Here is a 144,179-nt window from a genome sequence, read left to right on the forward strand (position 1 = left end):
CTTCCAGCAAACAAAAGCACAGCGCTAGATGGCTTTACAGGGGAGTTCTACAAATCATTCAAAGAAGATATAAAACCTATACTCTTCAGAGTTTTCCAGAAAATTCAAGTGTAAGGCACACTTCCAAACTGTTTCTATGAAGCCAGCATTATCCTATTCCCAAAACCATATAAAGATACCATAAAAAAAGAGAACTACAGTCCAATATCCTTGATGAACATAGATGCTAAAATCCTCAACAAAATTCTACCAAATTGGATTCAGCATTAACTTAGAAAGATCATACACCATGACCAAGTGGGATTTATTCTTGGGATGCAAGGATGGTACAATATCCACAAATCAATAAATGTGATACATCACATAAACAAACTGAGAGACAAATTCACATAATCAATCAATTGATGCAGAAAAAGCATTTGACAAAATCCAACACCCTTACTTGATAAAAACTCTCAGGGAAGCTGGAATAGAAAGAGCAGATTTCAACATGATAAAGGCCGTATATGACAAACCTACAGACAACATCATACTCAATGGGAAAAAAAATAAATTCATTTCCCCTTATAACAGGAACAAGATAGGGATGCCCACTTACTCCACTCCTGTTCAATATAGTACTGGAAGTGCTAGTCATAGCAATCAGACAAGAAGAAAAAAAAAAGGCATCCAAAATGGAAAAGAAGAATTAAAACAGTAATTTACAGATGACATGATACTGTACATAGAAAACCCTAAAGACTCCATCAAAAAACTACTAGACAAAATAAATGAATTCGACAATGTAGGAGGATACAAAATTAACACCCAGAAATCTATGGCCTTTTTATACACCAATAATGAACTCACAGGAAGAGAAACGAAAAAAAAAAAAATCCCATTTACCATTGCACCAAAAGAATTAAGATACCTAGGAATAAACTTAACTAAGGAGGTAAAAGACCTGTACTCAGAAAACTATAGGACATTGAAAAAAGAGATAGAGGAAGACATAAACAAATGAAAGAACATATCATGTTCATGGATTGGTAGAAACAACATCATTAAAATGTCCACACTACCCAAAGCAATCTACAGATTCAATACGATCCCCATTAAAATGCCAAAGGCGGAGAACAAAATGGCGGCAGAATAGGCAGATGTGTCCTGATCCTTCTCCAGGAGGAAATAGAGGGAGCAGCTGAAATTAGAGGAATCCAGCCCAAATTGGCAAAGGAGACGTGGCTGTTGAGACAGTTTGCAGCTGGGAAGGGCAGAGATCTCCTGGAAAAAGGTAAAACAAGGATCTGGGGAATAGAATCTGCCAGATCTCTAAGACCAGAAGGTCAGGGGAAAACTACACAGCGCCAAGCCACGTCCCTGAGGACAGGCAAAGCGTCTGACTGTGAGAAAAAGGGTCCACAGGACTGCAGGAGGTAGTAGATTTTAGACCTTGGAGTCTGATTTGGGATCTGAGCTCAAAGGCAGCCCTGAAGAGCTAACTGCCTGACCGTGCAGTGTCGGCATGAGAGGAGCTGGTAAAGACACAGTCCCTCCTCGCGCCGGGGCCTGCATCTTTCTCCACTGAACCTAGTTCGTAGGACCTTTCACTTACCCACAGCTGAGGTGCAGGAGAAGGGGTGGAGTTGTGGAATCTAGAAAGAGTAGGCAGCGAACAGGTCCATGAGAAGTGGAAGCGTGTCTGGTGCTGACTCACATCGGGTCCCCGGTTGCCATTTTCTCGTGAGAAATAGCCCCTCCCTCCAGTCTCCAGGCAAACAATATAGCCATACCCTGATTCCACCCTGATTGTCACCATAGAATCTGAATACTCCCTGAGGCCAGGGGAACTGCCCAAAAGAAAAACCTTTAGCAGCTAGGCACCTCAATTATGCAGTTACACTGCCAGTGCTCTCCAGAGTGCTTCAGTGTGCCTTGCTGGCAAACTTACCGCGGGTGCTCCTATGACCCGCCACTGGGAGTAAGCGCCTATCCACCACAGGTACAGCAGCAAAAGCTGAGTCTGCCCACCCCACAACTACAGAATTCTGGGCACCACAGTCACGCCTTTCCAGAGTGCAGGCCCCCTGAGCCACATCACCCCGACAGACGGTTCCTTGGAGCCACTGTGAGTCCCCACTGGGCAAGCGTAATTTTAATTTAGGGGGCAAGACAGGAAAAATTGGAATACTACCCTCCACGACTGCTGACCTCTAGACACCGCAGCTGTGCCTCTCAAACTCGCAGGCCTACATCAAGAGAACCCAAATAGTTCAAGTAGGGAACTACTTTAGATTATCAAGCCTAGGAGAACTGAGAGATTATACCATTAGTACCATCACCAAAAGAACCTAAGTAGCAAAACAATTGGATCTACAATGAAAACATTTCAAGAAAATATGGGGAGACAAAAAGGAAATCCCCAAAGGAAAGAAAAAGATGAATCACGAGAAAGGGAGTTAAATGAACTTGAGGCTAGCAGCTTAACAGAGAGAGAATTCAGAGTATTCGTTATAAGGATGTTTAAACGAATGGATGACAAATACACACAACTCAATGAGAACTATAAGGAGCTGAATGAAAATGTCACCAACATGAAAAGAAACCAAGAGGAGATGAAGAACAACATAGCTGCAATAAAGAACACAATGGAAGGCTTAAAGAGTAGAGTAGAAGAGGCTGAGGACTGCATCAGCGAATTAGAAGACAAGGTAGGAAAAAACACACAAACACAGCAGCAACTGGAAAGAAGACTTAAAAAGCAAGAGGAGAGCCTAAGGGAACTTCAGGACAACACAAAACGAAACAACCTTCGAATAATAGGGATAAAAGAAGGACAGGAAGAGAAGCAAGGAATAGAAAACCTGTTAGAAGAAATAATAACAGAAAACTTCCCTGATATTGGCAAGGAAAAAACTATCCAAGTCCAAAAAGTACACAGAGTCCCAAATAAGTTGAACCCCAAAAGATCAACAACAAGACACATCATAATTAAATTGACGAACACCAACGACAAAGCAAGAATCTTAAAGGCTGCCAGAGAGAGACAGAAAGTTACCTACAAGGGATCTCCTATCAGAATATCAACCGATTTCTCAACAGAAACACACCAGGCCAGAAGGGAATGGAATGAAATATACAAAGTGATGCAAAGCAAGGGACTGAATCCAAGAATACTAAACCCATCAAGGCTATCATTCAAAATTGAAGGTGGAATCAGAAGCTTCACAGACAAAGAAGGGCTAAGAGAGTTCATCACTACCAAGCCAGCAATGCAAGAAATGCTAAAGGGGCTGCTGTAAAAAGAAGATAGAGAAAGGCAAGAAGAAACACAAACACTAAGGAAAAATATGTCAACAAACAGGTACTTATCAATAATAACATTAAATGTAAATGGATTAAATGCACCAATCAAAAGACATAGGGTAGCTGAATGGTTAAGAAAACATGACCCATATATTTCCTGTCTACAAGAGACCCACCTTAGAGTAAAAGACTCACACAGACTGAAAGTGAAGGGATGGAAAAACATTTTTCAGGCAAATGAAAATGAGAAAAAAGCTGGGGTCATAATACTTATATCAGATAAAATAGACCTCAAAATAAAGGCCATAATAAGACATAAGGAAGGCCACTACATAATACTAAAGGGAGCAATCCAGCAAAAAGATATAACTCTTGTAAACGTATATGCACCCAATGCAGGAGTGCCCAAATACATAAAAAATCTCCTGGAAGATATCAAAGGAGAGATCGATATCAATACAATCATAGTAGGGAACTTTAATACACGACTGACATCAATGGATAAATCCTCTGGACAAAAAATCAGCAAAGAAACAGCAATTCTAAATGACACACTAGATCAGATAGACCTAACTGACATCTTCAGAGCATTTCACCCCAAAGCCATGGAATATACGTTCTTCTCAAGTGCACATGGGACATTCTCAAAAATAGACCACATATTGGGTAACAAGCAAAGTCTCCCCAAATTCAAAAAGATTGAAATCATATCAAGCATTTTCTCAGACCATAATGGCATAATATTAGAAATAAACTACAATAAAAACATTCCAAAAAATTCAAACACTTGTAAACTGAACAGAATGCTACTAAACAATGATTGGGTTATAAATGTGATCAAAGAAGAAATTAAAAACATCCTGGAGATGAGTGACAATAAAAACAAAACATTGCAAATGCTATGGGACACAATGAAAGCAGTCCTGAGAGGGAAGTGGATAGCTCTACAGGCCTACCTCAAAAACAAGAAAAAATGGTAATAGATCATCTAACTCAACAACTCCAAGAATTAGAAAGGGAACAACAAGAAAAGCCCACAGTGAGCAGAAGAAAGGAAATAATAAAGATCAGAGCAGAAATGAATGACATAGAGACCAAAAAAACAATACACAAGATCAACAAAACCAAGAGCTGGTTCTTTGAAAGGATAAACAAGATTGATGAACCTCTAGCCAGGCTCACCAAGAAGCAAAGAGAGAGGACCCAAATAAACAAAATCAGAAATGAAAGAGGTGAAATAACAACAGACCCCACAGAAATACAAAGGATTGTCAAAAAATACCATGAACAACTCTATTCCAACAAACTAGACAACCTGGAGGAAATTGACATATTCCTAGAAAAATACAACCTTCCAAAACTTACTCAGGAAGAGACTAAAAATATCAATAGGATGATAACTAGGGAAGAAATTGAAGCAGTCATCAAAAAGCTTCCAGCAAAAAAAGCCCGGGGCCACACGGCATCACAGGGGAGTTTTACCAAACATTCAAGGAAGAGCTAAAACCAATCCTCCTCAGACTATTCCAGAAAATTCAAGAACGTACACTTCCAAGCTCCTTCTATGAAGCCAGCATTCTCTAATACCATAACCAGATAAAGATAACACAATGAAAGAGAATTACAGGCCAATATCCCTCATGAATATAGATGCCAAAATCCTCAACAAAATTCTAGCAAATCGAATGCAGCAGTACACCAGAAAGATAATACACCATGACCAAGTAGGATTTATCCCTGGGATGCAAGGATGGTACAATATTCATAAATCAATAAACGTGATACATCACATAAACAAATTGAGAGATAAAAACGATATAGTCATATCAATTGATGCAGAAAAACCATTTGACAAAATCCAACACCATTTCTTGATAAAAACTCTCAGCAAGATGGGAATAGAAGGACCATACCACAACATAATAAAAGCCATATATGACAAACCCACAGCCAACATCATACTCAACGGGCAAAAACTAAATCCATTTCGCCTAAGAACAGGAACAAGACAGGGATGCCCACTCTCACCACTCCTGCTCAACATAGTGTTGGAAATACTAGCCATTGCAATCAAACAAGAAGAAGAAATAAAAGGCATCCAAATTGGAAAAGAAGAAGTAAAACTGTCCTTATTTGCAGATGACATGATACTGTACATAGAAAACCCTAAAGACTCCATAAAAAAATTATTAGACTTGCCGAAACCGGTTTGGCTCAGTGGATAGAGGTTCGGCCTGCAGACTCAAGGGTCCCGGGTTCGATTCTGGTCAAGGGCATGTACCTTGGTTGCGGGCACATCCCCAGCAGGGGGTGTGCAGGAGGCAGCTGATCGATGTTTCTCTCTCATGGATGTTTCTAACTCTCTATCCCTCTCTCTTCCTCTCTGTAAAAAATCAATAAAATATATTTAAAAAATTATTAGACTTCATAAATGAATTCGGCAGAGTAGCAGGATACAAAATAAATGCTAAGAAATCTATGGCATTTCTATACACCAATAATGAACTTACAGAAAGAGAGACTAAAAAAGCAATCCCATTTACCATCACAGCAAAAAAATTAAGATACCTAGGAATAAACTTAACTAAGGAGGTAAAAGACCTATATGTGGAAAACTACCCAACACTGAAAAAAGAGAGGGAGGAAGACATAAACAGATGGAAGAACATACCATGTTCATGGATTGGTAGAATCAACATCATCAAAATGTCCATACTACCCAAAGCAATCTATAATTTCAATGCACTTCCCATTGAAATACCAACGGCATACTTCACAGACCTAGAACGAACTTTCCAATAATTCATCTGGAATAAAAAAAGACCCCAAATAGCCACAGCAATCCTGAGAAAAAAGAACAAAGTAGGAGGGATCTCAATACCAGATTTCAAGCTATATTACAAAGCCACTATGCTCAAAACTGTCTGGTATTGGCACAAGAACAGACATATAGATCAATGGAACAGAATAGAGAACCCAGAAATCGATCCAAATCACTATGCTCAATTAATATTTGACAAAGGAAGCATGAACATACAATGGAGTCAAGACAGTCTCTTCAATAAGTGGTGTTGGGAAAATTGGACAGATACATGCAAAAAAATGAAACTAGACCACCAACTTACACCATACACAAAAATAAACTCAAAATGAATCAAGGACTTAAACTTAAGACAGGAAACCATAAAAATACTAGTGTAATCTACAGGCAGAAAAATCTCTGACATATGCCAAAAGAACTTCTTTGCTGATACTGCTCCTAGGGCAATGGAAGCTAAAGAGAAAATAAACAAGTGGGACTAAAACAAAATAAAAAGCTTTTGCACAGCAACGGAAACCATCAATAAAACAAGAAAGCCCACTGCATGGGAGAACATATTTGCCAATGATGTCAACGATAAGGGTTTAATCTCCAACATTTACAGGGAACTCATGCAACTTAACAAAAAGAAGATAAACAACCCAATCAAAAAATGGGCATCTGATCTAAATAGACAGTTTTCGAAAGAAGACAGAAGGAAGGCCAAGAGACATATGAAAACCTGCTCTAAATCACTAATCATTAGAGAGATGCAAATCAAAATAACAATGCGGTACCATCTCACACATGTCAGAATGGCCATTATCAACAAGTCAACAAATGACAAGTGCTGGCGAGGATGTGGAGAAAAAGGAACCCTTGTGCACTGCTGGTGGGAATGCAGACTGGTGCAGCCACTGTGGAGAACAGTATGGAGTTTCATTAAAAAACTAAAAATAGAACTCCCATTTGACCCAGTGATCCCACTTCTAGGAATATATCCCAAGAAACCAGAAACACCAATCAGAAAGGATATATGCACCCCTATGTTCATAGCAGCACAATTCACCATAGCTAAAATTTGGAAACAGCCTAAGTGTCCATCAGCAGATGAGTGGATTAAAAAACTGTGGTACATCTACACAATGGAATACTACGCTGCGGTAGAAAAAAAGGAGCTCTTACCATTTGCAACAATATGGATGGAGATGGAGAACATTATGCTTAGTGAAATAAGCGAAGCAGAGAAAGATAAATATCACATGATTTCACTCATTTGTGGAATATAATGAACAACATAAACTGATGGGGAAAAAATAGATCCAGAAACAGAGAAATACCAATCAGAACGTCAAACCTCAGGGAAGAAATTGTGAGGTAACCAGAAACCCAAGAATGCCTGAGAACGCCTTTCTAGCCACACTAGCAATCATCAGATGTACGGTAATTTTACCTGGGACAAGAAGGTAAGTGTTTTGGACTTATGCTCCTGACCCTTCATGGGTAAGACCCCTTACGTGGGCTAATCCCCTGACTAATGTAGTTACCAATAATACCAAACACCTTGGTCATCCAGGAGGTCCATGGGTGGGGCAAGAAAGTATAAATACACAGGGGTCTCCATCCAGCTTCCCTTTTGCATGACACAAAATCAAAACAATGCCCCTTTGGATGTACAATTAAAAAGAGGTTTCTGGCTTGTGAGGACACCAAAGAAAGGGTGTCACTACTATCACTACTTGCCCCCGGTAGAGGTGCAGAAAATGTAACTAAGACCTTGTCTATATAAAAAGAAATGGACAGCCAGTTTGAAAGGGAATTGCCATGGACTAGAACAAAGAATATCCTTACATGATATTATTCTACACTGTCATTAAAATTTTCCCCAGATTTGGATCACCCCCAGTACTTATAATAGTTCCTCGCACCCTTGGGGATAAAAATAAATGAATAAATAAATAAACAAATAAATAAGTTAAAAAATAAAAAAAAATTTTTTTTTAAATCATCTGTTTGGTGCTTGGAGACAAACATAACACATCTCTTGATATTTTAGAATTACAACAGCATAATATACAATTATCCCAAGCAAACTAACAAACTGATTCTTTGAATGTCTGGCAGCAATTTATAAAGGACATGTAAGGATTTAATCCCTTTCATTTTGTAGAGGGCCTCCTGGGAAGGTACCTGAGCATTCTATATTGGTCCCTCTTACCCTTTAGGCCAAGAGGGATCCTCTTCTCACAATTCAATTGCTCACAGCTGTTGCATGAGCTCTCTGTTCATGTCGAGGCTGAAGTCTCGTGATGACTGGTGCCATGGATCTGTCTCTCGCCCAGTGGGGCAAACTGAGCCCTCCCTGGAGAAGAAACCCGGGTTCCCCAAGATATGTGATCAGTGCTGTGCCCTGCCAGCAGGCGAGGGGATCCCAAGGCAGGTACTGGGCTTGGAGGCCAGGGGGGCATAGGCTACCAAGGAGACAAAACTGAGTCTCACGTCACCCTGCTTGGCCCCGGAGGATGGCTGGTTAGCCAGAGACGGGTAAGATTCCTCAGGGAAGGAACAACCTAAAACAGGCACAGTCACAGTGGGGCCATCAGGAAAGAACTTGGGGGTCAACAGAGGTGGGGCACAGAACCTCACCCCTCAACATTGCAGGGGCCTGAACCCTAGCCCCTTCTGAGGGAGGTCTCCTGCCCCCATGGCTGCTTAACTTCCCATGCCCAGCTCAAATCAGGACCCAGGTGACTGACAGAGACTTGGCCGACAGCAGCTGCCCTCTCACTGCAACAAGAATTGTTTGAGTTGTCTTGTACCCATGGTGTGGGGAAGTGGATTTATGATATCTAAATCCAGCCTACCACCAGGAATGCTCAGGACCTACTCAAGAAGGCAAATAATCCCTTCCACTAACATTTTCAGGGTAAAATAAGATTGTTGTTAGAGTATTAAATTTGACAGTAAAATAGTAGTCAAGTTTTCAGGCAAATTTAAATTGTCTGGTTGAAACAAGCGAATATTCTAGAAAAGTTAATTGTACTGGACAAAAAGGTGTTCCTAAAGTGTTAACTAAAATTTTTATTGGTACTTCATCTCATGATAAAATTGTGCACCATGTAATGAACCTAAAACCGTAATATTATAGTGCAAAAAATTAAAATTTAAAAGCTATCAAGACTACATTATAAAATTTTCAAAAGCCTCCTAATATTTAAATCAAGAAAGGGGGGGATAGTAGAAGAATATCATGAAAAATAACCTGTAAGTAAATTACATCTAGAAAATTAATACCTTAGAAAATCAATTGTAAGGCTAAAAGCAAGACACCCATGAAAAATGCACATGGTGTCAAAACAAGCCAGAGGAAAATCATTTGGGCCAAAAATGAAATAGGATCCCAAGTCAAATTTATAGAAAATATTCCTTTATTAACTTTTGGTCGAGAATATGATTGTATATTTTCAGAAAACAACTCCGAGACCCTGTGGATTCCAGCAACAGAGAGGAATCGACAGGACTACTCCAGCCATGAAGACAGAAGAGAAGCAGTCCAGAGATGGAAGACGCTGATGTCGCTTTGCCATACTAGCAGTTAGCAGCTATGCATCACTGCAGGTTGCCCAGGACCAAACCAGAGCGGGTCGGACCCGCATTACCACCATTTGTCCACCATCCAGAACTGAAATGTCATTGCTGACATGTACACATAAGGAACTGTTTGACATTGAAATTGGGTCTCAAAAGAACTGTTGGCCCAGAAAGAAACTCACTACAGACTGATTCATTTGCCTTTCAGCATAACCATTATTGCTTTTCTCATTTTCGGTTCTTATAAGTGTATTTCTAATACCACATGATCTCACTCATCTAGGGGAAATAATGAACAACATAGACGGATGAACAAGAACAGACCCAGAAACAAGGAGGCATGGATCAGACTGTCGGGCCTCAGAGGCAGGGTAGGGGAGGGTGGGGGTAAAGGGGAGAGATCAACCAAAGGACTTGTGTGCATGCATATGAGCCTAACCAGTGGTTAAGGACAACGGGGGGTGGGGGGGGTGGGGGCATGCGTGTGGAGGGGTGTGGGATGGGGATGGGGGGATGAGGACAAATATGTGATACCTTAATCAATAAAGAAATTTTTAAAAAAGGAGACATTTAATCTTAGAAATACTTTTTCAAAATGTGGATAAAACAGATTGATAAGGTGAAATTTGAATTTGTAACAACAATGAATAAAATAATTTTCTCTAAATTAAAAAAAAATGCCAAAGGCACATTTAAAAGATCTAGAACAAACTCTCCAAAAATTCATCTTGAATAAAAAAAGAATCCGAATAGCCACAGCAATCCTGAGAAAGAAGAACAAATTTGGAGGGATCACAATACCAGATATCAAGCTATATTATGAAGCCACGGTTCTCAAAACTGCCTGGTACTGGCACAAGAACAGACATATAGACCAGTGGAACAGAACAGAGAACCCAGAAATCAACCCAAGCCATTATGCTCAATTAATATTTGACAAAGGAGGCAAAGGCATACAATGGAGTCAAGACAGTCTCTTCAATAAATGGTGCTGGGAAATTTGGTCAGATACATGCAAAAAAAATGAAACTAGATCACCAACTTACACCAAACACAAAAACAGACTCAAAATGGCTAAAGGACTTAAATGTACAATGGGAAACCATAAAAATCCTATAAGACTCCATAGGCAGCAAAATAGCAGACTTATGTCGTAGCAATATCTTTGCCAACACAGCTCCTAGGGCAATGGAAACTAGGGAGAAAATAAACAAATGGGACTACATCAAAATAAAAAGCTTCTGCACAGCAAAAGAAGCCATGACCAAAACAACAAGAAAGCCCACTGCATGGGAGAACATATTTGCTAATGATATTTCTGATAAGGGTTTAATCACCACAATTTACAGAGAACTCATACAACTTAACAAAAGGAAGATAAACGATCCAATAAAAAAAATGGGCAAAGGACCTAAATAGACACTTTTTGAAAGAGGACATACAGAAGGCCCAGAGACATATGAAAACATGCTCAAAGTCAGTAATCATCCGTGAGATGCAAATCAAAACAACAATGAGATACCATCTTACACCTGTCAGAATGGCTATCATCAACAAATCAACAAACAGCAAGTGTTGGCGAGGATGTGCAGAAAAAGGAACTCTCGTGCACTGCTGGTGGGAATGCAGACTGGTATAGCTACTGTGGAAAACAGTATGGAGTTTCCTCAAAAAGTTAAAAATGGAACTCCCACTAGACCCAGTGATCCCACTTCTAGGACTATATCCCAAGAAACCAGAAACACCAATCAGAACGGATATATGCACCCCTATGTTTATAGCAGAACAATTTACAATAGCTAAGATTTGGAAACAGCCTAAGTGCTCATCAGCAGATGAGTGGATTAAAAAACTGTGGTACATGTGCACAATGAAATACTATGCTGCTATAAAAAAGAAGGAACTTTTACCATTTGCAACAGCATGGATGGAACTGGAGAGCATTATGCTAAGCGAAATAAGGCAGTCAGCGAAAGATAAATATCACATGATCTCACTCATATGTGGGATATAATGATCAACATAATTTGATGAACAAGAATAGATCCAGAGACAAATGGTAGGGGAAGGGGAGTTAGAGAGCAACCAAAGGACTTGTATGCATGCATATTAGCATAACCAATGGACACGGACACTGGGGCGGTGGGGGCTGGCTCAGGGTGGGAATGTATGGGGGGGGTCACTTAGGGGAAAAAGAGACATATGTAAAACTTTAGACAAAAAAAAACTAATAGAAAAAAAAATATCCCAAGTCGGGGGGGGGGGGGGAGTATAGTACCGTGGCATGTGTTGCTAAGTGGTTAGCGTTGTGGGTTCGATTCTGGATCAAGGGCACATGCCTGGGTTAAAGGTTTGATTCCAGGCCCTGGTTGGGGTGTGTTGGGAGGCCACCAATCTAGGTGTATCTCTCACATCAAAGTATCTCTCTGTCTCTCTCTTTCTCCCTCTCCCTCCCTCCCTTCCACTCTCTCAAAAAATTAGTGGACAACATATCCACTATGTAGTGCGCTGCCCTACATAATATTGATGATGATAGTAAAAGACTACATTACTGGCTTGGAGCTACTATACTGTACTCTTGATTGTTATTTTAGGGTGTACTCTTTCTATTTGTGAAGGAAGTTTGCTGTGGAAGGTGCTCTGTACTACATTGGCCAAGCTGTCCATGTTGTGTTCACCGCGGCTCTTGGTTGCATCATTTTCTCTTATGCTCGATGTAGTCTCATGTTGTTTTGTACGTAATATAGTACAGGCTTGTTCCTTGTAATACAGGCTTGTTTTCTGAGATCAATAGGCGATCCCATACCGCCTGGGTGTGTAGTAGACTAGAGAATCTAGGTGTGTGTACTTCAATACACTCTGCGGTGTTCGCACAAGGATGAAATCTCCTAATGATGCACTTCTCAGAATGTATCGTCATTACTAAGTGTCCCATGACAGTAAAGTGTTAAGCACAATGCCTGTTACTTAATGTGTGTACATAAGGAGTGGTATTATTTTAAATGATATTAATAGACCTAAATTATTTGTTCCTTCTCTCTCCTTGTCTCTTTCTCACAGGAGCTTCTTTTCTTTTCAAACTCCTGTGGTTCAGAAAGGGTGAATTTTTCAGTAACTCTGGGCTTAGCCTTACTTCTTAGATTTACTTAAAGCAGCTAATCTCTCTGTTCTAAAGAACCTCTGGCAGCTCTTGCACTTTTGAGATGTAAACCTGAGTAGGCACTGTTGAAGATGCATTGCTTCCAGGTCACTCATAGTCATCATTGTTCCTTCAGCCATAGTAAGGAATAAAATTCTGATACATACTATAATATGAATGAACCTTGAAAAAATCATGCTAGGTGAAAGAAGCCAGGCACAAAAGGACAACTGTTGTATGATTCCACTTATATAAAACTAGATTGAAAAGTATACATTCTACATAGGGCTTGCTCTTTTCAAAAATAACTGCTTAGTTTGAACTTCCTGTTCAGCTGATTTTTAAAAAGAATGGGAAGGCTAAAACCCAGTAAAATGCAGAATAATATTTCAGATCAATATCTCAGCCAATGCTCTCAAGGTCAGACATAGTTGGGTGTGGTTTTGAACTTTTACAATGACCTTCGCACCCACCCTCAGAATGGCTTGTGACACATCTCCTTACTGCTGGTGGTGTCTGGTGAAAAGGACGAATTTGCAAAATGTGGCCCTGTTTTCAGTCCCTCTCAGTTGAAAACCCCAGCCTTATATTGCAGACTATGTTTTGCAGGAGAAGTCATTGGTAACATGCCCCAGATTTCCAAAAGGGTAAAATAGGGATCCGATTTCACGCTGACTCAGATGAAAACATTCCGTGGCCTGCTTTCTTTCTTTCTCTCCTTTCTTTCTTTCTTTCTTTCTTTCTTTCTTTCTTTCTTTCTTTCTTTCTTTCTTTCTTTCTTTCTTTCTTTCTTTCTTTCTCTTTCTTTCTCTCTCTCTCTCTCTCTCTCTCTCTCTCTCTCTCTCTCTCTCTCTCTTTCTTTCTCTCTAAATATATTTTTATTGACTTCAGAGAGAAAGGGAGAGGGAGAGAGAGATAGAAACATCAATGATGAGAGAGAAGCATGGATCGGCTGCCTCCTGCATGCCCCACAATGGGGATCAAGCCCGCAACCTAGGCATGTGCCCTTGACCGGAATGGAACCCTGGACCCTTCAGTTCGCAGGCCAAAGCTCTAGCAATGGAGCCAAACTGGCTAGGGCTAAACCCTTCTTACTGGAGGCCCAGTGCATGAAATTCATGCATGGGGGTGTGTCCCTCAGCCCAGCCTGCACCCTCTCCAATCTGGGACCTCTCAAGGGATGTCTGACTGCTTGTTTAGGCCTACCGGATAAGGCCTAAACAAGCAGTCGGACATCCCTCTCACAATCCAGGACTGCTGGCTCCCAACTGCTCGCCTGCCTGCCTTCCTGATTGCCCCTAACCACTTCTGCCTGCCAGCCTGATCACCCCCTAACCACTCCCCTGCCAGCCTGATTGATGCCTAACTGCTCCCCTGCCAGCCTGTTTGCCCCTAACTGCCCTCCACTTCAGGCCTGGTCACCCCTAATTGCCCTCCCCTGCAGGCCTGGTCCCCCCCAACTGCTCTCCCCTGCAGGCCTGGGTCCCCCCCAACTGTCCTTCCATGCAGGCCTGGTCACCCCCAACTTCCCTCCTCTGCTGGCCTGGTCACCCCTAACTGCCCTCCCCTGCAGGCTTGATCACCGACAACTGCCATCCCTTGCAGGCCCGGTCCCTACCAACTGCCCTCCCCTGCTGGCCTGATCGCCCACAACTGTCCTCCCCTGCTGACCATCTTGTGGTGGCCATCTTTTGTCCACATGGTGGCAGCCATCTTTGACCACATGGGGGCAGCCATCTTGTGTGTTGGAGTGATGGTCAATTTGCATATTACTCTTTTATTAGATAGGATATGTAGAATAGGCAAATGCACGGAGACAGAAAGTAAATTAGAAATTTCCATGGACCAGGAAAAGAGGAAGTGGTAAGTTATTGCTTAATGGGTAAAGTTTTGTTTGGGGTGATGAAATATTTGGAAATAGTGGTGATGGATGCACAGCATTGTGAGTGTAATTAATACCACTGAACTGTACATTTAAAATAGTTAGATGACTAATTTTGTTTTACCACAAAAAAGAAAGGAAAAAAGATGCATCATGATACACTAAAAAAAACCCACCACTCTAATTCATCAATTATAATAAACATTTCTTTACATTTTTACATACCTGAAATCAACATTCATTTTGCCATCAATGGTGACTTAAGTTTGCTGTCTTCCAGGCAGTAGTTGTGAAGTGGAGCCATTGCCGGCACATGTCCAAATCTGGCTGTTATTCCATTATTATTGGAGAGGTGCTACCCCTAAACACTTCAATCAACACACTGTTCAAGAGTCATTTAAGGAGGATAACAGAGGGTTCTTTTTTTTCCAGTCTGAAACCTTGTTACATCCACTACTAAGTACAACAAAGTGTCAGCATCAGAATTGGTGGCTATGGCTTGAGAAAATATTCTGGGGGCAGTACTGAAGTGCTCAGGAGAAATGTGGCTTCAATATTCTTGATGACACACAGGGTAAAATACAGTGTGGGAAAACATGTAGAGCAAGGGCTCTGAAAAGAGAAGTAAGTCACTCAAGAGAGTGGGTGACCTCTGAATTTAAGATGTTTGCAAATGCCCTGGCCGGTTACTCAGTGGTTAGAGTATCAGAACTCAGACTGAAAAATCCTGGGTTGGATTCCTGATCAAGGGCATGTACCTGGTTGCAGCTTCCTCAGCCCCGGTAGGAGAGCATGTGGGAGGGAACCAATCTGTATTTATATCTCTCTCCTCCTCTTCCCTCTCTTTCCTCTCTCCCTCTACTCTCTCTAGAAATCAATGGGAAAATAACCTTGGGTGAGGATTCTTAAAAATAATAAAAATAAAATATTTGTAAATACCTTAGCCCATCTATTTCACTTATGTTTTCCCCCTTAAATATACACACAAAAAGTCTAAGCAAGCTCTTTCAATACATATAAAATAAATGTTAAGTAATAAGACTTATTGTGACATTGTTTGTGTTTTTTTAAACCTCCCTCCCCTTAGGAGTAATATCTTACAATCAATGGCATCTTAGATTTAATAAATACAGTAATTATAACAATTAACCAAAAATTAAAACCTTAATAAGATGAAGCACTCCTATAAAACAACAGAGACTTATGAACAAGCCAGCTTTTAAAAATGAGCAAAGGAAAAGAAGCAGTTCACACAAAAATTAAATGGCCATCAAACTTATTGGCGAAGTAGTCTGCCTCACTAGGCTAGAGCTGGAGTGTCAGGGGAAGGAAGACATGGACTTGTGACTCATGTTTCCAGGTGGCTCTCTTGACCTACCTTGTCCCCTCCCTAGTGACCCATCTAACAAGTGAGTTTGGGAAAGGCAATTACTGGTAGACCTCTGTATCCAGCCACTTTCTCTTTCCTTATGAATTGCCAATTCTCTGTTTGTCCATGTGTGCTTTGCACACAGAGCTTCAATGACAAATCTGTCGTCTTCCCACTCTGCCTGGGATAAAAATGGGAAAGATTAATTGCAGGATACTGTAGTATTTGGAAAACTACTGTTATCATGGACATAGGCAATACTGTCCAATAGCTTTATCAATAGCATAGGTAACATCCTCCATCATATCTACACTAATAAAAGAGAAACATGCAAATTGACCATCCCTCTGCTATGCCCACCAGCCAATCAGGAGCGAGTATGCAAATTAACCCAACAAAGATGGTGACGGCCACTGAGCTGGAGCAAGCAGGAGGCTTGGGTTGCCCCCGGCGACAGAGGAAGCTAAGCTTCCCACACGCCCTGGCTGCTGCTGAAGGAGTGGCTGAAAAAGAAAAAGGAGGGGCTGGGAGCCTGGGTCACCAGGGGGCATGGCCAGCCTGAAAACTTCCTTCAGCCCCTTACTCAGGCTGGCCACGCCCACATGGAGTAAGAGTCCCTGCTGGGGGGCCTGGCCAGCCTGAAAACAGCCATCAGCCCCTCACCCAGGCTGGCCAGCACCCCAGCGGGGACCCCCACCCTGAAGGGGGTGTGGCCAGCCTGAAAACAGCCCTCAGCCCCTCATCCAGACTGGCCACACCCCCATGGGGTGAGGGTCCCCGATGGGGGGCCTGGCCAGCCTGCAAACAGCCATCAGCCCCTCACCCAGGCTGGCCAGGCCCCCCAGCGGGAACCCTGACCCTGAAGGGGGTATGGCCAGCCTGAAAACAGCCCTCAGCCCGTCACCCAGGCTGGCTACACACCCCCAGCAGGGACCCTCACCCCATGGGGGTGTGGCCGGCATGCAAACCACCATAGGCCCCTTGCCCAGGCCTCCCCACGACCCAAGGGAACCCCCACCCTTATGTGGGACACCCTTCAGGGCAAACCAACTGGCTCCCACCCATGCACCAGGCCCCTATCTATACTAATAAAAGGGTAATATGCTAATTAGACTGGGAGACCTTCCAGGAGGCCTTGCAGATGTTCTTCTGGACAAAGCCATGGTGGTGGGGCCGAGGTAGAGGCCAAGAGGGGAGGACAGTTGTGGGTGATCAGGCCGGTTGGGGGGGGCGTTGGGGGTGATCAGACCAGCAGGGGGGCAGTTGAGGGTGAGCAGGCTGGCAGGCAGAGTGGTTAGGAGCAATCAGGCAGGCAGTTAGGTGAGTGGTTAGGAGCCAGCAGACCCAGATCGTGAGATGGATGTCTGACTGTTGATTTAGGCCAGATCCCTGTAAACTGGCAGTAGGACATCCTTTGAGGGGTCCCAAATTGGAGAGGGTGTAGGCTGGGCTGAGGAACAACCCGCCCCCCCATGCACAAATTTCATGCACTGGGCCACTAATATATATATACAACACCCCCCCTCCCCATACACACACACACACATACACTAGAGCCCCGGCGCTCAGATTTGTGCACCAGTGGGGTCCCTCAGCCTGGCCTGAAGCAATAGGGCTGAAACCGCTCTCCAACATCCCCTGAGGGTTCCCGGATTGCGAGAGGGCACTTCTCGGGTGACACACCCCAGAATTGGGCTCCCTCCTCTCTTCTCCCAATACTATGTCACTTTCTCTCTATCTGTCTCGCTTCTTTCATCTCACTTTACCCTAAGTTTGGCAGTAACTGATGACTTGTGGGCATTTAGCTGCAAAATAAAATTACTTAGCAAACAGGGTTTACTTAGCCTGGAATCTGGTCAGCCTAGGGCAGGACCCTGCTCAGTGTCAGGCTCCGCCCAGGCCCTTCAGTCCAGGCAGAGTCCTATGGCTGTGGGAACCTCCTTCTTCCCACCTGAGCTGCTCCTTCGCCTCCTTCCCTCCCTGGAGGTTGCCCAATGGCATTACTGTCTGCCTGGAAGGAGGGAAGCTGCGGCTGGTTTTCCAGCCAAGTGGAAATCAATATTAAGTGGATGGGCCAGCGCGGGTGCCAGATGTCGGGGCCACAGCCAGCACAGCAGCCAGCACGTCTCATCATTTAGCTAATCGAGTTGAAAAGTTTCTGTAAGGGCCAGACCCACAACCTCTGCAATGGGCTAGAGGCCCAGTGGGGGGCCAAACCCGAAGTGGGAGCCAATGGGCTAGAGGCCTGGTGCATGGATTCGTGCACCAGTGGGGTCCCTCAGCCTGGCCTGCAGGGATCAGGCCAAAACCGGCTCTCCGACATCCCCCGAGGGGTCCCAGATTATGAGAGGGTGGTTCTCAGGGGACACCCCGGAATCAGGCTCCCTTCTCTCTGGTTCCAGGTGCATCACCCAAGAACCGCAGCTGCCGAGTCACCACAGCTCGGCAGCTCCTGCATTGAGCATCTGCCCTTTGGAGGTCAATGCGCATCATAGCTACTGGCTGGCCGGTTGAATTGTCGGCTGGTCGCTTAGGCTTTTATTTATATACTAGTAGCCCGTTTGCACGAAGATTCGTGCAATAGACCTTCATTCATCTGGCTGCCTGCACCAGTTTTCTGCCGGCACCAGGGACCCAGGCCTTGGCTGTGGCCACCGCCTTCTGCCTTTTTCAGGGTCGGGGCTTGGCCCCAGGCTGTGGCCTTGGGCTCCGCGGCACCCAACATCCTTGCTAAGGATCGCAGGAGCCGACCCCCAGTGGTTTCCTGCCATCCTTGCAGGCTGCCACTGGTGCCCAAGGCCGGGAAAGCCTCGGCCCCTGGGACCCCCTGGAGGGGCGGGAGGGGCCGGCCACGCCCCCCCAAGTGGCCGATAGACCCCCGGAACCCCTGGGAGCGGCGGCATGGGCCCGGCCACGCCCCCCCGGGGTGCCCATGGGCCCTGCCACGCCCCCCGGGGTGCCGATGGCCCCAGGCACCCCAGGGAGTGGCAGCATGGGTCCGGCCACGCCCCCCCCCCGGGGTGCCGATCGCCCGGCCTCGCCTCCCCGGGGTGCTGATCGCCCCAGGCACCCCGGGGAGTGGTGGCATGGGCCTGGCCACGCCCCCCAGGGGTGCCGATCGCCCGGCCATGCCCCCCCGGGGTGCCGATCGCCCCAGGCACCCCCGGGAGCGGTGGCATGGGTCCGGCCACGCCCCCCCGGGGTGCCGATCGCCCCAGGCACCCCCGGGAGCAGTGGCATGGGTCCGGCCACGCCCCCCCCGGGGTGCCGATCGCCCGGCCACGCCTCCCCGGGGTGCTGATCGCCCCAGGCACCCCGGGGAGTGGCGACATGGGTCCGGCCACGTCCCCCCGGGGTGCCGATCGCCCGGCCACGCCCCCCCCGGGGTGCCGATCGCCCCAGGCACCCCGGGGAGTGGCGACATGGGTCCGGCCACGTCCCCCCGGGGTGCCGATCGCCCGGCCACGCCTCCCTGGGGTGCCGATCGCCCCAGGCACCCCGGGGAGTGGCGGCATGGGCCCGGCCACGCCCCCCCGGGGTGCCGATCGCCCCAGGCACCCCCGGGAGCGGCGGCATGGGCCCGGCCACGCCCCCCCGGGGTGCCGATCGCCTGGCCACGCCCCCCCAGGGTGCTGATCGCCCCAGGCACCCCGGGGAGCGGTGGCATGGGTCCGGCCACGCCCCCGGGGTGCCGATCGCCCGGCCACGCCCCCCCGGGGTGCTGATCGCCCCAGGCACCCCCAGGAGTGGCGGCATGGGCCCGGCCACTGGGCACCGCCATCTTGATCTACTCAACGGCGGATATGCCACCCCGAGTCCCGCCCCCAGCCTCCTGCCGGCCCAATCGTGGGCATAGCGGAGGTGCGGTCAATTTGCATGTTTCTCTATTATAAGGTAAGATACTAGAGGCCCGGTGCATGAAATTCATGCATGGGTGCGGTCCCAAGGCCTGGCCAGTGATCGAAGCATGAGCGCCTGGTGTGGCAGGGCAAGTCCCAGCTGACCTCTGGGCCCTGGGCAGTACCTGGGCCCCTGGGCCCCCGTGAGCCCCCCTCCACCTGAGTCACAGTGCCTGAGTCCCCATGCAGATGCGGTGAGTGCAGCTGGATGCCGTGGGCTGGGGTGCAGCGTGGGTCTCTGGGCCACCCAGCGGTGCCACACAGAAGCTGTGTGGGCAGCGTGCTCTCTCCAGGCTGGCCCCACAGACTGGCTCCTGCGCGAGCCCATGGGGAGCCCGACTGGCTCCTGTAGTCCAAGCAGCACATCCAGAAGAGGCTGCGTGGGCGCGGGCTGGGCTCATTGAGGGCATCCGGCACCTGAGTGCGGGGGCTTCCCCGGCGTGTGAGCCCTGGCATCCCAGGGGAGTGAGAGCGAGTTCGGCAGACACCCCACATTCTCACCGCACCTCCGTCCCTATCTCCCCCACCCCCAGGTAGCTGGCGAGAAATTGCAGCCCCCTGCCCAGGCGCCGCAGGAGGTTGGTTGCCGCCACCAACCCCAGTTCCCCTCACCTGCTCCACCATCCCACTGCGGTCCCGCTCTCATGGGGGCCCATCGGGGCCAGCAGGGCCTCCACTGCTGCTCACTGCCAGCGCTGCCTTGCTGACGCCCTCCATGGTCCATGCTGCCTCCTGGTGGTCAGCGCACATCATAGCAAGCGTCGAACTCCCGGTCTCCAGGTCGAACTCCCGGTTGAATGACAGCCCAAGGGGACAATTTGCATGTTAGCCTTTTATTATATACTAGAAGCCCGGTGCACGAAATTCGTGCACGGCGGGGGGGTTGTCCCTCAGCCCAGCCTGTACCCTCTCCAATCTGGGACTCCTGGAGGGATGTCCGACTGCCCGTTTAGGCCCGATCCTGGTGGGATCGGGCCTAAACGGGCAGTCGGACATCCCTCTCACAATCCAGGACTGCTGGCTCCCAACTGCTTGCCTGCCTGCCTTCCTGATTGCCCCTAACCGCTTCTGCCTGCCAGCCTGATCACCCCTTAACCACTCTGCTGCCAGCCTGGTTGATGCTTAACTGCTCCCCTGCCAGCCTGTTTGCCCCCAACTTCCCTCCTCTGCCAGCCTGGTCATCCCTAACTGCCCTCTCCTGCAGGGTTGATCACCTCCAACTGCCCTCCCTTGCAGGCCGGGTGCCTCCCAACTGCCCTCCCCTGCTGGCCATCTTGTGTCCACATGGGGGCAGGATCTTTGACCACATGGGGGCAGCTATATTGAGTGTTGCAGTGATGATCAATCTGTATATTACCCTTTTATTAGATAGGATAGAGGCCTGGTGCACGGGTGGGGGCCAGCTGGTTTGCCCTGAAGGGTGTCACAGATAAGGGTGGGGGTTCTCTTGGGGCGTGGGGTGGCCTGAGCGAGGGGCCTGTGGTGGTTTTCAGGCCGGCCACGCCCCCTGGCAACTCAAGGGGAGGCCCTGGTATCTGGAATTTATTTTCCTTCTACAATTGAAACTTTGTAGCCTGGGGCGGCAGCCATTTCTGTGGCAGTTAATTCACCTTCTACAATTGAAACTTTGTTGCCTTAAGCGGGTGGGCCCGGCCAGGGTGTGCGGAAAGCTTTGCTTCCCCTGTTGCCGCCAGCAACCCTGGCCTGCTCTCTCAAGCTCCATTCTGCCACCATTTGTTTGAATTTGTTTACCTTCTATAATTGAAACTTTGTAGCTTGAGTGGAGGCTTAGGCCTGCAACGGCTATGGAAAGCTTGGCTTGCTCTGTTACCTGGGAAACCTTGCTCTCTGTGGCTGTAGCCATCTTGGATTGGGGTTAATTTGCATATTTGCCCTGATTGGCTGGTGGGCGTGGCTTATGTAGCGGAGTGATGGTTAATTTGCATATTACCATTTTATTAGAGAGGATAGGATATATACACCGAGTGGCCAGATTATTATGATCTCTGAATGCATAACATGGCCACTCTGAGTATATCCTATATAATAAAAGGCTAATATGCAAATTGTCCACTCGACCAGGAGTTCGACCAGCAGGCAGACCGGCCACCCGCCCATGTCCCCTCCCCCTGGCCAGGCTGGCTGGACCCCACCCATGCACGAATTCATGCACCGGGCCCCAAAACTCTAAAATATATATATATATATGCGTTCAGAGATCATAATAATCTGGCCACTCAGTGTATATATGTGTGTGTGTGTATTTTATTGACTTCAGAGAGGAAGGGAGAGGAAGTGATAGAAACATCAATGATGAGAGAGAATCACTCATCAGCTACCTCTTGCATGCCCCTCACTGGGGATTGAGCCCACAACCTGGGCATGTGCCCTGACTGGGAATCTAACAATGACCTCAGGGTTCATGGGTCGCCATTCAACCACTTAGCTATGCCAGTTGGGCTATTCTCCATCTTCTTGATTCCTGCATTTGACTCTTTAGTCTAAATTAGGCAGAAAGGTAAGAGGGTATCATTAATTCTCTCAAGCCTCATCAACTAATTTTCTTAAAAAATTTCTTTCTATTGATTTGCGAGATAGTGAGAGGAAGAGAGCATCACTTCTGTGAGTCATATCTTTTCTTTTAACCCTCAGCTGAGGACATTTTCCCATTGATTTTTAGGGAGATAGAGGGAAAGACAGAGAGAGAAACATTAATGTGAGAGAAATACATCGATTGGTTGCCTCCTGCAGAAGCCCTGACCAGGGTCCAGGCCAGTGAGGAGCTTGCAAACAAGGTACGTGACCTTGACTGGAATCGACCAAAGGGTCCCGGCTCTATCCGCTGAGCCAAACTGACTAGAGCTGTGAGTCATATCTTCATCTCACAGCCTAGTGACTTCTTTCAATATTTGAGTCATCTAAACATCTGTGATATACATAGAAAAGGAAAGCTAAAATTGACAAAATCCTAAACTTGACTGAATGAATGCCATGAGCTTATTTTTAAAAGTCTGTCATCTATCAAGGTAAACTTTCTTACAAGTATGTATTCTTAAAACTTAAGAGTATAAGGCACTGCCTACAGTTTCAACGATATTTGTAGAATAATTAAAAAATCTAAAAGGCTGAGGTAGTTTCCTAGAAACAGGATTTATTAGTAAACTCATAATGAGAAGAATAATCTAAGTAATATATAAATATATGAGAGATCTAAAGTTTTGAGGTCAAAGGGGAAAAGTTCTTACCACCCTTTATTTTCCATTATTGTTCTTGTTTCTACCCTTTTCTCCCCATGTCCCTCTTAAACTTTAGTTCTTTTTCACATTGTCTGTATCTCATTTGAGATTTCTCTTCCTTTTCTTGCCCTCACAAATCCTTTACTCCCCTAACTTAACAATTGAGGAAATGCATATGAGTTTTTACAATTATATGATCTTGCCTTCAACTATTTGCTTCTGGTTCTTAAACACTGCATCCTAGTCTAGTAGAATATTGTAGGCAATTGGAAAATCCATGTTGAGCCCTAGGTCTGCTACTACTTATTTTTGTGATCTTGAGCAAATACTTTTCAAAAGAAAAAGAACTAAAATGTTCTATTACAAAATTTAGACACATAGCTAACTAGTATAATAAACTATAGCTATAACATTCTACAGTATACAATAGGTTCTTTTAAGTTTTTTTCACATACTAAAGCAAGTGCAAAATTAAAGTACCATATTTTCCGGCATATAAGACGACTTTTTAACCCAGGAAAATCTTCTCAAAAGTCGGGGGGTCGTCTTATACACTGGGTGTCATCTTATAGGGCGGGTATATCCCAAACTCTATATTCTAACTGGAAAAGTTGGGGGTCGTCTTATACGCCAGAAAATACGGTATATAAGGTTATCCAAGACATTCACCTTACGGTTCAAATTGTTTTCACTTTGTTTTAAAGTTAATTTGTTCTAATCAGGCTAGAAAGGTAACCTTTGCATTTACTTTATGGGCTACACAAGTCTCCTTTAATGCAAAGCCTCCCTCCCCCTTTTCCTTGCAATTTGTTAAACAAAACCAAGTTATTTACACTGTAAAATTGCCCATTCTGGACTCCCTGGACTGCATCCCATGGAGGCCTCTAACATGTTCCTCTGTGCTGGGTGTTTCTCATTATCAGATAGATCTGGGGGCTTGAATAGATGCAGGTTTTTTTGTTGTTTTTCTGGGAAGAAACCTCACAGGTGGTGCTGGGTGCTTCTTTTCACTGGGTTGTACTGGAAAGCACATCATTGAGATTGACTAGTAAATTCAGGTCTTGACCTCCTGATCCACTCATTTTCAATTAATAATGTTTGTAGCTATTGATAATTATTGCTTAGTTCTTGTCAATTAATTAAGAATTGCAAAAGAGTAACATTTTAACAACACTCCTTCTGCATTCATTAACCAGAATAATTCTACATATCCCACAGATTTTTTTTCCCCTTCAACTATCTAATTACTTGGGGTAAGGTATATAAATGCTTCTTTCTCTCCCAGATAGCAGTTTTTAGAATAATTCCTCAATATCCTTCCAAAGATGACTAATTTTGTTTTCTTATTGCTATTATCATTTTGAATGAATAATTTACATATTTAAACTGTTACAATCCATTTTTGTTATCATGCTTATTCGTCATCAAATACTTGCAGTTGCTTTTTAGACACCACCAGTAGTATTTGAGTTTTTCTGCTTTAGTGATATTGAGGTGTTACTGTTAATTTTTTAGATGTGAAATACATTGTGGTTTTGTTGGAGACTGCCTAATGTATAAAACACTCAACTCAAGTATCTCAGATTTTCGTAACCTAAGCTAGAGGCAAGTAAGTTGAGGTACAGAAACAAGTTTGGCCACATGTTTTGGAGTTAGTATTAACCATAGTTACACTATTGTTCCTTATATTATTCTTTTGTATACATTTGAAAAATTCTATGATATAGTTTAATACCATTTTAGTGGTAAAAGTTAAAAATGTCATGATTACAGAAAAACCACACCCACACAGATAGTTTCTGAAAATTATATCAAAATACATGCAGGGGAAAAAATAACATCTATACAACCTCACTTTCCACTCAAGAAAAATTTGGGTATTTGAAGTTAAGAGATAGTTTGACAAGTGTGATTCTTAAAGTATTCTTTATTAAGAGCATTAAAGTTGCAGAAACAACTTTATATTGTAAAGGCACAGGGAGACAGTTCTGGTAAATTATTCAAATTAAACAGTAACTTACAGTACAAAAGACAACTTTAATGCACATAAAAACCCCAAATGTCTGATTCAAAAATATTTTACTGCATCTATTAATGGGCAATGATTAAAAATATAAATTGCTGCTATATAATAAATATCTGATAGTGAATATCTTGATAGCAAAGTGAACAAAAATTTATTGCTTTTCACATACATAATTTTCCCTGTTAAATTCCTCTTTTACTACCTTCTCAACTTTCTGAAGAAAATTCTACATAATTTTACAAGGAAATGACAGTTTTACAAAACTCCCTCATGCAGCTATGATTGCAGGCAGCTGTTTTCTCACTTCCTATTCTGCAATCACAATCACTTCCCAAAAGTAAGATAAATGTTTGCTAAGCCACAGAAAGACAACCTTTCTGTGACTGGCATTCTAAGATTGGTAATGAAGACTTATCAAATATAAAAGGTGCTCCGTTTTGAAAATGTATTATTTTGTTTGAAGTTTTGAGTGAAAGGCTTGAATGTCTGACAAGTAATTTTACCTATTCCCCTCAAAAGTTTTCCTAAGTTGCAAAACGTCAGCATAGTAAAATTTCCAGCACTGAATGTTTGAAGGCTAGTCGATATATGTAATGTACTGATGTGTAAAAGTTAACACATTGCAATCTATTTTACAATGAAGAAATCTTACCCTTCTTCCAGTTTTAAACTGGAATTACCTTTATTAAGAACATCCTGCTCTTTTTATAGCAACACGGTTATAGATGGTACAAGTAGAATTTCCATCACAATAATAAAATAACATGAAAGCAGCAGCATCCTAATTTAAGAAATACCTACATAAAAATATTTGATCATCATTGTAAAGTTACTTAACCATGTCATGTTTAGACAGTGTGTGGCAGCTAGTAATATTCCTGGCACAGAGCTGAGGCTCAATAAATAGTTGCTAAATGCATGAAAAACAGAAGAAAAACCTGGCTTTGGTTGTGCATATTTTAATCACTTTCTGATTAATAAATAATAAGGTCAGTCTAGAACTAGAACTAAAACTAAATACTGCACACTACACCAAACTTTGCCATACACAAAGTAATGATTTCAAACAAAAACATATCAGTTAGTGATAGTCAATATATCAATTATAACTTTTTAAGAGAGCCCACAAATTTCATATATTTGTTAATTTTTATCCACCTACTTAATTTTTTATGTTTTGATGTTTAACAATTGGGTAATGAAGACAATGTTGGGCAGACTGGCTACAGTATTATTAGTCCATTCATTAATAAAAAGTCATGAGGCCTGATTAGACTCAAATGGTGACACCATGTTAATTTTTGCAAAACTACCAATGAATAAAAGTTAGAATATCTTTAAGTAGCCTATGCTGGGAAGCAGTAGCTTAAATTTTCAAGATAAAAAAATAACCATGGATATTTGAATTTAATAATGACAAAGAACATATTATAAATAGGACCAATTTTAAATTTAAACCATGGGAATATGTCTAATATTTCTTTGGCATATGCATTACTATCTTAGACTAGTTAGCATTTAAAAAATATTGGGGTTATATTTTCCTGTCAAAATTAACATCAAGGTGAAAACTACTAACACACTCTTCTTAAAGCTTTTTAAAGGACAAAATGACATTTAGCAACATATGCCAACTTCATGTTTAGTGTACACTTCTAATTACCGGCACAGAGTGATATAATTGTTAAATAACCTTAAATGAGCTCATGCAATGGTGAAAACACAGAAAGTGGGAAGAAAAGTATTTACATAATAAAATATTCAGCTTCCTGAAAAAACACAGTAAACCTAGAAATCCTGCCCTAACAGTTAACATGTACTGCATAGCACTGAATTAAAACTAGTCCAAATTTAAATGAATACGTACAGTGAAAGAAAAACATAAAAATAGAAAAAAATTTAGGAAGGAAAAAGTAGCCTATAAAACAGGCCAATCTAACGTGACATTCAAAGTAAATGTAAGAGATTCACAAAATCATGATACTAATGCAAACTAAGTCAAGTATACCAAGTACCCTTTGATACACAAGCCAATGTAACTATCAGATTCATTTCTAATAGCTTGACAATATTGATTAATGCACTCAGGCATTCAAGGGGGCAAAGTAGTCAAGGATAGCTCAAGTTTCCAAAGTGTAAGAACAAAAAGATCTGCAAAACAATCATATGGTTTTTGAAGTAATGTCTTATTTTGATGAATGTTAACATGAGATGTATCAGTGCACGTTTGTCATCCTCTGAAAGTATTACTTCCAAGTTTCTTTTTTCCAGGTAGTTTTTGGTGGTTTAGTATTAGCCAGTGCTATTTAAATGGAGAAAAGAAAAGTTCACCATAAGATTTATCAGTGCACGTTTGTCATCCTCTGAAAGTATTACTTCCAAGTTTCTTTTTTCTAGATAGTTTTTGGTGGTTTAGTATTAGCCAGTGCTATTTAAATGGAGGGAAAAAAAAGTTCACCATAGACTACCTCACATTGTTACTCAATTGTGCTAGATATTCACGCAGTTCTTTTGCAGCCTGGAATCTGCCGTAGCGTTTCTTTGGGTTGGCGCACTCATCCAGCAAGGCCTCTAGCCGGCCATCTTTGGCAATTTCACTTGGTGGATCGTGAAGGAGTCCTCCAGATGTGCCACGCCAGGTGGCATGTCTGGATAAGAGGTTCTGACAAACAGCATAATAATTGTGGTCCACAGTAGCACGAGCACAAAGAATTTCTTTTGAAAATGATAAGCAAGCCTCCTTATCACAATCATCAAATTTACTTTCATACCATACATCCCAATTTTCAGGTTTATCTGTAAAAGGAGGAAAAGCAGAAAGAGGAAAATACATTTTTAAGAGTTTTTATTGATTCCCAAAATTTGACAATACCCTAATTAACATAGTATTTGCTCTTAAAATTGTATTATAATTTTAAACATTTACGTACATTAACTCACATAAAGATTTATTGGGAGCACATCCGTGCCAACCAGAGGATCAAACCAGGTACTACTGCAGAGTTCAGTCTAGAGGGAAACCTTCTACCATGTGAAGTGGCATACAGTAGTATGGCACAGGAATACAGAGGAAGCACTACTTCTGTCTGGGGTTGTAGAAGGCTGCAGAGAGAACATCTGATTTAGGCCTTAAAATATAAGCAAGCCTTGAAAAAAAGAGAGAGAGAGAAAGCAGCATTCTAGGCCCAGGGTACAGTATGTGCGAAGGCATGGACCTAAGGGACTGGTCCAGCTAGTTCAGGAAACTGTTAAGTTCTCACCTGAGAGTGTGAGACAGGTACCTGGGAAGGAGTTATAGCAGAGGCTAGAGAAATAAGTTCTACATTGTGTGGTCAAGGCCATGATTTGTTTTACAGAAAGATATCTCTAGGCTGAAGACTGGAGGGAGTAACATGATGACAGCAACTAAAGGAGGTCCAGGAAAAAAAAGAAAAAAAAAGAAGAAGAAGAAAAAAGCCAGGTTGTAGAAACATTTGAGACAAAAATTAACAGGTAAGTGTATGAGTAAAGTTTAAGGTCCTAATTAGATGAAAACCTAGACACTATTAATATAACAGTGTTAATATTTTATATATATAAAGTAAATATAAAGTGGTTATGAGATATTCAGGTAGAGATGTTAGTGAAAGAAACTCATTCATTCAGCAAGTAATTATTTGAATCCCTGCTCTATGGCAAGCAGGGTGTCCAATGGTAAACAAAACATCATATACATGGCTCCTATCCTCACTGGCTTACAATCGAGTATGTGAAATAGAAACTAAGCAAGTAAATAAACATTATCATAAACTGTAGGAAATGCTATGAAGGAAACAGGAGTTTTTAACAGTAGAAAGACTTATGAAAAAAACAACCTTCTTTACTGTTAGATATAGCAGTCAAGTCTCTCTTAGAGTTAACAGTCAAGTCTCTCTTAGAGCTAAGGCTTGAAGGACAAGTACCTAGCAGCATATAGAAGAGAGATGTGGCATTTTGGGCAGAGAAAACTGAATATGGGAAACCCAGAAGTGGAAAGGTTCATTCAAGAAACCAAAAGGCCACTTTGGCTGAGGCATCAAGGGCAACAATGGTCAGAGCGATATTAAAAATGAAGCAGAATAAGGTCAAGTCATACAGATCAGGCCCTGGGGAGGAATTTGAATTTTACTTGAAGAACAATGGGAAATCATTAAAAGTATTAAGCAAGGAAATGATAAGATCAGATTTATGTTTTTAAAAAGGAACTATGTAAGTAGAAGGAAACCAAAGGAGTAAAGAATTTCATGAAGTTTTTACTAATCAGTGACTTCAGGAATTGGCCAATTAGGTGGTTGCTAATGGTAATGCTGATTTCTAAGAGAGATTTTAATGGTTGAGGAATGAATGGAGACTCAGGAAGCAGAGATAGGCAGATTTTAAAAACAGCTGAAAAGCAACAAACTTGCTTATGGGAAGGTAAGAGAAACTGGATTTTAAGGAGGGTAGGAAGTTAAAGAAGATAGCTGATGCAGCAGATTCTCAAAGAAGGTTTTTTACTGTGTCTGAAGAGGCATTGAGTATGTATTGTTTTTACTGCTTAGAAGGTACTAGTAAAAGGGTGCCACATCAAAATCTCCATTTCCCTGTGAAGGATAAAAATACAGGCAATTTACTAGAAAGAGCTCAGGAAAGAGGGTAAATAAATAGATATGGCCATTTGCAAAGTGGCTATTCAGACAGCCTACAAGAACCTTTTGAAAAGAAGTAGGCATGCCTAAAAAAGCACAGGAGTAATGCTCTTTGTATGAAAGGTAAGAATAGAGAAGCTGTAGGGTTGTATTCATTCCAAGTCAGGAATTAGTTGGTATAAAATTGTAACATGTATCCCAGGAATGTTTACATCAAGAATTTTTTTTTTTTTTTTAAATTTTAGCCCTGGCCGGTGTGGCTAAGTTGGTTGGAGTGTCATTCTTTACACTGAAAGGTGATGGGTTCGATTCCTGGTGGGGGCACATATAGGAGGCAGCCAATCAATGTTTCTCACATCAATGTTTTTCTCTCTCTCTCTCTCTCTCTCTCTCTCTCTCTCTCTCTCTCTCTCTTTCTCCCTTCCTCTCTCTAGAATCAATTAAAAATTTTTTTTACAAACATTGGAATGAATACTTTAAAAATTAAGGCAAGTTGTACAACTCTGTGAATATAATAAAAACCATTGACTTGTGTACTTTAAAAAAGAAAAGCATGGTGCAAGCTGCTGCTGCATTCACACATGCAGGAGAAGAAAGTGGGAATGAAGCCTCCAGCAGGGTGTCCATCCTGTGGGTGGATCTACAGGGCAGTCAGGATACAACCAGAAACTAGTCTGCTGAGTGTCGAATAGAACAAGGCACTGGGAAAACCAAATAGTATTTAACAGGATCAAGCTAGGATCATGGAGGAGTGTCAACTTTATAGATTGCTGTTACATTCACTACATTCCCCAGGTGCCACAAATGTTGGTCTCTGTACATGAGAAGATCCTCATATAAAGGGAGAGGAGGGAATTAAAAATATTAAGACTCTCACCATGAAGCAACGACCCTTCAATTTCTCTTTACTAAGTAGGTTAGTTATAGAACTATAGGTATTGTCCCCAGTGTTTTAAAATTCCTATGGCATTTAATTTTAAAAACATTTCAGACACTCTGCCCACCTACACTTTGAAGAGTTCACAAAGAAATGGAGAGTAAAGTTTTGGGTGAGGTGTAATAATGTCAAACCAAAGCTAGAGATTTACAGTGCTAATGAAAAGAAAAGAAAAGAAAAAAACACTGTAGGGACCCCACAGAACAATGGAACATAGAATATCTTGGGAAAGTAAGGCCTTCCCAAGAGCAGCACAGCCTTTCTGGGAGCCTGTGAGTACATAAAACTTAATTTTGCATTAGACTCCTAATGCTCAGAAAACAGCAGACTGTGTGGAAAAAGACATGTGTACATGCACACTCAGAGCGTATCTGATTGAACCAACAGGATATTTTACTAAATATGGAGAAGCTGTGACTAAGGACATGTATAATAAATCAGTATTTGTTTACTGATACTGGTCAAATAAAACAAAGAAAGATGTAAGGTTGCCATCTAAGAAGAAGATGAAAGACTTCCTTCATATAAATGTAAACATTATTTTGACAGAGGAAAAAACAGATACAAAAACAAGTCTAAAAGTTATATACTTACTTTGTCTAATTAACCTTTTGTCAGCAACCAAAACATTTTCAGCATCCACAATGATTACCTTCCCATCTCTAGGACCAACTGCAAAATTGTCAAAGCTGACGTCCAGGAGGTAGAGTGCAAATTCAAAGTCATTGTTAGTAAGCTGCTCTGCTATTTCCATTAATTGCCAAGCCAGGTCAACTCGTTTTTCCCATGGTGCATTAAAGTAGCTCCACAGTTCTTCTCCAACATAATTTACAGCCACCATTCTTCCACAAGCTCCAAGGTACTTTGCAAATGGCCAACCTTCATCAGATGGAAAACTCTACAAAAGAATTATCTTAATATTATAAGCGATTCTGATGAAGATATCCTAAATCTATCCCCAGATCGTTTTAGTAGAGATTGCTACTAGACATGAGCTTGGAATTTCTTGTTGTAGTCAATAGTTCAGCAGAGAGAAATGTCATTTCTTTTCTAACTCATACTGAAGTATGGTAGCAATCATCTCAGGTAGAAACTGCAGTTTTTAACTTTAACTTTAACCCTGCTGTTTGGCTTCTGTACTTATTTGCTTGCTAAAACAATAGAAAAGTTATTTTGATTTTCTGAACTTATGTATGCTATCCCAATCGATTGAATACTCCATTGATGGTCATTTGAATATCCCATTGATTGTGATCTCACTGGTTATCAAAGCACATTCTTCTGGGAACCAGGACAGCTCAATTACCCTAAATTGCCTCAGTAGCTACAGATAATGAGTTTCAGTTGACTCAGTGGTCCCGGAATCTGGACAGCACAATTATTCTAAATTGCTTTAGTGGCTCCAGATAATGTGTTTCTGTTGATTCAGTGATCCGTAGACCCAAAACTATACTTAATCTTTATAGATAACTAACTTGCTCAATTTCACTTCTGTAACTGCTTTGTGCAAACCAGGTTTCTCATTCCAAACCCAAAGATGTAATCGATACCTTTGTGATATTCTGCCAATATAAGCCGGATGTGGCGAGCTTTTTGGGGCTGCGAGATCTGGAGCATGTTGCCCCTCGTAGCCACCGGCCTTTAATAAATGACTCCATAATTCAACTTTTTGAGGCATCCTTTGTGAGATTCAGGGTACAATACAACAATACTTATACTATGGTTCTGAAAAAAATTTTTTTAATAGCTTTTCATTATAAAGCTAAAAAAAAAGTATTGCTTATTAAAATCTCAGTCCAAATTGACCAAACAACAAAACAAAAGACACTTACTTTATTAGCAAATTTAAAAGTATTTTATGTTTCCTTTATCTTTTTTATGTACGTAAGGACAATCAACCAATCCTTTCTTTTGAAGGGACAGCACTGCAGGTCTATTAGTCAGCATGTATTTACCACGCACCAGGCACTAGGCACTGTGCTCCGGCTGGCAATAACAGTGAACAGAGTCTCTAAAATAAAGACGTTAGAAGAGAAGACAGATACCAAACAAATAATCTATCCTATATAATAAAAGGGTAATATGCAAATTCACCCTAACAGCAGGAGGACCAGAACTACCTCTGGACCAGTCATTATGAGGGGCACTGACACTTCTCGGTCCCTTTCCCTGGCCAGTAAGCTCCGATCGCCTGATGACAAACAGGGATGGGGGTGGGTGGCAGGGGACACAGAGGGCGCCAGGCCAAGGCCCCCGCCCCACACACAGAGGTCGACGGCAGTGGGGGCGGGGCTGGTGAGCGGGCAAGAACAGCTAACCTGTTGGTCCCTTCCCCTGGCACCAATCACCCGATGGCGAACAGGGAACCAGGGGTGGGTGGTGGCGGGGGCGGGGCTGGCTGCGGGCAGCCGGGAAAGATGGCCCTGATCGCAGGCCAGGCCTAGGGACCCTACCTGCACTTAAATTTCATGCACCGGGCCTCTAGTCTATATACATAAAAGCCTAAGTGACCATTCGACTGGTAGATATGATGGGCACTGACCACTAGGGGGCAGACGCTCCTACTGCTAGGTTAGCTTGCTGCTGCGGTCCAGCAGATGGGGACTGGGTGAGACGGGCCGGACACGCCCTCCCGCGGTCCTCCTGGCCTGATCGTGCACCGGTGGGGTCCCGGATCACGAGAGGGTGCAGGCCAGGCCGAGGGACCCCACCGGTGCACGAATCCATGCATCGGGCCTCTAGTTATGAATATAATAAGTGTTAGTTACTGAGAAGTGGTGCAGATTCTAGGGGTGGAATTCAGAGGATTCTGGGAAGTGTCTTTCTCTATTCCAAGTCCCTTTGGTACCAAGTTACTCTTCTTTCCCTTATACAATAATATATTTCCTGTTCACCTTTAGGCCAACTTTGAAATTATTTATTCTCCTATCTTAGCAAGGTTTTCTAGCAGATTTTATTATAACTAATGGGAGGATTAAAGTCCTAAAACAGAAACCTTCCATGACCATGAACAATTATTTTCAAATTAAATAAAACGATAGGCTTTATCTGAGGTACTTTCTAGTGCTAAAATGCCCACCAACAAAAGGATGGGAAGTAATATTTTAAAGAACTTCTTGGAAAATCATATGACCGGAGGAGGTATGTTTTATTTGTTTGTTCGTTTTTTAAATATATTTTTATTGATTTCAGAGAGGAAGGGAGAGGGAGAGAGAGACAGAAACACCAATGATGAGAAGAGAATTATTGATTGGCTGCCTCCTACACAGCCCCTACTGGGGATTGAGCCTACAACCCGGGCATGTGCCCTTGACCGGACTCAAACCCAGGACCCTTCAGTCTGCAGGCCAATGCTCTAACCACTAAGCCAAACCAGCTAGGGCAAGGTATGTCTTAAGAGCCATTCCTTCAGCCTAACACCTTTCTTAAATTGGAAAAAAAAATTCTGAGAAAATGATGTTCATACCAGTACTGCACAGAAAACACTGCAGAATAGAAATGTGCCTATTTCTATTGATAAACATTAAACAATCCACATGTGTTAAGAGAGCTGGAGATGAGGCTTTTCTTCTTGAATTTCTTAAGAAAATAAGTAATATTAATTTTTGCCCTAGCTTTTATAAAATTGACAAAACTTAAGTTTTACATTAAAATTTTTATCAATTTAAAACAAAAAGATTTAAAAAACTCAACTGCATCCAAATAATTACCTAGTTTCATTTGTGTATCTTTTCCATTCAATCAGCACACAACTAGTTTTATATATAACTTTTTTTATTTTTTATTTTAACATCTTCAGTTTTGTGATAAAACACTAATTATATAAATTAAAAATTTAGATATGACAGTATGAATCTTTAAATATAGTAGCTGAATTGATTTAATTTCTGTTCAGAGAAAATATTTACTGATTCTTTAGTAATTAGGAGAAAACACATTTTTAATCTTATACCTGAGGATTTTCTTTTTTTAGGGCATTGTGAAAAGTGACAGATTGCCTCCTGTCTAATGTGAAGTGCAAAAACTGTTTGCTAACCACGATATTTTCAACTTTTCCTCCCAACTTAATTATTTACACGACCTTGAAAATTTAGTTAGACAAAATGTTTACAAAAGATTAACTGTTTTCCAGAAGTTTTCATGTATAAAGTCACTGGCATAAAAATAAAATCAATAAAAGTAAGTAAATATATAATATTATATAGTTTTAACATGCAAAAAGTAAAACAAAGCACTCCTCCGTTAATTTTGGTGTATTATTCACATGCCACATTGTAAAACAGATTACAGACATATCTTTGTGAAAACAAAATGGCCTTTGACAACAGGAAAAAGGGGACCCTGCCAACATCTGCACGTGTACAAATGTCTCCTTGTTTTTGGAGCCTTTCCAACTGGCAAAACACAGTTACATATACACTTCATTACCCAAGTCCCAGATAGAAGATAACATATATGAATAAATGTCACACTGAGCAACTTTATATTCAGATTAGAGGCCCAGTGCATGAAATTCATGCATGAGTAGGGTTCCTAGGCCTGGCTGGCGATCAGGGCCCATCGGGGCCTTCTGGCTGCCGACCAGGGCCTTTCTTTCAGCTGCCAGCCAGGGGCCTCCCTTCCCCGGCTGCCGGCCGGGGCCGTCCTTCATTCTGCTCCACCCCCTGGTGGTCAGTGCACATCACAGTGAGCGACAGAACTCCCGGTCTCCCAGTCGAACTCCCGCGGGGACACTATGCATATTAGCCTTTTATATATATAGATAGTGATTTCTGATAATGTTAACTGAAATCCTGTTACTCCTCATTTTAAGAAGGGCACTACAATTCTTCCATATAGTTTGCTACCTAAATCTTTTAGAAGAACTTTAATAAATGAATTTGCACTACTTGCTCAGATGACAAGATTTTTCATTGTATAATCAAAATCACCAGATTTCATTAATGAGAACAGAATTCTACTAAAAACATTGTATGTAGTGCAAAGAAAATGCTCCAAGAAGCCAACGTAAGTATAATTATACTAGGGGCCCAGTGCACGAATTTGTGCACCTTGAAAGGAACTGTGGGCTGTGAGGCTGCGGTGGGCACAGGGGCGGGTCTTGGCCCATCCTCCACACCCCTACCCGGGCCATACCACCACGGCCCCGGTCCCGTCTGCCAGCAGCCTTGCTCCCACTGCCGCTGCTCCCACGTGCTGATGGCGCCGGCTCCGCTGGCACCCGCTGGTGGCACAGAACTATTGGGGCTGGTGCCAGCGGGTGCGAGCGGCGTCTGCTGCCCTGATAGCGCCTCAGGAGAAGGGGGAGGTGGAGAAGCCCTGAGGGGTGACTGGGCCCGGCAGCTGCCGCTCGCACCCGCTGACAGCGGCAAGGGATTGGGGCAACGTCGGGCACTGGCAACAGGTGCAAGCGGGGCCGTTGCCAGCAGCGGTTGCGAGGGGCGGCTGCTGGCCCCAATCATACCTCAGGAGCAGGTGGAGGTGGAGAAGCCATGAGGGGCGATCGGGACTGGCAGCTGCCGCTCTCACCCACTTATGGCACCGAGGGATCAGGGCGAGCGCCAGCAGCGGGTGCCAGTGGCAGCTCCAGCGCTGGCAGTGGGTGTGAGTGGGGCCGGTGCCAGCAGCAGGTACGAGTGCCAGGTGGGACCACGACGTGCAGGAGTTAAGAATTTTCAGTAACCACCAGAGGCTCGCCCACATGACAGTGACAGGTGCCCCGCCTTGGTCTGGTGCCCCCGCTCACCTGCTGCACCAACCCATCACAGCCGACGCCTGCCATGTTCCGCTCTCTGCCGCCTGCTGCTGACGCCCACCATATTCCACGCATGCCCCTTGGTGGTTAGTGCACGTCATAGCGACCGGTTGTTTGGTTGTTCTGCCGGTTGGTCTATTTGCATATTAGCCTTTTATTATATAGGATTTAAAACGATCATGGCTTAGCGCCAGTTGGGTGACTCAGCTGGTTGGAGTGTCACTCTGTACACCTAGGTTGCCAGTTCCACCCTCAATCAGGGTGCATATGGAAGGCAACCAATTGATGTTTCTCTCTCCTACCCCCTTCCTCTCTCTCTAAAATCAATAAAACATATCCTCAGGTGAGGAGTAAATAAAATACCAAAAATACAATCCTGACGTAGAACCAAAATTACCATGGTCCAGCAGTTTGAGGCAAAATTTTAAGACTTTATGGCTTGGATTTCTTAAGTATGTTGAACAATAAGAAACGAAACTTCTTTCTTCTGATTACCAAACTCCCACAAGATTATAAAATACAGTAATAGTATAAAATGTTTACTGCAGTCCACACTTAAAATTTTAAACCAAATCTTACAATCAGGTTTTCAAAATGGCTTGAACAGTCACATTGTTTAAAGTAATCTGAAATAAAATGTATTTTTATGAGTTCACAATTGAAAAAATATATACAATTACTTTTCAGCCAGGAAGGAGTGTTTAAAGGTAGAATGATTTAAATTATAATTAGATAGAGGCACTCTAATGAATTGTTCAGGGGTTTTTTTTTTATCAGTTCTGAATGTATGTCATAAAGTATAATATGTAAAGTTGTTTTATTTTTTTATTTAATAAATCTTTATTGTTCAGATTATTACAGTTGTTCCTCTTTCTCCCTCCCCCATAGCTCCCTCCAACCAGTTCCCACCCCACCCTCTGCCCTTACCCCACCACTGTCCTCATCCATAGGTGTACAATTTTTGTTCAGTCTCTTCCTGCACCCACCCCACTCCTTCCCCCCCGAGAATTGTCAGACCACTCCCTTTCTATGCCCCTGATTCTATTATATTCACCAGTTTATTCTGTTCATCAGATTTTTTATTCACTTGATTTTTAGATCCACTTGTTGATAGATATGTATTTGTTGTTCATAATTTTTATCTTTACCTTTTTCTTCTTTCTCTTCTTAAAGAACTAGAGGCCCGGTGCATGAAATTCGTGCACGGAGGGGGGGTGTCCCTCAGCCCAGCTTGCACCCTCTCCAATCTGGGACCACTCGAGGGATGTCTGACTGCCTGTTTAGGCCCAATCCCGATGGGATTTGCCTAAACTGCTCGCCTGTCTGGCTTCCTGATTGCCCCTAACTGATTCTGCCTGCCAGCCTGATCACCCCCTAACCACTCCGCTGCCAGCCTGATTGATGCCTAACTGCTCCCCTGCCAGCCTGTTTGCCCCCAACTTTCCTCCTCTGCGGGCCTGGTCATACCTAACTGCCCTGCCCTGCAGGGTTGATCGCCTCCAACTGCCCTCTCCTGCTGGCCTGGTGCCTCCCAACTTCCCTCCCTTGCTGGCCATCTTGTTGTGGCCATCTTGTGTCCACATGGGGACAGCCATATTATGTGTTGGAGTGATGGTCAATCAGCATATTACTCTTTTATTAGATAGGATAGAGGCCTGGTGTACGGGTGGGGTCAGCTGGTTTGCCCTGAAGGGTGTCCCAGATCAGGGTGGGGGTTCCCATGGAGTATGGGGCGGCCTGGGTAAAGGGCCTGTGGTGGTTTGCAGGCTGGCCACACCCCCCGGCGACCCAAGCAGAGGCCCTGGTATCTGGGATTTATGTATCTTCTACAATTGAAACTTTGTAGCCTGGAGCGGAGGCCTAGGCCAGCCAGGGCTGCAGAAGCTTTGCTTCCTCCATTGCCAGGGGCAACCCTTGCCTCCTGATCTTTCCAGCTTCATAGCTGCCGCCATTTCTGTTTGGATTTGTTTACCTTGTATAATTGAAACTTTGTAGCCTTGAGTGGAGGCTTAGGCCGGTAAGGGCAGGAGGAAAGCTTAGCTTCCTCTGTTGCCAGGGAAACCCAAGCCTCCCTCCTGCTCACTGTGGCTGTAGCCATCTTGGTTGGGTTTATTTGCATATTTGCTCCTGATTGGTTGGTGGGTGTGAATTGTGGGTGTAGCACAGTTAGGGTCAATTTGCATATTACTCTTTTATTAGGTAGGCTACCTTTCAGCATTTCATATAATACTGGTTTGGCGGTGATGAACTCCTTTAGCTTTTTCTTATCTGTGAAGCTCTTTATCTGACCTTCAATTCTGAACGATAGCTTTGCTGGGTAGAGTAATCTTGGTTGTAGGTTCTTGCTATTCATCACTTTGAATATTTCTTGCCACTCCCTTCTGGCCTGCATAGTTTCTGTTGACAAATCAGCTGACAATCGTATGGGTGCTCCCTTGTAGGTAACTAACTGTTTTTTCTCTTGCTGCCTTTAATATTCTCTCTTTGTCTTTTGCCCTTAGCATTTTAATTATGATGTGTCTTGGTGTGGTCCTCTTTGGATTCCTTTTGTTTGGGGTTCTTTGTGCTTCCTGGACTTGTAAGTCTATTTCTTTCACCAGGTGTGGGAAGTTTTCTGTCATTATTTCTTCAAATAGGTTTTCAATATCTTGCTCTCTCTCTTCTTCTGGCACCCCCATAATTCTGATGTTGGTATGCTTGAAGTTGTCCCAGAGGTTCCTTACACTATCTTCATATTTTTGGATTCTTTTTTCTTTTTGCTTTTCCGGTTGGGTGTTTTTTGCTTCTTTGTATTTCAAATCTTTGAAACTTGATTCTTGCGATCCTCTAGTCTGCTATTGGATCTCTGTATATTATATTTTATTTCAGTCAGTGTATGCTTAATTTCTAGTTGGTCCTTTTTCATATCCTCGGGGGTCTCGCTAAATTTATTGGCCTTTTCTAGAAAATTCTTGAAAAACCTTATAATCGTGGTTTTGAACTCTATATCGAGTCGTTTGCTTTCCTCCATTTCTTTCATTTGTGATCTGTTTGTCTCCGTATTTTGGCTGCTTCCCTGAGTTGATAGAGTGGCTTTGTGTGCTAGATGTCCTACAGGGCCCAGTGGTTCAGCCTCCCCAGTTACCTGAGGTGGACACTCTTGGTGCACCCCTTTGTGGGCTGTGTGCACAGTCTTATAGTTAAGCCTTGATTGTTGTTGGTATCACTGGGAGAAATTGACCTCCAGGCCAATTGGCTGTGAGGATCAGCTGTATCTACACTGGGAGAACTTCTGTGCTGGAGACACCCTTATGAGACAAGACTTGGAAAAGCGTCTGTGCTGAGCTTGGATGGGGTGGAGTCTCAGGGTGGAGCAGACAGCAATGTCTTCCCATCAGCCCTGCCCTAAGAGGCCCCCGGGGTCTCAGTGTCCCTTGGTAATCGCTGCAAGCAACTCTGAGAGAAAGCCGCCCTCGAGTTACACTCGCTGCCAGACAGTCCAGTTTCTCCCCGAATGAGTCTGAGTCCCCAGAGTTGCGCCTGGAACTGGAGTTCAGAGCATTTGGGAGCTTTTGTCTCCCTCCTGATTGAGAAAGCCAGCCGTGTAACTCAGTTGCCAGCCCACTTCATGCACGTGCGCCTTCTGCAGCTCCTCTGAGTCTCAGTGTGCTTTTCTCTTTCCTTCTAGTTGTAGAATTTCCACTCAGCCAACCTTCCTGTGGTTCTGGATGATGTCCGTTTTGTCTTTTAGTTGTAGTTTTGAAATTGTTGTGCAAGGCAGCAGTTTAGGTGTTTACCTATGCCGCCATCTTGGTTTGTCTTGTGAAGTTTTTTTAAACTAAATATTAGTTTAAGATTATACAACTGCAAGAAACATTTATAATATTACTGTATTTTAAAAGTATTAACAGCAGCCTAAAAACAAGCTTTCAGGAGCAAATAAGCAAAACCACTATGGTCATCTTCCATTCTAAGAGCAAATAAAATGAAGGTGACATAAAATGTCTATAATCAAGGTAAGGAAATTTAGGTAATTTTATATTCTTTATGATGTATAATATAAAATTCTATATTTAAAGGACAATATTGTATATAAGCAGAATAACGAACTTAAAAACCAATAGGCAAGCTTTCAAAGTCCACCTTCACCTCTGTCTCTCACTAGGTGTGTAACCCTGGCAAAGTCAAAACTTCTTAGAGCTTAGTATGTTCCTCTGTAAAACTGAGATTTCTCTTGTACCAACATATTCATCAGGCAATACAAGGATCAAATAAAAGAAAGCATAAAATATTCTTTGTAGATTTAATTCTTCTTTATAAAGAATTGCTTACCAAAACATTTTCGTATTCCCTAATTCAATCTAATGAATAAAAAGTCCAGATATTCATCAACAGATGTGCTTACTTTGTTATTACCTATCTGGAAAGCATCTTTAAATAATGAACTCCTTCCAAATATAGCCAAGAACGATTAAATCAGAAATACATCTTCACTGTCCTCTAGCAGTTTCTAATTTACAATGGGATATGTAAATTAGTTACCAGACTTTCGCTCAGTGCTCTGAGAACACAGGCAGTCCTCGGGTTACGTTGGAGTCAACTTACGTTGTTTCGTGGTTAGGTCGCCATCTCCCACTTACAGTATTTATAAAAATAAAAAAGTCCCGTCATTTCGACGTATGTACATATGTGTTTTATGTTTTTTATTACTTATTTACCACAAAGTAAAGGTCAGGAATTGTTATCTTTCTTTTAAATTTTTTTTACTGTTTCACTTCATTACTGCCATGTACGTGCTCCATGTGAGTGACATAGGTGCTTATGTAGGTGGGTTCCAACTTACGGCGAAAATAGAGTTACGTTGCACCATAGGAACGGATCTCCGACGTAACCCAAGGACTGCCTGTACACAGGGCAACCACAAGTACTAAAAATATAATATTTATAATTTGGCAACACATATACACATAAATACAGCATTTAATTTGCTTTTCATTGAATAAGTAAACAACACAAAGTAAATCTAAATTCTGAAGTAACCTATCACCTATCTATCATAACAAGTATCATGTTTATGTGATCAATAAAAAGGATGTGAAATCAAATTCTAGAGTCAGAAAGTACCTGAGTTGTAAATCTAGTTCAATCTTATCAGCACCGTTTAAGTGATTCGCCTAAACTCAAGAGCAAAGTCAGGCAAATACAACCCCCTCAGTCCAGGATTCCCGTTTCAGAAGTTTTCAGATGCATCTCATATTAAGCAATGCCTCTAGTGGTCTGGGAGAGAACCTCACAAAAACATCTATTATCGCTGCAAAAATAATGTAAGCTTGTTCATCTTAAGTGAAATAAAGCACATAAATTACCTCATGTTTTTTCACATTTATTATTTTTGCTTTTTTAATTTGACAAAACCTATTTTCTATAGCAGGCATCCTCAAACTACGGCCCGCGGGCCACATGCAGGTGTTTTTTGCCGTTTTGATTTTTTACTTCAAAATAAGATATGTGCAGTGTGCATAGGAATTTGTTCATAGTTTATTTTAAACTATAGTCCGGCCCTCCAACGGTCTGAGGGACAGTGAACTGGCCCCCTGTTTAAAAAGTTTGAGGACCCCTGTTCTACAGGGTTTTAAATTTGGAATTGCTGATAAGGGACTGTGGGTTAACCCACATTTCATTGACTACTATAAGCAGCTCGAGTAAAAAGCAGTGAGAAAGTTGTTTGGAATGAAAATATTTTGAATTAAAAAATCCTAGATATAGCCTAACTTCACAATGAACAGTTGTAAATAAAATATAGTCCTTATTCTCAAGATTTTTTAGCCTGAGTTGGGAGGGTGGTTATTAAACACAAATAAATAATAAGTGATGGAATTTGTTACAAATTACAGAAAAATAGAGTCTATCAAGAAAGAGTAGAGATCTATTTTAGGTCGTGTGGTAAAGGGCAGCCTGTCAAAGGAAGTGCTACTTAAGCAGAGATCTAAAGGATCAGTATAATAGACTGAGGATGGAGCAAGAATTTGCCAGGCAAATGTTAGAGCCAGAAACTGTCTTTTCACAACTGGGAGGGTTGGGGGGAGGAAGGGATGGCCCAAACAGGCACAGTTAAATTAATGAGGAGGAAATGCCTTGAGGAAAGAGAGTATAGAGAAGGAGGTAGGGACCAGGTCATGTTGGGACCTAATAGAATAAAACACAAACTAACGTCTACCATGCTACAAAACACCCAGATATATGTTAATCAAAGCCTTTACATTCAAAAATATTTTGCCCGGCCAGCGTTGCTCAGTAATTGAGCATCGACCTATGAGTCATAGTTTGATTCCTGGTCAGGGCATATGACTGGGTTGTCAATCCCCAGTGAGGGCATGCAAGAGGCAGCCAATCGATGATTCTCTCTCATCACTGATGTTTCTCTCTCTCTCTCTCCCTCTCCCTTCCTCTCCAAAATCTATAAAAATATATTTAAAAAAAATACATACTAGAATTAACTAACATCACATTTTTACAATATCACAACATCTTGTGATTAATAGACATTGCTCTACCAGGTCATTTTATTCTGTCAGAACATAGTCATAAAGAAGGAGACATGGAATGTATGAGTAAAAATATATAAAACAGTGCCTCTGGGTTTTATTCATTTATTTACTTACACTGAATAGCATGTAATTGATAGATTAAAATACGGTCAAGTCTAGCCCTGGACAGTGTGGCTCACTTGGTTGGGCATCATCCGATGCACCAAAAGGTTGCCAGTTTGATTCCTAGTCAGGGCACATGCAGGAGGCAGCCGATCGATGTTTATCTCCTTTCCTCTCTCTAAAAATCAATAAAAATATTTAAAAAATTATATAAAAGATCATAATTCCTTTCATACAAAAATAAACTATTTAATAGTCATTTACATCCTAACATACCATTAAAATGAGCCTAATTTTGCAGTTCACCTAATGAAGAAATGTGTTATAAACTGCGTTTCTTTAAAAAAGAAAAAATTCCTAGCAAAAAGAAAAATTCCTAGCAAACAGATTTAAAAAGAAATCTATCAATAATGAAAACATACAATCTAAGATATGGGTATAGATTTTCTACAGAACTGGCATTTCTCTGTGCTCTCCCAAGCACTCACAAATTTAAACTTGAGAACATTTTTATAAAGTAAACTAGTGGCCCGGTGCACAAAATTCAGCCTGGCCTACACCCTCTCCAATCTGGGATCCCTCAGCCAGGTGTGCACCCTCTCCAATCTGGGATCCCTCAGCCTGGCCTGCACCCTCTCCAATCTGGGATCCCTCAGCCAGGTGTGCACCCTCTCCAATCTGGGATCCCTCAGCCAGGTGTGCACCCTCTCCAATCTGGGATCCCTCAGCCAGGTGTGCACCCTCTCCAATCTGGGATCCCTCAGCCTGGCCTGCACCCTCTCCAATCTGGGATCCCTCAGCCTGGTGTGCACCCTCTCCAATCTGGGATCCCTCAGCCAGGTGTGCACCCTCTCCAATCTGGGACATCTCTCTCACAATCCAGGACTGCTGGCTCCTAAGCACTCACCTGCCTACCTGCCTGATTGCCCCTAATCACTCTGCCTGCTGGCCTGATCGTCCCCAACTGCCCCCCCTGCTCACCCCCAACTGCCCCCCCTGCCGGCCTCCTCGCCCCCAACTGCCCCCCCCTGCTGACTTGATCGCTCCCACTGCCTGCCCACCGGCCTGATCGCCCCCAACTGCCACCCCTGCCAGCTTGATCACTCCCACTGCCCCCTCTGCTGGCCTGATTGCCCCCAACTGCACCCCTTGCGGGCCTGCTCGCCCCCAACTGCCCTCCCCGCCGGCCTGCTCACCCCCAAATGCCCCTCCCCCTGCTGGCATTCTCGCTCCTAATCGCCTCTGCCTCGGCCCTGCCACCATGGCTTTGTCCGGAAGGACATCTGGAAGGTCTCCCGGTCTAATTAGCATATTACCCTTTTATTAGTATCAATGTTATCAAAAGCATAGAAAATGCTTGTTCAGCTTGCGTTTCAAAATTATTTTTAAAAGCCCAAATTTGAACAAAATTCCCTTGTAGTAATGCGTGTTATAACAGCTGTTCATAGAGATTAGTCAACTGTACTGGTGACAGACAAATGTGTTCACAGCTTTGTGAACTGTCTGGAGAGTGAATATAGTAAAATTACTGAGATAATTTAATGGTCACCTAATTCTTGCTAAAATTTTTCTAAAACTTTGGTTTTTTAATTTATGCTACCAAATAGTGGCTAAAATCCATGGCAAAAACTGGAGAATCTTAATAATGTCAAAATTGTCAAGTCATAGAATATGTCCCATTTATTTCATTAAATGATTCTCTGAATATCATTTTCCACCCACCTAGATTCCAAAAAACAATATTAAGCAATGCCTTAAAAATAGTAAGGTTGTGTTATTATACTGAATATATATCCAACAGCTATATCTAAAATTGAAAACTAATGTTAAAACATCTCAAAACCAGAAAACTACCTACTACATGTAATAGAAATAAATCATCAGTTAAAATAAATAGCTCAAGAAATGCTCTCCCACACCACAAAAAAATCACATGGCTACAAATTTTAAATATGCATAAATTTACTAGTCTCAACTGACCATTTCTTACTCTTACAACTAGCAATTATGATCCACATTTCTAAGTTGAAATACTCCTACAAATACCAATCTCAAATACTCATCTACACTAATAAAAGAGAAAGATGCAAATTGACCGTACCTCTGCTATGCCAACCAGCCAATCAGGATGAGTATGCAAATTAATCTGAAAAGATGGTGGTGGCCCTGCCCACCAGCCGCTCTGGGCCTGCGGGAGTCAGAGAAGTTGGTGGCCAGCGCCTGAGGCTGGATGAGGCCCGGAGAAGAAGAAGCTGCCTGCCTGTGATCCCAGGCCGCAGCCAGCTGCAGAAACCGCCCGCCCCACGTCCTGGGGGAGACGGAGAAACTGGGCCCCAGAGCCTGAGGCTGGCTGCAGCCCGGGAGACGAAGAAGCTGCCTGCCCGTGATCCCAGGCCGCAGCCAGCAGCAGAAGCCTCAGGTCCGCCTGCCCCACATCCCGGGGGAGACGGAGAAACCGGGCCCCAGCGCCTGAGGCTGGCTGCAGCCCAGGAGATGAAGAAGCCGCCTGCCCTGTGATCCCAGGCAGCAGACAGCGGAGAAGTTGCCCCACGAGAGACGGAGAAGCCGCCCACCCCGCAGTTCCAGGCACCAGTACCTGCGGCTGGCTGTGGCCTGGGAGACGAAGAAGCCGCCCACCCTGCGGTCCTGGGCGCCAGCACTTGCGGCTGCAGCACAGGTGAAGTCCCCTGTCCACCATCCCCTGAGGCTGCAGCCAGCCCGGGCGCCTATGGCTGACCAGAGGGAGGGAAGCCCAGATCCTGGGTGCCTGTGGTCAGCTGGAGGAGGGAATCCTGGGTCCCGGGTGCAGGGCCGAGGCAGAGGTGGTTAGGGGCAATCAAGCCAGCAGGGGAGCAGTTAGAGATGATCAGGCTGGCAGGCAGAAGCAGTTAGGGGCAATCAAGCAGGCGAGCGGTTAGGAGCCAGCAGTTCTGGATTGTGAGAGGGATCTCCAACTGCCAGTTATCCCCTGAGGGGTCCCAGATTGGAGAGGGTGCAGGCTGGGCTGAGGGACACCCTCCCCACCCCCTGTGCACAAATTTTGTGCACCAGGCCTCTAGTACATAATAAAACAAAAACTCAAAGAAAGAAAAAAAGGTATAAGCTTCTTCTGACCTAATAACCTAAGAATGCTACCTTACTTTATTTAATCAATATCTGATTTCTTTAAACAGTCTGCCAAGTAGAACAGTACTAACTTCCCTGGTTACTTTAAAACAGAAAGTGAATAACACAGCCCTTAAGAAAAATAGCAAAATATCAGTATCTCTCTGTTAAATACCTTGTGCCTGGATTTAGATTTGTATTTCTATTGTTGCCTTAAATTTAATGCAGTCTAAACAAAACTCGATTCCCCTATTCTAAAGCCATTCTTTCTCTGGGCTTCCTCATCAAAATGAGGAATCGCCAGTCAGTACTAGCTTGGACCAAAAACACAGGAGATATCCTTTACTTTTCTCTTTCCCTCATACCTTAAGCCTTTAATAAGCTGTCAGCTATTTCTCCAAAACATACTGGGTCTGATCATTTTTCATAACCTCCACTGCAACCATCTTAATCCAAACCACCAAGCTCTCTCCCTCAAACTAGTTCTCTTACCACTTAAAACCTAGCTCCAAAAACCAGGCCCTATAAAAACTGCTACTATTGTTTCCCATTGCTCTGAAAATAAAATCCTAAACCCATTAAGCATGGTTAGAAGGTTATATAGGATATGGCCCTTGCCTACCTCCTCTGTGATCCTATATTCTACCATGCTTCCCTAGTCCCATGCTTGATCCTGCTTGGGGACCTCTAATTTACCATAGCTCTTGGCTAAAACCCCACTGCCCTCAGAACTTAGCACCTCTGGCTTTTTCTCATCATTCACAACTCAGCTAAAATGCACTTCCTGACCATCCAATTTAAAGTATCCTATCCCCAATTCAATTCTCCACCACAGAATGTAAATGTGAATTTACCTTTTTTTGTTTGTTTGTTTGCTGTCCACAACTAATGCCCCAGAAAGCAAAGATTGCACAAATGGTACCTAGTCCTTTCAACTTTACTGTATTCCAAAAGTATATAGATCAGTTCCTGAAACTTTTGGGAAATGCCATACAATTCTTGTCAGATCTCTTTACTTCATAGTTAGAAGTCCAAATGAGCACTAGAAAGGCAAAATATGAAGAATCTGAAACAGCATACCTACCTCAGATTATAAATCTTTTAAGATTCTGTCTCAGCCTGTACTCGAAAAACTACAGGACACTAAAAATGAAATAGAGGAAGACATAAACAGATAGAAGAACATACCGTGTTCATGGACTGGTAGAATCAACATCATTAAAATGTCCATACTACCCAAAGCAATCCATAGATTCAATGCACTCCCCATTAAAATACCAATGGCATATTTCACAGACCTAGAACAAACTCTCCAAATATTCATCTGGAATAAAAAAAGACCCCGAATAGCTACAGCAATCCTGAGAAAGAAGAACAAACTAGGAGGGATCTCAATACCAGATATCAAGCTGTATTACAAAGCCACTGTTCTCAAAACAGCCTGGTACTGGCACAAGAACAGACATATAGACCAATGCAACAGAATAGAGAACCCAGAAATCAACCCAAACTACTATGCTCAATTAATATTTGACAAAGGAGGCAAGAGCATACAATGGAGTTAAGACAGTCTCTTCAATAAATGGTGCTGGGAAAATGGGACAGATACATGAAAAAAAAAAAAAAAACCCAAAAAACTAGACCACCAACTTACACCATACACAAAAATAAACTCAAAATGGATAAAAGACTTGAACATAAGATGGGAAACCATAAAAATATTGGAGGAATCCACAGGCAGCAAAACCTCAGACATATGTTGAAGCAATATCTTCACTGATACTGCTCCTAGGGCAATGGAAACTAAAAAGAAAATAAAAATGGGAGTACATCAAAATAAAAAGCTTCTGTACAGCAAAAGAAACCATCAACAAAACAACAAGAAAGCCCACTGCATGGGAGAACATATTCACCAATGCTATCACCAATAAGGGTTTAATCTCCAACAATTACTGGGAACTCATAAAAATTAACAAAAGAAAGATAAACAGCCCAATCAAAAAATGGGCAATGGACCTAAATAGATACTTCTTGAAAGAGGACATAAGTAAGGCCAAGAGAAATATGAAAATATGCTCAAAGTCACTAATCATCCGAGAGATGCAAATCAAAATAATGCGGTACCATCTGACACCTGTCAGAATGGCTATCATCAAGAAATCAACAAACGACAAGTGTTGGTGAGGATGCGGAGAAAAAGGAACACTCGTGCACTGCTGGTGGGAATGCAGACTGGTGCAGCCACTGTGGAGAACAGTATGGAGTTTCCTCAAAAAACTAAAAATGGAACTCCCATTTGACCCAGTAATCCCACTCCTAGGAATATATCCTAAGATACTAGAAACACCAATCAGAAAGGATATATGCACTCCTATGTTCATAGTAGCACAATTTACCATAGCTAAGATTTGGAAACAGCCTAAGTGCCCATTAGCAGATGAGTGGATTAAATAACTGTGGTACATCTACACAATGGAATACTACACTGCGATAAAAATGAAGGAATTCTTACCATTTGCAAGAATTGGATGGAACTGGAGAGCATTATGCTAAGCAAAATAAGCCAATCAGAGAAAGATAAATATCACATGATCTCACTCATTTGTGGAATACAATGAACAACATAAACTGATGAACAAAAAGAGAACCAGAGACAGAGAAGCATCGATCAGACCATCAAACCTCAGAGGGAAGGTAAGGGAGGGTGGGGGTAAGGGGAAGAGATGAACCAAGGGACTTGTATGCATGCATATAAGCGTAACCAATGGACACAGACACCAGGCGGGTGAGGGCATCAGTGGGGGGGTTGGGGATGGGAGGGCAATGGGGGGATAAGGACACATATGTAATACCTTAATCAATAAAGAAAAAAAGAAGACTCTGTCCCAGAGTTTAAGAGTGCCTATAAATAAACCAACTTAACCTCCATTTTAAAAATGAGTCATCGATTACTAAGTAAATTATTAGACTGTAATAATGATTTAAAGAATAAAAATGAAACTATTTGCTTTGTACTACTGAACCCTTATCTAAACCATATTTCCTACAATATTCATTCTATTCATTGTACTTCATATGGGAAAAATCCTTAAGCCCCCACCACTTTAATTACTATTCCAAAAACACTGTAGCCTGAAGCAGCAGCCACATAAGTACATATGATATGAGTGCATGTAAAAGGGGTAACATTTGAACATTTGCTATAAGACTAAAATGTATATATTTCTAAGATAGATGTCAACATAATGCACAAAAGACTTTTTCAACTACTATAGTTATCTAAAAATGGAGTAAGGTAATTTATAAATTAACTAGAGGCCCGGTGCACGAAATTTGTACACTGGGGCGGGGGGTGTCCCTCAGCCCAGCCTGCACCCTCTCCAATCTGGAACCCCTTGAGGGATGTCCGACTGCCAGATTAGGCCTAAAACCGGCAGTTGGACATCCCTCTCACAATCCAGAACTGCTGGATCCCAACCGCTCACCTGCCTGCCTGCCTGATTTCCCCTGACCGCTTCTGCCTGCCAGCTTGATCACCCCCTAACCACTTCCCTGCCAGCCTGATCGATGCCTAACAGCTCCCCTGCTGGCCCGATTCCCCCAACTGCCCTCCCCTTCCGACCTGATCGCCCCCAACAGCCCTCCTTTGCTGGCCTGGTCACCCCCAAATGCCCTCCCCTGCAGGCCTGGTCCGCCCCGCAACTGCCCTCCCCTGCAGGCCTGGTCACCCCCAACTACCCTCCCCTGCTGGCCCAGTTAAAACTAACTGCCCTCCCCTGCCGGCCCCATCCCCCAACTTCCCTCCCCTGTTGGCCCAGTCACCCCCAACTGCCTTCCCGTGCTGGCCTGGTCGCCCCTAACTACCCTCCCCTACAGGCCTGATCACCCACAACTGCCCTCCCCTGCCGGCCATCTTTTGACCACATGGGGGCGGCCATCTTGTGTGAGCGTGGAACAGTCAATTTGCATATTACCTCTTTATTATATATGATGATAACATTTTCTAAAAATACTTTATCATTGCCCTAGCTGGTTTGGCTCAGTAGATAAGAGTGTTGGCCTGAGGACTGAAGGGTCTCGGCTTTGATTCCAGTCAAGTACACATGCCAGGGTTTCCGGCTTGATCACCAGTAGGAGGCGTGCAGGAGGCAGCCGATCAATGATTCTCTCTCAAAACTGATGTTTCTATCTTTCCCTCACTCTTCCTTCCTCTCTGAAATCAGTAAAAATATATTTAAAAATAAAAACGCTATCGAGAAACCAAGATGGCAGCATAGGTAAACACCTGAACTTGCTGCCTCGCACAACCACTTCAAAACTACAACTAAAAGACAAAACAGACACCATCCAGAACCACAGGAAGGCTGGTTGAGTGGAAATTCTACAACTAGAAGGAAAGAGAAAAGCACACGGAGACTCACAGGAGGTGCTGAAGTAAAGTGCAGAGGTACAGAGGTGCGCGCATGGAAAGGGCTAGCAACTGAGGACATAGTTGTCTTTTTCAATCAGGAGGGAGACACAAGCTCCCGACTGCTCTGAACTCCAGTTCCAGTCAAGACTCTGGGGATCCAGACTCATATGGGGAGAAACTGGACTGTCTGGCATCGGGCGGAACTTGAGGGTGGCTTTCTCTCAGAAGTGCTTGCAGCGATTACCGTGGGACACTGAGACCCGGGGCCTCTTAGGGCAGGGCTGAGGATCAGCCATAGCTGTTTGCTCTGCCCTGTTGATTCCCTGAGACCCTGCCCCACCCAAGGTGTACCCAGAGGCTTTTGCATATGAATGGCCTGGCATTTTGCAATCTAAAATTACCTAACGAACTGCAGCTGGGTCAGAGAGCCCCAGAACTACCAAAAGAAGGCCCAAGGCCCTGCAGCAGCAGCCTGTATTACTTCACAGCTGGGCCTCATCTGGGCACCTCCAAAACCCGAACAAAGAAGAGGAATCTGCAGATCTCTCCATAGCTCCTGCTGGGTGGCCTCAGGCAGAGGCTAAATTAGCACCTCCTTAGAGATCCAAGAGCCAGTGTACGCAGTGGTCAGAATGGGACCATCCAGATTACAACTCCTCAGATCCATAAAGGACACATTCAGGGGCCAGACTCAGTAAGCACCAAAGCCCCACTAAAGCAAGTCTTGCCCCATAAGAGTGTCTCCAACACAGAAGTTAACCCATCGTAGACACAGCTGATTCTCACAGCCAATTGGCCTGGAGGTCAATTTCTCCCAGTGATACCAACAACAATCAAGGATTAACTACAACAAGACTGTGCACACAGCCCACAAAGGGGTGCACCAAGAGTGTCCACCTCAGGTAACTGGGGAGGCTGAGCCACTGGGCCCTATAGGAGACCTAGCACACAAAGCCACTCTATCAACTCAGGGAAGCAGCCAAAATGCGGAGACAAAGAAATAGGTCACAAATGACAGAAATGGAGGAAAGCAAACTACTGGACATAGAGTTCAAAACCATGGTTATAAGGTTTTTCAAGAATTTTCTAGAAACCGCTGATAAATTTAGTGAGATCCTTGAGGATATGAAAAAGGACCAACTAGAAATTAAGCATACACTGACTGAAATAAAGAATAATATACAGAGATCCAACAGCAGACTAGAGGATCGCAAGAATCAAGTCAAAGATTGAAATACAAAGAAGCAAGAAATACCCAACCGGAAATGCAAAAAGAAAAAAGAATCCAAAAATATGAAGATAGTGTAAGGAGCCTCTGGGACAACTTCAAGCGTACCAACATCAGAATTATGGGGGTGCCAGAAGAAGAGAGAGAGCAAGATATTGAAAACCTATTTGAAGAAATCATGTCAGAAAACTTGCCCTACCTGGTGAAAGAAATAGACTTGCAAGTCCAGGAAGCACAAAGAACCCCAAACAAAAGGAATTCAAAGAGGACCACACCAAGACACATCATAATTAAAATGCCAAGAGCAAAAGACAAAGAGAGAATATTAAAAGCAGCAAGAGAAAAACAATTACCTACAAGGGAGCACCCATACGATTGTCAGCTGATTTGTCAACAGAAACTATGCAGGCCATAGTCAACAGAAGGGAGTGCCAAGAAATATTCAAAGTGATGAATAGCAAGAACCTACAACCAACATTACACTACCCAGCAAAGCTATCATTCAGAATTGAAGGTCAGATAAAGAGCTTCACAGATAAGAAAAAGCTAAAGGAGTTCATCACCGCCAAACCAGTATTATAGGAAATGCTGAAAGGTATTCTTTAAGAAGAGGAAGAAGAAGAAAAAAGTAAAGATCAAAATTTTGAACAACAAATACATATCTATCAACAAGTGAATCTAAAAATCAAGTGAATAAAAAAATCTGATGAACAGAATAAACTGGCGAAATAATAGAATCAGGGGCATAGAAAGAGAGTGGACTGACAATTCTCGGGGGGAATGGGGTGTGGGGGGTGTGGGAAGAGACTGGACAAAAATTGTACACCTATGGATGAGGACAGTGGGGGGGCGGTAAGGGCAGAGGATGGGGTGGGAACTGGGTGGGGGGTGCTATGGGGGAAAAAGAGGAACAACTGTAATAATCTGAACAATAAGGATTTATTAAAAAAAAAAACAAAAAAGTTATCATTAAAGATATTTTGTGTATGTTATCTAAATAATCATATCTCCTTTAATCTTTAAAATTATTCTGTTGGATAAATGTTACCATTCCCACTTCACTGATTAAAAAACTCAGGCTCGGAGCCGCGAAAAGATGGCGGAATATAGGGACGTGTCCTGAGTCTTGTCCCGGAGCGGGTGGAGGGAGCAGCTGAAACGAGTGGAATTCAGCCCGAATTTGGCAAAGAGACGCAGCTGGTGAGATAGTTTGCACCCGGGAAGGGCAGAAGTCCCTGGAAAAGGTAAAATCAAGGTTCTGGGCTGGAGTATGTGCCGAGCCTCTGTGGCCAGAGGGTCAGGGGGAGTCTACTGGGTGTCGGGCTGATTTCCTGAGGACAGGAAAAGCGTCAGTCTGTAAAAATAAAAAAAGGGGGGGGGGATATAGGGGGACCGTGGGAGGTAGGGGATTTTGGACCTTGGAGTCTGGATTTTGGACCTGAGCTGAGGCAGCTCTGAAGGGCTAGCCGGATCGTGCAGTGCTGGTAAGAGGGGACGCGGTCGCTCCTCACGCGGGAGCCTGTGCCTTCTCCCACTGAACCTGGCTCATGGGACCTTTTGGAGACCAACACATTTACCCGTGGCTGCGGTGCGGGAGAAGGTGTGGGCTTGTGGAGTCTGGGGAGAGTAGGTGGCGGTCCAGGGGAGGTGGTGGAGGGTCTAGTGCTGAGTCACCTAAACCCCGTCACCATTTTCTCCTGAGAGATAGCCCCTCCCTCCAGTCTCCAGGCAACCAATATAGCCACACCCAGATCCCACCCTGAATAATACAAAGGAATCTGAATACTTCCTGAGGACAAAGGAACTGGCCTAAAGAGAAATCTTTAGCCCCAGCAACTGGAAACTGACAAACAGAACAGTACAGACAACTGGAATCATAAGCCAGCCAAAGGAACACACCCCACTTTATTCACTTTTACTTTTATTATCCCTTTTTTCTTTCTTTTCCTTTCTTCTTTTCTTCTTTGTTTTCCTGTTTTGGTTTGTTGCTTTTCTTATTTTATTTCTGTTCACATTATTTTTCATCATTATTTTTTATTTGCTATTTTTAATTTTTTATACTATTTTTGAAATCATTTTTTAAAATTTATTATTTTTTCTTCTCATTCGCTTTCATCTCATCCACTTATTCCCCTTCTACTTCCTCAATACTAAATTGAGGTCCTCCTGCCGAAACCGGTTTGGCTCAGTGGATAGAGCATTGGCCTGCGGACTGAAAGGTCCCAGGTTCGATTCTGGTTAAGGGCATGTACCTTGGTTTTGGGCACATCCCCAGTAGGGGGTGTGCAAGAGGCAGCTGGTCGATGTTTCTCTGTCATCGATGTTTCTAACTCTCTATCCCTCTCCCTTCCTCTCTGTAAAAAATCAATAAAAATATATTTAAATTGAGGTCCTCCCCATATTCATCCAATTCTTAATCTTATTTTCACTATACAAGCTCAGCCTCTACAGATTCTGCCCCACTCCTCTTATTCCTTTGTCTTTTATCCCATATCTTTTTCACTCTCCTCCATAGCATTTGTGCTCTGTTTTCTCTGCCCTATCTCTCTTTTCTCAGGTGGTCACTTATATTGGGGTTATTGGTGTTGAGAGTACATTTGTGCTTAGTTCCCTCGGTGTTGTGTCTTGTTGAGGTGAATTTTATCCGGTCAGGCCAAGGGGCTTGAGAGCAAGCCACATAACCAGACACCTGGAGAGGAAACTCCATCCACGAAAGGGTCAATAACACCCCAGACCCAACTACAGAGGCAGGAAGAATGCGGCAGTGAGGGAAAGAGCATGAGTGAGTGAGGGAGTAAAAAAGGAGCGTGTGGTCAGGTGGGGTATCTGTGTGTAAGTGAGTGAATGAGGCACAGTTAGATCCCACAGGACCTTCAGGGGCAGGCTAATCAGGCTCGCCTAACTAGGCAGCTTCTGCTACCATTGCAAACAGCACCAGAAGGCCAGCTTGTCCTAAGGGGCCTAGACTTTTTGAAGGGGAGAGGTGCTGTAACCGGGTTCCCCACCTCAACTCCAACCAGAGTGCCCTCAGATAACACCTGGGACTCTATAGCCACCACTGCCAGGGACACACTACCTAGGCTGTGATCCCATGGTCAACGAGGCTCCAGCTGCCCAGGGCGCAGGCTCCTGTGCGTTCGGAAGCAGGTTCCCCTCTGACTGGCCCAACGCTTTAGCTCAGGGCACTGCAACCACGTGAACAGCAGACACATGAGCAGCCCGCTCCTGTCCAAGGAGCAGCAGCTGTGTGAGCAGCCAGTTCCGCAGTAACCTCATAATCAGCCCACCCCCATTCAAGGAACAGCAGCTATATGAGCAGCCTCCCCCACCAGCCAGAGGAGGCACCACTGCTGCGAACAGCACCCACCAGAGGAACCGCTGCCAACTGAGAAGCAGCTGCTACCGTGACTGCCTGAGGAGCAACTGCAGCCAGAGAATCTGCTGCCACCCAAGGAGTAGCCCCTGCACAGCTCGACATCTAGATCAGTCGGTGAGACCAAAAATGGGTAAACAAAGATACCCCCAAAGGAAAGAAAAGGAGGAAATGCCAGAAAAGCAGCTAAGTGAAAGTGGCATGCAATATGTCAGAAAAAAGAATTCAGAATAAGGGTCATAGAGTTCATAAACCTGATGGAAGAAAAAATTAACACCTTGTGCAAGAGTCAAGAAGAAATGGATGATAAAATCAACAACTTATGTAAGAATCAAGAAGAAATGAAGAGTGATATAGCTGCAATAAAAAACACCATGGAAAGTTTCAACAGTAGACTAGGAGAAGCGGAGGACCGAATTAGCGAATTAGAAGACAGGGAAGCAAAACACAGCCAAACTGAATTGCAATTAGAGAAAAAAATTAAAAGACAGGAGGAAAGCCTAAGGGAGCTATGGGACAACATGAAACGAAACAACATATGAATAATAGGGGTGCCAGAACAACAGGAAGAGAAACAAGGGTTAGAAGAACGATTTGAAGAAATAATATCAGAAAACTTCCCTGATGAGGCAAAGAAAAAAGTCATACAAGCTCAGAGAGTCCCAAACAGGATGACACTGAAAAGAACCACACCAAGACACATTATAACTACAATGGCAAATATTCAGGACAAAGAGAGAATCTTAAAGGCTGCAAGAGCAAGACAGAAAGTTACATACAAGGGAACTCCCATTAGATTATCAAATGATTTCTCAACAGAAACACATCAAGCCAGATAAGAATGGAAGGAAATCTACAAAGTGATGCAAACCAAGGGACTGAATCCAAGAATACTCTATCCAGCAAGGTTATCATTCAAAATTGAAGGGAAAATAAGGAGCTTCACAGACAAAAAAATACTAAGGGAGTTTATCAATATCAAGGCAGCAATGCAAGAAATGCTAAAGGGACTGGTATAAAAAGAAGAGAAAAAAAGGTAAGAAGGAACATAGTCTCAAAAAATAAAAAAGGCTACAAAGAAGTACCTTTCAATAATAACTTTAAACGTAAACGGAATAAATGCTCCAATCAAAAGACATCGAATGGCTGAATGGATAAAAAAACACGACCCATATATTTGTTGTCTACAAGAGACCCACCTCAGAATAAAGGACTCATACAGATTGAAAGTGAAGGGATGGAAAAACATCTTTCAGGCAAATGGAAATGAAAAAAAAAAGCTGGTGTAGCAGTACTTATTAATGACAAAATAAACCCCAAAGTAAATGCCATAACAAGAGATAAGGAAGGCCGCTTCATAATATTAAAGGGATCGATACAACAAGAGGATATAACCCTGATAAACATATATGCACCCAATGCAGGAGCACCCAAATACATAACAAAACTCCTGGAAGATATCAAGGGAGAGATCGACAACAATACAATAAGAGTAAGAGACTTTAATACACCACTGACATCACTGAGTAAATCATCTAGACAAAAAATCAGCAAAGAAACAGCAATTCTAAATGATTCACTAGATCAGATGGACCTAATTGACACCTTCAGAGCATTTCACCCCAAAGCCACGGAATATACATTCTTCTCAAGTGCACATGGGACATTTTCAAAAATAGACCACATATTGGGTCACAAACAAAGTCTCCTCGAACTCAAAAAGATTGAAATCATATCAAGCATTTTCTCAGACCACAATGGCATAATATTAGATATAAACTACAATAAAAACATTCCGAAAAATTCAAACACTTGGAAACTGAATAGCATGCTATTAAACAATGATTGGGTTAACAATGAGATCAAAGAAGAAATTAAAAACATCCTGGAGACTAATGACAATAAAAACACAACAATGCAAATACTATGGGACACAACAAAAGCAGTCCTGACAGGAAAATTTATAGCTCCACAGGCCTACCTCAAAAAACAAGAAAAAATGGTAATAAATCATCTAACTCAACAACTCAAAGAATTAGAAAGAGAGCAACAAGAAAAGCCCATAGTGAGCAGAAGGAAGGAAATAATAAAGATCAGAGCAGAAATGAATGACATAGAGACCAAAAAAACAATACAAAAGATCAATAAAACCAAGAGCTGGTTCTTTGAAAGGATAAACAAGATTGATGAACCTCTAGCCAGGCTCACCAAAAGGCAGAGAGAGAAGACCCAAATAAACAAAATCAGAAATGAAAGAGGATAAATAACAACAGACCCCACAGAAATACAAAGGATTATTAAAAGATACTATGAACAACTCTATTCTAACAAACTAGACAACCTGGAGTAAATGAACACATTCCTAGAAAAATACAACCTCCCAAAACTTACTCAGGAAGAGACTAAAAATCTCAATAGGCTGATAACTATGGAAGAAATTGAAGCAGTCATCAAAAAGCTTCCATCAAACAAAAGCCGAGGGCCAGATGGCTTCACAAGGGAGTTTTACCAAACATTCAAGGAAAAACTTAAACCTAGACTCCTCAGACTATTCCAAAAAATTCAAGAGGAAGGAACACTTACAAGCTCCTTCTCTGAAGCCAGCATCACCCTAATACCAAAACCAGATAAAGACAACACAATGAAAGAGAATTACAAGCCAATATCCCTCATGAACATAGATGCCAAAATTCTCAACAAAATTCTAGCAAATTGGATTCAGCAGTACATCAGAAAGATCATACACCATCACCAAGTAGGATTTATCCCTGGGATGCAATGATGGTACAATATTCGCAAATCAATAAATGTGATACATCACATAAACAAATTGAGAGATAAAAACCACATAGTCATCAATTGATGCAGAAAAAGCATTTGACAAAATCCAACACCCTTTCTTTATAAAAACTCTCAGCAAGGTAGGAATAGAAGGATGATACCTCAACATAATAAAAGCCATATATGACAAACCGATAGCCAACATCATACTCAATGGACAAAAACTAAAACCATTTCCCCTAAGAACAGGAACAAGACAGGGATGCCCACTCTCACCACTCCTGTTCAACATAGTGCTGGAAATACTAGCCATTGCAATCAGACAAGAAGAAGAAATAAAAGGCATCCAAATTGGAAAAGAAGAAGTAAAACTGTCCTTATTTTCAGATGACATGATACTGTACATAGAAAACCCTAAAGACTCAATGAAAAAATTATTAGACTTAATAAATGAATTTGGCAGAGTAGCAGCATACAAAAATAATGACAAGAAATCTATGACATTTCAATACACCAATAATGAACTTACAGAAAGAGAGACTATAAAAGCAATCACATTTACCATCACACCAAAAAAATTAAGATACCTAGGAATAAACTTAACTAAAGAGGTAAAAGACCTATACACGGAAAACTACACAACACTGAAAAAAGAGATACAGGAAAACATAAACAGATGGAAGAACATACCGTGTTCATGGACTGGTAGAATCAACATCATTAAAATGTCCATACTACCCAAAGCAATCTATAATTTCAATGCACTTCCCATTAAAATATCAACGGCATATTTCACAGACATAGAACAAACTTTCCAAAAATTCATCTGGAATAAAAAAAGATCCCAAATAGCTACAGCAATCCTGAGAAAAAAGAACAAAGTAGGAGGGATCTCAATACCAGATTTCAAGCTATATTACAAAGCCACTATGCTCAAAACTGTCTGGTATTGGCACAAGGACAGACATATAGACCAATGGAATAGAATAGAGAACCCAGAAATCGGCCCAAACCACTATGCTCAATTAATATTTGACAAAGGAGGCATGAACATACAATGGAGTCAAGACAGTCTCTTCAATAAATGGTGTTGGGAAAATTGGACAGATACATGCAAAAAAATGAAACTAGACCACCAACTTACACCATACACAAAAATAAACTCAAAATGGATCAAGAACGTAAACATAAGACAGGAAACCATAAAAATACTAGAGGAATCTATAGGCATAAAAATCTCCGACATATGTCAAAAGACCATCTTCACTGATACTGCTCCTAGGGCAATGGAAACTAAAGAGAAAATAAACAAATGGTACTACATCAAAATAAAAAGCTTTTGCACAGCAACGGAAACCATCAATAAAACAACAAGAAAGCCCACTCACTGCATGGGAGAACATATCTGCCATTGATATCAACGATAAGGGTTTAATCTCCAACATTTACAGGGAACTCATGCAGCTTAACAAAAAGAAGATAAACAACCCATTCAAAAAATGGGCAACTGATCTAAATAGATACTTTTAGAAAGAAGATAGAGGGAAGGCCAAGGGACATATGAAAACCTGCTCAAAGTCACTAATCATCTGAGAGATGCAAATCAAAACAACAATGCGGTACCATCTCAGACCTATCAGAATGGCTATTATCAACAAGGCAAGAAATGACAAGTGCTGGCGAGGATGCGGAGAAAAAGGGACTCTTTTGCACTGCTGGTGGGAATGCAGACTGGTGCAGCCACTGTGGAGAACAGTATGGAGTTTCCTTAAAAAACTAAAAATGGAACTCCCATTTGACCCAGTGATCCCACTTCTAGGAATATATCCCAAGAAACTAGAAACATCAATCAGAAAGGATACATGCACCCCTATGTTCATAGCAGCACAATTCACCATAGCAAAGATTTGGAAACAGCCTAAGTGCCCATTAGCAGATGAGTGGATTAAAAAACTGTGGTACATCTACACAATGGAATACTACGCTGCGGTAAAAAAGAAGGAGCTCTTACCATTTGCAACAACGTGGATGGAGATGGAGAACATTATGCTTAGTGAAATAAGCGAAGCAGAGAAAGATAAATATCACATGATCTCATTTGTGGAATATAGTGAACAACATAAACTGATAGAAAAAAGAAAAAAAAAGATCCAGAGACAGAGAAACATCAAACAGAACGTTAAACCTCAGGGAAGAAATAGTGAGGTAACCAGAAACCCAAGAATGCCTGAGAGCACCTTTCTAACCATGCTAGCAATCATCAGATGTACAGTAATATTAACTGGGGAAAATCGGGAAGTATTTTGGACTTATGCTCCTGACCCTTCATGGTTAAGACCCCTTACTTGGGCTGATCCCCTGACTAATGTAGTCACCAATAATACCAAACACTTTGGTTATCCAGGAGGATCATGGGTGGGGCAAGAAAGTATAATTACACAGGTGTCGTCACCCAGCTTCCCTCTTGTATGACACAAAATCAAACCACGGCCCCTTTGTGTGTAAAATTAAAGAGAGGTTTCTGGCTTGTGTGGACACCAAAGAAAGGGTGTCACTACTATCACTACTTGCCCCTGGGAGAGGTGCAGAAAATGTAACTAAGACCTTGTCAATACAAAAAGAAATGGACAGCCAGTTTGAAAGGGAATTGTCATGGCCTAGAGCAAAGAATATCCTTACATGATATTATTCTACAATGTCATTAAAATTCTTCCCAGATTTGGATTACCCCCATTACATATAATAGTACCTCGCACCCTTGGGGATCAATAAAAGAAAATCATCTTTTTGGTGCTTGGAGACAAAGGTAACACATCTCTTGATATTTTAGAATTACAACAGCATAATACACAATATCCCAAGCAAACTTACAAACTAATTCTTTGAATGTCTGGCAGCAATTTAACAAGGACATGTAAGGATTTAATCCCTTCCATTGTGTAGAGGGCCTCCTGGGAAGGCACCTGAGCATTCTATATTGGTCCCTTGGACCCTCTTCTCAGAATCCAATTACTCACAGCTATTGCCTGAGCTTTCTGTTCATGCCGAGGTTGAAGCCTCGTGGTGGCTGGTATCATGGATCTCTCTCTCACCCAGTGGGGCAAGCTGGGCCCTCCCGGGAGAAGAAACCCGGGTTCCCCAAGATATGTGATCAGTGCTGGGGCCCCGCCAGCAGGCGAGGGGATCCCAAGGCAGGTGCTGGGCATGGAGGCCTTGGGGGCATAGGCTACCAAGGAGACAAAACTGAACCTCACGTCACCCTGCTTGGCCCCGGAGGATGGCTGGTTAGCCAGAGACAGGTAAGATTCCTCAAGGAAGGAACAACCTAAGACAGGCACAGTCGCAGAGGGGCCATCAGGAGAGATCTTGGGGGTCAACAGAGGTGGGGCACAGACCCTCACCCCCCTAACTTTGCAGGGGCCTGAACCCTCACCCCTTCTGAAGGAAGTCTCCTGCCCCCATGGCTGCTTAACTTCCCATGCCCACCTCAAATAGGGACCCAGGTAACAGACACAGACTTGGCCGATAGCAGCTGCCCTCTCACTCCAATAAGAATTGTTTGAGTTGTCTTGTACCCATGGTGTGGGGAAGTAGGTTTATGATATCTAAATCCAGCCTACCACCAGGAATGCTCAGGGTCTACTCAAGAAGGCATATAATCCTTTCCACTAATATTTACAGGGTAAAATAAGATTGTTGTTAGAGTAATAAATTTGACAGTAAAATAGTAGTCAAGTTTTCAGGTTAATTTAAATTGGCTAATTGAAACAAGTGAATATTCTAGAAAAATTAATAGTACTGGACAAAAAGCAGTTCCTAAAGTTTTAACTAAAATTTTTATTGGTAGTTCATCCCAGGATAAAATTGTGTAACATGTAATGAACCTAAAGCAATCATATTATAATGCAAAAAATTAAAATTTAAAAGCTATCAAGATTACATTATGAAATTTTCAAAAGCCTCCTAATATTTAAATCAAAAAAGGGGGCAGGGGTTGTAGAAGAATATCATGTAAGGAAAAATATCCTGTAAGTAAATTACATCTAGAATATTTGTACTTTAGAAAACTAATTGTAATGCAAGACACCCATGAAAAACACATATGGTGTCAAAACAAGCCAGAGGAAAATCATTTGGGCAAAAAATGAAAAAGGATCCCAAGTCAAATTTATAGAAAATATTCCTTTATTAACTTTTGGTCGAGAATATGATTGTATATTTTCAGAAAACAACTCCGAGACCATGTGGATTCTGGCAACAGAGAGGAATTGACAGGACTACTCCAACCATGAAGATAGAAGAGAAGCAGTCCAGAGATGGAAGACGCTGACATCACCTTGCCATACTAGTAGTCAGCAGCTATGCATTACTGCAGGTTGCCCAGGACCAAACTAGAGGGATCTGCATTACCACCATTTGTCCACCATCCAGAAATGAAATATCATTGCTGACATGTGCACATAAGGAACTGTTTGACATTGAAATTGGGTCTCAAAAGAACTGTTGGCCCAGAAAGAAACTCACTACAGACTGATTCATTTGCCTTTCAGCAAAACCATTATTGCTTGTCTCATTTTTGGTTCTTATAAGTGTATTTCTAGTAGCACATGATCTCACTCATCTAGGAGAAATGATGAACAACATAGACTGATGAACAAGAACAGACCCAGAAACAAGGAGACATGGATCAGACTGTCGGGCCTCAGAGGGAGGGTAGAGGAGGGTGGGGATATAGGGAAGAGATCAACCAAAGGACTTGTGTGCAAGCATATGAGCCTAACCAGTGGTTAAGGACAACAGGAGGGGTGGGGGCATGCATGGGGAGGGGTGTATGAGGATGGGAATGGGGAGATGAGGACAAATATGTGATACCTTAATCAATAAAGAAATTTAAAAAATAAAAATAAAATAAAAATTTAAAAATAAATAAATAAGACACCCCCCCCCCAAAAAAAAAAAAAACCACAAAAAAAAACTCTCACACACACACAAAAAGTCAGGCTCTTAAACATTAAATAACTTGCTCAATGCCACTCACTAACTTTAAGGTAGTATAGAATGCTATCTCAATACTGTCCCCATTACTGCTTCTGTCTCCTCCTCCCCCAATCTATGGGCAGAATTCCATTTATCCTTCAGAACTCAATTCCTATATGAAATTTTCCCTAGCATCCATGTGTATGAAGATATACCCAGATAGCCTCTCCTAAATAATTATCTAATAGAGTGTATGTTTTTTTTGTAGGAGTTACTATGCTATATTGACAGTAATTATTTATATACTTACCTCCTACACAGTAAGCTTCTTGCTGCCTTGAAAGATCCTTTCAGTCCAAATGCCTTACACCACAATATTTATCAAATGAACAAAATTAATTTCTTCTGACTCTAATTCCAAAGAGCTTCCAGTTATTTCACAGATAGCTTCCCATCAAGAATCTATTTTTTAAAATGACAAATTGGATAAAATACAAATTGATTATATAATTTAAAGCCATTCAGGGTCTATGACCAGGATGAGTAACTATCTTCATCTTACACTAGTAATTAAAGTCTTAAGACATTTTACAATCATATACTAAAGTTCACTGTATATGTAGGAAAAATGCAGGGATTATATTTTAAGGCCCTACTGGCTTAATATACAAATAATGAGTGAAAAGAGAAAAAAATGCCAGCATTCTAAAGAGTTTGCAGCAGCCCTAGCCGGTTTGGCTCAGTAGATAGAGCATCCGCCTGCAGACCAGGGGTCGATTCCAGTCAAGGGCATGTACCTCCATTGTAGGCTCCTCCCCAGCCTGGTCCCTGGTCAGGGCTCATGCAGGAGGCAACCAATCGATGTGTTTCTCTTACACTGATATTTCTCTCTCTCTTTCCCTTTCTCTTCCACTCTCTCTAAAAATAAATGGGAAAATATCCTAGGGTGAGGATTAAAAAAAAAAAAGAGTCAGCAGCAATGATAGCAATATAGGCCAGAGACAATAAGCCAATACAATAGAGATCAAAAACCAGTCTGAACATACCCTGAGAAACTGAAAACCTATGTCCAGAAAGCAAATCCCCCCCAAATTAAGCTTTCTATTTCCCACCAACACACTTGAGGAACATGTGCTGACCCATGCAGTGGACATAAAAAAATAAAAAGAGAGTTCAAAGACTAGAAAAAGTCAGGAAAAAAAAATCTCAGAATTAATAACGGTAAAAAGATATGGATTAATCCAGAAAATGGGTCAGGATGTCAAATTATTTTAGTCCACTTACCTGGAAGTGATGCTTTCCTAAGGGTTATTGTCTATTTCTATGGTCTTTCCAAAATACAAGTCTCCCTCTTCTTGGATCTGAGGTATACATAATTATTTTTGTTTGATCTTTCATGAAGGGCATTCAAGTGTCAAAAATGTCAATAAAGCCTCCGATGAAAAACAACCAAAACCCTCTAGTCTTAAGCTTATGAATTTATTAAATAAAAAGTGCTCTACTCAGAACTATCTAGTCAGAACCATCTCTGAAACCTAAATGTGGGAATGCAGTTACTGCAGCAGCAGCCAGTTGGAGTGTTAGATGGCTCCCCAAGCTGTTGCTTGAATAGAAACTCCTGAGACAAAGTTTAGAACATCCTTTCTAAATGCAATACAGACCCACGAGATCCTTGGCTACCTTTACCTCCATATTTTTTCCTGTAAAGGCAGTCTTTGGTTTTGTTTTGTTTTAATATGATTTCATGTCTGTAAACATTTTGGGATAGAAAGACAAATGTGAAATAGGGTTGTTTATGCATTCTGGCCAAGTCCCAAACCTCCCGACCCCCTTTTAGAAGAGCTTAAACCCACAAATTAAAGTCAAGCTCAAAAAAGATGTAAAAAAAAAAAATACTTTCTCTAGACAAGAGTCACAGGTTGTTGGGGTTGAAAAGGAGAAAGATCTAAACCAACAGTCTCACTTTATAGATAAATCCCATAAAAAAAGTTTATCAACCTGTAATTAGCTAAACGGCCATAATATTTTGTTTACTTCAAAAACTAGTTTAGGCAGTACACCTTAAAAATATATTCTTCACCTGTAGAAATGATTTTTAAGTATAAAAACAACAATCACTCAAAGTTGTCTTTAAAATCCATCCTATAATGTAGGAATGTACTAAATCAAAGTAAATAAAAACATGGTTGATAGCAGGAATCATAACTGTTTTTAAGGTGATCCATACTAAACAAGCTTCAAAACAGCTGATCAACTACACTAGATAGAGTTACCTTTACCTTATTTAATGTCTAACATTGAGTGCTTACTATGAATCAGGCACTACTATATAAGGCGTTTTGAATGTACCATGCCATTTACAGGAATTTTAAAAAAAGCTTAGCCCTCACTGGTTTGGCTCAGTGGATTCCGGTCAAAGGCACATGCCAGGGTTGTGGGCTCGATCCCTGGTGGGGGACATGCAGGAGGCCGCCAATCAGTGATTTTCTCTCATCATTGATGTTTCTCTCTCTCTCTCCCTCTCCCTCTCCCTTCCTCTCTCTGAAATCAATAAAAAATATATTTTAAAAAATAAATAAAAGCTTAAAATGCAAAGCTTAAATGATAGTTACATACTGTAAAAATCAAAGAAGTCCTATTAAAATCATGATTCAGAAAACTTAAGGCAAATAAAGTTCTACAAAATATAACAGTAAAACAAATTTCCACCTTCACCTCCCTGAACAACCAAGAGCTTCCTTTATTTCTAAGGAACCATCTTTAGTATCTCCAGATGAAAAAGTCAGAGATACAGTCTGAACTTCAGGAAATCCAGGCAACATTTTTTTCTCATACACAACTTCTATAACTTCAAGAATAGAACAAATACTGATAGAAAATTTACCAACACAGTAATAGAAAACATGTTGCCATTCTGCCAAATACTTCAACACCTCAACTTTTGAATATTCCAAGAATGCTATTGCACAATATAAAATCAACAAAGTCCTTCTCCCCAAATTTTTTCATAGGATTATGGCATACTTGTAATTGAAATATATTTCTTGGTGAAGTTAAAAAGGGTGAGGATGAAAAGAATGTATCAGAGTAGAAAACAAAGTTGCTTGATGTTTATAATTTTTCCCCCCAATTATTTCATTAGTACCTTATAAAGGATGTTTTTAAATGTTTATTTTGGAAACATGCTTACCACACTGGAACTTTTGTTAAGATAACTTAGATGATGTCAGTTCAAAAGACTTTTTCTCCAAAGTAATTAATTTTTAGGCATTATAAGATAGAAAAAATCTAGTTCGTCACAAAATGTCCAAATATTCAGTAAGTAGTTCTCTCCTTGGGGGTGGGGTTGGGGGGGGAGTAGTGAGTTCCTCCTTAAACTGTAAAACACATGCTTGTACCCTTACAAAAACATTTTTAAAAATACATCAATCTCCCTCAATGGATAGTGTCAGCATGCGGACTGAAGATCCCTGGTTAGATTCTGGTCAAGGGCACATACCTCAGATGCAGGCTGGGTCCCTGGCCCCCATTGGGGTGCATGAGGGAGGCAACCAATCCATATGTCCCTCTCACATCAATGTTTCTCTCTCCCTCCCCCTCCTTCTACTCTCTCTAAAAAAAAACAACAAAAAAAACAAAAAATATCCTCCGGGTAAAGATTAAGGAAAAAAAAATACATGAACCAAAAAACATATATAAATAAAGAACCAAATTTTAGTGAGTTTTTCTACTATTATCAACTAGTATTCCAAAACTAACAAAAACAGCTATTACAGTTTATATAAACTGGTATAAATACTAAAATTGTGTACATTTGTCTAGATAACAAAAAGTAATGAACATCACGATTTGACTTAGTGTGTAACTATCTTTGTAGTTGATCACAGAATTTTAAGATTCCTTTCATTTTAGTGGTTTTATACCATCATCAGACCTCAAGTAATATTGTCCACACTTCTAAACTCACAAGTTTTTACCAAAGATGAAGTGGTTCTATAAAGAAAGTAGCAGCTCTATGAAGATCACTTATTTAAAAATAAGCCTTCTTTTTCTATTTGCTTATCAAATGCTGAAGTTTCTCATATTCAAATGTCATGTTTATAAAGAACTGATACATATGTTTTTAAAATATTAGTTTTAATATTAGCTGTTTCTAACATGTCAATAGTTATCATTACCTGATAAAATTCTATAACGATCCTATATAAATCTATATAATAAAGAGGTTAATATGCAAATTGACCATCACTCCAACACACAAGATGGCCGCCCTCATGCGGACACAAGATGGCTGGCAGGAGAGGGCAGTTAGGGGTGACCAAGCCGGCAAGGGAGGGCTGTTAGGGGCAATTGGGCCGGCAGGAGAGGGCAGTTAGGAGCGACCAGGCTGGCAAGGGAGGGAAGTTAGGGGTGACCGGGCCTGCAGGGGAGGGCAGTTGGGGGGGACCAGGCCTGCAAGGGAGGGCAGTTGGGGGTGACCAAGCTGGCAGGGGAGGGCAGTTAGGGGTGACCAGGCCAGAGGGGAGGGCAGTTAGGGGCAACCAGGCCGGCAGGGGAGGGCAGTTAGGGGTGACCAGACCATCAGGGGAGGGCAGTTAAGGGCAACCAGGCCTGCAGAGGAGGACAGTTAGGGGTGAGCAGGCCAGCAGGGGAGGGCAGTTAGGGGTGACCAGGCAGTTAGGGGCAAACAGGCTGGCAGGGGAGCAGTTAGGCATTGATCAGGCTGGCAGGGGAGTCGTTAGGGAGTGATCAGGCTGGCAGGCAGAAGTGGTTAGGGGCAATCAGGCAGGCAGGCAGGCAAGCAGTTGGGAGCCAGTGGTCCTGGATTGTGAGAGGGACATCACTTGAGGGGTCCCAGATTGGAGAGGGTGCAGGCTGGGCTGAGGGACACCCCCCCATGCATGAATTTTGTGCACCGGGCCTCTAGTAAAAGCATAATATGCAAATTGACTGAAAGGCCGAACAGCGGAATGACCACGCTATGACACCCACTGGCGCCAGGCTAGCCAAAGCGGGTGCGATGCGATTGGTCGGGGCCTCGCCGTGGCCCCATGATCGCCCCACAGAGGGAGGCTCAGGCCACCAGCCTGAGGGGGGATCAATCAGGGGACTCCCCAATTGCCCCAAAGAGGGAGGCCCAGGCTATCCGGCAGCAGCAGGTGGGTGGGGCCTCCCTCTGCGGGGGCAATTGATTGCAGGGCTCCCGACTGCGAAGAGGGCGCAGGCCAGGCTCAGGGACACCCCCCCCCCGCCTCCCCCCGTGCATAAATTTCGGGCACCGGGCCTCAAGTCTTTTAATAGGCAGCCATTATTGTAAGTGCAGAAAATGTGTATTCTACTACTGTAGCTCCTTACTAAATTTTGGAATCCCAGAGAATTAAGAGACTAATATACTCAGCAAACTACAAATGCTAAATCTTTTCTCAGGGATCACCTTGCTAACATAATCATCTATTTCTCAAAGAGAAAAGGCAGTTCAAATTTTCAAAAAGTGTCAAATCAAATGTATATATCACAAATACAGACTTAAACTTTAATGGATGACTAGTTTTAAAACAACCTCTTCAATGGACGTTTAACCATTTCACTGTTAAAGAGAGCAGTATTTAACATACAATCCATACTTTGAATTTGACTCATTACATACTATATCCTATCACAACTTAAAATTTACCAAGACCCATACTAAAGTTTTGTTTGAGGCAAACTATTTATTTTGTGTTACAATTATCTGGCTGAACCAATCAAAGGAAACTAGTTTCTCTTAGCTAATCTGGGCAGTGGATCTTGAGAAAAGAAAGCAACATAAATGAATATGATACATTCCTAATTTATGCAACCCCATAGAAAACCCCCAGCAATCAGTGACATTCCTAACAGTGCAAAAAGGACATAAATTATATCACAATTATTTGTGATTACTTTTAAATCATGGGTTTTTTTTCCCCTTGTATTTCAAATACTACAGCAAAACTGGTGTGGAAAATGAGCAAGTAATTTTTCCTTGGGTTATCAGGAGGGACCACACACCCCCCAGTTGTAACCACTATCCAAGGAGACAGCTCTACCCCTGGGTGGGAACGCGCAGAAACTCAGTGACTGCTCCAAAGGTAAACACAACCTTGCTTTTTCTTTTCTTTTTTTGTTTTCTTTTTTGCTGTCACGGTACAAAGAACTCAACATACTCCCCTAAAAGGTACATTTGTTTTACCAAGGTCAAGGGAGAGCCAATAACTCCATTAGAGAGGTGAGAATCTCTTTCCCCTTTTACTTGCCCGGGCCTAACATTTCACCTCTTTCCTGCAGCAAAATGCCAGAATAGGGAAGGTCACAGGAGCAGGATGAAACCGTCCTGGCCATAACCCTCCCAGCCCCCACATCCAAGGAAGCCTTAATGTTTTCCTCTTCTTAATCCCACCCCTGACCACAGTCCCCATTTCAGTCCCTATCTTCCCCAACTTGTCCTCAAATCCGCTTTTCCAAGGATGTGCCAGGTAAATGAGCGAAGGAATAAAATAAGGGCAGACTTTGGAGCCGAAGGTCGGTCAGCCTTGCAGGGTACTAAGGGGGAGAGCAGATGCGGTAAAGAAAACACTTGAGAACTAAGAAAGGTCCAAGGACTCGTGGACGGACTGTGCCACGGAAGTCCAGGCCGGCGGATAAAATCAGAAAGGCAAAGGAGAGCCCAAGAAAACTAGCAGGAGAGACACTCTGGGAGCGGAGCAGAAGCGCCCCCTCTGGTGTTGAAGGACCCGCAGTCGAATCCGAGAAGCGCCGCGTCTAGAGGACAAGGGCGGACTCTGCACCCGCCCGGGCGCCCTCCGCAATCCCGCGCAGAGCCGAAGGTTCCCCCGCGGTGCCCCCTTCCCACGCCGGCCCAAGCGGGTGGGGTGCACACTGGGTAAGGAGGGCCGGGCGGGCCAGCTCTCCCGGCTCCCGCGGCCCGCCCGCCGCCCGGCCCGGGCTGCACGCCTACCTGTAGCACCAGCGGCTCGGGGTTGAAGGCCAGGGTCAGCAGCAACTGCATGCGCTCCGAGTCCTTGAGGTTGCGGAGCAGGAAGCTGCCCGAGTCCTTGGTCTCGGCGTAGCGGCGCACCAGGCGGTCGAGCAGGCGCTGGGAGGGGCAGTGCACCAGGTCGGACCAACCCTCCACGGCCTCGGGCGTCAGCAGCCGCACGTCGCCGTTCAGGCGCGCGAACTCGGTGCGCGGCATGGCCTGCAGCAGGTCGCAGCGCGGCCGGCCGGTGGCCCGCTTGCAGATGCTCTGGTCGAGCTGCGCCAGCTCGCGCTGCGAGCCCAGGCGCTTGAGCACCACTCGGCGGCGGCCACCCTCGCGGGGCTCGCCATACTGCGCGAAGTAGACGTTCTTCACGTTGAGGAAGTCCAGCAGGCGCAGGCGGCCCCACGCCTCGAACACCACCTGCCCGTTGAGGAAGCGGCGGCACCAGCTCGTGCCGAAGCACGCCGGGCACTTATTGAGCTGCAGGAAGCGCCGGTCCGTCAGTTCGTTGCGCTGCCAGGAGGCGAGCAGCGACGGCGAGTGCAGCACCATCAGCACCAGCAAGCTGCCCAGAGCCGCCAGCTTCAGCGAGCGGGACAGGCGACCTAGCTTCGGGGGCACCAGGCGCCACATCCCGTCCGCCGCCCGTCCGCACCGGAGGGCGAGGGCACCCCCTGGGCGCCCCCGCCGCGCCGAAACCCCGAACGGGAGGAGGAGAGCGGGAGCGGCTGGGGTGGGAGCCGAGGTGTGTGAGCGGGAGCGGGAAGGGCCGGCTCCAGCAGCTGCGCCCCCAGCCCCTCGTCTCCACAACTCTCGCTCCTAACGCCGAGCTCCCGCCCGACTCCGGGCGCCTCTTTTCGGCCAGCCAAGTTACGGAGGGGCGGGAAGGGGGCGGGGGGACGCGCGGGCCCGAGTGCCACGCGCCCGCCCGCCCGCCCGCGCACGCGCACAGCACTCTCCGGGCGTGAGCTGCGGCGGCGGCCGGGTCTCGGGGAGACCGAAGGAGGGACTCACGGAAGGGGAAGGAACGCTGGAGCGTCTCACTCCGCAAGCAGCAACCGTGTGGGAAGATGGGGTGAAGGAGGCGCCCGCCGCGCCCCGGGTTCCTGGCTGGCTCTCCGGAGACGCCGGGAGCCGGGGGCGGGGCACGGGGTGCACGAGCGCGTCGCGCGCCACCCGGAAAGCGTCAGCACGGCTCTGGGGGCAGCGGGGCGTCTCCGTGGGCGGAGCCCGCGCCCGCGCCGGGGAGGAGGGATGGGCTCGGAGCTTGGTGGTGAGATGGCTTTTAGTGACAGTCCACCTTTCATGATTGGGGAGGATTACCGGCCTGACATTGCCCACCGTCACGGAGACGGTCCTCCGACGGGCGGGGTGCGGGGCACCAGAAGACCTGAACTGCGAAAGGCTGCACCTCCCCGTCTCTGGGGCGCGCGTGGGGCGGGGCGGGGCGGGGCGGGGCGGGTGGGGCATCGTGCCCGCCCCCGCCCCTACATGGTTGGGGGCGTCCTGGAGCCGGTGCGGGCGCGCCTCGCGGGAGCTCTCTTCCTCCGGGCCTGTGGGCCTCTGGCTGCGGGACTGGCCTCTGGAGAAAACGGGGAAGGCATGGTTTGTGGGGACTCGTTGGGGATTGCGTCTTCGGCGTGTTTTTTCGGCATCTCGAGTTTTCCTGAGTGAACACGGGAATTGAAAGTGTTAAAGGGACAGTGAACCTCCTGGCCTGGTGTCCACCTGAGTCCTACCCTAAACGCCCTGGAGCAGCGGGGATGAGCTGGTGGCAGGTTTGCCTTGCTCCCCACCAGCTTTCCCAGGCGCCCTGAAGCCTTTTCCTACAGGTTCCTATGGGGCGCGGAGCCCGCCCCGGAGCCGCCCCGCGGGAGAGCACCCCACGTGGTCCCCGCAGGCTGGGACTTGCTGTGGCGGTAACCATGGGAACGGGCCGGGGCAGCCTGGCGCTCTGCGCAGGCGGGTTGGCTCTGGTTCACTCCAGCACTGCAAAAATAACTGGGGAAGGAGCTCCAGCGCCTTGTTTTGGTATAAATTTTAGAGGACTAGGACTCTAGCAGTGGCTGCGAATAACAATGATTCTCAATTTTAGCGTTAGAATGAGGAGTTGTTAGTCTGAAGGATAGGTGGTTCCTGATACAGTATTAAATGCCTAGGTCTTAACTGAGTTAATTTTAGAGATTGAACAGTGATTTTTAGGAGACCCTAGTAATTGGCATGTATAGACCTACTCTACAGGACCCTAATGAGAAGCACTGTCAAATTCACTTTACAGCTGTTGTAAATGAGCCATCGTCATGAGACGTTCTGTTGAAGTTAATATTTTGTCCTTCATGATATAAGAACTCAAACTTAGAAAAAAAAAGCTTTGGACAATTAAATATATTCAATATAGAAGTGATTTTTAAATGCTATTGCATTAAATACAGATGCCGAAACCGGTTTGGTTCAGTGGATAGAGCGTAGGTCTGCGGACTGAAAGGTCCCAGGTTCGATTCTGGTCAAGGGCATGTACCTTGGTTGCGGGCACATCCCCAGAAGGGGGTGTGCAGGAGACAGCTGATCGATGTTTCTCTCTCATCGATGTTTCTAGCTCTCTATCCCTCTCCCTTCCTCTCTGTAAAGAAAAAAAAATCAATAAATGCTATTGCATTAAATACAGACAAATTGGGAGATTTAGTCTTCAAGACTCCTACAAAATGACTTAAATTTTGCTGCTACCTGAAGAAATTTTACTTCCACATTTGGCAGTAATTTGGTTTAACTTGCCTTCAAGCATCCCAAAACTCCATACAATGTAAAGTTCTGAGCAGAATCTCAAATGAGAAATTTTGTAAGAATACAGTTTAATATGATTGGTCTGGAAATGTCAGGGCTGCTGCTGCTGAAAGGTTGGCAAGTTTATTACTAAACGGCAGACTTCTTATATTTAGCATCTTTTGTACCTGTACTATAGATGTGTTAAATTAATATGAGATAATTTATGTAGAAATGCTTTAAAACAATGAAAGCACTACATACATTTTTATATTTATAGTTAGAATGATTGGTCCATTAGCATACGGTACTTGCCAGTAAACTGATTAAGCTGAGATAATTGGGACATAGTGAGAGGCTATTTAGATGATTAGTACCAGGATTAAGGGTGGCACTGTTTCTATGTATGGAAAAAGTCGTTGGAGTTCTTAAACTATTCTCAACTTCCAAATCCTTGCAATTGTATAGGCATCATTTGAAAAATGGAAGTAAAAAAGGTTACTAGCCTGTACATACTGAGTTTTGAAAAATATTTGCTTTTTTTATCTAAATATTTTACATTTATGTAAAAGCCCTGATATTCTTTTCAGTTAGGTTTTCTAAACTTATCAAGAAAGATAATCTTCAGGAGCTTAATGCATTTCCAAGGCAGGGAAAGGGGGCAAGGCTTAGAGCTATATGAGATAAACTCAGATTTGCCACATCTATTTACGGCTAGGGTTCAGGATCTGAAGAAGGGGCTGCACACAAAGAAAACACTAGACAAGAAATATGAATTTAGAAGGCATGGGGGTGGGGAGGGGGCAGGCGGAAACCTCTCTCTAATGGAGAAGCTCACTGAAAACCTGGACCTGTCAGCTTTTATTCACTTGAATACACATTTTCCCTTTAGCAATGCATACAGGCAGATCAAAGGTAAAGTTTGGTAAACAGTAAAAGGATTACCAGGTTAGGGACTTGCCTTCAGCCATTGAGCCCACAGCAGGGCAATATTATGCTGTTTTCAGCCCTGCTGAATATCAAAGTCCATTGGCCTTCTAATGGGACTTTTTGAATAATATGCTAATTACTGTTGGTTTTAGTCTCCTGCATTTCTCCCTTTTTGTTTTCTTAATAAATCTAGAAAGGTGTATGCCATTTGCAGGGCTTGAGTCCTTTTAAGACTTTTCATTCTGCATCTGCAGACTAGAATTAAACATATAAGAACAAGAATGAGACAGACAATAATGATTATGCTAAAAAGCAAATGTAGGGAGATCCAATGAAAAGGATTTTGTTCTTTTATGTCCATTTTAAAGTGCTGCCAGGCATTTAAGGAACTAGTTTGTAGTAGGCTCCTTTCTGGGCCCTCAGTTCTTTATGGGTCCCCTTCCCAATCACTGTCCCCAGCAATGATATTCGAGTTCTGGATGGTGGACAAATGGTGGGCAATTACAGTGCAGGTCCGACCTTCTTTGGCTTTGTCCAGGGCAACCTGCACCATTGCACACCTGGTGACTGCTAGCATGGCAAGGTTTCTTCACCATCCCCCAGGTACTCTCTGGACTGTTTCTCCTCTTCATTTCTTATCTTCAGTATGTTGCTTGGGGCTACTGCTATCTGTGGCTCGAGTAGTCTGGTCAGTTCCTCTCTAGGATCAAAGTTGAATGTTCCTTGCACGAATCCACACGGGCTTGGAGGAGTTTTCTGGAAATACACAAGCATATCCTCAACCAAAGGTTAACAAGGGGTCTGGGCCCTTCCATAAACCAGACTCGGGATCTTTCCATTTAAACAAACCATTTTCCTTTGGCTTATTCTAACACCAGTGTGATTCCATAGGTGTCTTGCCATCAGCATTATAAGGGAAACAATTTAAAGTAATTAAGGCTTGATGTAGTTACTTACAGGAGATTTCTCCACTATTCCCCCTTTTTGCTTTTCAAGTTGGGATTTTAGAGGTCTTTGAGGCAGATGTAACATGCAAGGGGGACATTCCTTGATAATCTGTTTTGCCTGCTGTATAATGTTTTGGCAGGCTGATGTAAATGCTGATGAGATTCTGTGGCCTGTTTTAATAAAGTAACTAATTGATTGGCGTATGCATTTCCTTTTGTTAAAGGACCAGGCAGGGTGGTATGAGCCCTGATATGAGTAATATAAAAGGGGAATTGTCTTTGCTGTACAGTTTGCTGTTTAAATAGTATAAATAGACTTTGGTCACTGAGCCATTTTAATTGAGCAGTCTCAATTCTATTTACTAGGCCAGCATCATAGGCAGAATCAGAAATAATATTAAGAGGCTCTTGGAAATCCTGCAATACAGCCTTAATAGTTTCTAATTTAATTCTTTGCACAGAAGTATGACTGGTCTGGATGACTTGGTCTGAATTCATTGCATGATAAGCAGCTTTACCATTAGATGAAACAGTTAATGCTCCAGGAATAGGTTCCTGCCTAGTATTTTTTGGTATAATAGTAGGGGTGTAATATAAAACCTGTAGTAATTTGTGTGTTTTTATTTTTTTTTCATAGATAACAACTAAGTTTCTCTGAATATCCACTTAGTCCAATTTGCCAATTTAAATCAGTCTGAAATAAGGTTTATTTTCTAACTTCATTTGTCCTTGGGTGTGGATAGTAAATGACACTAACTGAATTTCTGCTATCAGTCTTTGAGTATATTGACATAAGCTTTGTTTGGGAGGCAAAATGCAAATTACTTACTTTTAAGTGTCCTTGGTTTAGGGAAGATAGGATTTACTAGATGGTCCCAAACCACTTGGCATTTATATTTTTTAAATGGTTGCAAACTACTATTTCATGCTGTATTTGCCATCTCACTGCTCAAGTGAGGCAAGCCACAAAATTAGAAAATGATTCTGTATGTCTTTGGATACACTTAATAAAAGCTTTCTTAGGATTTCTAAGTATATTGAATAAATTTTCCATTTCTCTCATAGAGATTTTTAGATAAGATCTTAACTAATTAACGTACTTTCCTTTCGTATTTCTACTTTTTAAGGCCTAATACATTGACTTTTAATTACAGTTCCTAAATATTTGAAGGGTGTTTCCCTCTGCATTTCCTCCCACAGCAATTTCTAAGCCATATTTAGAGAGTTTCTCTTAAAAACTTTTACTTTCTTTTAAACAGCAACCAACTTGGTTGCCTTTCAGAAAAACCAGTAGGAGAGTGGTATGCTGGACAATACTGCATACATTTCAAGTAAAAGTAACTCTCTTTTTACTTATGGTGTCTCATTAATGGTGAGATTTAATGCTTGAATAATAACTTTTGGTTTACTTTGTAAATAGTAATGAAAGAGATATTAAAATTTCTCTTTTTGTTAGCTTAAATTTACTTCTAAACAGCATTCTTTTTGGCTAGTGCTAATTTGCATATGTATGCAAATTTTACTAGAACCAATTGCTCATAAAATATTGGCTTCTCATATAAATAAGTTTATATGAGACCTTGATTATGTTGTGAAAAGCTAACTTATTAAGTAATTAAAGTATGCATCTCTATTGACAAAGTAAAGTAAGTAAACTTATACATTTGACCTATGAAGTACAGATGCCACCCCATCCCCCAGCCTAACTGAAGAGTAGGCTATCTGAGGGCTCCTGTCTTAAAATTCTGCTGCTGGATAATCTGGTTCTGCTTTAGAAGTATTCAGTAACTTTGTCCTGCCCTCCCTTTCCTTATTAACCATTTACTCTGTCCTTGGCAGGGGAGATGAGGGTAGTGGTCCAGCCTTTTTTAAACTTTCCTGAGACTTTATGACCCTTTCACAACTCTTGCAAATAGTTAACTTTAGCACTCATTTCTCTCTGTCAAAACTTTTTTCCATCTCATTACATATATAACCTTCACAAATGTCATACTTTCAAATTAGTCTTCAAACCTTTTTTCTATGTCCTTTAAAAATGCATAACCATACCTTAGACCTTCTATTAAGTATTTCTACTTGAATATTTATTCTTTCTATATATACCTTTAGGAACTTGTATAGACCTTTTTCCTCTTTTTCCTTTAAAATGTATATCCTGGTTCTATTCTTAAAACTATACAATATTTAAACCTTAATTTTCCAAAGATAATTAAAAGTAAACAGCCAGAATTTCGTAGATGGACATTTATCAACACACCTTTTGTAATTATTCTAAAAGACATCAATTAAATTTAAACCGGTTTTTATATTAAAAATTTGGTTCAGACTATATAATTAATCCTTCTTTATAATCGGGCCAATAAAATATTATATCCTAGGTTGAAATTTTACCACACATATTACACATAAGGACTACAATGTATTTTGAACTACTAATTTTTCTAGAGAATATACAAGAATTATTTTTCTCAAAAATGAATTTTTATACTTTATACATTTTGTTATCACAACTATATAATTTCTTCCACCTTAATTTGAAATTTAAACTCTTAGAAGCCTAAAAATTTAGGTGGCAAGTTAAGTACTTAGCATTTCTCAGATTAGTAATATTTTTACATTTTTAGCTATATATTTCAAGTAAAATAGAAGACATATTTAATTAATAGATTCAATTCTATCCTCTAAATATTTCATATGAGGCAAACTCAGATTACTATTTCGGTATTTTGTCATTTTAAAATACCTAGATATTTAATAATTTTTATTATTTAATTCAGCAAATTCCAAAGTTTTAAGTTACCAAAGACTTTGGAATATTATTTATAGGAATATGAGACTGGTGAAAAGGCAGGGGGAAGAGGGAGTGGGCCTCTAGGCCTCTTGAATTTAAAACTGCCACATTCTTCTTTTAAGATAACATCTAAGATCACTGCTGTGGCACCTCTACTTTTACAGGGAGAAGGGACACTGGCCCTTTCCTCTAACAGAGAGTGCAGTCTGTTGGCCTTCCTTCGTCCTCTTTCAAAAAGTTTCTATTTAGGTCTGTTGCTCATATCTTGATTGGATTGTTTATCTTCCTTTTGTTGAGTTGTATGAGTTCCCTGTAAATGTTGGAGATTAAACCCTTATCAGTGATAACATTGGCAAATATGTTCTCCCATGTAGTGGTCTTTCTTGTTGTTTTGTTGATGGTTTCTTTTGCTGTGCAGAAGTTTTTATTTTGATGTAGTCCCATTTATTTATTTTCTCTTTATTTTCCATTGCCCTAGGAGCAGTATCAGTGAAGAAGTTCCTTCGGCATATGTCTGAGATTTTGCTGCCTGTAGATTCCTCTAATATTTTTATGGTTTCCATCTTATATTTAAGTCCTGTATCCATTTTGAGTTTATTTTTGTGTATGGTGTAAGTTAGTGGTCTAGTTTCATTTTTTTTTTTTTTGCATGTATCTGTCCAATTTTCCCAACACCATTTATTGAAGAGACTGTCTTGATTCCATTGTATGTTCAGGCCTCCTTTGTCGAATATTAATTGGGCATAGTGGTTTAGGTCGATTTCTGGGTTGTCTATTCTATTCCATTGGTCTATATGTCTGTTCTTGTGCCAGTACCAGGCTGTTTTGAGAACAGTGGCTTCGTAATACAGCTTGATATCTGGTTTTGAGATCCCACCTACTTTGTTCTTCTTTCTCAGGATTGCTGTGGCTATTCGGTGTCTTTTTTTATTCCAGATGAATTTTTGGAGAGTTTGTTCTAGGTCTGTGAAATATGCTGTTGGTATTTTAATGGGGATTGCATTGAATCTATAGATTGCTTTGGGTAGTATGGACATTTTAATGATGTTGATTCTACCAATCCATGAACACGGTATGTTCTTCCATCTGTTTATATCTTCCTTTATCTCTTTTTTCAGTGTCCTGTAGTTTTTACCATATAGGTCTTTTACCTCTTTAGTTAAATTTATTCCTAGGTATCTTAATTTTTTTGGTGCGATGGTAAATGGGGTTGCTTTTTTAGTCTCTCTTTCTATAAGTTCACTATTGGTATAAAGAAATGCCATAGATTTCTTGGCATTAATTTTGTATCCTGCTACATTGCCAAATTCATTTATTAAGACTAATAATTTTTTGATGGAGTCTTTAGGGTTTTCTATGTACAGTATCATGTCATCTGAAAATAAGGACAGTTTTACTTCTTCTTTTCCAATTTGGATGCCTTTTATTTCTTCTTCTTGTCTGATAGCAATGGCTAGTACTTCCAGCACTATATCGAACAGGAGTGGTGAGAGAGGGCATCCCTGTCTTGTTCCTGTTTTTAGGGGAAATGGCTTTAGTTTTTGTCCATTGAATGTGATGCTGCCTGTGGGTTTGTCATATATGGCTTTTATGATGTTGAGGTATGATCCTTCTATTCCCACCTTGCTGAGAGTTTTTATAAAGAAAGGGTGTTGGATTTTGTCAAATGCTTTTTCTGCATCAATTGATATGACTATGTGACTTTTCTCCCTCAATTTATTTATGTGATGTATCACATTTATTGGTTTGCAGATATTGTACCATCCTTGCATCCCTTGGATACATCCTGCTTGGTCATGGTGTATGATCTTTCTAATGTACTGCTGGATTCGATTTGCTAGAATTTTGTTGAGGATTTTGGCATCTATGTTCATGAGGGATATTGGCCTGTAATTCTCTTTCATTTGGTTTTATTCTATAGCATCTGTGAAGAGATGGGGCTTAGGCCAAGAGGCCACCCAAAATTGGGCGGCGTGTGCCTTCTCTTAAGCTAGCCTTTTTCTCTTCTTGGGTATAGAAATCCCAGACGCATTCCTAAATTGTGAGAAATGTCTCATATATTCAAATTTCAAATGACTGGACTTTGAAATAAAAATCATGGCAAAAATGAGACTTTTAATAACATTCCCAAGAGCATGAGCGTCCATTTTATAGGATCACCAAAAAACCTAGTAAGTATTGGGCTGGGGCCTTTTTTTAGTTACTTCCCTTTGTCTAGGGAATTTTCCTAGAACCTGTGTTATCGGCCACATCTATCATTTATATTCTTTCTCTCCATCCCCACATTTTGTTTGCTCTGGGGAAATTTAGTAATGGCCTGGCTATCTACTGTTTCTTTTCTATTAAATTAAATTAAAGGCATGCTTAATAGACTAACAATAAACAAATTAAACCAAACAATAAAGACAGATAAAACAGCTATCAACAGACAAGCGCCCATAACACATACACAAGATTTAATAAATCAGAGTTCTTCTCATGGATCTTTCAGATGTTTTACATTGCCTGGGACTCACAGCCAGAATGTGGCCTAGAGCTCAGCCTGTTGTTCACAGATCTTATCCTATTCTGCTCTTCATAGCATTGACTGGCTTCTATAGTTGTTTTAGCTAAAATCTGCCTGTCTGGTGTAATAGGGTAATTTTCAGACAAAGCATTAAGGAGTCCTTTTGTTAAAGGACTGTTAGCCCCATTTTCTCTAGCTGTTGAGCCTTTCCACACTAGAGGCAGAGGATCCGGGGCCTTAAGTATTACAGACTTTTGACCCTCAATATGAAGTGGGCATTAATGCAGTTTGAACAAGAGCCCACCTAGTTAAAGATGACCAGGGCACTCGTTTTCCTTGAGCCTGATTTAACAGAGTACATTTTGACACCTTAACTCCTTTATCCTTGAGCATACAAGCTAAAAATTTACAATGATGTTTTTGCCTTTTACTCGAATTCTTCCCCATTATAACCTGGCTGAAATAAAAGATGTTCCTCGTCCACTTACGGTTCACACCTCCGAAGCTGGTACGGGCTTTGTGCACAGTGAACTCCCCCACTTTCCGGTGAACATTCCCACCTTTCCGGTGAACTTCCTCACTACACCTTTTTTGTTTTTTTCACTCAGGCGAATCTTTTTCCCCAGATGCCTATTTGGGCACCAGATGCTGCATCCATTTACGACTAGGGTTCAGGATCTGAAGAAGGGGCCATGCACAAATGAAAACACTAGACAAGAAATATGAATTTAGAAGGCATGGGAGCACAGGCAGAAACCTCTCTCTAGTGGAGAAACTCACTGAAACCCTGGACCTGTCAGCTTTTATTCACTTGAATACATATTTTCCCTTTAGGAATGCATACAGGCATATGAAAGTTAAAGTTTGGTAAACGGTAGAAGGATTATGAGGTTAGGGAATTGCCTTCAGCCACTGAGCCCACAGCAGGGCAATATCATGCTGATTTTCAGCCCTGCTGAATATCAAAGTCCATTGGCCTTCCATTGGGTCTCTTTGCATAATATGCTAATTACTGTTGGTTTTAGCCTCTGGCAAGATTATTCTAAAGTACTTTATTAGGGTTTTGAAAAAGGTCAGTAAGTTAATGTTAATATATATTACCCACCTATCCTATAAACTACAGAATACTTTTGACTATTGGCTAGTAGATTATAAGCTAACATCCAAATTTATTTCCCAATAAGTTTAAATAAAGGCAAATAATGTAGTTTCCAGTGCATCGTAAAATGTCATTTTACAATATCTATCACTCTTAAATGTTGAATGTAATTAAATATTATAGTATTTAGATACCCATCATCTATTTTTTAAAAAGTGAACTAGCTTTTTGATAGTCAAAGTTTCACAGTGTATTGCTATTCTATCACCTGTAGCAGTGGTTCCCAGTTAGGGACTGTTGCCTCTGGATTGATATTTGGCAATATGTGGAGTAATTTTGGTCTTAACAAGGGTGTGGGGTGGGGACTACTGGCATGTATTGTTAAGAGTCCAGGGACATTGCAAAACAACAATAATTAACCAGCCGAAAATGTCAACATTGCTGCACTATTGAGAAACGCTGACCTACAGAATTCTACTCTTATGTAGTACTAGAGGCCCTGTGCATGGGGGGATGTCCACTCAGCCCAGCCTGCACCCTCTCCAATCCGGGACCCCTCGGGGATGTCCGACTGCCAGTTTAGGCCCTATCCCGGGGATCGGGTCTAAACTGGCAGTCGTACATCCCTCTCACAATCCGGGACCACTGCCTCCTAACTGGTCACCTGCCTGCCTGCCTGATCACCCCTAACTGCCCCCTTTCAGCGTGATCACCCATAACCGCCTCTGCCTGCTGGCCTGATCGCCCCTCACTCCCCCCGCCCCCCGCCACTAGCCTGGTCACCTTACTGCACCCACTGCTGGCCTGGTCACTCCCAACTGCCCTCCTGCCAGCCTGGTCACCCCACGCAGCCTGCTGTTCAGTTGTTTGGTTGTCCCTCACTAACCGCCCTGCCAACCTTGTCGTCTCACGCAGCCTGCTGTTCATTCGTTTGGTCATCCCTCACTAACACCCCTGCCAGCCTTGTTGCTCCACACAGCCTCCTATTCAGTCATTACTGTTACTGTGACGGCATCCCGGATAATTTACATATTCCTCTATTACTAGTATAGATGGTTTTAGGCATGAAAGCCTTATTGGTTATCATTCTTTCATACAGCAGTGTGTGTATTTAAGTTTATTGCATATCTTGTGGTCATAATATTCTAAAAGTTAAGCCAATTCAGCAGATCAAAATATAAATATCACAATTTTCAGTTATTATAAAAAGTAATATTTTATTGAAATGTATTTCTTAATGAGATTGGGCTTTTCATCACTTTTCTTTAGTTGGCATGGATGGATATTTTTATTGCTAGAATTTGACAGAATTTAACTTTGCTGGAAGCAAAGACCAACAAGTAGTTAACATATAAATGCGAGAAGTCCGTCAGAAGGCTGATGGACTTTGATATTCAGCAAGGGCTGAGAATCAGCATTGTATTATCCTACTGCTGTCTGAAGGCAATCCCCTAATCTGATAATCCTTTATTGTTTACCAAACCTTACCAATGATGTCTCTCTGCTTTGCTAAAGGCCAAATGTGTATTCTAGTAAATAAAATGCTATAGGTCTGGACATTCAGGGAGCCACTCCACTAGAAACTAGATCTCCTCCTGGTTCTCCCATGCCTTCTAAATTTATATTTCTTGTTTAATAGATCCATTTGAGTATGGCCCCTTCTCCAGATCCTGAATCCTCGCTGCAAGTGGTTGAGGCAAACATCAATTCTTTTTCTCTCTCTTTTTTTTTTTTAGACATGTAATGCCAGAAGCCAGTTTCAGCATGTCATAATTGCAAGAGTTTTGTCAAAAGGTTGGTGAAGTTTGGGGGGCTCAACAAGGGTGAGCTACATATGTAGTTTACCTGTAGGATCGGCTGGAAAGGCACTTCCCCCAAACCTGAATAGGATTGTTACCTGCCAGACAGCTCAGGGCATCTCAATCTACACGTTATTGCCTCCTGTTGGCAAAACACCTGAATAGCTGTAGGTTATTCCCCAATCTGACAATGCTTCTGTACCCTACCCTTTGAAACTCTACCCTTTGAAGTATATTATCTCCACCTTGCTTTAGGACAAATTGTGTTAATAAAAAGCACTGGGTTCTGAGTCAAGGGGTAGTCTTTAGCTCCTTTAGCTGAAGCTCCTGTGACCCCCAATGCCTTTCAAAACTATCGTCTTTGGACTCCTTATTGAATCTGCGCATCAGCCTTTCTCCAGATTGCTGAACCCTTCATAATGCTGGGACAAGAACACCAACATTAATGGCCGCCCGAACTGGGGCTTGAACCCTGGAAACACCAACATTAATGGCGCACTTCTGGAGAAAGAAGGATTCGTCTGAGCGGAAACAACACCAGTGATGGTGGTTAAGATTAACTATGTGTAGAGCCCATGTCAGCTTCAGAACCCCGTGGATCCGCAAGTGCGTGAGTTATACTTTGTGTTTAAGTCAGATTATTATGGGGAAAAATTTGGTCAAAGCAAAATTATAAAGAAATTGGAATATCAAAAGGTACTTTTTAAAATCAGGCTACAAAAATAATGTTGTGGTTATCTTTAATGTGGTTTCTTGTTCAAATTAAAATCCTAATTTGTTTTGAAAATCTAAAATCTGTAATAAGAAATGAAACCCCGCTGACAAAACCGCCTCTGGTGTGGAGAGTTTCAAAGGTGGCTGGAGAGGGCAGAGCTATCAGCTCTCCCGAAACAAGACTACTTAAAGCTTTATTTAAAAACTAGAGGCCCGGTGCACGAAATTCATGCACGGGGGTCCCTCAGCCCAACCTTCACCCTCTACAATCCAGTAGCTCTCAGAGGATATCCTACTGATGGCTTAGGCCCACTCTACATGGTTCTCTGCTCTCTGTGGGGCCTGGAGGTTTCCTGCAGCCATGGAGATGAAACTCCCATGCCCTGCTGTCGCTCTCTGTCCGCTGCCGCCATGTGCCATGTGAAGGAAGCCCCAATGCCCTGCAGTGTGCTCTGTCTGCCAGGCCTGGGGGCTTCCCAGACACGGACACACTAAGGAAGCCCCCATGCCCTGTTGTCCAGGCTCTGTCTGCCATGTCTGGGGACTTCCCTGCCACTGCCCCACTAAGGAAGCCGCCATGCCTGGTTTTGCAGGGCCTGGCGGCTTCCCGGCTGCCGAGATCAGGAAGCCGCCATGCCCTGCTCTGCTGGCACTGGAGTCTTCCCGCCTCAGCGACCAACGGGAAGACTCCAGGCCCTGCTCCTCCGCGGGCTCCTTGTGTGCAGGGCCTGGCATCTTCCCGATCGCCGTGGCGACCAACGGGAAGACTCCAGGCCCTGCCATCCGCAAGCTCCGTGTGCGCAGGGTCTGGCATCTTCCCGATCGCCACGGCAACCAACGGGAAGACTCCAGGCCCCACTCCTCCACAGGCTCCTTGTGTGCAGGGCCTGGCATCTTCCCCATCACCACAGCGACAGGCCCTGCTCCTCCGCCGGCTCTGTGTGCGCAGGGCCTGGCGTCTTCCCGATCGCCGCGGCGACCAACGGGAAGACTCTAGGCCCTGCCCTCCGCCGGCTCCATGTGTGCCGCGGCGACAGGCCCTGCTCCTCCGCCGGCTCCGTGTGTGCAGGGCCTGGCGTCTTCCGGATCGCCGCAGCGACCATCGGGAAGACTCCAGGTTCTGCTCCTCCACCGGCTCCGTGTGTGCAGGGCCTGGCGTCTTCCCGCTGCAGCAGCACTAAGGAAGCCGCCATGCCCTGCTCTCAGTGCTCTGTTTGCTGGTGGGACAGGCCAGACACTCCAGCAGCAGGGCCGAGGGGACTGGGCGCCGCCATCTTGTGGGTATGGGGGCCGCCATTTTGTCGTGGAGTGACGCCTAATTTGCATATTGCTCTATTATTAGATAGGATTATAGAAGAACTCACAGGGAAATGCAAAATTTGGCTAAGGTCACTTTAGGTGCTAGTAATTACTTTGGAGAGTGAAATAGGAAAAAGTTTAAAATCTGTCTTTATTAAGCATGAAAAGATACGTGGCCAGATCTGTTACTGACGCTTCCCCCAAAGCAAGCAGTATGTGGGGGAAGAGAGACACATGGCAACTCTACAATATGAATGCCCACTCTCCCAGTATGCTAATTTAAAGTCTCCTTCTCACCATGAAAAATTTAGAAATGCATCTGGGATTTCTGTGCTCATAAAGAGAGAAGCTAGCTTAAAACAAATGCATGCAATTGTCCGATTTTTGGACATTTAGATAGGTCTAAGCTTAAATCTCTCTCTCTTTGTGATGGTACAAAAAAACCCCAGGACTGGTTTTTTCCTCAGAAAGATGGCGGATTTGACCCAGGAAAAGACACAGGCTAAGTACAAGCTGTAATAAGATTGGTATTTCCATAATAAAGAGTAGTTTTTAAAATACTAATGAACCATGTTAAAAAGTTAACTTTAAGGCCTTCAAGAAAATCAGTAAATTGTCTGTTACAAAAATTTGCCAAAGAAAATGCTTTAAAATAATTAAAATTGACTCTAGATTCTCAAAGAAAGTGTTGAAATGTAGATAAATAATGTATTAATTATAAAGATATAAGTAACCCAGGAATGCTGGTCAAGCCCTTTGTTAATAAAGAAGGCGAGTTGCCATTCCTCCAGCAGAACAAACAGGTAGGCCAGGTTTCCCGCTAGCAGCTATCTTTAAGGAGGAATGTGGTAATTTATATTTGAATAGACCAAACCTGTTTTGCCATCCAGAAATGTGGGTTTGGCAGCTTAAAATTTTGGAAGTTTTCTTAAATAATAAAATTTAATAAATATTTCGGTATTTTGAAATGAAAAAATGCTAAAATATTAATCTAAATTTGCCTCATGAAAAATCTAGAGGACAGAATTGAATCTATTAATTTATTATGTCTTGTATCTTTGAAATTTATTCTTAAAAATATAGTGTTTTAATCAAATAACTGTTAAATATTTGACTTGCCAGCTCTAAAAGTTCAAAATTCAAATTAAATTGGGAGAAATTATATAGTTGTGGTAATTAAATGCCTAAAGTATAGAAATTTATTTTTGAAAAAATGATTTTTGTATTTTTTTCTGAAATAATTAAGAATTCAAAATATATTATAGTCCATGTAGTAAAATTTCAACATTGGTCAAATTAAATAAAGAGGGTTAATTCTGTGATTCCCAACTGAAATTTTTAATGCAATAACCAATGTAAATTTAATTGATATCTTAAGATAATTATAAAAAGTATTATAATCTTTAAAAACATTATATATATAATATATATATAAAACATTATATATATTTAAAAACACTATATATATATATATATATATATATAATGTTTTTTTCCAAGTTAAAATTTCAAGGCTATAATTGAGGGATGACTTTAAAGCACTTCAAGGGCCCTGAAATGTTTTCAAGAAGTTATTCTCTCTTCTTAAAGGAAATATTTTTAAATTAAACCAATCTAATATACTTGAAATCACATGGAAAACTTGTTACTCAAAGACTAATTGCAGAAATTTAACTAATGTCATTTACTGTCCATAACCTAGGACAAGTGAAGTTAAAAAATAAACCTTATTTCTTTTTTATTTAAATTGGCTAATTGAAATAAGTGAATATTCAAAAAAACTTAATCGTACTGGACAAAAAACTGTTCTTGAAGTATTAACTAAAATTTTTGTTGATGGTTCATCTCATAGTAAAATTGCTTAACGTGCAATGAATCCAAAGCAGTCATATTTCTATGCAAAAAATTAAAATTAAAAGTTATCAAGACTGCATTATAAAATTTCCAAAAGCCTCCAAAACTTAAATCAAAAAGGGGGGATAGTAGAATAACATTCTGTAAGAAATAATATCCTGTAAGTAAGTTACATCAAGAAATTTTTTACTGTGAAAATTAAATTTCATTTGTAATGCTAACAGCAAGACACCCATGAAAAATCATATGGTGTCAAAATAAGCCAAAGGAAAATTGTTTGGGCAAAAATAAAAAAAGGATCCCAAGTCTAATTTATAGAAAAGATTCCTTTATTAACCTTTGGTCAAGAATATTTTGTATATTTCCAGAAAACTCCAAGCCCTTGTGGATTCCTGCAACAACGGATACCAGAGAGGAATTGACAGGACTGCTGCAGCCACAGAAATAGCAGTGGCCCCGAAGAACAAAGGAGAAACAGTCCAGAAGTGAAAATAATGAAGATTCCTTGTCATGCTAGCAGTCAGAAGCTGTGCATCGCTGCAGGTTGCCCAGGACCAAACCAGAGAGGGTCAGACCTGCATTGCCACCGTTTGTCTACCATCCAGAACTGAAATATCATTGTTGACATGTACACATGAGGAACTGATGGACATTGAAATTGGGACTCAAAGAACTGTTGGCCCAGAAAGAAACTGACTACAGGCTAATTCCTTTAATGCCTGACAGCAATTTAAAGGGACTTGATAGAACTCTGTCCTTTCCATTGAATTTAAAAATTTTAAAACATACATTCTTGTTTAATTTAAAAAATCAAAAAGGGTGAGATGCCAGAAGCCAGTTTCAGCATGTCATAATTGCAAGAGTTTTGTCAAAAGGTTGAAGCTTGTGGGCTCAACAAGGGTGAGCCACATATGTAGTTTACCTGTTGGAACGGCTGGAAAGGCACTTCCCCCAAACCTGAATAGGATTGTTAACTGCCAGACAGCTCAGGGCATCTCAATCTACACGTTATTGCCTCCTGTTGGCCAAACACCTGAACAGCTGTAGGTTATTCCCCAACTGACAATGCTTCTGTACCCTACCCTTTGAAACCCTACCCTTTGAAGTGTATTATCTCCACCTTGCCTTAGGACAAATTGTGTTAATAAGAAGCACTGGGTTCTGAGTCAAGGGGTAGTCTTTAGCTCCTTTAGCTGAAGCTCCTCTGACTCCCATTGCCTTTCAAAACTATCTTTCGTCTTTGGACTCCTTATTGAATCTATGCGCAGCTCCTTTCTCCAGATTGCTGAACCCTTCGTAATGCTGGGACAAGAACCCCGGCAATGTAAAGGGCAAAATATTTTGTTCACTTAATTTGGAAATAATAAGAATGTTAGTATAGCAATATGGTTCAGTTATTTTTATTCCTTCTGAGTAATATGCTATAAAACATTTACTGACAGTGATTGATCAGAATATTCCTAATGACATTAAGTTCTCCAGTTTAGTTTGGTTTAGAGGCACAGCATTAAAATCCCAACTTGAAAAATAATTTCTTACCTAGTCATTAATTTTCTCAGTATAGACTGTTTAGTACATTTGCAGTTATGTTCTAGAATGATGCACCATATTAACCCTTTGCACTCGCTTGCTTTTTTCTTGATTCCTTTATTCTACTCGGGATTTAATTTTTTAAATACCCCAGATTTTACAAAGTGTGGCAGTAGAATAAAAAAACGAGTTTATTTTCACACTAACTTATTTATTTGGATTTTTTTATATTTCAAATTATTGATACATTCAAAGAGTATAAAAAGAGCTGCTACCGATGCTAACCGTGTCGAGTCACACTCAACATCCGAATACAAAAGGTTAATATTCAGGATAGGTAAGAGATAGTCTTTTACTAAAGGCCAGAAGGGCAAATCTCAGTATTTGTAAGTACTCAAAAGAGTGTTTGATTTAAGACAGTGGTTGTTTATTAGTACTTGTTGGATGGGTGAATGGATGAACAGTTAAAAGAATGGACACTTTAGAATTAAATCCTATATAATAAAAGGCTAATATGCAAATCGACCAAACAGCAGAACGACCAGTCACTATGATGCACACTGACCACCAGGGGGCAGACACTCAACGCAGGAGCTGCCCCCGGTGGTCAGTGCGCTCCCACAGGGGGGAGCACTGCTCAGCCAGAAGCCGGGCTCAGGGCTGGTGAGCGCAGCAGTGGTGGTGGGAGCCTTTCCTGCCTCCGCAGCAGCACTAAGGATGTCCAACTGCCGGCTTAGGGCCAACATCCCCCTAGGGCTCCCAGACTTCGAGAGAGCACAGAATGGGATGAAAGACCACCCCCGCCTTTAGTGCACAAATTTCATGCACCGGGTCTCTAGTCTTACCTAATAATAGACAAACATGTAAATTGACCGTACCTCCGCTAAAACCACAGCCCATCAGGAGTATGTAAATTAACCCTACAAAGTTGGCGGGTTAATTTGCATATGCAGGCACAGAGTGGCCGGGTGAGGCAGGGCACCTGCTATGAGGGCGAGGGGGAGCAGAGGGGGCTACAGGACTTGGCAGCTCCCAGGCGGCCCGGGAAGGGGGACTTGGCTGCTCCCATGCGGCCCAGGAGGGACACTTGGCGGCTCCCAGGCAGCCAGGAGCGAAGCCAGGGGAAGGAAGACCTATTCTTGCACGAATATCATGCAATGGGCCTCTAGTATTATTATAATAATCAAGCTAGAAATGACAGGTGATAGCAGGGAAGCTGGTGAGAAATGGTGCATTCTGGCTATATTCTGAAGACATACCTAACTGAATTTACTCAAAATTCGGATGTAAAGAAGGGGACGCATCATCTGTCACAGCATGGTTTTTGTCTTAAACTATTTGAAGAAATACTGTTTACTAAGATGGGGGTCAGATTAATGCAAATTAAATGTAACTACATCGTTATAATCCATGATTTATATTAATTCAGGTAACATTGCAATGTTACATAGAGTTTTTCACCTTGGCTATGTTAATCCAAGGAGACACATTTTTCTCTTAGTAAATTTTTAAAACTTTTGGGGTTTTTCCAATTTGTTTCATCAGACAAAATAATATACGCCAAGACAAAAAATTAACACCATTTCAATGAGAGAATATGAAAAGTTAATAAAAATCTCTACACCTGTGTATATTAACATTATTAGCTACTTTATGGGTTGGCATGCATACTGACAGTGCCTCTTATTCAGTTCTGCCCAAGTATAAAATTTGAGGGTGTGGGTTCAGAGTCCAGTGGCAGAAACAGATATGTACATATCAACTTTATTACATGTTTGTGATAAATACTGAGATATAAGCAAATATTAAAGGAAAATAAACAAGGAAGAAATTCCTGTTTCTTCCGACATTATCTTTGCATTGAAAGCACTTCTCTCAGGAAAATAAATTGTGTGCACTAGGACAAATTTTGTTTCTCCTTTGACAGCCTATTTTCTTCTTAAGCTTCACATTCCTATGTCTCCTACCTCTACAAATCTACTGTTTTGTGCACATGGTGTTCCTGCCATCTCTGCTGGATAATGGCAGCTGCAGCACACTGCTACTCTGTTCTCAGAGAACTGCAGCTGCCACTTTTGGAAAAAAAGCATTCTTCTGGGTAATTAAAGCTCACACTTCTTTCTCAGTAAGGTATCTTTACCAGGATCCTTTCATGGACACCACACATATATATAAATTAGAGGCCCGGAGCACGGAATTCATGAATGGGGGTGTGTGTGTCCCTCAGCCCATCCTGCACCCCCTCCAATCTGGGATCCCTCTCACAATCCAGGACTACTGGCTCCCAACTGCTTGTCTGCCTGATTTCCCCTAACCGCTTCTGCCTGCCAGCCTCATCACTCCCTAACCACTCCCCTGCCAGCCTGATCAATGCCTAATTGCTCCCCTATGGGCACAATTGTTCCTACCTGCCCTCCCCTGCCAGCCTGGTTACCCTAACTGCCCTCCCCTGCCGGCCTGGTCACCCCTAACTTCCCTTCCTTGCCAGCCTGGTTGCCCCTAATTGCCCTCCCCTGCCGGCCTGGTTGCCCCTAACTGTCCTCCCCTGCAGGCCTGGTTGACCCCAACTACCCTCCCCTGTTGGCCCGGTCACCCCTAACTGCCCTCCCTTGTCAGCCTGGTCGCCCCAACTGCCCTTCCCTGCAGGCCTGGTCCCCCCCAACTGCCCTCCCCTGTTGGCTTGGTCACCCCTAACTGCCCTCCCTTGCCAGTCTGGTTGCCCCCAACTGCCCTCCCCTGCAGGAATGGTACCCCCAACTGCCCTTCCCTGCCGGCCTGGTCACCCCTAACTGTCCTCCCTTGCCGGCTTGGTCACCCCCAACTGACCTCTCCTGCAGGCCTGGTTGCCCCCAACTGACCTCTCCTGCAGGCCTGGTCACCCCCAACTGCCCTCCCCTGCAGGCCTGGTCACCATAACTGCCCTCCCCTGCAGGCCTGGTCACCCCCAATTGCCCTCCCCTGCAGGCCTGGTCACCCCCAACTGCCCTCCCCTGCCAGCCATCTTGTGGTGGCCATCTTGTGTCCACATGGGGGCAGCCATCTTTGACCACATGGGGGTGGCCATCTTCTGTGTTGGGAGTGATGGTCAATTTACATATTATCTCTTTATTATGTAGAAAGAGTGGCCATTTTCTTCAGCCTAATGGCTGTGCCAGTTATAAAGATTAGCCACAACTCAGGAAGGTCATCCCATGTTTTGTACTTAGTATATAATATGTGTGGTATAACGTATAAAATATATACTATAATAAATAATAATATATATTTAGTGTATACAATTGTATGGTTGAGCTATAGTGATTTGTTTTTTCTTTAAAAAGGGGCTCGTAAACCCTGTAGGTAAATAAGCAATAATTACCATTTGGGGAAACTAAAGATTCCAACATGTGGGGGGTGTTCATGTGCAGGAGAGGGTAACCTACACCCACAAGGAATTCTCTGACACCAGCTTTGTATTCTATAATTTAACTCAATTCTGACACTACCCAAAGATAGCATCAGATTGCACATATTAAGGGCTCAGTCCCACAACAAAGCCTTTTATTTCAGAGAACAATCACAAGCCCTGGCTCCTGTACTTCTGGCCAACCAACTATATATCAGGTTCCCATGACCCCCTCCTCAAGCAGGTTAAGGAGTGGGTCTTATAAGACTGCACCCCCACCACCTTCAGAAGCCAATCAGAATCCCAGATTATCATCTTTTTGTCTCACAGAACCCTCACAGAACCCTCCTTGGGTTTGGTTAATTTGCTACAGCAGCTCACAGATCTCAGAGAAACATTTCACTTACTAGATTACTTTGATCACTAATTGTAAAGGATATGACTCAGGATCAGGCAGATAGAAGAGATGCTTAGGGCAAGGTATGAGAAAAGGGTTTAGAGCTTTCCTGATGCTCCTGAGCATGCTGCTCTCCCCCACTCTCCAACAACCCAGAAGCCTCTGACCCCCATCTGTTTGGGTTTTTTTATAAAGGCTTCATTACATAGGCACGATCGATTAAATTATTGGGCATTGGTGATTGATTCCACCTCCATCCCATCTCAATTCTTCTCTGCTCTCCCTTCATCAAGGAGTAGGGCTGAAAGTTTAGACCCTTGATTCAAGTTTGGTTCCCCTGGCAACATGCCCCCATCCTTAAGTGCTTTCCAAAAGTCTCCTTGTTAACATAAACCCAGTTTTGGTGAAAGGGGCATGTTATATGACTGGACACCCACTTCACCTTTATGGCCCTGAAGCCATTTCAGGAACTGAGAACAGGAGACCAAAATATTAAAGATGCTCCCATTGCTTTTATTGGTCATAAAATTGTAAAGGTTCTGGGAGCTGAGAGCCAGGAACTTTTGGATGAAGACCAAGTTTTCTTATTATAAACTAGTGGCCCAGTGCATGAAATTTGTGCATGGGGAGGGGTTTCCTCAGTCCAACCTGCACTCTCTCCAATCGGGGACCTCTTGGGGGATCCAACTGCCGGTTTAGGCCCGATCTCGCAATCTGGAACTGACGGCTCCTAACTGCTCACCTGCCTGCCTGCCTGATCACCCCTAACTGCCTCTGTCATCCTGATTGCCCCTAACCCCTCTGCCTGCCTGCCTGATTGCCCCTATCCTCTCTGCCTGCCTGCCTGATTTCCCCTAACTACCTCTGCCTGCTGGCCTGATTGCCCCTAACTGCCCTCCCTTGCTGGCCTGATCTCATCCCCAACATCCCTTCCCTGCCTGTCCTGATCTTGCCCCCAACTGCTCTCCCCTGCTGGCCTGATTTTGCCCCCAATTGCTCTCCCCTGCTGGCCTGATCACCCCCAACTTCCCTCCCCTGCCGGCCTGACCTCATCCCCAACATCCCTTCCCTGCCAGCCTGATCGCCCCTAACTGCCTCTTCCTGCCTGATCACCCCTAACTGCCCTAACCAGTTGGCCTGATCTCGCCCCCAACTGCCCTCCCCTGCAGGCCTGATCTCGCCCCCAACTGCCCTCCCCTGCAGGCCTGATCTCACCCCCAACTGCTCTCCTCTGCTGGCCAATTTGGTTCTGATTGTTCGGTTTCTATGTCAGCATCAAAAGCTCCACCTCCGCCCGGCTGGCGTGGCTCAGTAGTTGAGCGTTGGCCTATGAAACAGGAGGTCACTGGTTTGATTCCCGGTCGGGGCACATGCCCAGGTTACAGGCTCGATCCCCAGTAGGGGGCGTGCAGGAGGCAGCTGATCAATGATTCTCTCTCGTTGGTGTTTCTATCTCTCACTCTCTCTCTCTCTCTACCTTCCTCTCTGAAATCAATAAAAAGATTAAAAAAAAAAGATTTAAAAAAAAAAGCTCCACCTCCTAGGCAGTCATTGGCTCCTTACAGTTCACCTATATTTGGTTCTGATTGGTCAGTTTCTATGCCAGTCAGCATCAAAAGCTCTACCTTCTAAGCAGCTATTGTCTACTCACAGTTCACCCAGATTTAGTTCTGATTGGTCAGTTTCTATGCCAGTCAGCATCTCTGGGCCTATAAACAGGGCCTGATCAGAAAGGTGGGGCTGATCAGCATCTCCAGTGGAAGCATGGAGAGAAATGGAGGTGTGGTTGCTGGCCCAGCCCGGAGAGAAAGAGAGAGGCAAGTGCTGTTCAACAGCTGTCACACAGGCTACCGATCAGACCCTGCTTCTCTCTTCAGGTCTCTCTCCGGGCCTGAATTGCAGCCCCCTCAGCAGTCAGTGCTGGGTCACTGCGCCTGCAGCTGCAGCAGTCGGTGCTGAGTCGCCATGGCAACCCAGAGCTGACTGCAGGACTGACTTCCAGTTGGTCGAGCCTCTGGTCATGATGGACCCAGGGTTTTTATATATTAGGACCACATCACAGGAACTAGCTATATAAATGTCTTATTATCCAATGTAATCTAATTAGGGTATCTGACCAGAACTATGGGTTCATGATAGGGATTCCCTGTGTTTGAGATACTGTTCTGGGCTGCAAACATTGCACAGCTTCTCCGTTGCCTGGAGGCAGGATGCCTTGGGAAGGAGGGAGGTAGAGTAGGTCACTGAACAATGGGTTGGTTGGAGTTTAGAGGGAGGTGGTGGTTCACGCTCCGGCCAAGCATGCCCAGGCATTGCACCTGTGCCCTGAGTTTCTTGGAAACAGCTGAAATAACTTTTGTAACCTTTGGGTTGTCATTGTAACTGTCCTAACTCCCTCTTGTGGATTCTGAGTATAAATTTGCTGTAACACCTGTGATCTGCACTGCAGTTCGGACTTTACCATGGTGAAGTGCTGCAACTGTAGTCGCTGGCCAGCTTAATAAAGGCTCATAAATTTTGATCTCTGTCTCTGGTGGTCGTCTCTTGCGGGTTGCCCCATAACATTTGGAGGCCCCAGCAAGATACACTCCGGCCACGTTGCCGGTGGAAGCCCCAGGTGAGGACACTCCAGTCTCTGTCCCGGGTTCCAGGGAGGCCCGGAGTGAGAGAAAATCTGGACCCAAGTCCATGGCCCCTGGGGGCCCAGACAATTGGCCTCCCACTCAGAATCTGTCCTCGAACAACCCTTTCAGTCTGCCCCACACCCGGACCGGGACCCCTTATGGCCCACCGGACCTGACCAGTAGAGGGGAGAGAGAGACGGGTCTTGGTGGCCCTGCTCCCATGTTCCCTCTACGCCAGGCGAGTCCCCCTGATTTAGGATCTGATGGTCAACCTTTTATGATCTATGTCCCATTTTCAACCAGTGACCTATACAACTGGAAGAACCAAAACCCATCATTCTCCCAGAATCCCCAAGGTCTGATTTCGCTCCTGGAGTCGGTCTTTTTCATCCACCAGCCAACCTGGGACGACTGCCAGCAGCTACTTCAGACCCTTTTCACCTCAGAAGAGAAAGAGGGGAAGGGAGGAAGTTAGTCCTTGGGCCAGATGGCCAACCCACCACAGACCCAGGGAGGATCGAGGCTATTTTTCCATCTGGAAGGCCGCAATGGGATCACAACACAGACCGGGGAAGGGAGGCTCTCGACAGGTATCGCCAGATTCTCCTGAGGGGCATCCGAGCGGCAGCTAGGAAGCCCACCAACCTTTCCAAGGTAACAGAAACAGTCCAGGGACCAAACGAGAGCCCCACCGCCTTCCTCGAGAGGCTCTGTGAGGCATATCGGGTGTACACTCCAATAGACCCTGATGCCCCAGAGAATCGGCGGGCTATCAATGTAGCGTTTGTGTCCCAGTCGGCCCCAGATATTAGAAAAAAAATTACAGAAGTTAGAAGGCTTTGAGGGAAAGTCACTTTCAGAACTGGTCAAGGTAGCCCTGAAGGTCTTTAACAACTGAGAAGATCAGACTGCTAACCTAAACACCAGAATGGCAAAGGTCCTTCTAGCCATGAATGAAGTGAAGGGACAGCAATGAGGGACGGGAAGAAAGGAATGGGAGAAGAGAGGACAGAACCAAAAGACCCGGCTGGGGAAAACCAGTGTGCCTACTGTAAGAAAGAAGGGCACTGGAAACGGGAGTGTCCTGAGCGGCCAGGGAATGAGGCAGCCCCAGTGTTAGTGGAAGGCGTGGACTGAAGGCGTCAGGGCTCTGTGGGCCCCCAGGAGCCCTGGGTAATGCTAAATGTGGGGGGCAAGCCAGTAGATTTTCTAATAGATACCGGAGCCACCTTCTCTGTACTGCAACACCTGGCCAGGCCAGTTTCTAAGGACAGAACTCCCATTCAGGGGGCCACAGGATGAGTAAAGTCTTACCCCTGGACACAAGCCCAGATTGCTAACCTTGGGAAAAAGACTGTTACCCATTCCTTCCTCGTTATGCCTGAATGTCCCTATCGCCTCATAGGGAGGGATCGGCTCAGCAAACTCTAGGCCACAATTTCCTTTGAAGGAGGGGAGCCTCAGGTGCTTCTTCGGGAACCCACAGACCAGGAAAAAACTATCCTCCTCCTCACTTGTCCCCTAGAGGAGGAATACAGGCTGCATGAAGGACCTTCGGAGGCCCCTCCGCAGGATCCTTACCTCGGGAGGCTCCGAGAGGAAATACCGGGGGTCTGGGCGGAAGGAAACCCACCCAGATTAGCAGCTCACAGACCCCCCTATAGTGATCCAACTAACCAGTACAGCCACCCCAGTTAGGGTACGGCAGTACCCTATGAGCCAGAAGGCGAAAATAAGGATAGCAAAGCACATCCTAAGATTAAGGGAGGCTGGGATCCTGATTCCCTGCCAGTCGGCATGGAACATCCCTTTACTCCCCGTCCAGAAGCCTGGGACAGAGGACTTTAGGCCAGTCCAGGACTTACGAGAAGTTAATAAAAGAGTAGAGACTATCCACCCAACAGTGCCAAACCCGTACAACCCTCCTGAGCCTGCTCCGGCCTGAGCACCGATATTATACAGTCTTAGACTTAAAGGATGCCTTTTTCTCCCTCCCATTGGCTCCGCAGAGCCAGCCAATCTTTGCTTTTGAATGGACAGATCCAGAAGAGGGGGAGTCAGGACAGTTAACCTGGACAAGGCTTCCCCAGGGATTCAAGAACTCCCCTACCTTGTTTGATGAGGCTCTGAACCAGGACTTAAAGGAGTACCGTCATAGTCATGCAGGTGTTACCCTACTCCAGTATGTCGATGACCTCCTACTTGCTACTGGGGACTGGGAGAAGTGTCAACAGGCAACCCGGGACCTGCTGGATCGACTTGGGTACTGTGTATTGGCCAAGAAGGCCCAGCTCTGCTCAACCAAGGTAATGTACCTAGGATACAACATCGAAGAAGGTAAGCGGACCCTCTCAAATAGTTTAGTTCAGGCCATCCTCTCAATACCCACTCCAAAGATGAAGCAGCAAGTACGGGAATTCCTGGGAGCCATAGGGTACTGCAGACTTTGGATCCTGGGTTTTGCTGAAATAGCCAAGCCCCTATATTCAGCTACAGGGGGTAAGAACCCAGGCCTCTCCTGGACGGACGTAGAGGAAAAGGCGTTCCAAAAGTTAAAGCAGGCCCTCGCGAGTGCTCCAGCTCTGGCACTGCCTGGCCTCACCAAGCCCTTCCAGCTTTATGTGGCAGAATCTCAGGGGGTTGCCAAAGGGGTAGTAACACAAACTCTGGGGCCCTGGAAGAGGCCAGTTGCCTACTTGTCCAAGAGGTTGGATCCAGTGGCTGCAGGATTGCCAGGCTGTCTGAAGGCTATAGCAGCCACGGCCATACTGGTTAAGGAAGCCTCTAAACTGACTTTTGGCCAAGACTTACAAGTGGTTGCGCCCCACGCAGTAGAAACCCTACTGCACAGCCCACCTGAGCGCTGGTTGTCAAATGCTCGTACTACCCAGTACCAGGTGCTCCTGCTAGACCCCCCGAGGGTAAGATTCTTGAAGACTACAGCCTTAAACCCCACCACACTCCTCCCCGATGAGGGAGCTAAAATCCCCCTCCACGACTGTGAAGAGACCCTGACTACCCTAACCTCCTTGAGGGCCGACCTAACAGACCAGCCCATCTCCAACCCTGAGGAGACCCTGTTCACTGACGGGAGCAGCTTTGTGGAGGACGGTGTCAGGTATGCTGGGGCAGCTGTAGTTACACAAGAAAGAGTCATATGGGCACAATCCCTAGGACATGGGACTTCAGCACAGAAGGCAGAACTCATAGCCCTCACCCAGGCCTTACGGTGGAGAAAGGACAAAAGAATCAATATCTACACGGACAGTAGATATGCCTTTGCCACAGTGCATATACATGGAGCCTTATATCAGGAGAGGGGCCTCCTTACGTCGGAGGCGGGGGGGGGGGGGGCGGAGGGAAGGATATTAAAAATGCTCCAGAGATACTAAACCTTCTTTCAGCCATTTGGGGCCCTAAAGAAGTTGCAGTAATCCACTTCAAAGGGCATCAAAAGGACAATTCCCCTGTGACAAAGGGCAACCAATTTGCTGACAAAATGGCTAAAGAGACTGCAAAAAGAACAGTAGGGCCCTTAGAAGTGCTGCAGCCATACCCACTCAGAATCTGGAGCCCAAGCCCAGGTACACCCCCGAGGAAGAGGATACAGCCAGGAGGTTAAAGGCGAAGGAAACTACCAAGGGTGGTTACAGTTACTACATGGGAGACTATTAGTCCCAGAAGCCCTTGGACGGACCATCGCCTCCCAAACACACAGGAGCACACATCTAGGAGAACTAAGTTAGCTGAGCTTTTAGGAAGAGAACACTATATCCCTGGGTTGCATAACATGGCCCGGGATATAGCCAGGAGATGCCAGATCTGCGCACAAGTGAACCCAGGACCTCTGATAACCGCCCCGCCAGGAACCCGGTTTCAAGGTTCAAGCCCTGGTGAACATTGGGAAATAGACTTTACTGAATTGCCCAGTGGATTGGGAGGATACTGATATCTCCTAGTATTTGTGGACACTTTCTCCGGCTGGCCAGAGGCATACCCGACCAGGGCTGAAGCAGCACAGGTAGTAGTTAAGAAACTCCTCTCTGAAATTCTCCCCCGGTTTGGCCTGCCTTTATTCATGGGGTCCGACAATGGCCCAGCGTTCATCGCTAAGGTAACCAAATCTTTAGTTAAGGCCCTTAAGGTCACATGGAAACTGCATTGTGTTTATAGACCTCAGAGTTCTGGGCAGGTAGAGAGAATGAATCGGACACTTAAGGACACCCTAACTAAACTAAAATTAGAGACTGGAGAGAACTGGGTAAGTCTCCTCCCCTTTGCCCTACTCAGGGCTCGCTGCACCCCATATGTAAAAGGGCTGACTCCTTTTGAAATCATGTTTGGCCATCTGCCACCTCTTCTCCCCGGGCTAAGGGAGGAAGGGCTAGCTGTGCTATCTAAGGGAGGAAGGGCTAGCTGTGCTATCTAAGGGAGGAAGGGCTAGCTGTGTTATCTAAGGGAGGAAGAGCTAGCTGTGCTATCTAATAGAAATCTCCTCAAGTCTTTGCAGGCGCTCCAGAGCAGCACAGCGGCTGCAAGGCGGATCGTTAGGGCAGCAGCACACCAGGAAGCCCACCCACCGGACCCGGACAGCCCACCTGTGTGTGCTCCTGGCGACCTAGTCTGGGTGAAGAGGCACGACCCAGGTACCCTTGAGCCACGGTGGGAAGGGCCATTCCAGGTCATCCTGAGCACCCCAACTGCCGTTAAGGTTGGGGGAAAGAAGCGTTGGATCCCTCGGACTCAGGTCAAGGAAGCTGACGAGGCTGCTGAAAGATGGACAGCAAGGCGCACGGAGAGCCCCCTCAAGGTCAGACTAACGCGGGACCCCACATAAGTGCCCTTCTTTTATGTCTCCTTACCTGTGCAGAGAATACCAAGCAATTGGAAACCCCCACCTAGCTCCGGTTTATATGTGGCAAGTTACCCGCACCCTAGATGGAAAAACCATCGGTAGGGTAACCACCTCTGGAGCCCCCACAATTGGGGCTGACCTATGTAAGATATTTGGAGAAGGATGGAATCGCTCTCCTACAGTAAGGGGTACAGGGTTATCTGGAGGAAATACCGGGTATGTTGCTGCAGAAACCTTTGGGTGCGGGACGCTAGACCTTGAGAGAGGACTTGGAAGGACCCAACATTATATATGTCCTCGAGAAGGACCCCCCGGTGTGGAAGTGAAGAGGACTATTTTTGTGCCTCGTGGGGATGTGAGACATTAGCCCTGTGGAAGACAGTTGACCCGACACTCCGGCTCACCCGGGTAGTAAGGCCAGGGGCCCCCACTGCTAATTGTATGATCGGGAACTGTAACCCGATTATTATCCAACCCTTAAACTGGAGGGCAGACTGTTGGGAGGAGGTAAGACCTGGGGTATCCGGCTATGTCTCCGGCCGGGACCCTGGAGCACTTTTTTCCGTCCAGAGACGGACCCTACCCCGGGCCCGAAACCCTGTGGGTCCCTTACGTCCCATTCTCCAACCCGAACCTCTGAGGCCCCCTAAGGTGACACAGGCCCCCGTGGTGACAAGAACCCCCGGATGGAACGACACGGAGACGCCAAAACCAGCTCCAGGACCAACCGAGGCACCAGGAGAACTTGGGCTCCTACCGGAGACGTCCCATCCGGGCCTGCTGGGGACACTGGAGGCCATGTTCCGCTTCCTTAATAAGACCTCCCCGAACATAACCAAAGACTGTTGGCTGTGCCTAAATCCCGAACCCCCATATTATGTGGTATCAGGGAAAATATTTCCTTTTGGCAGAATGTGTCTGAGATCCGTAATTATTCTGTCCAAAGCCTGCCGGAGGGCCTCTGTGTATGGGGACATCAATCCCGCCTTACTCTGGAGGACCTACAGGGGCTGGAACATGCATAGCCCCAGTGAACTACCCCTTGGGGTCCTCCCCATACTCGTCCTCATGCACTCAGGTAACAGAACTGCCTCGAGAGTATGATGAGTCCCTAAATAGGTATTTTGTAGCACCAGAGGGAACTTGGTGGGCGTGCAGCAATGGGATAGTACCTTGTGCCTTCCCCCCTTCTTTGCTTTCACCAACAGATCCTGGCATATGTATCCTTACTCATATCCTACCGCAAGTATACTATTACTCTGGGGAAGGAGGTAGGGAACACTTACTAGGTGTACCAGTTAATAATGCTGATTTTGTAATCAAAGAAAACACGATAATTTCGAGAGAAGCATCAAAAGTGCTTTATTCAAAGTAATGTCCATCGCTAGCTACACATCTCCCCATCTTTCAGAAACTTTGTGGATACCGTCCCAATAGAACTTTTCTTGTTTTGAGGCAAACCATTCAGAGACCCAATTTTTCACTTCTTCATATGTTTTGAAGTGCTGCTCAGAAAATGCTTGTGCCATCGATCAGAACAAGTGGTAATCTGAAGGAGCAAGGTCTGGTGAATAAAGCGGGTGGGTTAATACTTCCCAGGCAAGATCTTTTAACGTGTCTTTAACTGGTTTTGAAGTGTGTGATGGTGCCTCATCATGAAGCAAAATTACTTTGCTGTGTCTTCTGGCACATTCTGGTCATTTCACGATCAAACCATGATCCAAATTGATTATTTATTGTCGGTAGCGATCAGTATTAATGGTTTCACCTGGTTTTAGAAGCTCATAAAACACCACACCTTCCTGATCTCACCAAATGCAGAGCATTGTCTTCTTTCCGATGCAATTTGGCCTTGCAGTCCATGTTGATGGTTGACCTGAATCAACCTATGATTTTGTGCATTTGGAATTCTCAAAATAAATCCACTTTTCATCGCCAGTCACAAATCGATGCAAAAAAAGTCTTTCATGCTGTTGAAGCAACATTTTACTGATGACTTTTTGGTTTTCCATTTGTCTTTCGTTCAGTTGATGTGGCACCCATTTTCCTTCCTTTAAAATCTATCCCGTTGCTTGTAAATGATCGGAAATGGTTTGCTGAGCAATATTTAATCTTTCTGCAAGTTGTTTTTGAGTTTGACACGCATCTTCATCCAATAATGCTTGTAATTGTTGGTCTTCAAACTTTTTCGGTTGACCTAGATGTTCTTTGTCTTTCACATCGAAATCATCACTTTTAAAGCCTTTAAACCAGCGTTCACAAGTATCTTGAGATGGAGCATGATCACCATAAGTTTCCCAAAGTATTCTGCAGCACGTGTCTTCAAAATAAAGTAATGAATTAAAACTTCCCGCAAATGCTCTTTTTTTGGCACAAAATTCGACATTTTTAAGCGTAAAAATATCTATGATATTAACACCTTCAGAAAATTTGACATATGAAGTTTTGAAGCTTGTTATCAATACAACAAAATAGCATACATATCAAATCGCATATATATCAACATATGTGTAACTCCATCTATTGAAAAAAATCTGCATTATTAACTGGTACACCTAGTAAGATTAGAACCTAGGAGGTATAAGAGGGCACCTGTCCTGGTCCCCCTCCTAGTGGGACTAGGCCTGGCCTGATCTACTGCCGTTGGAACTGCCGCCCTAATAACAGGACATCAGAACTACAAAGAGCTAGGACAACAGGTCGATCACCCTTGAAAAATCATTAGGACAGCTAGAAGACTCCTTAAGCTCCCTAGCCGAGTTAGTCCTGCAGAACCGGAGGGGGTTAGATTTATTGTTCCTAAAACAAGGAAGCTTGTGCTTGGCACTAGCTTGTGCTTGTGGTTTTTACACAAACCACTCTGGTGTCATTAGGGAGAGTTTAAGTCAGCTTAGGAAACGCCTCTTAGATCGGGAAGAAAGGAGAAGGGCCAAAGGAAATTGGTATGAAAACCTGTTCACTTGGTCACCATGGCTATCTACCCTCTTGTCAGCCATAGCCGGACCTCTGGTCCTCCTGCTCCTCATTTTACTGTTGGCCCATGCTTTGCCAAATGCTTACTAAACTTCATCCAAAGTAGAATACAGGCTGTAAAGCTCATGGTCCTCCATACCCATTACCAGCGAATCCCCGGGGAAAGAGGGGAGGAGTCTGAATCAAGGATTTGATTCACCCTAAAGCCCAGTAGGGAATGTTCTGGGCTGCAAACATTGCACAGCTCCTCCGTTGCCCAGAGGCAGGATGCCTTAGGACAGAGGGAGTTGGAGTAGGTCACTGAACAATGGGATGGTTGGAGTTTAGAGAGAGATGGAGGTTCAAGCTCCGGCCAAGCATGCCCAGGCATTGCACCTGTGCCCTGAGTTTCTTGGAAACGGCTGAAATAACTTTTGTAACCTTTGGGTTGTCATTGTAACTGTCCTAACCCCCTCTTGTGGATTCTGAGTATAAATTTGCTGTAACACCTGTGGTCTGCACTGCAGTTCGGCCTTTACCATGGTGAAGTGCTGCAACTGTAGTCGCTGGCCAGCTTAATAAAGGCTCATAAATTTTGATCTCTGTCTCTGGTGGTCATCTCTTGTGGGTTGCCCCATAACAATACAACCAATTCACTTATCTGTCTGAACTGACATATTATTTACTACTTTTCTCTTATTGTGCTGCCCTAGACTTTCTTTAGAAAGTAACTGTTTATCAGGGCTTTTTCCTTTTTTTCAGGAAATATATTGCTTAGTTATTTTTTGAGAAGTCAGGAAATTAAATTTTTAAATCACATCAGGTGAGGGGATTGGAAGATGGCGACCGGCAGGAAGGTAGGGAGGGAGAGAGTGTGAGAGACTGAGGGAACCATAGAGGAGAGTGTAGACATGTGTGGTGTGTGTGTGTATGAGCTAGGGACAGCTAGATTCTGCAGGTCCTCCAAGGGGCTGCCAAACCAGGCAGTCTTAGACGGCGGAGCCCCGTGCACAAAGTGAACACTTCTGGGCAGCCAGTGCGGGCACAGAGACCACACCATCTTGAGAAACAGAGCTGCTTGAGACTAGGATCCTGGCTTCAGCACCACCCAGTCACGTCTCAGATGCAAACCAGGACTCTGCAGCCACTGGGGACAGAGAACTGTGACCACAGCTTCAGACCAACAGACAACAAGAATCCAGATTTCCTGGCCGCAGATTTCTGTGAGTCAAAGAGCCTATCCCCCTCCCCACAGGAGCGCCACAGTAACTGATAGACCTACCCCTCGCTCAGGCCACAGTGCCTCTACAGGAATTTGAGCTGGGGAGCGTGTGCAGGGACCTCAGCGCTGCTATGGGAATTTGAACCTGTACACGCAAAGAGACTGGAATCTGCTCCCCGCAACTCAATCTGGCAATCAAACCCGAAGTCCACACAGGGCTGCAGTGCCACCTGACTTGGATTCTGGGCAAGGGCACACGGAAGTCTGTTTTCTGCAGCGCACACGGAAGTCTGTTTTCCACAGTGCAGGCACTCCACAGTGCTACTGTGCAACCCAGTCCCCCATGTTGACCGGGACCCAGATTCTCCCAGCAAGGCAAGAGGCAGCACTGAGCACCACTGCCTTGACTCTGTTTCTTACTGTGTGCGCCTGGGATCCCTGACTCATAGCGCATTCACACCAAGAGCCAGTGACTCCAATTCTTGGTGCATGCACACACAGGGACCCTGATTCTCAGTGGGAAGCCGCATGAAGCAACAAAGACTCTGATAGTCGATTCTTGGTGCAGACACAGGGAAACTCTGACTCCTGACACGCTCTAGGGGACTCATTTTCGGCACACGCCAATAGCGCAGTGCAGGTGGGGTCCATGATTCTAGGTGCGCACACAAGACCACACTGAATGCTGGAAACATTGACCCTGGGCAAGCCTGGTTCCCACCAACCGACGGCAGCCACACGTCCTAGTGTCGGAGCACTTCAGTGACACTCGGGTGGTGCAAAGTTCCCACAGCACATGGCCCAGGTCCACGCAACTCAAACTTTCAACCTTCTGGTGATAGTCAGAATGGGGAGAAGACACAATCCCCAGAGGAAAGAAAATGAGGAGTTTCCAAGAAAGAAAATTAGTGAAATTGAAGCATGCAACATGACCAAAAAAGATTTCAGAGTAATGGTCATGGAATTCATACATCAGATGAATGAGAAAATCAACAACCTATGCAAGAATCAGGAAGTAATGAAAAGTGATATAGCTACAATCAAAAACACCATGGAAAGTTTCAAGAGTAGACTAGAAGAAGCTGAGGAGGGAATTAGTGAGTTAGAAGACCAGGTACAGAAACAAGCCCAATCTGAATAGCAACTGGAGAAAAAATATTAAAAAGCAGGAGGAAAGCCTAAGGGAGCTTTGGGACAACATGAAATGAAGTAACATATGAATAATAGGGCTGCCAGAAGGACAAGAAGAACAGCAGGGATTAGAAAATCTATTTGAAGAAATAATGACAGAAAAGTTCCCAGATATGGGGAAGGAAAAAGTTACACAAGTACAGAGAGTCCCAAGCAGGATCAATCCCAAAAGACCCACACCAAGACATGTCATAATTTCAATGGCAAATATTAATGACAAAGAGAATCTTAAAGGCAGCAAGAGAGAGACAGAGGGTTATCTACAAAGGATTCCCCATCAGATTATCAAATGATTTATCAACAGAATAACATCAAGCTAGAAGGGAATGGAAGGAGGTATACAAAGTGTTGCAAAGCAACTGAATCCAAGAATACTCTATCCAGCAAGACTATCAATCAAAATTGAAGGGGAAATCAGGAGCTTCGCAGACAAAAAAAGGTTAAGGGAGTTTATCACCGCCAAACCAGCAATGTAAGAAATGCTAAAGGGAATGCTGTAAAAAGAAGAAATAAAAAGGTAAGAAGGAACACAGGCACAAAAATAGATATGACTACAAACCAGTACCTTTCAGTAATAACTTTAAACGTAAATGGACTAAATGCTCCAATCAAAAGACATCAAGTGGCTAAATGGATTAAAATATACGACCCATATATATGCTGTCTACAAGAGACCCACCTCAGAACAAGGGACTTACACAGATTGAAAGTGAAGGGATGGAAAAATATCTTTCAGGCAAATGGAAATGAAAAAAAATCTGGGGTAGCAATACTTATATCTACAAAATAGACTTCAAATTGAAGATCATAACAAGAGATAAGGAAGGCTGCTTCATAATATTAAAGGGATCGATACAACAACAGGATATAACACTGATAAACATATATGCACCCAATGCAGGAGCACCCAAATACATAACAAAACTCCTGGAAGATATCAAGGGAGAGATCAACAACAATACAATCAGAGTAGGGGACTTTAATACACCACTGACATCACTGGATAAATCCTCTAACAAAAATCAGCAAAGACACAGCAATCCTAAATGACTCACTAGATCAGATGGACTTAAATGACATCTTCAGAACATTGCATCCCAAAGCCATGTAATATACGTTTATCTCACATGCACATGGGACATTTTCAAAAATAGACCACATATTGGGTCACAATCAAAGTCTCCCCAAATTCAAGAAGATTGAAATCATACCAAGCATCGTCTCAGACCACAATGGCATAATATTAGAAATAAACTACAATAAAAACAATACAAAAATCTCAAAAACGTGGAAGCTGAATAGCATGCTATTAAATAATGACTGGGTTACCAATGAGATCAAAGAAGAAATTAAAAGCATCCTGGAAACTAATGACAGTTAAAACACAACAATCCAAAATCTATGGAACACAATGAAAGTAGTCCTGAGAGGGAAGTTCATAGCTCTACAGGCCTACCTCAAAAAGCAAGAAAAAAATGGTAGTAAATCATATAACTCTACAACTCAAAGAATTAGAAAGAGAGCAATAAGAGTAGCCCAGAGTGAGCAGAAGGAAAGAGATAATAAAGATCAGAGCATAAACAAATGACATAGAGACCAAAAAAAAAAAAATACAAAAGATCAATGAAACAAATAGCTGGTTCTGTGAAAGGATAAATAAGATTGATGAACCTCTAGCCAGGCTCACCAAGAAGCAAAGAGAGCAGACTCAAATAAACAAAATAAGAAATGTGAGAAGCGAAATAACAACAGACCCCACAGAAATACAAAGGATCATTAAAAAATACTATGAACAACTCTACTCCAACAAACTAGGCAACCTGGAGGAAATGGACATATTTCTAGAAAAATACAACCTCCAAAAACTCAATCAGGAAGATTCCAAAAATCTCAATAGGCCGATAACTATGGATGAAATTGAAGCAGTCATCAAAAAGCTTCCAGCAAACAAAAGCCCGGGGCCAGATGGCTTCACAGGGGAGTTATACCAAACATTCAAGGAAGAACTGAAACCAATCCTCCTCAGACTATTCCAAAAAATTCAAGAGGAAGGAACACTTCCAAGCTCCTTCTATGAAGCCAGCATCACCCTAATACCAAAACCAGATAAAGACAACACAATGAAAGAGGATTACAGGCCAATATCCCTCAGGAACATAGATGCCAAAATCCTCAACAAAATTCTAGCAAATCGGCTCCAGCAGTACATCAGATAGATCATACACCATGACCATGTAGGATTTATCCCAGGAATGCAAGGATGGTACAATATCCACAAATCAATAAACGTGATACATCACATAAACAAATTGAGAGATAAAAATCACATAGTCATATCAATTGATGCAGAAAAAACATTTGACAAAATCCAACACCCATTTTTGATAAAAACTCTCAGCAAGGTGGGAATAGAAGGATCATACCTCAACATAATAAAAGCCATATATGAAAAACCCACAGCCACATCATACTCAATGTACAAAATCTATAACCATTTCCCCTAAGAACAGGAACAATACAGGGATTTCCACTTTCACCACTCCTGTTCAACAAAGTACTGGAAGTACCAGCCATTGCAATCAGACAAGAAGAAGAAATAAAAGGCATTCAAATTGGAAAAGAAGAAGTAAAACTCTCCTTATTCGCAGATGACATGATACTGTTCATAGAAAACCCTAAAGACTCCATCAAAAAATTATTAGACTTAATTAATGAATTTGGCAATGTAGCAGGATACAAAATTAATGCCAAGAAATCTATGGCATTTATTTACACCAATAGAAAGAGAGACTAAAAAATCAATCCCATTTAGCATTGCACCAAAAAAATTAATATACCTAGGAATAAATTTAACTAAGGAGGTAAAAGACCTACATCCAAAAAACTACACAACACTGAAAAAAGAGATAGAGGAAGCCATAAACAGATGGAAGAACATACCGTGTTCATGGATTGGTAGAATCAACATCATTAAAATGTCCAGCCCAAACCGGTTTGGCTCAGTGGATAGAGCGGCGGCCTGCGGACTGAAAGGTCCCGGGTTCGATTCCGGTCAAGGGCATGTACCTTGGTTGCGGGCACATCCCCGGTGGGGGGTGTGCAGGAGGCAGCTGGTCGATGTTTCTCTCTCATCGATGTTTCTAGCTCTCTATCCCTCTCCCTTCCTCTCTGTAAAAAATCAATAAAATATATTTAATAAAATAAAATAAAATAAAATGTCCATACTACCCAAAGCAATCTACAGATCCAATGCAATCCCCATTAAGATACCAACAGCATATTTCACAGACCTACAAGGAACTTTCCAAAAATTCATCTGGAATAAAAAAAAGACCCTGAATACCTGCAGCAATCCTAAGAAAGAAGAACAAAGTAGGTGGGATCTCAATATCAGATTTCAAGGTGTATTACAAAGCCACTGTTCTTAAAACAGCCTGATACTGGCACAGGAACGGACATATAGATCAATGGAACAGAATAGAGAACCCAGAAATCTACCCAAACCACTATGCCCAATTAATATTTGTCAAAGGAGGCATGAACATAAAATGTAGTCAAGACAGTCTCTTCAACAAATGGTGTTGGGAAAATTGGACAGATACATGCAAAAAAAATGAAACTAGACCACCAACTTACTCTGTACACAAAAATAAACTCAAAATGGATAAAGGACTTAAACATAAGATGGGAATCCATAAAAATACTAGAGCAATCCACAAGCAGCGAAATCTCAGACATATGCCGAAGGACCTTCACTGATACTGCTCCTAGGGCAATGGAAACTAAAGAGAAAATAAACAAATGGGACAACGTCAAAATAAAAAGCTTCTGCACAGCAAAAGAAACCATCAACAAAACAACAAGAAAGCCCACTGCATGGGAGAACATATTTGCCAATGTCATCACCGATAAGGGTTTAATCTCCAAAATTTACAGGGAACTCATGCAACTTAACAAATGAAGATAAACAATCCAATCAAAAAATGGGCAAAGGACCTAAATAGACACTTTTCAAAGGAGGACAGAATGAAGGCCAAGAGACATATGAAAACATGCTCAAAGTCACTAATTATCCTAGAGATGCAAATCAAAATAACAATGCAGTACCATCTCACACCTGTCAGAATGGCTATCATCAACAAATCAAGAAAGGACAAGTGTTGGCGAGGATGCGGAGAAAAAGGAACTCTTTTGTACTGCTGGTGGGAATGCAGACTGGTGCAGCCACTGTGGAGAACAGTATGGAGTTTCCTCAAAAAACTAAAAATGGAACTCCCATTTGACCCAGTGCTCCCACTTCTAGGAATATACCCTAAGAAACCAGAAACACCAATAAGAAAGGATATATGCACCCCTATGTTCATACCATAGCTAAGATTTGGAAACAGCCTAAGTGCCCATCAGCAGATGAGTGGGTTAAAAAAACTGTGGTACATCTACACAATGGAATACTATGCTGCAGTAAAAAAGAAGGAGTTCTTACCATTTGCAACAGCATGGATGCAACCGGAGAGCATTATGCTAAGTGAAATAAGCGAGTCAGAGAAAGAGAAATACCACATGATCTCACTCATTTGTGGAATATATTGAACAACATAAACTGATGAACAGAGACAGATCCAGAGATAGAGAAGCATCAATCAGACTGCCAACCCTCAGAGGGAAGATAGGGGAGGGTGGGGGAAAGGAAGAGAGGTCAACCAAAGGTCTTGTATGCATGAATATAAGCCTAACTAATGGACACAAACACCAGGGGGGTGAGGGAATGAGTGGGGGGGCGGGTTGGGAGGGTTAATGGAGGGTTGAGGACTCATATGTAATACCTTAATCAATAAAGAAAATTTAAAAAAATCACATAAAATGAAATAGAAATCTTACTCATTCCTTTATTATCATAAAGCTTCCTTGACAATTTGCCTGCTACTTAGAAAATAGAACTTAATTATAGTGTCAACGTAGGAAACATCAAGCCTGTAGAAAATTTTTATAAGTTTATTTGAGCCAAATTTACTATTGCCAGGAAGCAAAATCTCAATAGGTTGAGAAAATGCTCTAGAGAGTGGAAGTTTTGTACCTTATTATATGTATTAGAATCAAAGGAGAAGATGTAAGGGGGTTAAATAATATCGATTAGTGGAAGATTAGGAAGGCAGGAGAAAGCATAGCTGAGAAATCTCTGGGATTATGTAAAAGGTAAAACAGAGAGACATATACTTCTTTTACATTGATGGGTATAGGATAGTTAACAGTCAACATTTATATCACATAGAGATGGTATGCAGGAGAACAAGATACCCGAGGCACAGAACAATGAGGGGTTCTGTGATCTCCTGGTGCGAGATTATGCTCTGAGGGGTCTGGAAAAAGGGATGACTCTGATATTCCAAGGTATGTTATCATAGATGCAAAAAGATAGTTATGAAAAATTCAGGCTCTGTTAGGTAAAGATTGACCATTGGCAGGGAAGATACCAGCCTAGGACATGACTACCCATCATGACTCACTTTTAGTTAGGAAGTTTTAATTTCAGACCATCCTATGTAGTTACTGTAGGTCTCTGACTTTGTAAGGCCCGCCATGGAGGTCTCCCCTGAGCTTGTCATGTATAGTATGTGGTCCCTTTTTCATACACAATAGATAAGTAAAATATATTGTGAACTGATCTAATCACAAGACAATAAAACCAGTAGAACTTGTTGACAAACTAAAGCTAGCAATTCAGGGTATTAATCTGGAATGTTATAATTATCTATATATATAAAACCTTAATATGCAAATAGACCAAACTGCAGAACAACCGAACAACTGATCACTATGACATGCGCTACCCACTAGGCAGCAGAGCATGGAACATGGTGGGCATTGGCAGCCGCAGGAAGGGGTGCCAGACCCAGGTGGGGCACCAGTCACTGTCATCGGGGCAAGCCACTAGTAGTTACTGAAAATTCTTTGCTCCCGTGTGCTGTGGTCCTGCCAGGCACTTGCACCTACTGTCAGCGCCCGCACCTACTGCTGGTGCTGGCCCCACTCACACCTGCTGCTTGTGACGGAGCCGCCACTTGCATCCATTGCAGGCGCCTGGCACCAGCCCCAATTGTTCTCGGCACCATCAACTGGTACAAGCGGCGGCTGCTGGCCCCGATTGCCACTCAGGGCTTCTCCCCTCCCCCTGCTTCTGAGGGGCAATCATGGCCAAGAGCCACCTCCAATGGCAGCTGCTCAGCCACCTAGGGATGGCCCGAGGTGCAGGCAAGCCTAGGATGGCAGCTGCCCAGCTGCCCAGGGCCGCCCGAGGCTTAGGTAACTAGGGCTAGTGAAGGCTTGTGCTGCCGACAGTGGCAGCAGCAGAGGTGTGATGGGGCCTCACCTTCCCCTGATCACCAGGTCACCTCCTGCCCCTGAGGGCTCCCGTACTGTGAGAGGGGGCAGGCCGGGCTGAGGGACCCCCCTCCAGTGCATGAAGTTTCATTCACCGGGCCTATAGTTTTTCTAATAAAACATTATTAGCCTATCTTTTTATACTTTGTTTTCTAGTTATTACTGGTTTATAGAAATAAAAGTATTTTTGTATATTGCCTTCACGTCAGCAACAATGCTACTTTTTGTTTTGTTTTGTTAATCCTCACCTAAGGATATTTTTTCCATTGCTTTTTAGAGAGAGTAAAAGAGAGTAAGGAAGGGGGAGAAAGAAAGATAGACAGAGAGAAAAACATTGATGTGAGAGAAACACATTGATTGATTGGCAATGCTACATTTTTTATTCTAATAATATGAAAATTACATAAATCATATGAGTATCATTTTTAAAAATTTAAATACCAAAAACAATGTAAATACTTAAGAGCCACAAATAACCAAGTTAGTCTTAAAAAATAAGAAAGCTGGAGAACTTAAACTAATAGTCAAAACAGATACACAGGTGATCAGATGATTTATTGTTACAGAATTTACCAGGTGACCGAAAAATACGCAGGAGTACTGGAGGCACAGGAAAAACCCATTTATTTTCAGACTAGAGGTCTGGTGCATGAAATTCATGCACGTGGGGGGGAGGGTCCCCTCAGCCCAGCCTGCACTCTCTCCAATCTAAGACCCCTTGGGGGATGTCCGACTGCCAGGTGATTCCGGGGACGGGGCCTAAACGGGCATTCAGACATCCCTCTCACAATCCTGGACCACTGGCTCCTAACCACTCACCTGCCTGCCTGCCTGATTGCCCTTAACTGCCCCCCTTTCCAGTCTGATCACCCCTAACCACCTCCGCCTGCCAGCCTGATCGCCCCTTACTGCCCCCCCTGCTGGCCTGGTTGCCCCTAACTGCCCCTTTGCCAGCCTGATCACCCTTTATTGCCTCTGCCTGCTGGCCTAATCGCCTCCAACTGTTCCCCTCCCGTCCCCCCCCCCACCCCCCCCCGCTGGCCTGGTTGCCCTACGCAGCCTGCTGCTTGGTCATTTGGTTGCCCCTCACTTAACCCCCCAGCCGGCCTGGTCGCCCCATGCAGCCTGCTGCTGGGTCATTTGGCCACCCCTCACTAACCCCCCTTACAGCCTGGTCGCTCCATGCAGCCTGCTGCTCAGTCATGTGGTTGTCTCTCACTGCCTCTGCCAGCCTGGCCGCCCCACGCAGCCTGTTCGGTCGTCCGTTCGGTTGCGATGGTTGCTTAGGCTTTTATATAGATAGATGTTTCACATGTACTAGCACAGGACTCAGGGGAGACTGTTTCTCTCCAAATCCTGAGCAAGCCAATATGGAGGATGATTTCTCTTTATACCCTTTGGTTTCTTTGTTCCCCAGATATGGATGGGACTTCTGGACCTTTCACGGGCTTTGCAAAAAGCCCCATTTGTTGGGATGGGGGCTGTGAGACCACACCTAAAGGCCTGGCCTGGCACCAGTGCTGATAACTCCATCTGGGGGTTGTGTATTGTTCATGGTTTATGGCCTCTCTAAAATGGGAGTAGTACTTAGGTAAACAAGTCTTGCAAGACCAGATAATTAAAGAAGGGGCAGTTACTAGACTGTAGGCTAACAAGAATGTGCATTAGGTTACTGAGACAGATTCAGATTGCTAGCCCCCCGAAAATGTCTCATTTCCCCCATCATTATGACAAAAGTAATTAGGCAGTGTAATTCTAAACATGATTCTTTCAATAAGTGGTGCAAGGTGAAGTGAACATATGGAATAAATATGTATATATCTTGACCTGGACCAAAATCATTTATAAAGGTATTGAAAAGCCAAAAGATGGCTGATAAACTAATAAAGCTTTAAAAATGAAAGATAGGAAAACATCTGTATGACCTTTGATAAGCTATGATTCAGGAAATCCCCAAGATCACCATCAGGTTTAGAAGAACAAAATATAGCAAAGCTGTTATACTTACGGTTTACTATGGTGAAAGAATACAAATTAACATAGCAACAGGAAAAGGGGCATCAGGTGAAATATAGGAATGTCCTAGTACAGGAAGCTTCCAGTATCCTCTCTCAGTGGAGTTATATGAACAGTGCTTATTACTTCACCCAGCAAGACATGTGGTAATGCACAGAGTATTGTCAACCAGGGAAGCTAAAAAAGCCTTGGTGTCCAGGGTTTTTGTTGGAGGGTCAACCACATAGTCATGGCTCTATTTCCGACATTGCTGACCTTATTTTCTTACCATATGTCCCAAGGTCCCATCATAAATCACATTATTAGTGTTAATGTAAAAAACATTCATACCTGTAAAGAATTTTGTGAGTTTATTTGAGCCAAACTGTAGACATATGCAGGGAAGTAGAACCTCAACAAATGAGATAATGCTCCAGAGAATGTGGAGTTCATACCTTGTTTTTATAAATTACCATCAAAAGGAAAATACAAAAGTGGGTTACATGAAATTCATTGGTGATAGATTAGGGAGGTGGGAGAAAGCAAAGCGGGGAAACTTCTGGGATAGGATAGAAAGTAAAATGATGGACATATGCTTGTTTTACATAGATGGATACAGGAAGCCAGATTGCAAGACAAAAGCATTAAGGATAGTTAACATCGTTAACAGTTGATGATTAACTTGATAACAATAACAATGAGGGAATGTCCTGGTGCCATTTGTTGTGCCCTGAGGGGTACGGAAGAAAAGGGAAGTTACAAGTTACCCAGATATTTCATAGGTATGTTATCTTAGATACAAAAAAACAATGGGCTCAGTAAAGATCTAAGTTCATCTTTGTCAGGGAAAATACTGGCCTAGGATATGATTACCTACTATAACCTGTTTGTAGTTAAATATTTAATTTTCAGACCATCTTTTGTGGTTATTTTAGGTCTCTGAGTTTGCACAACTGCCATGCAGGCCTCCCCTGAACTAGTCAGGTTAGCATGTGGCCCCTTTTGTCCACAGCAAGGCCCCACCATAAATCTCATTCTTAGCATACATCAGAAGTTGCCCATCTTTCATTCAGACTTCTGGACCACAGGTTGGCAACCACTGGCATAGATTATTTGATATGGCTTAAGGCCCCAGGTAAGCAAAGACACTCTCAAGAGGCAGTATATTCCATGAGTTTATAGGTTACCTCCAGGAGCCAGGGATAAAGGGCTATACCTGTCTTTGGACAAGGCTAATCTTTTTCTACACATAGGTAAAGATTTCTTACACAGGAGATACCAAAACTTTTGTCAAAGATAAAAAATTATAAAGTGTTCCATATTAGGAACTTTTTATTCATTAAGAGGATAATTAAGCAACTCAGAAGATATCTTCAATAGCTACATTTGATAAAGATTAGTATGCAGATTATGTAAAGCACTCATACACATCAATACAAAACAAATCCAATTGGGGGTTGGGGATGGGGGCAAAAAGCACTTTCAAAAAGAAACTATACAAACCTCACATGGAAATTAAAGCCATAATATGATACCTCTGTGCACCTAGCCAAAATGGCTACAGGGGAAAAATGGACAATACTAGAGTCAGCAAAGGTGTGAAGCAGTCATACCTCTTATACTCTGCTGGTGGGAATGTCAATTGGTAAAACCACTTTGGAAGACTTCTTGGCAGGATCTACTAAAGGTGAACATATGCATACCCTACGATCCAGAAATTTTATTTCTAAGTATATACCCAAGAGGATGCATTAATTTATCAACAGACATATTTTAGAATATATACATCAACACTACTCAAAGGGACAAAAAAATTTAATAATCAAATGTCCAATAACCAAGAATAAACTGGCATATTTACATGGTGGAATATGATTCAGCAATGAGAATTACCGATCTACAACTGCAAAACAATATGATTGCATTTCACAAACAAAAAGTTGAGGAAAAGCTAGACACAAAATAGTACATTCTGTGTGATTCCACTTACTTACAAAATCAGTAATGACAAATCAGGATAGAAGTTATCCTTGTGATACAGAATTTTGGACTGGAACCCGGATTCTTTGTCTGCTGGAGTCAAAGAATGAATCCACTGACAGAAGGTGCTATAGCAAAGCTGCAGATTTATTGAAGAACAAGGTCAGACTCCCACATGGAGAGAGGGAAAGAGTCCCACAGAATGGACTCCCAAGTGGGGAGGGGGAAAGGGTCCCACCGACTTCCTGTTTCCATGGTTTATAAAAGCTTCAGTTCCTGTGTCTTGATATCCCCTCTGATTGATCAATATTCCCTTTTGAATGGGTTGCTACAGTTACTTAATGAGGCCCTCCTCCCTCATTGTCCTATTCCTTCTGGGCTTTCTTCCTTCTTCTTTATTTTGTCAATATAGACCTTTTTTGGCTACTTCCAGTTCCCTTGTCTTATGGAAATATACCTGTTGCTGCTTCCTTGTCTTATGGAAATGTAACTGCACCTGGCTTCCTTTTGTTATGGAAATGTGCCTTCTTCCCCCAATCTGTAGCTCTATGTTTTTTTTCATGGACCCCAATTCTAGAAATTCCCTAAACCTGCCTATATTCCCCTAAAATTCCTGTTTCACTTAGGCAAAGACATAGTGACTGGACTCCACAGGACTTCTAGGTGCTAATAAAAGAGTTCTGCTTCTTACCTACATATCATATTTGTTATGCAAGTTTTTTCTTTCATTAGTTAAGTTTACACTTATGATATAATATTAGAAGCATCAGGCTTTATTAGGACCAGTAAGAGGAGAAGTGAATTTGTGTGCAGCTTCGGGTCCCCTGTAAACTTTAATGGGACCTGTATGTGCTGGGAGTCTCTAGTAATGGGTTCTAGATGCAGTGAGGAAGCCAGATTGCAAGACAAAAGCATTTGTATATAAACATGTCTGATTAAATTTCCTGAAAAGATATCTTCAATAAAGGGACCTGAATTGCCAATTCTTTAGTAATTTGTTGTATTCTCATTCTAAAAAATACTCACTTCATGCCTAATTTTGTATTTATTTTTATTCTTTTTTTCTTAAATATAAACAACTCCTCACCCGGCAGTTGGGAGGCACCCGGCCTGCAAGGGAGGGCAGTTGTGAGGGACCAGGCCTGCAAGGGAGGGCAGTTGGAGGTGATCAACCCTGCAGGAGAGGGCAGTTAGGGGTAACCAGGCCAGCAGAGGAGGGAAGTTGGGGGCAAACAGGCTGGCAGCAGAGTGGTTAGGGGGTGATCAGGCTGGCAGGCAGAAGTGGTTAGGGGCAATCAGGAAGGCAGGTAGGCAAGCAGTTGGGAGCCAGCAGTCCTGGATTGTGAGAGGGATCGGGCCTAAACGGGCAGTCGGACATCCCTTGAGGGGTCCCAGATTGGAGAGGGTACAGGCTGGGCTGAGGGACAACCCCCCTCCGTGCATGAATTTCATGCACCAGGCCTCTAGTTTCATATAATACTGGTTTGGTGGTGATGAACTCCTTTAGTTTTTTTCTTATCTGTGAAGTTCTTTATCTGCCCTTCAATTCTGAATGATAACTTTGCTGGGTAGAGTAATCTTGGTTGTAGGTTCTTGCTATTCATCACTTTGAATATTTCTTGCTACTCCCGTCTGGCCTGCATAGTTTCCGTTGAGAAATCAGCTGACAATCGTATGGGTGCTCCCTTGTAGCTAACTAACTGTTTTTCTCTTGCTGCTTTTAATATTCTAGCTTTGTATTTTGCCCTTGGCATTTTAATTGTAATGTGTCTTGGTGTGGTCCTCCTTGGTTTCCTCTTATTTGGAGATCTCTGCACTTCCTGGACTTGTAAGTCTATTTCTTTCACCAGGTGGGGGAAGTTTTCAGTCATTATTTTTTCAAATAGGTTTTCAGTATCTTGCTCTCTCTCTTCTTCTGGCACCCCCATAATTCTGATGTTGGTACGCTTGAAGTTGTCCCAGACGCTTCTTACACTATCTTCAAATTTTTAGATTCTTTTTTCTTTTTGCTTTTCTGGTTGAGTGTTTTTTGCTTCTTTGTATTTCAAATCTTTGACTTGATTCTTGCATTCCTCTAGTCTGCTGTTGGGTCTCTGTATAATATTTTTTTTATTTCAGTCAGTGTATGCTTAATTTCTAGTTGGTCCATTTTCATATCCTCAAGGGTCTGGCAAAATTTATCAGCCTTTTCTAGGAAATTCTTAAAAAACCTTATAACCGTGGTTTTGAATTCTATATCCAGTCATTTATTTTCCTCTATTTCTTTCATTTGTGATCTATATCCAGTCATTTATTTTCCTCTATTTCTTTCATTTGTTACTTTGTCTCCACATTTTTGCTGCTTTCCTGAGTTGGCAGGGTAGCTTTGTGTGCTAGATGTCCTATATGGCGCAGTGGCTCAGCCTCCCCAGTCACCTGAGGTGGAAACTCTTAGTGCACCCCTTTGTGGTCTGTGTGTACAGCCTTGTTGTAGTTAAGTCTTGATTGTTGTTGGTATCACTGGGAGGATTTGACCTCCAGGCCAACTGGCTATGTGTATCAGCTGTGTCTATGCCAGGAGACCTGTGCTGGAGACAGCCTTATAGGACCAGACCTGCAAAATTGCAAAAGCCTCTGTGCTTAGCTTGGATGGGGCAGAGTCTCAGGGCTGAGCAGACAGTCTTGGCTTCCCGTCAGCCCTGTCCTTGCACGCGCGCCTCCACACCTCTGCCTGACAGTCCAGATTCCCCCAGGCTTGCCTGGAACTGGGGTTCAGTGCAGTCAAAACTGGGGTTTAGTGCAGTCAGGAGTTTCCGACTCGCTTGCGCTAGGGAGAGCTAGCAGCAACCTCAGCAGTCAGTCTTCTCTGCGCGCATTCGCGCACGCGTGTCTCCAGACCCTTGCCCGCCACGGCTTCCTTGAGTCTCCGAGACTCTGTTTGCCTTTCTCTCTACCTGACAGTCCAGACTCCCCCGTATGAGCCTGGGTCCATGGCGATTCGACCGGAACTGGGGTTCAGTGCAGTCGGGGGCTTCCTTTCCTCTCCCGCCAGAGAACGCCAGCCAGGCACTCAGCCGCCCTTCCTTCCTGTGCTCGTGTCTCTATACCTCAGTCCATTGCAGCTCCTCTAATTCTCTGTGTAATTTCCTCTTTCCTTCTAGTTGTAGAATTTTCACTCAGCCAGCTTTCCTGTGGTTCTGGATGATGTCCATTCTGTCGTTTAGTTGTAGTTTTCAAATTGTTGTGCGAGGCAGCAGTTTAGGTGTTTATGTATACCACCATCTTGGTTTCTCCTAGAGTGGAGATGAAATTCAAATCACATTTTGGAGCCCAGCGGGGCCACAAGCCCGTGGAGGTAGAGCATTTGCTGTACGTTTTTGATGTCTGCTTCAATTTACTTTTAGTTATTGGCCTTTTGCGATTTTTTTTTTATTCTTCTTGATTGAGTTTTGGAAGGTTGTATTTTTCTAGGAATATGTCCATTTCTTCTGGGTTATTTAGTTTTTTGGAATAGAATTGTTCATAATATTTCTTTACGATCTTTTGTATTTCTGTGGGGTCTGTTGTTATTTTGCCTCTTTCATTTCTGATTTTGTTTATTTGGTCCTCTCTCTTTGCTTCTTGGTGAGCCTTGCTAGATGTTCATCAATCTTGTTTATCCTTTCAAAGAACCAGATCTTTGTTTCATTAATTTTATGTGTTGTTTTTTTTTCCCCTCTATGCCATGTATTTCTGCTCTGATCTTTATTATCTTCTTCCTTCTGCACACTCTGGGCTTTTCTTGTTGCTCTCTTTCTAATTCTTCAAGTTGTAGAATTTATGACCAGATTTTTTTTTTTTTTTTTTTGAGATAGGCCTGTAATGCTATGAACTTCCCTCTCAGCATTACTTTCTCTTTGTCCCATAGGTTTTGGATTGTTGTGTTTTCATTTTCATTCATTTCCAGGATGTTTTTAATTTCTTCTTTGATCTCTGGCAACCAATTAATTGTCTAATAATATGCTATTCAGTCTCCAAGTGTTTGAATGTTTTGATTGTTTTTTATTGTAGTTGATTTTTAATATTATGTCATTGTGGGCTGAGAAGATGCTTGATATGATTTCAATCTTCTTGAATTTGGGGAAACTTTAACTGTGACCGAATATGTGGTCTATCTTTGAAAATGTCTGATGTGTACATGAGAAGAATGTGTATTCTGTAGCTTTTGGGTGAAATGTTCTGAATATGTCAATTAAGTTTATCTGTTTTAGTGAGTCTTTTACGATTGCGGTTTCTTTGCTGAGTTTTTGTCCAGAGGATTTATCCATTGATTTCAGTGGGGTATTAAAATCCCCTACTATGATCCTATTGCTGTGAATCCCTCCCTTTATATCTTCCAAAATTTATTTTTATGTATTTGGGTGCTCCTGCATTTGGTGCATATATGTTTAATAGAGATATTTCCTCTTGTTGTATCCATTCCTTTAGTATAATGCAGTGGCTTTCTTTATATCTTTTTATGTCCTTTACTTTGAAGTCTATTTTGTCAGATATAAGTATTGCTACCCCAGCTTTTTTTTTCATTTCCACTTGCCTGAAAAGATATTTTTCCATCCCTTCACTTTCAGCCTCTATGAGTCTCTTATTCTGCGGTGGATCGCTTGTAGACAGCATATATATGGGTCATGTTTTCTTGTCCATTCAGCTACTGGATGTCTTTTGATTGGAGCATTTGGGCCATTTATGTTTAAAGTTATTATTGATAGGTACTTGTTTGTAACATTTTTATTTTTTGTGCCCATGTTCTTTCTTCCCTTTCCCCCTTTCTTTTATAACAGTCCCTTTTAGCATTTCTTGCATTACTGGTTTTGTAGTGATAAACTCCCTTAGCATTTTTTTTGTCTGTAAAGCTCCTTATTTCCCCTTCAATTTTGAATGATAGCCTTGCTGGATAGAGTATTCTTGGATTCAGTCCCTTGTTTGCATCAATTTGTATACTTCCTTCCATTTCTTTCTGGCCTGTTTTGTTTCTGTTGAGAAATAATTTGATAAATCTAATGGAGATCCCTTGAAGGTAGCTTTCTGTCTCTCTCTCTTATAGCATTTCTCTCTTTGTGGTCAATGTTTGCCATTGTAATTATGACATGTCTTGTTGTGGGTCTTTTTGGGTTCATCCTGTTTGGGACTCCCTGTGCTTGTGTGACTCCCTGAAATCTGGGAGGTTTTCTGAGATTATTTCTTCAAATAGGTTTTCTAACCCTTGCTTCTCTTCTTATTATTCTGTAACCCCAATTGTATATATGTTGCTTTGTTTCATGTTGCCCCAAAGCTCCCTTAGGCTCTCCTCCTGTCTTTTGATTTTCTTCTCCAATTGCACTTCAGATTGAGTGTGTTTTGCTGCCCTGTCTTCTAATTCACTAATTTGGTTCTCTGCTTCTCCTAGTGTACTGTTGAAAAATTCCATAGTGCTTTTTATCTTAGTAATATCACTCTTTATTTCATCCTGATTCTTACATAGGTAATTGATTTTCTCATCTACCCTGTTTATGAACTGTATTATCCCTTATTCTGATTTCTTTTTCTGACATATTGCATGCCTCCATTTCATTTAGTTAATTTTCTAGAGATTCTTCCTTTTCTTTCTTTGGGGTTGTTCTTCTGTCTCTTCATTTTCGCTCTTACTGAAAGATTTTTGTGTCGAGTTGTGTGGGGCCTGTGGCTGCAGCGATGGGCTTGCTGGTGTGTCTTGCAGTCATAGGTGGTGGCCGCTCGCTCTGCTGCTGCTACAGTCATGGTGCCTGGGGTTAAAGCTTCTGGCTGGTGGGAAGTGCGAGGGCTCTGGAACTCACAGTAGCCCTCAGCCAGGGATGCTAGATTTCCAGTGTTTGTGGGTTGGCAGCTGAGGCAATAGGTCCCTGCCAGAGTTGCTTTAGATTCCCTGGTGGTGTCTTAGGGCCCCCTGGGTGGAGGTGAGTTTGGGATCACAGTCACAGCATCTCTCCTCTTCAAGATGGCATAGCCTCTGTGGCAAAGCCAGCACTCTGGGAGAGATTACAGCAGTAGCAGACACAGCCCCATCTACTAGCCCCTGAAGGTCTGACGAGATCCCTCACTCAGACACACACACACACCACACATCCACACACTCCCCTTTTGCTCCCTCACCAACTCACACTCTCTACCTCACTGCCATCATCCTGGCTGCCATCTTGGAATCCTCACAGACTGACTTTAATACAATCTTGTTATGGACATATTATAAATAATGTACTTAAATTTCTGAGTTCCAAGGATAAATGAAAATGTCTAATTAGATTCCATAGATTAAGAATAATCAGAAGGAACAAGAATCAGACCAGAACAGATATTTTTACTTATCTATCTATCTATATAAAATCATAATATGCAAATAGACCAAATGGCAAACAACCAGACAACTGGTCGCTATGACCAGGGTGTGCACGTAGAACATGGAGGGTAGTGGTGGTGGTCGTGGGGGGTTTGTTGGAAGCTGCCTATTGTCTTCACTAGCAGTGAGGTGTGGACAAGGAACCCAGAAGGCTGGTCAACCTTGAATCTCTGAAAGGTCATAGCCAACCATAGTTGAGACAATGGTAACTAAAGCAACCTCCACTTTTTAATCTTATGTAAATCCTTGCTGATTGGCTATTACTGGAATTGCCTGCCTAGAGCTATGGTTGGATCCCATAGTCTTAGTAAAAGGGATCACTAGGCCGGAGTAACATGGAGTCCTTCCCCTTGAGTTGGGCTCCCGCCTGGTCCCCAATATTTCCAAATTAATATTTTCTAGTCTCTTTCATTTGTGTGTGGCCTCCTCCAGAGCCCGAACCCTGAACCTGAACCCTGAACCAAGCGGGATGTGAAAGGGGTTCACTACAAACTGGAGCCCAAATGTGGAACACTACAGGGGTTGGGATGTGATTGTCCCTCTGGGTGGGTGGTGGGATGTCCTTGCTGGCCCGGTATCTGGATCCATCCCGCTGATGTTTTCCCAGGTTGTGGGGATCCACCTGGTGGCCACTTTTATATAATTTCTTCCCTGTGGAGCATCTATGGAGGGAAAGTAGCGGCAGTGCCCAAGGCCGACTTCCAGGAGGCCTGCAGCACTGTTGGGATTGTGCTAGTGGCACTGGTCCGTCGGTGCCTGGCCCTTTCTCAGAAGATTGGATCTGCAGGACTACTGAGGGAGTGAGTGGCTGCTGCCAGACTGGTGGGCTGCCGTGACAGGTCATTCAGCTGAGTGGCGCTCCTACTGGGGGAGGGCACTGACCATCAGGGGCAGCTCCTGCATTAAGTGTCTGCCCCCTGGTGGTCAGTGAGTGTCATAGCAACCAGTCAACTGATTGTTCAGTCACTTAGGCTTTATATATATATATCGATTTATAGACTAGGGGCACAGTGCACAAATTCATGCACCTTGAAAGGAACTGAGGGTGGCAAGGCTGCGGTAGGCACAATGGTGGGTCTCAGCCCATCCTCTGCACCCCCTCTCTGCCCCTCCCATTGTGGCCCGGTCCCCTGTTTGCCTGCAGTCCCACTCCCGCTGCCGCTGCTCCCATGCGTTGACAGTGCCAGCCCTGCTTGCACCTGCTGTTGGCGTGTAGCAATTGGGGCCAGTGCCAGCAACGGGTATGAATGGAGCTGGTACCCTCAGGGGCAATTGGGGCCGTCAGCTGCTGCTTGCACCTGCTGATGGCACTGAGTGATTGGGGCCAGTGCCAGGCACTGTCAGCGGGTGTAAGCAGCAGCTCTGGTGCTGGCTGCAAGTTCGAGCGGGGCCAGTGCTGGCAGCGTGCCAGTGCCAGGCAGGACTGCAGCTCACAGGAACAAAGAATTTTCAGTAACAACCAGAAGCTCGCCCCTATGACAGCAACTGGTGCCCGCCTTGGTCTGGTGCCCCTGCTCACCTGCTCCACCATCCTGCTGTGGCCGACGTCTGCCATGTCTGCCATCTGCTGCCGACACCTGCCACGTTCCATGTGCGCCCCGTGGTGGTCAGCACACTTTATAGCGACTGGTTGTTTGGTTGTTCGGTTGTCCTACAGTTCGGTGTATTTGCATATTAGGTTTTTATATATATACTAGAGGCCCGGTGCACAAAATCCATGTATGGGGGGTGTCCCCCAGCCTGGCCTGCACCCTCTCCAATCTGGGACCCCTCAAAGGATGTCCTATTGCCGATTTACAGGGATCGGGCCTAAACCAGCAGTCAGACATCACTCTCGCAATCCGAAACTGCTGGCTCCTAACCGCTCACCTGCCTGCCTGTCTGCCTGATTGCCCTTAACCACTCTGCCTTCCAGCCTGCTTGCCCCAAACTGCCCCCTGCTGCCGGGCTGCTCACCCCCAAATGCCCCCTGTGCCAGTGTGCTTGACCCCCAACTTTCCCCCTTGCTGGCCTGCTCACCCCCACCTTCTCTCCCCACTGGCCTGCTCGCCCCCAACTGCCCCCCTTGCTGGCTGCTCACCCCCACCCTCTCTCCCCACCAGCCTGCTTGCCTCCAACTGGCCCCCTGCTGGCCTGCTCACTCCAAACTGCCCCTCCCCCCACTGTCCTGATCACCCCCAACTGACCCCCACTGATGGCCTGCTTGCTGCCAACTGGCCCCCCTGCTGGTCTGATCACCCACAACTGCCATCCCATCCTGGCCTGATCACCCACAACTGCGCTCCCCTCTTGGCCTCTAACCACCTCTACCTCAGCCCTGCCACCATGGTTTTGTCCGGAAGAACATCAGGAAAGTCTCCTGGAAGGTCTCCCAGTCTAATTAGTATATTACCCTTTTATTAGTATAGATAGAGGCCTGGTGCACAAGGTTGTCACGGATTAGGGTGGGGTTCCCTTGGGGTGTGGGGTAGCCTGGGCGAGGGGCCTGTGGTGATTTGCAGGCCAGCCATGCCCCCATGGGGTGAGGGACCCCGCTGGGGGTGTGTGGCCAGCCTGTGTGAGGGGCTGATGGCTGTTTGCAGGCTGGCCACGCCCCTCAGCGGGGACTCTTACTCCATGGGGGCGTGGCCAGCCTGGGTAAGGGGATATTTTTCTTTCTTTTTTTTTTTTCAGTGCCTCCTTGAGCGGAGGCCAGGGCTGGCTGGAAGCAGGTATCTGGGATTTATTTACCTTCTATAATTGAAACTTTGTAGCCTTGAGCAGAGGCCAGGGTTGGCCAGGGTGGGCAGGAAACTTGGCTTCCTCCATCACTGGAGGCAACCCAAGCCTCCTTGCTTGCTCCAGCTCTGTGGCCACCGCCATATTTGTTGGGTTAATTTGCATACTTGCTCCTGATTAGCTGGTGGGTGTTGCGGAGTGATGGTTAATTTGAATGTTTCTCTTTTATTAGTGTAGATATAGATATTTTCCAATCCTCCCACTTCCAGGGAAAGGGGCAAAGGAGGATTGCTGAAAGTGTTAAGGGAGGCAGCAGGGTGAACATTTTTCTTTGGTGGGGAGAGAGTTTCCTCCTGATGAGGGGCTTCAAAGGACAGCAGCCTACTTCTGCTACCCTCTGTCTCCAGAGACTATTTCTGATTGGCATCTGGCAGGACAGAGCAGTTGCAGGTACAGGACTTGGAGTGCCTTTCTGCATTCAGCTCCCTGTTGAGTCTCTTCCAGCCAAGGAAAGCTTTGTCTAACCTTTTCTCCCAGAGCCAGGGCTGGTCTGGGGCAGGAGGGCAGAATGGAGGTGGGGTAGAGCATGGCAGGGCAGGAAGAAGACTCCAGGCTCATGTTTAGAAGACTGAGGGGTCGGGGAGGGAGAGGGTGAAATTTGTGTGTGGGGAGAGGGCTGGTGCAGGAGATTTGGGGTCAGCATAGGAAGGTTTGGAGGTACTGGGGGAGTAAGAAGGACCAGCAGATGCCATAACAGGTGAAAGGGTCTATGGAATCAGTTGCGGGTCCGCTAGGGTGAGGATAGAATAAGTCCCCTCTCCAGACCCTGCTATCCCAGGTGGCTAGTGGGAGGGGTCCATAGGGAGGCACTGAGCCCCCTACACTTTATGTCCGAGGCTCCAGAACATTTGGACAACATGCCCCCGCCTCTGCCACTCCCCACCGAAGTGCTGTCATTTGGAATGAATTTGTAGACACTTAGATTGTTTTTAAGTTAATGCATTTTAATTCACTCTGTTTCCCACTTGTTTTTTATTGAAAAGGCAGATTCTGCTGGTATGTGTTCCTTTGTGGGAGCAGCAGGGGTGTTCTCCACGGGCAGAGATCCAATGAGAGACAGAGAAAACAGGCCCAAGGAGACATGGGGAATGAGTAAACAAGATCAGAGAGCAAGGAAAAGGGATAAAGATGCACAGGGTGAACCTGACAGACACAGAGAACCCCAGAAGGCTAAGGGAGGGACTCAGCCCTAAGGGCAGAGTGAGTGTGCTGAGAAATCCTGCTTCAGTACAGAGGATCCCTCCACCTCCAACTAAGGCCCCTGGGGCTGAGCTTGCTCTCCTCTGCGCTCTGGTTCTGTTCAGCATAGACATGGCTAGAACTGGCCTCAGGAAAAGAGCTGGAAGGATGGGGCAGACAATATACTGAGTATGCAGGACCAGGGTCACCGAACGCTAGGGATCTGAGACCAGACAGAGAGAGGAGGACCTGGAGGGGTTCCCTCCCAGGTCCCCACACACCTTCTGTTTTTGAGCAAAGCCCAAATCCAGAATCCCGTGCCACGGATCTGGAGACTGGTGGCCTTGGCTTGCTGTGCCACCTAGGGTGAGTGTTCTAATCTCTCTGAGCCCTGGCTATGCCACTTGCAGGAGAGGAGCACTGGTGGCTGAGGTTCAAAGTGGATTGGGGGCCAAGGAGACAGAGCTCAGTCTAGGACACCTCGGTTTGGTGGTTACATCCGAAATCCCAGAGATTTTCGGCTTCGGCTACTACTCCAGGCTCATGTTTATGTAAGACTTGCGCAGACTGGAGAACCAGGCACTAGCACTTCCTTCCTTCGCAGCTGAGAACCAGTTCATCCTCCCCCTCCCCCGACCCGGTGACCCCTCCTCTCCTCATCGGTGCCTAGTACCCACGAACTTTCCCAGTGGCCAGTGTACACACATGACTGACACACAAAGATATCCCCAAGCCAACATGTGGTGTAGACAGTTTGGCAAACACAGACACACGCACAGGGTGCTGTGGATGGGGATAGAGCTTCCTGAGGGCTCATTCAGCAGAACAGCACTGAACAGTGGCTCTGCAGGCACATTCACCTGGGGCACAGCTCCCAGGCCCAGAGTCGGTGAACTGAAAGCCCGGGACAATTAGAGCTAATTATATGTGTGCAAACAGCTGCAGCAGAGGCTGCGCATGAGCCTCCTCTCCTCCTGCCTGCCCCCTGGGATCCCGCCCCAGCAAAGGGGCTTTGCTGCCACAGCTGGGGCTGAGCGCCTGGGGAAAGGGCACACAGGTGGAGAGCCCCTGGGGCTCAGGGATTGGGGTGAGCCTTCCGCCTCCAGAGTGTCCCCGTGATTACACACTTCAGCATGTGCTGCGGCCCTGGATGCCCTGGGATGGCTGGTCACTACTGGGTTAGGAATTGGACCAGAACTAAGTCTGAGCTCCCCTTGGCCTTGTGCTGAGTGGGCCCTGGCGGCAGGGGCCCCAGCATTTGGGTCCTTAGGTTTCTATTATCTTGGCCTCCTGAGCATTCCTGCTTCTGTGAAGGTTTGAAGTGGCTCTCCTTGTATTCTGCCATGAGGAATGCCTGCCTGGAGCTCAGGCTGTGGGATAAGGAAGGGACAGAGTCTGTTGTTTGGCTTTTGGTGATCAGTTTGTCTTTGCCTGGATGTGCCACAGGACCCCAAAAGAGTGACTTTCCCGATCTTTCATTTGCACGTCCATACCCTGCATGCCTCCTCTGAGATGCAGAGTCAAGGGGAAGGAGAAAGGTGCGAATTCCTCATGTGTGAATGAGGCTTTACACTTTGACCTATTAGCCTGAATCAGTGATGTAATTTTGTGGTTTCAGGAGCTTTTCGCGGGTTGGGTTGGAATGATGGTGAGGTAGGGTTTTCTACTAGAGGCCTGGTGCACGAAATTCATGCACTCAGGGGGCGTCTTCATTCTTGGGTATGTTACTAACCCTCTCTGAACCTTAAATCTCTCATCGTGAAAGTGTTTTTATGACTATTAAATAGATTAAATTTCCCAGCACATTTTCTGGTCCTTAGTAGATAACATATTGATATGTGTTTCTATTTCATTTTATGGGCCTTCAATGCTCTTACTTGAGTCTCTTCAGTGCATAAGATAGTGAGATTGGATAAGACAACAAAGAAAGTTTATTCTAGCCAGATGGAGTACTCACAATTATGAAAAGGAATCAAAATAAATAAATAATGATTCCCCCAGTCCCTCTCCCTTCCCCCGCCCCCACCCAAAGACAGAATATTCCCAGGTTTGAAGTTTGAGTTATCTCCTAAACTAACAACTCAAAGTCTAGACTTATGAGGTTGCAAAATGATGAAGATAGAACCTACTAGTGAAAGCTTCACGAAGTGCTTGCAAACATTAGCTGACAGATTTCAGAACAATTTTAATATTAGTCATCACAGATAAGCCTGCCAAAGAGGGCAGAGTGTTAAAGAACATCTGCAGCACACACAAATACCCCCTGCTGAGTTCAACCCAGAGAGGAAGTCAGCTTCTAAAGTCACAGAAGGCAAACCAGCAGAAGCAGCAGTTTTAAATGAGTGGATCCACCTTTCTCAGTGGATGAAGCTGCTATCAGGAGCTAGTTAGCTCCCAATATATTACATGTGTGACCTCTAGCTTTTAGTGACAAGACCTTTTTTTTTTTTTATTGATTTTTTTACAGAGAGGAAGAGAGAGGGATAGAGAGTTAGAAACATCGATGAGAGAGAAACATCGATTAGCTGCCTCTCGCACACCCCCCACTGGGGATGTGCCCGCAACCAAGGTATATGCCCTTGACCGGAATCGAACCCGGGACCCTTGAGTCCGCAGGCCGACGCTCTATCCACTGAGCCAAACCGGTTTTGGCAGTGACAAGACCTTTTGAGGAGTACGTGGACTCATCCTACCCAATGAATCACTTATACTGTATAAATTGAATTAATTATGTCAAGTATGGAGATATTAGATGATTAATACTCCTGAGTTATGATAATTTCATGACATGATGAAAACCCTCATGTACCCTGGGATGTATCTAATTGCATTATAGGACCAAGATGGCAAACATCGTAGCATTCACTGAGAAAGCAGCAGAGCCATGGAGTACTGTCTTGAACTTTTCAGAGAGCATAAAATGAGTTAAAAACAAAACAAAACACAAAACAGCCTGCCAAACCTGAAGAATCATTACTGTTGAGCTTGAGCCCTGTGATTCTGGGGCTTTCCATGCAGGTGGGAGGCTATTCCTCAGTGAACTACATTGTCTGCTATAGGATAGAGGTGTCTGTCCTCGGAGGCAAATTTCTGTGGCTCTTGAATGTTTGGGCCAGAATCTCTACAGAGAGAAATCTGTAGAGTATGAAGTATGTGACATTGCTGAGGGCAGCGGTGTGGTTTCTTCCTTCAAAGGTGAGCCTTTAGTTTCTTTTCTTTCTTGACAACATATCCAAATGGCACAGCTGTGGAAATGGAGACAATTCTTTTTGTCTTTTGCTTTCATTTATTATTGTTAAAAGAAGAACCGATTCAGAGTTTAAATATTGCTCTTGTTGTAGAAAGTCAGAGAGAGTCACATACTAAATTGTTTCTTGCTTCTCAATTTAAAAACCAAAATCCCTGTGAAATAATTTTAGTTCAAACTAGAGATATCAATCCCATCACACTGGTGGGGTTTGGTTGTGGAGGAAAAGTCTCCCATGTGAGTTGAGGTCCTAATTCAAGGACTGGCTTTTTGAACTTAGAAAATGTTGCTGATGTATGGTGATCTGTTTTATTCTTTATCTACAGTTCACCAGTTATACAGCTAAAGGAGACTTGTTTGAACCAATAAGATCAAAGGTTTCTCCCAGGTGGAAGATAATTTTGTGGAGTGTATTATTTTAAGACTGAGAGTCACGATGAAACCACAGAGTTTGAAAAGCTACGGGGCTGCTTTAAGGCAGAAACAGGAAGTTGTATCTAGAAGCCATGTGAATGCCAAGCCAGCAGAATGCTCACCAAATGGCAACTTAGTGAGTGTTTACTCTGAAATCCTCTGGCAACCGGCTATCTTGTGGGAAATCTGATAAAACAGCCCTTGCCAGGATTTATGAGGATCCCTACACAAACGGGATGCAGAGGCAGCACAGACTCCTGGCAGGGAAGGATGAGGACCAGTTCCAACACCAGGGAGCTGTGGAGCTGCTCATCTTCAATTGACTGCTCATCCTGACCATTTTGACCATCTGGTTATTTAAAAATCATCGTTTTCGATTCCTGCATGAGACCGGAGGAGCGATGGTGTATGGTGAGTGCAACCCCTGCAGGGCTGATGGGAAGCCTGTGGCTTGGGAAACTGGAGACTCCTGCTCAGGTGGCTGAGTGCCAAAGCTAGAGGAAATGCCCCCACCAAGAAGTCAGTAGCTTGGTGGAAGGTGCTGCAGCATAAGGAATGCTCATCTCTACAGTTAGCTGCTGACAGTTGCCTTGTCACCCCATAAAAGTCAGAGTCCTGTTCTCAGGAGACACCTGGAAAGTCTGTGGAAAGGTGTGGGGCCATTGTCATGTGTGGAGTCAGACCTGGAGCTCTTTGTAAAGATAGACCTGGGGAGGATGTCTGCCCGACGTGGGTACCTGGGGCATTACAAAGTTCTAGAACTATTATCACAAAAATGTCTGAAGTAAATGCCCTATGTCAACAAGTTTTCAAGAAGAAAACTTGCAGAAACGCTCTCCACCCCCTTATGCACTAATTGTGTCAAAATCCATTTTAATTATATGAGCAATGTTTTATCTTCTGATATATGAGTTTCTTAATGCAGTACTTTTTATTTCTTAGCCTCATTTTGGACTTTCTAAGTTGTAATTATTGTCATTATTAGTATTATTTCCTATGTATCCTTTTTTCCAGAGTAGGGTGTGTGGAAATGCACTTGTTTAACATCTAAAACTCTTTAAAGTGTTGCTTTTTCTGTGTAATTTACAATGTCATTCCTTTCAGAATAAAATGTGACAAAGATTATCCAGACTGTACTTTCATTTTTTAAAGTAAAATCCAAGCCACCAGTGGTTTAAAAACTGATCTTATTGAAGCATCCATCTTATATAAAAACTGCTGTTTGAAATTTTAACCCTGCTATTTGGCTTTTGTAGATGCTTGCTTGCTTAAATAATAAGGAAAATAAGACTACTCCCACTTCAGAGAGGCCATTAAACCTTCCCCGGACAAGGTTATCAGTGCTGCCAGGCCTCTGGTTGAGGTCTCAAGGCCCCAGCACATAGGGGCTCTTTAAAAACTTGCAAAAGGGGCCGGAAACATGCCATATTTGGGAGACAAAGAAGGTGAAAACATATAAATAGGGAAAGTTCCTCCATGTTGGGGCCCAGAATTTGAGAGACATTTTCCTCTGGACCCGCGCGTAATAAATGTAACTCCATCACTCTAAGTATTGCTTTGTTCTTCTCTGGTTTTCTGTAACATTATTGGTTCCCTGAACCATGAAACAACTGTGCTTGGCCTTTTGGCCTCTGGTGAATGGACCAGGTTTGGGGCTTGGGGGAGCCAGATAGGCCTCCAGGAGGTGCCGCTGTGCTGATATAGCAGAATTGAACCAGGGGACTCTGGGCGCTCCTGGACCTCAGCCCAGGATCCGGCCAGCATCTGGAGAAGGTGGACGGACACTTCTGGACCTGTTGACAGAATCGGTAAGGTAGGGGCCCCGTCAGTTCAGCCCACTCCAAGTGAGTGGAAGGGGGAGCTTGATCACCTCCCCGGAAATCAAGGACTTCCTTGGGGACTAGTCAAGACCCCATTTGGTTAGGAGCACAAGGAATCAGGTGGACTGTTTAAACTCTGGGTACATATCTGGTAGAAGTCAAAAACTTGGACTAGCTAGTATATAAATATGGGACTCTGGAGGTGAATGAAGAAATTATGAGTTTACTCTGCTGTTTGTTTGTGTGGTACTAGCCAATTTTTTACCGAGAAGGGGGACTGGACGCAGTCTTAACTCCTCCGGTAGGTTCTCACCAAGACATTGGTTGAGAATTCTGTTCTGGGGCATGGGTCCCGGGAGTGCCCCCAAGCCCGTCTGGGGAGTTGGGCATTGTTTCGTTTATCTGCTCAGCTCCAGTTTGGGCTAGTCTACTGAGAGAGTGTGAGTATGGATGTTTGTCTGTCTTGGCATAATTATCTGCTTATTATCTGGTCTGTGTGAAGCGAAAGCTACTTGATTTATTCTGCATTTCTGTTGATTCATCTGGCTAAAACATTTGATTATTAAAGGCTGAACCCATGATGGTCTGCAAACGTCTTAAGCAGCACTGCTGAGTTATTTTTCTCAGAGATGTTTGCTCTCTTATCACAGTGGGAAGGAATCAGCCCATTTAGCTAATAAAAATTTCTCTCTATGTTTGTATAACTAAGGGTTTCAGTTTGCTCTGATTTGTGAATTTGCTATATTAAATTGAAATTTTAAAGTCTTAAGGTTAATTTAAAGGTATAAATTTGTGATGCTTCAAAGAACAAAGAACTTTTATTTATGGCTTTATTATCTCTTTTGGTGGTTGGAGACTTCCAGGGGCAGGGCTTACAGCTCTGCAGGGAGGAGAGATTTACAGGCCCTGTCCCTGCCTGTGACATCATAGTCCAACATGAGCCACATGAGGGGAACTAAGGCTGAAGTTATTATTAACTGTCTATAGACCCCGTTTACGTGGTTGTGTGTGTTTTGTTTGACTTGCTGTTTTCAGTTATTAGGATCCTCATAGAGGACATAACCTGGTCTTTCCCTTCCTCTCTCATCCTGATTCTGATAGCATCTGTAACTGGATTAAAGATCTTTTCTTTCAGGAGGCCCTCCAGGCTTTCAGTTCGCAAGAAATCTCCTTACACACCCTTATCCTCCTCCGCTATCTTTCCAGGCTGACTAAGAGTCATTCCCCCCCCCCCCCCGCCCCCACAGGTCAGACCTCAGCCTTCTAAAGGGAGGACTGCTACAGTGGTAGTCTATGGTTTTTTCCAAAACTCCCACTGTTTCTATTTCTCCCCTCTGTAGGAATTGTCTTCCTCTGACTCACAATCGGAAAGGGAGACAAGCAACTGGACTGGGGGACGGGATGGGGTGGGGAGGGGGTAGTTGTAGAAATCAAGAGTGGTAAAGGATGAGGATTTAAGATCCTCTAGGAGTCTAGGGGCTTAGAGTAAAAATCTATGAGGGAAAACAACAGTTACAGAAAGAAAAAAGTATCCTTAAATGTAAAAGCCTAAATATACAGGATCTCAGACCATTTGCCTTGTTTCAGGACAGAGTAAATGGTTAATGCAGAAAGGGGGGTGGGGTGTCAGCAGTTAATTATGAAGCTGGGAGAGATAGGTTTTTGTTGATTTTACTGGCTGCAGACCACTCTGCTGGCTTAGGGGTATGGTCCAGGTGTCTTATCAGAACTTCACTAGATTCAAGGTTGCAAGTTTTCTGCAAGCATAATTAATCTAGCTACCCTGGTGATTTAAAACTTGTTGCTAGGCAGACTAAGCCCCCAAGAGCCAGGTGAAAGAAGGGGGTGAGGGGGGCTGGATGCCCGAACTGCCTGCAGTGGCCCTGGAAGAAACTGCAGCAGCGAGAAAAGCGGGGGACAGCAGACATTTACCTGACACTAGAGCTACTCCGCTGCTGCCCGGTGAGTAATGAGTGTTTTACAACAAGCAATACAAGACTTAGGCCTTTGGCTTGTTGGCTGCAGCAGTTAAACCAGAAACCAGTGACTGCTACTAGTCTCCCTGCAGCCCCAGGAATAGAGCAGCAGGCCCAGGATCTGTGAAAGCAGCAGATAGAGCTAGTGAAAACTCCCGTTTGCAAATGTACTGAAAGGGTTCAGTACCTGTTGCTGCTGGAAGAGGAGGGGCTGAGATCCCCTTCCAGTGCACTCCCTTGGGAGAGGCCTGGTCACTGCTCTGCCACAAAGGGGACTGGCGGGAAGACAAAAGGCCTAATACCCAAGCCACTGCCACAGAAGCGCTTTGCAATATGCAAAGCTGTTTCTAACTACAACTCTGGCTGTTTTGGACTGGCAGCTTAAAGTCAAAGAGCAAAGGAAAGGCACTTTCCCTAGACCAGGGAGCCTTCAGGACTTTGAGATTCTCCAAGGGAGGAGGAGTCTGACTGAGGGATTGCAGAGACCCTGTTGGGTTGGAAAGACCTAAGGCCACATGTTAAATTTATAAATTATGGCTTTCTAGGCAGATGTCCAAGCCTAGTTATGTAGGGGTTAAACTGCCTGTTTACAGCAAAACAACTTTCTCCCATGCCAGAATAAATTTTAGGGAAATTAGACAGGCTGTGTTTGTGGCTAGAAAGAAGAACTGGCCACCATGCACAGCCCTGACAGTGGCCTGCAGAAAACTGTATAATAGACTTAGATGATGCCTGCGTCTTCATGGTCATGACTACAGAAAGACAAGGACAATTTTGCTTTGTGTGGGAAGGTCAAGAATAGACCTTAGTCACCTCCCTAAGATATTTGTATAGCCCTGCCATGTGTCATATATGGTAGCAGAAGATTTGGCTACCTAAGGTGGCCACAGTGCCAATATTGTACTTCATTGTGTTAATAATATTGCATTAACCTTACAGATTTGAATGCAGTTGCCAAAAGGGCAGGTGCCCAAATAGGCAAGGAAAATACCCATCTGGTTTTGGTCTCTATTGAAAGACAGTTGGCAGCCTGTATACTGTCTTGCAGGCCTGTGTGGCCATACCCATGTCAGGTGTGGCACAAACCTCAACTTTAGGAAACCGGGAAAGGCCTGTTTGGAACAGAGGGAAGTGGTGAGTACCAGCCCTTTGTTACAGGAATTACAGATCCTGTGAAGTCCTGTGACATGTGAGACCCTGTAAAGCAATAAAGCTCCCTTAGTCCTTTCTCAGAGGGCATGTCACCCCTCCCAGAGACCATATGAAATTTTAAGGACAAGTGAAGTAGGGGGAACACTACTACAAGGACAGCTATAATTGTCTACTTGAATATAGACACATTTTTAATTTCTTCTTGTCATTTGAAGACAGTTATATTACTCTGAAGAATCCATAGAAAGAACTGACAAGGAAAATCAGAAGATCTTAAAGCAGGTCAGTATATATTTTTTCTTTATATAATTCCTCTGAAATTTGGCAATGCTTAATAAATCATGGCAATACATTTCTTTGCATAAATTCAATACGACCAGTTTCTAATAGTAGTTTTATTGACCGGAAACTTTGACTGGAGTATCATGTTTTAAAGAGCCCTGAACTCTGAACTCTGAAGACTTGAAGCCAATAAGAGTGCCAAGGAAAAGCCTGGTATCCGGCTTGGGAGCCCTGAAAATGGCTGGTGCTGGAGCGTCAAGCCCATACCCTACCATCACTGGCGGCTGGTCAGAGTAGAAGGGGAGCAATAAGGGCGCCTCTGCATCCCTACGGAACCCCCACAGACTCTAGGCTGCGACAAGTAGGAGGGCTACTGAGATGGGCCTTAAAACCTAGGGTGTGGGCCCAGGTGGAGTCGCTGCAGGTGAGGGATTCACCTAACTCAGCAGATACTGCAGGCAGGCCAGACGGCAGCTAGATGGCTTGGCTTCCTAGCCCTACGGGGCACACTAAGATTCAATCATGAAATTCTGGCAAAGGTAGTTAGTTACCTTTCTTGTTGTGTTTATGCAAACAATCAGGCCAAATTAAATACAATAGGTAAATTGGTCTTAATCTGGCTATTTTGATAAACATAGAGGTAATTTTGAGGAGAAAAATTCTATTTCAATAGAGGTTATTAAAACTGAAATATTTTCTTTCCCTTCCACCGGACCATTTGTTAGTTTGTCTCCGCCAGATCACAAGCCCACCTCCTTCTGTGCGCAGGCCTCATTGTCCCTCTGACAGACAGCAAGGATCTCTTGGCTCTGAGAGAAACCTCTGACTCGCCTCAGCACAAAGCAGCTACAGAAGAAATTCAATGTCCATTTTCCCTAAAAGAATTCAGAGCCAGGATCCTTGAGGTAATATATTAGGCAGTTAGACAGACATGAGCAGGGCAAGGACGATAGACCAACTAGAGATACCAGATGTAACTAAGTATTTAAGACAAGGGGCATAGCCAAAGAGGTACTCACTCAAAGTCTTAGCCCCTAGAAAAGGCTGGTAGCCTATTTGTCCAAAAGACTTGACCCCTTTGCATTTGGGTGACCTACTTGCCTCTGGGCGGTAGCAGCCACAGCTATGCTTATCGAAAAAGCAAATAAGTTAACCCTAGGGCAGTAACCAATCCTAACTGCCCCACATGAGATCGAGGTTTTACTCCAGAACACACTAGAGCACTGGATGTCAAACACTTGAATCACCCAGTTTTAGGCTCTCCAGTGTACAAAAGAAAAATCAGTAACAATTTATACTGATAGCAGGTACACATTTACAATGGCTCACGTACATAGTGCTATTTACAATGTAAGGGGTCTCCACAGAAGCAAGAGGGAACCGGGCCACAGATGAAGCAGCCCGGGAGGCTGCCCTAAAACCAGTGGGGCCTCTACAGATTCTAGTGACTCTTCCAGATCCTGACCTACCCAATCTAGAAAAGCTGAAATCCATAACCAGTCTTTATTCAAGTTCTTACAGGCTTTACAGTCTACCCAGGAAGCAATCCAGAAGCACATCTGAGATGCTCTGCCTGTACCAACTTCTGATCCGGTTCATCACTTCCACCCTGGTGACTCTGTTTGGGTAAAGAAATTTGCCACCTAAGGACTGACTCCTACCTGGAAAGGACCACCTCCACGGCAGTCAAGGTCAACGGAATCCCAACATGGCTTCATCACTTCCAGCTTAAGACAGCCCAGGAAAAATAGATTCCAGGACTTTTCGGACTCTCTAAAGATTACTCCTGGCCCTCATTCGGGCCCTTATCTTATAAACAGGCCCACTAAATTTATTAGGCAGAAAATTAAGATTCTAGTCCTCAGGGGTAAATATAACTCCCTCCCTGACAATGACTAAGAGTCAATGATTTGACTCATGTACATAAAACCAGTGGGGAATGAAGCATCCATCTTATATAAAAACTGCTGTTTGAAATTTTAACCCTGCTATTTGGCTTCTGTAAATGCTTGCTTGCTTAAATAATAAGGAAAATAAGACTATTCCCACTTCAGAGAGGCCATTAAACCTTCCCTGGACAAAATTATCAGTGCTGGCACCAGGCCCGGCCTTTGGTTGAGGTCTCAAGGCCCCGGCACATAGGGGCTCTTTAAGAACTTGCAAAAGGGGCTGGAAACACGCCATATTTGGGAGAAAAAGAAGGTAAAAACATATAAATAGGGAAAATTCCTCCATGTTGGGGCCCAGAATTTGAGAGACATTTTCCTCTGGACCCGCGCGTAATAAATGTAACTCCATCACTCTAAGTATTGCTTGGTTCTTCTCCGGTTTTCTGTAACATTACCACTGTTATCTCAGCTTGATAATGGATAAGAACTTTGAGCACAGTGGAGACAGGTGTGGCATTGTTATAATTCATAGCAAAGAATATGCTTTGACTATACTTTGCTTCCATTATTTTGGAAGTCCTAAAGTCTTTAATGTCACTGAGGTTCAGGGATGGGATCAAACCACACTTTATATGCTAACTCAATGAAGTCCCCATAATAACGATGCTTAGTCAGGATTGCCTCTCCATAACTGGATCCCACTGTGAGACTTTGGAGCAGGAGGCAGAAAGTTCAGGCTGAGCAGTGTAATTCCTTTCAGGAGACTGACAAGCTAAGCCTTTCAGAGCACAGAGTTAAATTTCTTTGTATTGAGAGTCTTAAATCAACAACAAAACTCTCACTTGAGTGGGGGAAACCACAATCTGGTTGAAGAGAAATAGTCAAACAGAAAAGAAGTGATATTCTCAGATGTCAAGCCAAAGCTCCAGACACTTGCCCTTCTCCATCATCAGTGGACCAGGATCTTTCTCTTGAGTTAGCTAATAAATAATCAATGAGGATATGAGATGTAATTTGAAGAGCCATAAGCAATGTAATTCTAGGCATTAAATTAAAGGGCTACATATGGTTTAGCAAAGCTACAGATTTTAAAATTAGAAGTCTTTATTAGAGGGAAAGATTTCTTTGCAGCCCTGAATTTGATTGAATTGTGACTCATTTACTAATTTCAGCTTATCTATGATAGAGATACTGTTGTATAAAACTTTTAATTAAATTTGGTGACATTAAAATTAAAATATACTTTGTACTCACAACAAATAAATGTAAATTTTATTTTGTACCTAAATTTTTCAGACTACCTTTAATCCTCAAAAACTCCATGAAATGCTTTAAAAATCTTCATTGTTGAAGGTATTACATATGTCCCTTTTTTTCTCCATTGACCCTTCTAGCCCACCCCCAACTCCTACCCCAGGCCTTCACTAACCTATTTGTCTGTGTCCATGGGTTATGCATATATTCATACAAGTTCTTTGGTTGATCTCTTCCCACCCACCCACCCACTCCTGTCTTCCCTCTGAGATTCAATGGTCTGTTCTATGTCTCTGGATCTATTTTGTTCATCAGGTTATTTTGTTCATTAGATTCCACATGTGAGTGAGATCATATGGTACTTGCCTTTCTCTGACTGGCTTATTTTACTTAGCATAATACTTTCCAGGTCCCTCCATACTGTCTCAAAAGGTAAGAGATCCTATACTTTTAAGTAGTGATTGAAGTGATAACATATTAGCACATTGCACTATAGTTAAATAGCATTTCTCTAGATTGGTATTGTTAAGGCAGTTTAGGCTTAAAGTTAATGAGAGTGAGTTAAGATGAGCTCTCTGATTTCTATCATTTCACAGTTTATTTTATGCAAAAATTATTGAAAGCAATTTCTGAAACAGTGCATTGTAAAAGGATTATAAAATTGTGAAGACATTAGTATTCCACTACTAGAATTTTGTTATCCTTGAGTTATCTTGAGCTACAATCAATTAAAAGACCTTTCTTTTAGTGTTGTTTAATGTTTTTGTTGACATAAAATTAAAGTTGTTGGAATTTAAGAGGATCTTAGCGGTTATCTTCCCCAGCTCTCTCATTATACAGAGGAAGAAACTGAATCTCAAAGAAGTGAAATAACTCCCCCAAAACTTAATAGCCACTTATGTCATGGTCAATGTGCTTTTACTCATCTTTGTATGTAATAAAGTTCATGTTCATCTTAAAAGAATGCCCACTGATAGTCTCTGAAATAGTTCATAAGGATGTCATTAGTGATTTCTCATAGCTCTTTTTTAGGGATGATCTAAAGTTTAAATCTCAGTGCTTATTAGGGACTTTCTGTCAGTGATATAACCAAATAGTCTGAAATAACAGAGGAACAAGATGGGACTTTCTAATAAACACTTTAAATGATAAGGGGAGAGGAGAGGCCAAGTAAATAAATTAATTGCTCAGTAGCTGTAAGTGAATTTGAAATTCACAGGTGGAAAAAGGCCTTAGAGAGCACAGGTCCAACATCCTCATTTCACAGGAGAGAAAACAAAGACTTATAGAGGTAGAGGTCATTTAATTAGTTAGCCACTGAGCTGGGATTCAACCTCTATCTCCAAGAGATGCCAAAGGCATTTTAAAATGAGTCCATTCTCTCATTGATTGTCCTGGAGAGAAGAGGTGTCTGTGAGCCACAGTTGCATCCTCATACTGTTGCATCCTTTATGCTTAAGGATTAGTCATATAGATTCCACTTTCTAGGGAGTCCAAATGGGGAAATTGCAGAATAAGGCCATATAAACCCCTCTATCTTCAAGGATGGAACTCATGGTTTTTGCTGGAGTCCTGCCAAGATCATGATGATCATCAATGGGGAAGTAAAAACAAATAAACTATAGTTAACATTTAAATTAAAATTTTTTAAAGGCGATGAAAGGACTGAATACTGCTCTTGCTTTCAACTTTTTGTATAATGAGTCATTTTCTTTGTATCGAGAAACATAGCTATTTTTCTGAAACAATGAATTTTCTGTAATATCTCAGACCAGTGTGCCATCTGCCTTTCTGATGGTATTCAGTTGATTTATTTCAAATAGTCTTTAGAAGACATAATAGATATTGATACATTTTATCAGTATACCAGAGAATCCAATGAAAACATTCTAGGGAACAGAGCCTTAGGAAATGAGCAGTTAAAGTAAAATGAAAGAAAAAGTGATCAAACGTAACATTTCACTGCTCTTTTACTTACTGTTATAAACAATTTCCAAGTTGTTAACCTTAAAATACAGGGGTGGGCAAAAGTAGGAATACAGTTCTTCATATGGAAAGAGACATGCAGATTATAATTATTACAAATAGCTTTATTAACTCAAAGGAATGTCACAATGGCAGAGTAAACTTAGTTTTGCCCACCCTTGCAAGTATTATTTGATTTGAATTTGTTCTTTGGAGATAGAGCTGCTACTCCAAATCCAAATAATCCACTATATGAAAAATAGCTTTTCTCTTGGTATTAAGGGCCACAGGATGCTTTTAAAAATTAGTGGCAATATTCTAACAATATTTTTACCTCACCAGGAATAGTAATGGGTAATTGTGTCTCATGATATACTGTGGCTCTCATTATTTCAAAATGGAAGGATGAGAATCTATAACTAGTTTAAAATATACGTTGTGAAGATACTGATCTAAATTGGACTAAAAGCCTAAGTGATTATTAATGGTCAAAGTATTGATTGACAGCAGCTGTTGCACTTAGCGCTGCTCACTTAGGTCTGTGTCCCCAGATCCTGTTCATAAAGAACAATGCTCCTGGTGTCCTGATAGCACTGAGAGTTCCATTACACATCACTGGGGGGTCTCCATACTTCATAGGACACTCATAATGCCCTGTGCTCAAGGGCTGGGGTCTGAGCTTAGGGACAGACAATTTGAACCTCTTAGAATTCGACCTTACAATATATGGCACAGCCTCTGAATTCATGTGGACATTTTGTTCATTATGTAGTGGGCAGAAGTGAAATTTTAAGCCACAAAGTTTAAATTTTTAATCCATTAAACTAAGTCATATTAAACTATTAAATTATATCTGATTCTTAAGAGTATACTTAGCAGTATAATAAGGCCAATTTAGTTCCCTCGGCAGCATGCCTTTCAAAATTTAAAGAAAATATAGTTACATAGTGAATCAGTAAGGTCTTTCTTTAAAAAAAATCATAAGGCATCCATTTCATCTTAGCACTGCTCAGAGGATGCTCAGGATAAAATTGGGTTGTTGGACAAAGTGTGGCTCAACCCTGATGATCCATGTGTCCTGCCCTAGTCTGACCCTGTCTCCAGGCCTGCCCAGCCCAAGGGATAGGCTCACAACACTCCCCACCTTCCCTGCCTGGAAGGTTCTTCCCAAGGTTTTACTGGTTCAAATGTGGCAGGCTTTATGGAGAAAGCATTGGATCCTCTCTTGGGCATTTGAGTTTTTAAATCCCAATAATTTTTTTTTCTGAGTTAGATGCATTACTTTGTTTAAGTGACTTAACCTCTGGCCTTACATTTCTCATCTGTAAAATGAGGAAGAAAGGAAATAGAGATCACTAAGCTCCCTTTCAGCTGCAAAAGTCTTTCAGAATTCAGACCAAGAATGACTCCAGCCCAGGCATCTCTCAGCCACCCCTACCCAAACCAATTTTCTCCTAGAAACTATGGGCTTAGGACACTCAGCCCTTTCTCTCAGACAGGCTTCTAGCTGGTGTTACTTCTCCACTCTGAGTGCTTCTGGTTCTGATTATGGGATGAGTGTTTGGTAAATGTTGCTGAGTTTTTCTCAGAAAGGTGAAGAGAGCAGGTCACACCAACAGAGCAGCAAGGGCAACCTCAGGTCAAGGCTTGTGGATGCCTCTTGCACGAACATCAGGGTGACTCTGGTTTTATTTGAAGGGTTCTGCAGAAAAAGAGATTAGGGTTATGACCCCAGCTTGGTCTCTTTTCGGAATGAGAAGACTGATTTGAAGGAACTTCCGAGGTCAGTGCAAGGCTTGCCTACTGTTAAGTGTTAACCAAAGAAAGGTTAAAAAGTGGGAAATCACTGGCACTGTCCTCTGTAGGTTTTTAAAAGTTAATTTCTGAAATAGCCTCCTATCTATTTTGCTGGGCTTCTGTGTCCCCAAGGAGCTACAGAGGAAGCCCTGGGAGCACAGGTCTGTGAGGCCTCAGAGAGTCGGCACTCAGTTCTAAGAGCAGATGACTCTGCTCCTCAAGACAATGAACTCATGATTCAAACTATTTATAGCAATAATGTGCAATCTAAATTTAATTCAATTATATGGTTAGTGAAGTGAGGACATGAAGAACTAACGTTTGCTAAACATCCTATCTAATAAAATAGTAATATGCAAATTAACCGTCACTCCGTGACAAAAATGGTGATGCCCATAGCCACAAGATGGTGGCCCCCAGTCCTCTCAGCCCAACTGGAGTCCCCCTGTCTCAGGGAGGGCTGCAGCTGAGAGCTGGAAGAGTAAGCAGCCTGGCAGAATGCTGCCCAGAGGCCCTCAGACCTTTTATAAAAAACAAAAACAAATTCACTCCCCACAGTGCAATCTCCTCCTAGCGGCGGTAGCCTGGGGCCTCAGCCTGGAAGAGGCGCGCACCCCCACGGCGTGATCCCCCTGCCAGCAGAGGCAGCCTGGGCTGCGGTCTCAGCCTGGGAGGGGCGCGCACCCCCACGGCGTGATCCCCCTGCCAGCAGAGGCAGCCTGGGCTGTGGTCTCAGCCTGGGAGGGGCGCACACCCCCAGGGCGCAATCCCCTTGCAGCGGCAGCAGCCTGGGCTGGGGTCTCAGCCTGGCAGGGGTGCGCACTCCCACGGCGTGGTCCCCTGCCAGCGGTGGCAGCCTGGGGTCTCAACCACTGAGTCACACCAGCCAGGCAGATATGGAGGAATCTTAAATGTTTCTTTTTTTAAAAAATATATTTTATTGATTTTTTACAGAAAGGAAGGGAAAGGGATAGAGAGCTAGAAACATCTATGAGAGAGAGACATCAATCAGCTGCCTCCTGCACACTCCCCTCTGGGTATGTGCCCCCAACCAAGGTACATGCCCTTGACCAGAATCGAACCTGGGACCCTTGAGTCTGCAGGCCGATGCTCCATCCACTGAGCCAAACCAGTTAGGGCTGTCCAATATGTTAAAGAAAAAAAACCCTATCTAGTAAAGAGGGAATATGCAGGGGAGGGCATTTGGGGGTGACTGAGTTGTCCGGGGGAGGGGGGGAGCAGTTGGGGATGATCGGGCCAGCAGGGGAGCAGTTAGGCATCGATCAGGCTGGCAGGGGAGTGGTTAAGGGGTGATCAGGGTGGCAGGCAGAAGCGGTTAAGGGCAATCAGGCAGACAGGTGAGCAGTTGGGAGCCAGCAGTCCCGGATTGTGAAAGGGATGTCTGACTGCCTGTTTAGGCCCGATCCCATAGGCAGTCGGACATCCCCTGAGGGGTCCCAGATTGGAGATGGTGCAGGTTGGGCTGAGGGACACCCCCCCACCAGTGCACGAATTTCATGCACCGGGCCTCTAGTCTATTATATAAAAATGCAATAATAATAAGAGCTAACATAGCATAGAGATGGGATCTATACTATAATAAGTACATGTGTTAACTTACTTAATCCTCACAGCAACCATTTCATGTGGGGAAATTGAGGCACCAAAACATTAAGTAACTTGCCTAAAGTCACAAAACTTTTAAATGCCCCAGGTGGTGTTACAGAATTTACCAGGTGACCGAAGAACACACAGGAGTACTTGGAGACACAGGAAAAACCCATTTATTTTCAGATGTTTCACATGTACCAGTACAGTGACTCAGGGGAGACTGTTTCTCTCCAAATCCTGAGCAAGCCAATATGGAGGAAGCTTTCCCTTTATACCCTTTGGTTTCTTTGTTCCCCAGATATGAATGGGACTTCCGGACCTTTCACAGGCTTTGCAAAAAGCCCCATCTGTTGGGATGGGTGCCGTGAGAGCACACCTAAAGGCCTGGCCTGGCGCCAGTGCTGATAACCCCCTCTGGGGGTTGTGTATTGTTCATGGTTTATGGCCTCTCTAAAATGGGAGTAGTACTTAGGTAAACAGGTCTTGCAAGACCAGATAATTAAAGAAGGGGCAGTGACTAGGCTGTAGGCTAACAAGAATGCGCATTAGGTTACTGGCACAGATTCAGATTGCTAGCCCCCCGAAAATGTCTCATTTTCCCATCAGTAGGACTCAGACTTTGGCGGTTTGGCTCTATGCGGCCACCAGGTGTCACAAACCTGGCTGTGTATATGTATGCGTGTTTGCGTGTGGGGGAGGTATTACCATTTTCATATTACAAATGAGGAAGCTGACACTCAGAGACAAAAAGTAACTTGCTGGTAACCAATTGGGCTGAGCTTCAAGCCCAGGACCATAAAACCCATGTTCTCTCTTCCAGGTGCTGGTGCCTTGAGAAGTTTCTAGGAGTGATTGAGATAGCTAATAACTGTGTACCTTAGTGCTAATCCTCACTACATCCATGCAAAGTGTACACGATGAACTTTAGTTTGCACATAAGGACATGGGAACTCAGGGCATTTATGGCTTGGCCAAGGCTGTACAGAAGAATTGGCAAGAACACCATTTTTGAAAGCTAGTGCTCTCAAATTTTGGCCACAGTTGTTCTCTCATCAAGGTCCTCTTGTGAAAGCTCTCAGGAAGTCCGGAGTAGGGAAAGGCTGGGGAGAGGAGGTGGGTAGCTATGATTTTCTTTTTCCTTAAAACTATAGAGATGTTATGCTGTCCAAAG

At 43.7% G+C, this 144,179-nt stretch overlaps 1 protein-coding gene and 1 long non-coding RNA gene across 4 annotated transcripts; one reads left to right on the forward strand and one right to left on the reverse strand.

Annotated features, from left to right (window-relative positions):
- Positions 1–24,703: 24,703 nt before the first annotated feature.
- Positions 24,704–71,336, reverse strand: DIPK2A (divergent protein kinase domain 2A). 2 transcript variants are annotated; one of them, XM_079765521.1, is made up of 3 exons: positions 70,046–71,336; positions 31,405–31,708; positions 24,704–28,023 (listed from the first exon to the last, which is right to left on the reverse strand). In XM_079765521.1, exons 1-3 carry the CDS (start codon positions 70,700–70,702, stop codon positions 27,692–27,694), a joined length of 1,293 nt encoding a protein of 430 aa, XP_079621647.1. In that variant the 5' UTR covers positions 70,703–71,336; the 3' UTR covers positions 24,704–27,691. The 2 variants fall into 2 exon arrangements, with proteins under 2 accessions (XP_079621647.1, XP_079621648.1); XM_079765522.1 differs by lacking the exon at positions 70,046–71,336 and adding an exon at positions 63,380–63,494.
- Positions 71,337–71,486: 150 nt separating this feature from the next.
- On the forward strand, positions 71,487–88,498 carry LOC307095928. Of its 2 annotated transcripts, XR_013813238.1 has the most exons (3): positions 71,487–82,896; positions 83,292–83,507; positions 87,137–88,498. It is a non-coding gene; the product is annotated as an uncharacterized lncRNA (long non-coding RNA). The 2 variants fall into 2 exon arrangements; XR_013813237.1 differs by having other exon boundaries at positions 71,487–83,507.
- The last annotated feature ends 55,681 nt before the right edge of the window (positions 88,499–144,179 follow it).

Source organism: Cnephaeus nilssonii (genome assembly GCF_951640355.1).
Source record: "Cnephaeus nilssonii genome assembly, chromosome: 3".
Taxonomy (NCBI): domain Eukaryota; kingdom Metazoa; phylum Chordata; class Mammalia; order Chiroptera; family Vespertilionidae; genus Cnephaeus; species Cnephaeus nilssonii.

Bases quoted from the DNA above. Each gene is read 5' to 3' on its own strand.
- DIPK2A (XM_079765521.1), bottom strand. From the start codon at position 70,702: ATGTGGCGCCTGGTGCCCCCGAAGCTAGGTCGCCTGTCCCGCTCGCTG. The intron at 31,709-70,045 runs GTAGGCGTGCAG...ATTCTTTTGTAG, and splicing joins CCGAGCCGCTGGTGCTACAG to AGTTTTCCATCTGATGAAGG. The intron at 28,024-31,404 runs GTAAGTATATAA...CTCCTTTTACAG, and splicing joins CAAAAGGTTAATTAGACAAA to ATAAACCTGAAAATTGGGAT.